Raw genomic sequence first — 120,936 nt, 5'->3', positions numbered from 1 at the left:
AGTTTGGGCCTCATTCCCTTACAGATATCCAGATAATGAAATTCTAAGATTTGACCCCAGATAACCTTTGACCTGACCCCTGCAAGTTGTTCCAAAATGTCCCCCTGATCATTAAGTTTGTTGTCACCGAGTTTGAGCCCCGTACCCCTTACAGATGTCCAGGAAATTCATTTCTAGAATTTGACCTCTGCATGACCTTTGACCTGACCCGTGCAAATTGTTCCCCTGGTCATGAGATTTGTTGTCACCGAGTTTGAGCCCCATACCCCTTACAGATGTCCAGATAATGCAATTGTAAGATTTTGCCCCTTTAATGACCTTTGACCCCAATTCTGTATGCAAGTTCTAGGCGTGGGATATAGCCGATGCATATATGCAAATGACATCATTGTACTATATAATATGTGGCAGAAGAAGCATTTTGAAGGTATTTGGTTAAATACAGGAAATGCCCCCTTAATGACCATTTACCCCAATTCTGTTTAGACACTATGTGCACTGGATATAGCCGATACATATGTGCAAGTTACGTAATTGTAGGGTGTAACATGTAGGAGGAGAAGCATTTTAAAGTTTGTTGACAGAAGAAAGAAAGAAGAACTAGTGGCAAATGGTGGTCATAGACCACAAAGCTAGCTGGGCGTGTTGGTGTTGTGGAGGTATCTGACCCCTGCAAAATGTTCAAAAAATGTTCCCCTGGTCATGAGGTTTGTTGTCACCGAGTTGGAGTCCCGTATTCATTACATATGTCCAGAAAATGCAATTTTGAGATTTGACCTCTGCATGACCTTTGACCTGACCCCTGCAAAATTTTCCCTGATCATGAGATTTGTTGTCACGGAGTTTGGGCCCCATACCCCTTACATATATCCAGAAAATTAAATTATAAGATTTGACCCCAGATAACCTTTGACCTGACCCCTGCAAAGTGTTCCAAAATGTCCCCCTGATCATTAAGTTTGTTGTCACCAAGTCCGAGCCCCGTACCCCTTACAGATGTCCAGGAAATTCATTTCTAAAATTTGACCTCTGCATGATCTTTGACCTGACCCGTGCAAATTGTTCCCCTGGTCATGAGATTTGTTGTCACCGAGTTTGAGCCCCATACCCCTTACAGATGTCCAGATAATGCAATTGTAAGATTTTGCCCCTTTAATGACCTTTGACCCCAATTCTGTATGCAAGTTCTTGGCGTGGGGTATAGCCGATGCATATATGCAAATGACATCATTGTACTATATAATATGTGGCAGAAGAAGCATTTTGAAGGTATTTGGTTAAATACAGGAAATGCCCCCTTAATGACCATTTACCCCAATTCTGTTTAGATACTATGGGCACTGGATATAGCCAATACATATGTGCAAGTTACGTAATTGTAGGGTGTAACATGTAGGAGGAGAAGCATTTTGAAATTTATTGCCAGAAAGAAGAAGAAAGAACTAGTGGCAAATTGTGGTCATAGACCACAAACCTAGCTGGGCGTGTTGGTGTTGTGGAGGTATCTGACCCCTGCAAAATATTCCAAAAATGTTCCCCTGGTCATCAAGTTTGTTGTCACCGAGTTTGAGCCCCTTACCCCTTACAGATGTCTAGAAAATACATTTATAAGATTTGACCTCTGCATGACCTTTGCCCTGACCCCTGTAAAATGTTCCCCTGGTCATGAGATTTGTTGTCATTGAGTTTGAGCCCCATACCCCTTACAGATATCCAGAAAATGAAATTATTAGATTTGACCCCAGATAACCTTTGACCTGATCCCCGCAAAGTGTTCCAAAATGTTCTCCTGATCATTAAGTTTGTTGTCACTAAGTTTGAGCCCCGTACCCCTTACAGATATCCAAGAAATGCATTTCTAAAATTTCACATCTGCATGACCTTTGACCTGACCCATGCAAAATGTTCCCCTGGCCATGAGATTTGTTGTCACCGAGTTTGAGCCCTATACCCCTTACAGATATCCAGATAATGCAATTGTAAGATTTAACGCCCCTAATGACCTTTGACCCAAATTCTGTATGCAAGTTATAGGCGTGTGGTATAGAGGATGCATATATGCAAATGACATCATTGTACTATATAATATGTGGCAGAAGAAGTATTTTGAAGGTATTTGGTTAAATACCGAAAATGCCCCCTTAATGACCTTTGATCCCAATTCTGTTTAGACCCTACAGGGACTGGATATAGCCGATACATATGTGCAAGTTACGTAACTGTAGGGTGTAATATGTAGGAGGAGAAGCATTTTGAAATGTATTGCCAGAAAGAAGAAGAAAGAACTAGTGGCAAATGGTGGTCATAGACCACAAACCTACCTGGGCGTGTTGGTGTTGTGGAGGTATTTGACCCCTGCAAAATGTTCCAAAAATGTTCCCCTGGTCATGAGGTTTGTTGTCACCGAGTTTGAGTCCCGTATTCCTTACATATGTCCAAAAAATACATTTATAAGAGTTGACCTCTGCATCACCTTTGACCTGACCCCTGCAAAATGTTCCCCTGATCATGAGATTTGTTGTCACAGAGTTTGGGCCACATACCCCTTACAGATATCCAGAAAATGAAATTATAAGATTTGACCCCAGATAATCTTTCACCTGACCCCTGCAAAGTGTTCCAAAATGTCCCCCTGATCATTAAGTTTGTTGTCACCAAGTCTGAGCCCCGTACCCCTTACAGATATAGATGTCCAGGAAATTCATTTCTAAAATTTGACCTCTGCATGACCTTTGACCTGACCCGTGCAAATTGTTCCCCTGGTCATGAGATTTGTTGTCACCGAGTTTGAGCCCCATACCCCTTACAGATGTCCGAATAATGCAATTGTAAGATTTTGCCCCTTTAATGACCTTTGACCCCAATTCTGTAAGCAAGTTCTAGGCGTGGGGTATAGCCGACGCATATATGCAAATGACATCATTGTACTATATAATATGTGGCAGGAGAAGCATTTTGAAGGTATTTGGTTAAATACGGAAATGCCCCTTAATGACTATTTACCCCAATTCTGTTTAGACCCTATGGGCACTGGATATAGCCGATACATATGTGCAAGTTACGTAACTGTAGGGTGTAACATGTAGGAGGAGAAGCATTTTGAAATTTATTGCCAGAAAGAAGAAAGAAGAAAGATCGGATAGCATTACAGTACCTAGCTGGAGGTGTAAACCCCCCCAGCTAGGTAAAGAACGGATAGCAAAACAGTACCTAGCTTGGGGGTTATAAACCCCCCAGCTAGGTAACGAGATCTGATTGCGTTCGCCTGCGACCGCGAGGATGCACAGCCAACAGTGACAAATGAGTTATGACCCCGAATCTGTGAGAACCGGAAGTGATCCCTTAATTACCTTTGACCCCGCAAAAATATTACATAGTGCTTAGGATGTCATAAGGAATATTCCTGGTGAATTTCAGCTTAATCGGAACGTATACATGGATTTTGATTTTTATGATTGACCTTTTGACCCCCTTAATGACCTTTGACCTTAATGAAAAAAAAAACCACATGTACACCGACAAAATGCATTGTTCCAATTTTAATTAAAAAATTCTGTTATGTTTTTTTGTTGAGATAAAATTCTTAAAATTATTTAGCTAAAACAGGAAGTGACCCTTAATGACCTTTTGGCCCCAAAATAAAAAATACCATGCATACATCAGGTAAAACTGATTCATATATGATGATTATATTACTCTGGTCTGTTTACATTTTGAGATAAAAATTTTGATAATTTTGGGTTTTGGCCGGAAGTAACCCCTTAATGACCTTTGACCCCAAAACTGTAGACATCCTAAAGACCCTGGCTAGTAGCAATGCATATGTGCTAATGGCGACTCTCTGCTATGTAATTTGTAAAGACAGTGATTTTTAGAATATTTTTTACACATTTTTCATACTTTTACCGGAAGTGACCCCTTAATGACCTTTGATCCCAATTCTGTGTGCAACTTTTAGACACTGGCTATTGGTGATGCATGTGTGCAAGTGCCATCACGGTGCTATGTAATATGTGGAAGGAGAAGCATTTTTAGTGAAAATCACGGTTTTGGCCACTGACCGGAAGTGGATGACATTTGATCGGAAGTTGATCATGTGACATATGTGGCACCACCCAATAGTCATAGTGACCAACTATGATCAACATGGCTGAAAGCATGTGGCTGCGATGGCTGATTATGATGTTGACAGAAAGAAAGAAAGAAGAAGAACTAGTGGCAAATGGTGGTCATAGACCACAAACCTAGCTGGTGCATGTTGGTGTTGTGGAGGTATCTGACCCCTACAAAATGTTCCAAAAATGCTCCCCTAGTCATGGGGTTTGTTTTCACCGAGTTTGAGTCCCGTACTCCTAACAGATGTCCAAAAAATTCACTTCTAAGATTTGACCCCAGATGACCTTTGACCTGACCTATGCATGATGTTCCATAATGTTCCCCTGGTATTGAGGTTTGTTGTCACCATGTTTGAGCCCTGTACCTCTTACAGATATCCAGAAAATGAAATTCTACGATTTGACCCCAGATGACCTTTGACATGACCCTTGCACAATGTTCCAAATTGTTCCCCAGGTCAGTAAGTGTGTTGTTGTGGAGTTTGAGCCTTATACCCCTAACAGATGTCCAGAAAATGCATTTAGAAAATTTGACCTCTACATGACCTTTGACCTGACCCTGCAAAATGTTCCCCTGGTCATGAGATTTGTTGTCACTGAGTTTGAGCCCCATACCCCTTGCAGATGTACCGCCTATATCCAGTGCCCATATGGTGCAAACAGAATTGGGATCAAAGGTCATTAAAGGGGCATTTTCGGTATATAACCAAATATCTTCAAAATGCTTCTTCTGCCACATATTACATAGCACAATGACGTCACTTACACATGTGCATCGGCTTTACCCAGTGCCCATACCTTGCACACAGAATTGGGGTCAAAGGTCATTAAGGGGTAAAATCTTACAATTGCATTATCTGGACATCTGTAAGGAGTATGGGGCTCAAACTCGATACAATAAATCTCATGACCCGGGGAACATTTTGCGGGGGTCAGGTCAAAGGTCATGCAGAGGTCAAATTTTAGAAACGCATTTCCTGGACATCTGTAAGGGGTACGGGGCTCAAACTTGGTGACAACAAACTTAATGATCAGGGGAACATGTTGGAACACTTTGCAGGGGTCAGGTCAAAGGTTATCTGGGGTCAAATCTTTATAACTTCATTTTCTGGATATCTGCAAGGGGTATGGGGCTCAAACTCAGTGACAACAAATCTCATGACCAGGGGAACATTTTGCAAGGGTCAGGTCAAAGGTCATGTAGAGGTCAAATTTTCTAAATGCATTTTCTGGACATCTGTTAGGGGTACGGGGCTCAAACTCCACAACAACAAACTTACTGACCTGGGGAACATTTTGGAACACTGTGCAAGGGTCATGTCAAAAGTCATCTGGGGTCAAATCGTAGAATTTCATTTTCTGGATATCTGTAAGAGGTACGGGGCTCAAACATGGTGACAACAAACCTCAAGACCAGGGTAACATTATGGAACATCATGCATAGGTTAGGTCAAAGGTCATCTGGGGTCAAATCTTAGAATTGAATTTTTTGGACATCTGTTAGGAGTACGGGACTCGAACTCAGTGAAAACAAACCCCATGACCAGGGGAGCATTTTTGAAACATTTTGTAGGGGTCAGATACCTCCACAACACCAACATGCCCCAGCTAGGTTTGTGGTCTATGACCACCATTTGCCACTAGTTTAATTTTAGAGTTTGCCATATACGATGCTAGGTTTCAGCGGGGTGAGAGCTCAAAGGTCATCCACTATCATGCAACTTACATGGACTATTGCTATATTAATCCTGTACACCATAGCTTTAAAACTAGACTCTGTGACTACAGCAAACTATGCCATATTTAATCCCTGTGTCGGGAGTAGGAATAGACAAATTTAATTAAAATCGGAGCATGTTGCGAATTTGAACCCTGCAGAAATGTTGATTCACCTTTGACCTGTTAGCTTACAACAGTGAAGTTGATGATGGACTTTTTTTTTAATTCCCTGTGACAGGTGGAAGAATTTGAGTAACATTACAACATTATCGGAGCAATTCGAATTGTTTACCCTCTAAACCGGGCCTCTAAAGATAGGGGGCGTGGCCTATAACATCATTAAAATTATTGGCACCCCTTCTTTGATAATTATTTAGTTACCCCTAAGGAAAGTCCATAACAAGTCCGGTGCTTTTATCAAGAAGTGTACGGTCCTTCATTACGTATATTGACCCCTAAACATGCTTTACAAAATACTAAATGCAAATCTCTGATGAAAGCATTTTTGACATCGGGCTCTCCAGTCTCACTGACATTGATTGAAGGGGAAAGGTCTCTACTTCATATACACATCAAGCTCCCAAGCCGTATACATGGTATAGGTCTACTGAACTTTGTTCTGTTGCTGAAATCACATTCAAACTGCTCTCTCCAGCTGTTCCACTACCAATTGGTAACCACGGCGCGCGTGCATTCCATCTGACATGCTATTATAGCGTCGCTAACATGGAGTTCGATTCCTTAACATTTAACGCGCAATGATAATACAAGCATCTGCTGTTTTAACATACTCTCAAGAGACAGCTGAAGGCACACCTGTTTGAAGAAGCTTTACTATAATGCTTTTCACTGACCTCTGCTGGTTGAGCTATTTGGCTCGGTGGCGTAGCTACAGAGGGGCACGGGTGCACGTGCCTCTAATCGATTTGAAAATATGTGACCGTTCACGGCGAATGAGCCGTAAATTCCTCCCCGGTCAATTTTGTTTTATTTCGTGTTTAAAAATAAACATCATAAACCTAAAAATGGTATATCATTTGACTTCAAACGATATCCAGAAGCGGGGTTTTGGTTTGTTAAACTTTGCTCCTTCAACAAAATTATAGCTTTTTACGTTTTTACATGTGTCTCTTTTTCCACATTGCTGGCAATAAATATCAAACATTCATAATTGGCGGTCATTTCAAATTATCCCCAAGTCAACGAGGTTTAAGAAAGTTCTCTCATTGTTGGTTTATATGCATACCTGTACAAAATACAATGCCTGGTAACCCACCACTTGAACAGGATTTAGCAAAAGCAAACAATTAGACCAGAGCTATTAAAAGTTCTATAGCCATCTAAGGTAGAAGCTTATTATCCACTTCAACAATAGGATTATTAATTAGTTTTGACTATCAAAATGAGACAGATGTCGGGCCAGATTAAGTTACCGATGAATACGACCTTCGTACACATTTTACACCGTAACTCAGAATACAATTTGGGGAATTTACGGCTCATTTGTGCTGCCGGGTCACATATAGACATACCCAACGCAAAATTGCTGAAAAATCAGACCATGCCCCCAATCATGGTCGGTGCCCCCTAGGATTACTCGAGCTACGCCACTGATTTGGCTCAATTTTTTTTCTTATGTGCTTCACTTACTTTTTTCTTTTACTAGTATCTTCTCCTTCACAACACCCAGTTGTCAACATAGTAAGGGTTAAGAGGCGCATGAACTCTGATCTACACCATCGGTGCTTTCATCCGTATATCTATGATTATGTATGAGTGGCACCTGGGATGTTAGTTATACGAGCGTATACTTCTCATCAAACACAATTAATCTCACTAAACTTGTAATGAAGTTGGTACATAAAAGTCAAAGTGTGCCAACTATCTTAGTCATAGATTGTAGTAAATACTGTCACCGAGGTATAAGTGCGTTAATAGTGTCATGTCATAGACCATGCGGAGAGTCCTTTTTTGTCTATGTACTAGTGCGTTCGCCTTTTCACCACAGTATCGTGGGTTCGAGGCTCGGCTGGACCTAGTGACTCGAAGATAGCGCAATATAGAGGGTATGCAATATGACGTCACTCATAACAGAGCCATCCTCATTTAAATAAAATTATGTCCTCCAAAATGAACCCCCGGCCCCCGCACTCCGTGTATCCGCGGGTATTCATGCTTGTCGGTGAACTTTAAATACACCCCCTTTTGCATCTCATTTCGCGAAGTTTTAGGGGAAAAACACCCCTTTTTTTTAGCGATTTCGCGAATTATTTGCCCTTCGACAATACCCCTATTTTCGCTAAAACGCAAACGATATTTCAGATATACCCTTTTCTGGCCGAAACGCGTAGGATGCTCGATGAAAATACCCTTTTTTGCAATTTCGCGAACACGTGGTTTGAAAAAAACACGTCTTATTTTGTGTGTTTCGCGAATCGCGTTTCTTCATCTGAAAACACCCCTTATTTCGCGAAATTTTCGACGAGCATGAATACCCGCGGATGCACGGAGTGCGGGGCCGGGAATGTACCACGGGGCAATTCGCACGATTTTAGGGATTCAATCATGTTTCACCGTTGGTCATCACCGATTAACAACGATGCGTCCGCGTCGTCTGAGTGGTTTACTTACTCTGAGTGACCAAACATCGACAGTCGATCGAAAAATCGAACTAATTTGTTCGTATTGCCTAAGGCTGCGATCACATAGAAGATACGGTATATGGTATTCGCTATTCGCTATACGAAATACGCTCATTCGATTAGGTTGAGTTCACATAGGAGTGAACTATGTGAACTTAGCCTGATCGAATGAGCGTATTTCGTATAGCGAATAGCGAATACCGCATACTTCTATGTGATCGCAGCCTTAGAGATTGGAGTTTCATAACGCTCACCACGCTTTATTGAATAGATGACTGCAGCATGGTATTGCGAATTGCCTATAACAAAGGTCCAGGAAATTAATGCAGTGAGAAACAGATACTATGGATTACAGATTATGAGTGTAAAAAAGAAACACAATTTAAATTGCTGAAACATAACAGATTTAATATTTGAAAATACTGTTATTGTTGTTCATTGGACTTTCTAACATTAACAATAATATTAAACATTAATAATAATAACTCAGACAGGCCTGTAACCAAGGAGGGGTGGGGCGGACCCTCCCCCCAAATCACCAACGGCCAAAAAGATCCCTTTTTACCCAAATGTCCCATTTGCGAGCATAGCGAGCGAAAAATAGAGTTTTTGTGGTAACAAAAGTCCATATTAAAAAAAAAAAGGTTCACCTTTTCAAAATTAGCACCCCAATTAAATCCTGGTTACGGATCGGAATGCAACAAAATGTAACTTTAATCAGGGAACCTGCTTTAATGATCAACGTGTACGCTGTGTACGAAAATATTATGTAGCTCAAGAGAACTAGCACACTATAAAATACACCATTTCTACTACTCTTCTACTCCCAAGGACCCCAAACGCCCTCATGCTTAGCGGGATCACAATTTGAATCTTCACCATCATGCCAAATTGGTGGCGTCATATTAAGGTAATATTCCTGCAGACGATGCAGCATTTGTTCTACAACGGTTGGATTATCGTCTGCTAAATCGTTCCATTCGTTCGGATCAGCCGTGATGTTAAATAACCAAATGTGTTTACTTTCAGGTTCTACTGCTTTAAATGCTGTATAGTTTGATTCTGGTGGAGGGTAGCTGTTGTGAGTATCTCGTCCTTTGTCATTGAGTTTACCTGAGGAAAAATAGATGCAGTGGTTTGTAAAGTAATGTGACACAAGTAGGCGAAAAGTCAAAATGTCAAAAATGCGACTTGTTCATGGTTTTGTCAGAATGGGTTGCCATGCTAAATCACAACTGTTAGTGAAATCTTATCTGTTCCCTTAATTTCTTACAAAGTAAAATAAACCCCTGCCTGAATGTAGATGTATGCATAGCTAGAGCAGCAACGCCGCATATGGGCTGATATAAGGTGTTGTTGTTATAGCCCATGAAAAAATGAAAGTGGAATAACCGCAAAACTACAGACCTCGAGATAGATGCTTCCTGTTTAGAACTTACAATATGTCACAACTGAGAGTAAAATCTAGTCTCTATCTGAATTTCTCCTAAGGTGAAAATGAAATAGACCCTGGGATGTACATGTATGCTAGAGCAGTAGCACCTGATATGATCTGGTGTAAAGTGTTGCTCTAATTTTAGTGCAAGAAATGAAAGAGAAATAACTGATAAAATCAATGCAAATCTACAGATTATGACAGAAAATATATGTTACTTTTGATATGTCACAACTGTTAGTGAAAATCTCATCTCTTCAATTGTTTTCTGAATTTCTTCCAACCTCGCAATCTCTTTCGTTGCTGTATTAAAATTAGCTCAATTATTGGCTATGTAAACTGGTTAAAAAGTACGAAGACCATCACACACATGATTTGGTTTACAATAATTTTGGGGGAATTCCAAAATGACTTTCCACATCATTATCTTGCAAGTACACGGGGGTTTCCCATCTCATGAAATACTTTCAAAGTTAAATAATTAAATTAAATTACTCAGGGCACATCACAATGATAATATGTTCGAATTGCTCTGTTGACCTATAAAGACAACAGGTCTGGCTGATTCCATTTGGGACATGTGCAAATGTTACAAATATACCAAAAAAACAGGTTTGAAAAAAAAAAAACAATTTCATATTATACATGTAGCATCGTACATGGCTTTAAAGAGGAAGCCTCGCCAGGGCTATTCTTCTGGGGTGAACCAAGCCTACTTGGTTATCAAATTAATCAAGGTTATCTCTGAATTTGGAAGGTGCTAATTGATGCAGAAATAACATTAAAACATCAAATAGCACCTTAAACAAATTCAGAGACAACATTGTCACTGATTAATTTGATAACCAGGCAGGTTTGGTTCGCCCCAGAAGAACTGTTCTCACTGGGCTTCCTTTTAAGTATCGCTAAGAACAATAAAATAAAAACAGAAGATGAATACTATAATGAACTATATCTTAAAATCAATATTAGCGCAAATGACCTGTTCAGTTTGATCACATGTTCTTTCATTGTCAGTAATTAGGATTTAAATGTTTCATTGGCAAAACAGGATAACATTTTATTCATAAAAAAATAAAGCTGTATTTTCCTGGAATCGGGAGAACTAGCGCATTATACCCAATATACCCCATGAAGAAATGAAAGTGGAATACTGATAAAATCAATGAAAATTATAGACCATGACATAAAGTTATAAGTAAAAATATTGTCTCATGACAGAAAGCAAATAGTAGCATTAACCGTGTCTCATGACAGAAAGTAAGAAGTAGCAACCGTGTCTCATGACAGAAAGTAGATGCTGCTTGTGTCTGCTCATGTGTCGATACTGTAACTTGTCGGTGCAAACTTGTTTCCATTGCGCAAATTCAGTACTTCAATATAACGTGAAAGACATGGTATGAATTTATGAATTTTAGTTCTCTCCACATTTCCACACCAGTTAACAACATGGCTGTGATTATACTACAATACATCAGCCTACTCTTATTTTGCCACAGGCTGGTATTGACTTCAGCAGCCATTCACCAGTCACCATGTTACTCGTCAGGAAAAATTCCTTGTAAGGTATACAACCATACCCGTCTGGATTGTGTCAAAAGAAACCTAGTGTGCATACCACTATTACCAAGTAATGCTTCTCTGCAGGTGATTGAATTGTACTCCAACCAGCTTAGCATCATTCCTAATGATGCATTCAATGGGCTCAACAACTTGCTTGATCTGGACCTGTCTTCAAACAATATATCTTACATCTATGACAATAGCTTCAAAGGGCTACACCAACTCTTCAAACTTGACCTGTCTGACAATAATTTACAAAACTTGACCGGTACTCCATTTGAAGATCTTGTTTCACTGCAGATACTTCATCTTAAAGAAAATCTAATCAACAGTTTCACTTCATCGACACTTGCAGCACTGGCAAACTTGGAGGACCTCAGCATTGATTTTAGATGGCTCAACAATATAACAAACACCCCTTTCATTAACCTCACATCTCTGCAAAGTCTTTTAGTGTATATGCCATTGTCTGATTGTAGTGCCACCAAAGAGTTCTTCACTGGACTTAGTAAATTAGAAACCCTATACTTGAACCTTGTAATTGGAGGTTGTACCGATTATGATTTCTGCCCACTGATCTCCCTGCAGACATTAATTCTTGGAGGTGCTGATGAACTAAACATAACTAATGAATGTTTAACAGAAATTCCTTTGAAAGAAGTTGTGGCTGACTCTATTGAACTGTACTCTCTATATATGTACCTACATTACCACAAGTCTTGATATTGTAGCATCAGATGTCAATGAAATCATCCCAGATTTAAATTCGCTAAATTCACCACTTCGTAGCTTATTTCTTGAATTTTCTAATGTCAACCTGAATTCCACAACATTTGAAGGCTTAGAAAAATGGAATGCTACTTTGAATGTGCTTGATATCTATGCTTTTGAATTTTGGATTGAATGTTCTCCTTTCAAGTGGTTTCCTAATCTGCATGTGCTACGGATAGCTGGGAATAGTGAAGATCCTGAAGCTGTTAAGATGTTCTCGGCAGATGCCTTTGTTGGATTAGAAAACTTACAGGAATTACAATTATCTTTTTTATATTTCAACATATTTACATCAGGGGCGCTAGACATATTTGGTACATACAATTCTCTCAAGATTCTGAACCTGGCTGACAATGAGATACAAGATGATATCATATATGATCAGCTTTGTGTGATCACATCACTTGAGATGCTGGATTTATCAAACAATGACATTCTTTCTTTGCCACAAAGCTTTCCGTGTAACCCATCAGTGAAAACATTACTGCTAAGTATGGAATCACCAGCATGGTCTTCATCAAGCATAGATTTAGTTCAGATTTGTCGTAATGCACCTAATCTGAATATCTTGGATGCATCATCTCGGATGATTCATCTTGGTAAATGTACATGTCCAAAACTTACGACTCTTTATCTCAATAAAAGTTGGACTTTGAATGATCTTGCAACTGCTGAAGTTATTGTACCTAATCTACAGCGGCTTCATATGGCCAATGTTGTGATAGGAGGCAAAGACTATACTCCAAACATAATAAAAGCAGTCCTGAATACATTTAAATCACACAATCTGCAATTTCTTGACTTACATTCAAATCTAATATCTGTTATTAGCAAAGAAGAAGCTATGCTATTGAGCAACTTGACATGGCTGGATTTAAGTAACAATCAACTAGTATCACTTAGTAATCTACAAAATATGAATCATATGCAAACATTACTTTTGGGTGGGAACAAAATTGAAGTTGTACCAGAGTCATTTCTATCTCAATCAAACCATCAAGAACTTCAAACGTTAGAGCTTCAAAATAATCCCCTATTATGTGATTGCAATGTTATGACATTGAGGAAATGGTTACTAACTGATCGAGTTGTTTGTCTTTATGACGGTCCTATTGATCTTCTCCTTCCTGATGACTATAACAGTTATATTTGTCATTCCCCACACTCAAAATATGGATTGAGTGTGACGGAGATCTTCTTGGACTGCAAACCGAAATTGTGGATGTACATTTCAATAGGCATAGCATGTTTATTTGTTGTAGTCATTACAACTATAATAGTGATACGGTATCGATGGCATATTCGATACATACGCTTCCTTCTGTTCAACAGAAGACCATATCAAATTAACCTTATCAATAACGATGATGATGTTCTTGGTGATGATGAAGATGAGGATGGTGTACCTCGATATGATGCGTATGTAATATACCATGGACAAGATGAAGATTGGGTAGATGGTGAACTTCTAGCCAACATTGAAGAAGGTGAAGAACCATTCAGGCTTTGTCTTAAGACCAGAGACATTCGTGCAGGCAGACTAATCTTCAATGAATTGTCACTTCACATACAAAGAAGTCGCAAAGTTATTGCAATCCTCTCGCCTCATTTTGTTGACGACAATTGGTGTCACTTTGAACTAAACATGGCACATCGCAGGGTTCTAGAAGAGAATCCTAATGTCCTGATCTTTATACTCCTGGAAGACCTTCCTGAAAGGAGATTAACTCTACTGCTCAGACAATTATTTTGCAGAGTTGAGTGCCTCAAATGGCCTGTAGATGGACACGGACAATATCTATTCTGGCAGTGTCTTAAAGAAGAACTCAAAAGGCCTGTGCCATTAGATCGACGCTTTCAAGTTTAAAGCAGGCATTTTTTTCATCAAACTGGTGCTTCACAAATTTATGAAATTATGACGCGTACCAAATAACTATTGTTATGTGCCCCAAAATGTTCCATAATATTCATTAAAAGTTATGTATTTTGTCATTAGTTAATTTTCAATTGTTCTGACATTTATCTCTATTGATCTGTATTGAATATTCTAGAGATTCAATGGAAAATGGAAAATACTAGTAAACAATCATACATAATGTAAACCGCTAGAATGATCATGATTGCCACATGATGAAGTGGTGGCGCTATTGCAGTAACCATCTATACAGATTAATGATTCTGATTGGCTTGTGGTGTTGTAAAGAGCTGTATTTAGAGATGATGCAATGTGCTGTAATATATAAGGCCTGGAGAACAATTAAACAACAGCAGCAATGTAGAGTTATAACAAGAAACTCTGTGAAACTTATATTAGCCAGTGGTGGTACAAAGGTTATCATAATTGTGCGAAGTCTTCAAACTTCGGTTCGCGGTTCTTGTGTGTTGAAGAGAAGAAAATACGTTAAAGGCTGTAGGTAGTGAAAGCCAACAGTACTAGATTGAGTTATTGTCATCATCAAGTGAAGTAGTCCAGTGACCATGCATACGGATGCTGGAATCATTTGATTGAGTTATTGTCATCATCATCATCATCAACTGAACTAGTCCTATGATGCATACTATTGCTGGAATCCTTGCTCCCCTAGCATATTATCTTGATTGAGTTAATGTCATCATCATCAACTGAACTAGTCCAGTGATGCATACTATTGCTGGAATCCTTGCTCCCCTAATATATTATCTTGATTGAGTTAATGTCATCGCAACTGAACTAGTCCAGTGACCAAGCATACTAACTCGGGAGGGTGAGTAAGCGCAGCGGTAGTTCCCTCGCTTTGCACCACTGAGGTCCCGGGTTCAAGCCCCGACGCAACCCAGGACTCATGTGCACTTGGTTTATCCTGATTCCATGCTCGCTCTCGCAGGTTTTCTCCGGGATCTCCGGTTTCCTCCTGCTTAAAAAAAAATCGGTGATTAGTTGTTTGGTTATCAAAAACTTCCTTCACCCAATGGAATTTGGGGAGCTGCACAGATAATTGGTGGATGTTACAATCTAAGTGCGGATAGGTCTGCGCCTGAGGTTCGGCTGCAACTGGCCTAGATGATGCGATCTGATTGTGATGATTCACCATGGCAGCGAAATTACAGCGCTTTGAATCCTTCAAGATCTAGCTGGAAAAAGGCGCTATATAAATCTGAAATTTATTATTTATTTATTATTTGCTGGAATCCTTGCATCCCTAGCACACGTAATTTGATTGCAAAGTTATCAGCTTTTAAATTACCAATATGCTGATGTATTTTATTGTTCATTGCTCGCAATAAATATATTGATTCATTGATGTTACTGACCTTGAACACCTGTAAGTATCTTCCAATCTCCTATTCTTAATGCTGCGTGAAGAGATGTATTGAAAGAAGAAAACGGATCCGAACCATTCTTCGGGACTGGATACAGCGGATCTATATTATGAAGCAGCTCGTTTCTCTTCGAAGGTTTACTTGTTCTGGATAGGAATAAACAATCATGCAAATATATGACAATAATAGTTAGAGAGGGACGTTTTGAGATTTGAAGGTAATAGAGAGATTGCGAAATTTACGTGAAACGTGACACGGGAACGCGAACGGCAAGCTACATTAGTCGAAAATCGGTTATTATGCCCTCTAGAGGGTGAAATCTATTGTGAATTGGTCAATCGTGGAATTACCGTAAGGCGATTACGTTGCGGTTGGTAGCCAAAAATGACGTTCCAAAATGACAAAAAACGCATTATAAAATGCAGAAAAATGTTATGTTTGTCATGTTATGAAACGAATCAAAGTATCTTAATAGAACAAGTAGAGTCCGACATGTAATAAAATCCATTTTGGGGGTTCAAATTTGATCTCGTATAGACAAGAAGAAGTGAACAAATTTCGATTTTTTTTCGACGCGATTTCGAACGGGCAGATTGCCTATTCATTTGTGTGTGGAAAATGCCGTCCAAAAATCAGCTTGCGAAGAGACGTTTTAGGCAGGATTGTGTCGTGTTACGGCATAAATGCGGTATAATTGTCTGTTTGGGACGGGGAACAGAAGTTCGTGCAACGCTATTTTTCGCCTTGCTTTTTCGTTGTGCATTAAACAGCTGTCAAAGTGTTTTGCTTATGGATACTATTCAGCAAACTCCAAAATGTTTTTAAAACATGATAATGCATGTGTTTTTGGTTTTAGTTAAAACGTTTTGATAACATATCGATGTATGTTTATATAAAAATCATGAAAACTCGTATTATACTGAAAAAATAATACAACAACATTTTAAAAATTCGAAATGTTATAGTAAAATATCATTTGCCAAACATATTTAAGTGTCTATTGTGTTAGAACGTTTATCAGCAAGTTTAGAACAAAGGGTTTTTTTAATGTTATTAAAACTTTTAATGCCTTTGACCCTCACATAACCTTTAACCCGACATTTAACGGTTTCTGTAATATATTTGTGTTTGCTGGGTAGTAATCGAACTAGGCGTATTAGATTATCTATTTTCATTTTGCTTTAGAAAGTAAACAGGGTATTATTTATATGATAATGGAGTTTGTTTCTTGTTATTCGAATAATATACACCAAAGACTTCCTAGGCATCCAACACCAAACTCTGTTTAGATTATTTAGATAAATAGCATACACGTGTGAACATAGGCCTATACTCATTTTCCAATAGCCCGCAAAACTCAAATATCGCTAATCTGGACTGAATGCTTAGAGCATTATAGATACAGCCAGTCGTATTTGCATATCAATACCGAGGAAAGTAGGTCGATGAAAGAAGATAATCTTCTCTGGTTCGATGCACCCAAGGTGAATCAATGGGTGCTTCCTATTACCTTTAGATTATTTGTCTCAGCATAGCGCCATCATGATTGCAATTGCGTTTACACGTAGTCTTGGTTCAGACTCTATGCGGCTATCACGAACATACTAGGAACGACGAGCGTTAGGACCGACACAAACTGGCTGTGTAGGAGGCTAGTTTGAATGTGAACGGGACTATGACGTTCTACCGCAAAATGCAGAAATCCGTAACCCGTATGGCGTTTGCAGTGAACGCCTCTCCGCAATCTCTCTAATATCCCAGCAAACCGAAACGTTTGCAACACCATTCGCAAAAAGCTAGAAAGGTTTTCCAGAAAACGTTTATGTCGGGTTATATAAAGAACATAAAACGTTTTCATAACATTTGAAAACATTTGTTGATAACCTACTGCAAATATTCTAACATAATGTTATTCAAATGTTGACAAAATATTTTGCGAATAATGTATGCAAAAATATTTTGAAACCATTTTCAAAATATTGTTGTAGTGTGTTTCCATTCAAAACGTTTTAAAACGTTTCCATGACCTTTATATAACCCGACATTTAATGTTATTAAAACGTTTTTATATTAACCAAAACCTAAAATATAACATGTTTAAAACGTTTTAAAAATACTTTTGTGTTTGCTGGGATAGATCATCTGGATGTTGCTTGTCGATATAAATTGTTTATAAAAATTAAATGTTAGGTTTTCATGTCCGTAAATCTATACAATCTGAGGAAAATGTTGCTACTAGGGCACATATGTAAATTGAGTTTTATACTTATTACCGTATTAATAATTATCAATAATCAGATCGTCTTTAAGATAATATTATTTATTTGTATGATTGCATTATAAGTATCAAGGTTTGGCAGCCAAATCCTTGAGGGTTTAACTTCGGTTTTTTTTTCGGAGAAATATCTATACGATGTAGTATCTTGTATAATATGCTTAGTTCTACATGAATGTATGAAAGAGGGTGGGTGATGTTTGTATGTATGTAATTGTTTTTATTAGATAAATTATGGCCTTCTGAACATATCCTCATTCAAATGTGTATGTTTTGCAGTTATTGTATTGTTGTAATTTGAATGACATAAAGACTGATTGATTGATTGATTAATTGATTGATTGATTGATTGATTGATTGATTGATTGATTGATTGATTGATTGATTGATTGATTGATTGATTGATTGATTGATTGATTGTACTCAAATCGAAAATTACGTTATAGCTTCCCAGACATCATATCCGTCCAGTGGTTTGGTTCCATTAAGTGTTCCTCCTGCTATACTAGAAACGATGGTTGGGAACCAATCAGAAACGTGAATGAAAGCATTGCTGGTGGTGCCCTGGACCTCTTTTGGCAACAGAGGGCTATGAATGAATCCAACTCCACGAACACCACCCTCCCATAGCGTAGCCTTTGAACCTCGTAATGGCCAATTGCTAACGGCGACAGCAAAAGGACCGCCATTGTCTACAAAATGATACACAAACGACTAATATATGTATATATCGCGTTAAGTTAGATTTAGTATGGATATCGCGAGAATATCATATTCAAACTAACGAAGCCCAGAGATAATGATAATACCCCCTTTATACTATAATCGGAGACTTAATTAAAACTACTAGCTTGCGTCGGACGTCACCTGGCGATCAAACTCAGATTTGTCGTGACGATTGACAATTCTGAATGCATCGGTACAGCGTGCCCGTCAAATATATAAACCGTCTCAAAAGTTCGCGCTTAGTAATTGGGAACTTTCATTCACGATGGCACCAAGTCAATGATACCATGGATACCGTAGTTGCTTTTTATCATTTCCGCAATATTTTGCTATTTGAATGCAGCAGATGAACCCACATTCCTTTTACGCGCTACTAACCAATCACAGGCTGTGCCAGGAGTTGATAGCCAAACTAGGGTTTTTAATTCAGTTTCCGATTATCATTAACATTACAGAAGACGACGTTATCCAAACCCGTTTGTGCCACTTCGTGGGGCCGTGAGAGCGTGCAACGGTAAATTCTGAAATAAATATTTACCTGTGGAAAATATTATAATAGTGTTATTATAAAGTCCAGTTTCCTTCAATGTAGTGGTGATATTTTGTACAGCTTCGTCAAGACAGCTTATCATTCCAGCCAGTGTTACTCGATCTTCGTCTGGTATAAGTTTCTTGAACGGTTCTGAATATTGCTTTGGAACTTGTAGGGGATTATGCACAGCATGGAAAGGTAGATATATAAACAATGGCTGCAATATAAGAAGAAAGTAGTAAAATAATTTTAGTTTGCATCATGAATGTAGCACCTGCTTTGATAGGTTTTCCATGATTTTTTTATAATGTCGTAGGCAGGAAACAATTGAATGAAATACGATCCAATTATACCTTTGGTGATTTGTAATTCTTCACGATTTTCTGCACTTCTTGAGTAAAAACAAAGGTTGCGTACTGCCCAGTATATTCGTATGCTGGCCGAAAGCTACTGCTGGTGTCATCATGGAAGGCATACCCTTTGAAAGAATAATTTCCAAAACTATGTCCTCGGTAGTGAGTGTAGTAGTCTTCATTTCCAAGGTAGTAACCTATAAAAATGTGATGTGAAAAACAATGTAACGATATTATGTTGATGAGTACGATGTAAGAATTACCTTGAAAAATATCTCAAAAATAGATTGATGCCACACATCGTCATCATCCCTATATCTTCGTGTCAAGAATTTCCGTGATAGTACAACGAATCCTCTCGTTTTTCAAAAGCTACGCATGGTGATTTTGTTCGAGATAGGCCGAGCGACTCAGGCTAAGCATTCCATTTATATGATATGAGATATCACACAGAGCCTGCCGCATTGTTTCTATTCTATGATTTGTGCCTGATGATCAGTACCACATTATGGTGTTGCCATTATAGAAAATTCGATTTGTTGTCAGGAAAAACGCAGGTTTTGTTTCCAGTACACTGACTCGAAAAGCAATGCACTAATTAGCGGGGCCTTGCTGTTTGTTGTGGATATATTTTACTGCATTTTATAAGTAAAAATTTTGAAATCCAAAGTAAAAATTGTAATATATTCAACTATTTGAGAAATGAATTATACAAAGGAACCCGTGTAAGATCCAGCTGCTGTATCTATAATTCAATGTACATTATCGACTTTCTTTATCTGCGTCAATAATAGAATATCGATTTCAATCGAATTGAATACATGTCTCCATTTTGAGTTTGTACTACACCTCTGAGCGATCAGCGATCGATTTCTAGCCAATCAGATACGGTAGGCCTCCTTTTTTTTTTGCGTTCGGTGAAATACCAATCGCCCGTCGCTCACCAACGGAGTATTAAGTTTATATTTATAACACTGGCTGTCGACACTGTGTGCCAGTTGTATTCCGGTCTGACACTATCAGACAATATTGCGAAAAAAACTCGCGAGCGATGTTTTGATTTTTATAGGCCTTAAAAGGCCCATAAAAATCAAAAATCTTACAAAAAGATACAATTCCATGCCTAATTTTAACACCAGGATTTTTTTTTATAGAAAATGCATATCCAAGCACTATGTTTTAAATGATATTTCTGAAGGAAAAATATTGCTTTATAAGTATTTGACCGAGAAAATTAAATTCATAGCAAAAAGATGTATCTCTGAATTGTGCTGATATGTTACGATCGACTTTTAGCGCGACTAAGCATAACAATAGAAGCCGGTGACTACATGTTAAGTTCTGAGTGCAATGAGGTCTATGAAATGCTGCATTCAGCGAGTTTATTGCTCAATACTCTTTTGGTTTTAAATCAGAGCGACTATGTAAGGGTAACGATACTTGTTTTGAGCAGTGTAGATTTAATAACGAAGACACGTTGCATCGAATATTCTACCTCGAATAAAAAGTCTGTAGTGGACCTTTTAAGTAATTTGTTCGATCGATTACCTAAGTATGTGTCGAATCCTCTTTTAGTTGGTAGACACTCTTTTTTGTAATGTCCGAGATGCCATTTACCGATCATGTGAGTGGAGTATCCCGTCTCTTGCATTTTCTCCGCTAATGTAACCTCGTCTAAGGGAAGGCACTCTGGAATACAAGGGTGAATAGTTCCATGCTGCATGCCGGTGTGAACCTATTAAAAGATATTAAATTTTAACATGTTTACCAGAAACAGGGAAACACAAGATAAGTACGAGATAGTACATCATATTTCTTAAGCTTTAATTTATTTCCAGCGCTTTTTTTCACTACATAATATTGTAATGGGATATTGAAAGGTATCCCTTTAATGCATAAAATAAAAACCACTGTCTACCAATTATTAGAAACACCCCAATTATACTGCCCCCAATTATACTGCCCCCAATTATGCAAATTAGGCCTTATCAAAACCCAGTTGCACACCCAGAAAGATTCATACTGTGTGGACTCTATGTGAGAGAAAAGTTACTTAATTACTAGATTTGATACTGTGTGGACTCTATGTGAGGGAAAAGTTACTTAATTTACTAGATTTATACTGTGTGGGAGCTCTGTGTGAGCAGAAAGTTTACCAAGTTAGAACTGTGTGAGGAGCTGTGTGCTGGAAAGATTTTTTATATTTTGTGCCTGGGATAATACTGGTAAGTCTTTTAACTTCTGTATTATAATATTATAGATCTCCAAAATTAGGCCATGTTATAAAACTTTTGCCCAAAAGCATGAGTGCAGTAGTTTCAGTGTATGGTCTTAGTGCACAATTTCATTGCCATTGAGATGATGATTTTAAAACTTCCAAAATTGCTTCTTTTTCAAGTTAAAATTCATGGCTCCCATGCCAAAATATGATAGTTTCAGAGAAGTTTGGTGCAATTCCAGCACCTATACGGATTAATTTGGCTGAAATCAAGCGTGTTTAAGTTATACTTTTTCTTGTATTTTGCTGTGTGATGAAAGTTTTGCTGTGACGCAACAGATCTGTGTGTGTTGACATAAGCCATGAGTCATGCATGTCAATTCCTTTGTTCTTTTCAACCTAATTACCAAAAGCATACATTGCATTGATTGCACAGCTGGAGTTCTATTTATCTCAAAGTGTATTTTTATAAAAACAACTTGTGGATTTTTTTTGGTGATGAAATGAAATATTTGGTAACAAAATACTTTTCGGCCTTTGTGATTTTACTTAGTTGATTTCATCTCATGTTTAGACTTTAAAATATTGTGCCTTAGTCAGTTGAAACTTACATGTACCACGCTTTGGTGTTTTATAATTCGAAGTGGTTCAAGATATTTTATTCTTCAGGTCTAGTATCTTAGTATGAATGGAGTTCAATTATAAATTTGTTCGGGATATTTAGCATTGGTTATGCATGGGAGGGAATGAATGATTTTGCTGTTAAATTAATAGGGAGGTGATCGTGTCAAATTGGGCTGTCTTTCATTGGATTTGTTTCTTCATTAATATTTTTTGGGATAATTGGGAACTCTGCTCATGCTAAGATATTTTGTAAACAATGTTTTATCATATTTAAATGTAAAAAAACTTGTGTGTTTATACAACTTTTGTGATTCACAAACACACTTTTTTAGAGGCTTTGCATTTGTATTCAGGGACATTATAAACTCAGGTTTTGCAAGGTCTATCAGAGTTGTTAATAGTACATAGTTTATATTTATTTCCATATTTGATATTTTTTGTATTCATACATGAGGCATTCCATTTGATAAACAAAAAGCAGTATTATTTTTTGTTAAATTTATTTGAACCAAAGTGAAATCTTGGTCAAGTTTGGATAGGATCTTTTGACATCATAAATTGCTTGATTTATGACAAAAACTCCACTCAGTATTATTGATCTTGTTGACCAAGCAGATATTCTTGCAGCTCAGAAACGTGTGCTTTCACATGCCAAATTGTGCCTTTTTATAGAAACTATTTTTTTGTATTCTGGACATATCTTTCATACTTTTATATTACAATACACTGCCTCAGTATTCATTCCTGCCAAAGATTAGTGTGTTTATTCCAAACACTCAGTACTTGCCGCCTAGTATCTAGGATTTGTGTTTATTTATTGTGGATGATTGGTATTGGTAAGTGTATGTTATTATGTGTTTTCTTGATTACATGTACATGCTTAAAACATGATACTGAGACTTCTATTTTTAAAAGTGGCAATGCTCTTCTTCCATGGTCAGTGTTAGTAATGATAAAAGCTGTGTGATTAGTAACGATTTTCGCTGTGTGATGCGTTACGTAACAATTGGAAGAAAACTTGTCAGGTGATCTGTGTGATGGGCCTGAACTTGATAATAATCGTAATAGAAAAACTGTGTGTGATGATTAATTGATAATGATGAGAGTATATATTGGAAGAAAACTTGTCAGGTGATCTAGCTGTGTGCAGACCTGAGCTTGACAATATTAAATGATTAAAGAAAACTGTGTGATTATGAATTGATGATGACGTGTGTATATCATGGGTTGATATAAGCGACAGGATCTGTGTGTGTTGATTTCTTAACCTATGTGGTTAATTTGAAAGAATGATGATCCCTGGATGGGAACATAGGCCTATTATGAATTCAATATCAAAACTGTGCAAGCGAGCGGAGTTTGTGTTTGTCACAATAAACTCAAAAGGATGTTGAATTAGTATAGGCCTGCAAAATTGCCATGTATTGTTGTGCAGCTGGTACAGAAGTCTCAGTTTAGTCATGTTTATTTAAAATGTATCATGTTGTCATTTTTTGCAAGTTACTATTCATATTTTTCTCTGCGCTTTATTTCCACAGAGGTTTCGGTATTATTGGATTGATCGTTATTTATTGGCATTCTCTGGGGTATTCTGTAGGCACACAGTCTAGTATTATATTGCGATATTATTGATTGTGAAGAGTTTGTTGTGACGAAGAAAAGGAGTAAATAAAGCTACCAATTGAAATAGAAAAAATACATGTGTGAAACGTGTTGTTATCTCTATAAGGTTTGTGTCAAAGTCCACACGGTGTGTTCTGCCACACCAACGAACCCGTGGTGGTGATAATACTAAACCAGTAGCCCTACCAGTCTCCGGTCCCGCCACAAATGGTGGCAGCGGTGGGATCGTGTTAAATTTGTAGACACACCCTTAGAGATAAAGATCAAGTAACTGTGTGTAAATTCCGTGATGAGAAAAACTGTGTGTTATCTGTGTGTAAACTCAGTGGATGAGGGAAAATAGTTGCTTTGTGCATGCATCTGTGTGTAAACTCAGTGGATGAGAGAAAATAATTGCTTTGTGCATGTGTCTGTGTGGAAACTAAGTGAACTGAGAGTACTGGTCAAACCAAATGTTTAAATATAGAAGATATTTAAAACAAGAGAATTAATTAACTTAGTGTACACAGGCGTGTGGTATTATACTTTGTGAGAACAAAAGAACCCCTGGTGTGACAGTCTGAAGTTTAATGGACTCTGTTAGCCATGAGTGCAGATAAAGAAAGTGAGACTGGAATAATGGAAAAGGAGGGTTCTGTGCATGATGAAATAGAGGTTAGAGGCGCAGAGTTGGGTGCAGTGGATAGTAAGGCCTCTGAGACCATTGCGCACAATGACTCTGAAGGAGTGAGTTCTAAAGAGAGTGATTCGGAGAGTAAGAGATCAAAGGAGAGATTTAGTCGTTATAACCTGAGGTCAACTAGAAGTAGAGAAGAGACATATGTAAGAAAGTCTCAGGCAAATAGTGACAGTGATGGAGAAGAAAGCGTGATAGATAGAGAAAGGCATGAGTTGCGTACAAGCAAGCAATCAAGACAAAGGCTTGTGAGTGAGAGAGAGATGTTGGAAAGACAAAATGATGAACTTGAGAAGGAGAAGAGAGACCTGAGAAGATTAAATGATGTGCTGGAAGAGGAAGCTATGAGACTTGCTAGGGAGGCTAGATCTAAGACGTCAGAGATAGATGAACAAAATGCATTGGTTAGACATATTCATAGTACTGTAGAAGAGTTAAGGCGTGTTGTTAGGGAAGCAGAACAGGAAAGAGTACAGTTGTTGGGAAGAGTGAAGGGAATGAAGGCGGAATTGAAAGATGTCCAAACAGAGAAGCAAACAGTTGAATGGGAGTTGGAAGAGTGCATCCATAGTATAAAAAAGACTCAACAAGAGCGAAGAGAATATGAAAATAAGGAAGAGGGGAAGGCAAAAGAATGGGAGAAGGCAATGCAAAGAAAGGCAAAGTTGAGGTTTAGAGAGTTTCGTCAGAGAGAGGAACTTGCAAGGAAAGAGAGAATGAGGCAATTTGAGAAAGAAGACAGTGACTTTGACACAAATCTTGCATTGCTTGAAAAGCGGTTACAAGAAAAACGAGGAAGTACAATGAGTGAATCTTGCAGTGAAGCAAATGAAAAGATCTGTGGTGGTCTGGAAAGATTAGAATCTCGAGTGAGTGAGGGAAAACTGTGTGAGCGAGATGTGCAGACCAAGAAATCTGACAAATATACTAGTACGAGTGAAAGTGAGGTAGAGGGTAAAGGGAAAGGTGTCGGAAAGAAATTAGGTTCCCAAAAGAAACAAAGAAAAGGGCGTAAGAAGCGGGAAATTCAAATGAAACAATCTGACAGTACTAGTATGAGTGAAAGCGAAAGTGAAAAAGTGAGTAGGCCTACAAGTGCTCGAATGAGGCCTCAGAAATATGATGGCAAGGGCGTGTTGGCAGATTTTCTGTCCCAGTTTGAAGCATGCCGCGAGTACAATAGATGGTCTGATAAAGAGGCTGCATTTCAGTTGTTTTCATGCTGTCAGGATGATGCACTGAACAGGTTAACAACTGATGATGTGACACCCCGTACTTGTACATATGTAGATCTTGTGGAGGTGCTAGAAAGAGAGTTTGGTCCGAGAGAGTGTAAGAGTAGTTACATAATGGAGTTGAATCAAGTGAAGCAAAAACCGGGGGAAAGTGCACGTGAGTTAGGCAATAGAATCAAGAAGTTGGCATCGTTAGCCAGCTATGGCATGATTTAGGGAGTAATATCAATGTGAGGATTTTGCACCGCACTCACATTACCGCCCTCTACAGTCTCTGCACATTTAAGCTTTCATCCCTTCGATATGTCCGTTTAGGTAATCTACAATCTCTCCACATTTTTCGCATGCATGGTATTCTACAAGCTTTCATCCCCTCGATATTTGTAACAAGGTTGTCTGTTTAGGTAAGCAAGTTTTTTAACGTCAATATTGATTCATGCAGGTATGCCAATCTGTTTATGTTGATATTATTATCTTTAGTATTGTAAGCTTATTGTTTACTTTTAGCGTCGATGTTGTCAATGTATAGAACTTGGACAATTGTATTCACTAATAAATTCATATATTCCCTCAATATTTCATGTATTTATTTGACGGTACTTTTAGTGTTGATGTTAAAGGAGTGTTTCGTGATCCTAGCATCCTCTTTTTATGACATTTTTTCAGTACATATCCACGAAAAAAGCCTATTTCCAAAATTTCAGTTGATTCCGATTTTGCGTTTGCGAGTTATGCATGATTATGTGTATTACACTGCTCCATAGACAATGCGTTGTAATTTCGTTCTGGTGCACCAGAACGAAATTCAAATTTCACGATATCTTTGCAAAACGAATTAATCTGCAAGAAATATTTTGTACATAAACATTATGTAGCCAGAGGTTTCCAGTGATATAAAAATCTCAACTTTTTTGAGAAAAGTGGGGGATGAGGCTGTGGATCACGAAGTGCCCCTTTAAGTACAGTCTAAACGCAGGACAACCAATCTTTTGTTCTGCTTAGTCGCGCTAAAAGTCGATCGATACATGTTAAAATCAACACAATTCCGAGATACACCTTTTTGTTTTGAAATTTATTTTCTTGGTCAAATATAAAGCAAAATTTTTTTTTTTTCTTCTTCAGTAATGTCAAATAAAAACATAGTGCTTGGATGAAAAATTTTTTTTAAAATCCTGGTGTTAAAATTAAGCATCAAATTGTGTCTTTTAGTGTGATATTTTTGATTTTTATAGGCCTTTAGTTCGCCCGTGAGCTTTTTACAGAATTGATTTTTTAGCGTCTCAAACTAATATAGTTTGCTAAAGAAAGATATTTCCCACCTCTGTAAAGCACATCGTGTGGGTCTATATATTATAGTTTTGTCAGAATTTCTGTTTTTATTTTCCCCTTTTCCCCTTCATGCTCCGAAAATGTCAAACTTAGTACTTTACCTCGAGAGCAAACAGCAGAAATAATCGATATTTCAATTGTTGTCAACCCAGGTCCCTTTTCCATTGAAAACCAGGATTGCCTGACCAGCGATTTGGTAGCCCAAATCCCCAATTCTGGTAAATGAGGTGGATTTTGGAAATTTGCTCCAGTGATAGCCTGCAATTTCAATTTATAGGGGCTATGGATTCCATGATTATGAAAACCATTTTGTCTGTTTTGTCTGTTTGTTTGTTTGTTTGTTTATTTATTTACCTAGGATGAGGTCCATGGGAAAATCCACTGTCCAAACCTAAAAAAATTCGCGTGTTATTAGAGGGGATTTTAATTTTCTGTCCCTCCTATCTCCAGGTGAATTTTGAATGACCCCCCCATCGCGGGTTGGCATTTTCATTACACCCTTCAGACTTGCGTTCGGGTTTGTGTAGGCCTATTTGTCATAATTTAGCGCTATAGGACCTACTTTCTAAATGTATAGCTATAGCCGTGCTATATAAATATTATAAGGTACCGGTATGTAATATTATGTAGGCCTATGGGGGTGGGGTGGGTACTCAACACATTTTAACCATGACTTACAATGCAAGGCTCATTGTTACCATAAATGATTTTTCCTTTAGGTCATTATAATAGGTTGTTATAAACTTCCGTGTTTAACCTTGTATTGTTTTGGCTGCTTCATTATGACTTTCGGTGGGTTTAAGCAATTTCAAACAAACACAAACAAAAGGCACTATACCGAAACACTAGGTAATTTCTTTGCTATATTGAAGTTCTGGCAAAACTGTATCCAGGCCGGGCACCCAGAGATATCGATCCACAATGCTAGTATTTCACGCGTGGATTTGAAATTTTTCAGCTGGTATTCAAAATTATGGAATCAAAACGGAAATTCTGACAAAACTATGATATATCGCTCACGGTGATGTGCGTTAGAAAGTTGGGAAAAATCCTTCTTTAGCGAACTATATTACTTTGAAAAGCTAAAAGGTTGATCCAAAAAAAGGCTCGCGGGCAGAGTTTAAGCCTATCAAAATCGAAAATCTTACACTAAATGACTGAATTTCACGACTAAGTTTAACACTAAGATTTGAAAAAAAAATACAGTATCAAGCATTACAGTTTTTCCTGACATTTACTGAAAAATGAAAATTATTGCTTTTCATTTGGCCGAGAAAAAAATTTTACACTGAAAAGGTGTAACTCAAAATTTTGTTCATTTGAATACCAAATTCGATCGTTTGTATTGCCTTATTAAATGACTGAGTGAGCCTTGCAGAACAATAACAATCGGTTGTCCTGCGTTTAGACTGAGTAGTATGTGTTGATGTTAAGTAGTATGTGTAGATCCATACTTTTGATGATATCCATCTATTCATTCATTCATTTATTCATTCATCCATTCATCCATTCATTCATTCATTGATATATTCATCCAATCATTCATATATTCCTCCAATCACTCTTTCATTTATTTTTTTAACATTATGTTATTCTTATATATCAAATACAATATTTAAATAGTATTTGGCTAACAAGTGTAATATACTATAGATTAGTGTAAAGGGCCAAACAAAGCATTATGTGAATATAAACAATCTGCATGTCCTGACTACATCATCGTACATGATAAAGTAACTATATTTTCAATTATAAAGTATAACTCAAACTGGGTTATACAATATTAATATATAGTTAGTTTTATAAGATTATGGCTCGTTTGCACGAAAACATTTTTATTCATAAATGATATAGCCTAAATGCATTTGACCTAACGAAATTGCAAATCGGTGAACTTGACCTTATAGGACCTACTCTGTCACAGTAAATTAAAGGTCAGTAACTGAAAATCAGAAAACATCAACTGTAAAAAGTTCAAGTTCGTTCCAGTTAAGATGTTCATACATACGTGCGATTGTCGTGCAATCTCGCATTCAAGGCAGCAAACACACGTAATATTGTTTTAGCTTGCTTAGTAAGCAAGGAAGCAATTGAAAAGATATATTAAAATATAATAATCAATTTAATTATAATATGCTTGGAATAGCGTCATCTCTGGTGGTTAAACAGACTTGTTGTTTTCATACCTTATATAGGTCTTCATGATGTAAAGTATGAATGTTTAATATTTAGGTATAATATAACTGCATGATAATAGATAATAGAGTATCAATTAAATCCTCTTTTGATGACATTTTCAGTAGGTATCTGCACTATAAACACTAAAATAAAACACGATGAAGCCTAATTGATTATGATATGTGTAGCCTAAGTGAACTAATTTATGAATCATGAGAAATATGAACTGATCCATTTAAGTCGTCAAAGCCTCGTTGAATTGAAAAATATTCTTACCATTGAACTCAAACATTCAATATTTGTATACTATTTTGATAGATGATTTTTTTAGGCAAAGTTATTAATAATAAATATGATTATGCATATTACACTTTTATATGCATCTATAATTTTTCTTATAACATATGCATAGATAGATCATTGCATATGCATATATTATTATGCATGTTTCATATAATATTACATATGCAACATGCATATATAATTATTCATATTACAAATGCATATGCATTAAGTATCTATGCATATTGCATATTGGATAAGCATAGACAATATGCATATACATATTTACAACGTGTATATTATGAGTGCATATTGCATGAGTGCATATTGCATTTGCAATTATGAATAATTCGATAGATAATTAATTGTGTATATTTCAATATATATATATGCATTAGATAAATAGCAATATTATATATGCAAATTGTATATGCATATAGATAAGTATACCTATAACATATGTACATTGCATATATACATGAGTATGCATAGGCCTATTACATGCATACATACTTTTGCATATTACATATGCATAGATACTTAATGCATATTGGATACATATTGTATCATATTCTAATTAGATAATTATGCATATTACGTGTGTAAATCAAGTTAAGAATTATGCATATTACATATGTATGTAATTATGCATATTATTTTTCCATTTTGCATATGCATAGTTAATTATGTATAAATCAATCAAATTTTATTTATCTAACAATTCATGAACGATATTAATATAGTGCGATAAATAATAACACTATGTGTTTATCAAAATATTATACGGTTATTTATACTCCAAATAATACAATTCGACATAATAATAACAACAGAAGTCAAAAATAAATACGAATTATGCAAAGTATCTAGGCTACTATGAAACAGTTTTAAATAGTAATCATATTAAGGTGTCATTTGTTCTGTTACATTGATGTATTTTGGCCTGCAATTAATTTCTATTAGTTGATTACTTAAATAAGACTGTTTGAAAACAATAGAATATACATAAAAAATATAATGCATGTGTTAATATAGGATAAATGTAAATTAGGTAATGGGGATACGCATCCTGCACAAGAACAAATAAACACAATGGGGAACGATTGCTCGCTACGAGAGGAAACAGAATATATTAAATAAGAAATAATTAACTGTTTACCAACCCAAAGTGTTACAATTAAACATGACAACAAATAAATACAGATTCCAACCGGCACACAACCCAACTTGAAAATAAAGCAAGGGAGTATGCCGGCATGGGAATCGAACCCACGACCTTCCGATATACAGAAATAAAATGGCATTACATGCTTTCTCTATTGGTCCATTGTTAAATATCTCTGAACAAGCATCTTGAAAAATGGACTGATCTTTGTAAAAATGGTGTAAAAAATTATTGGAAAGAGCTATCCACTTTTTTTTCAGTACTTACTGTCAATCACATGTTCATTAGTATGTACAATTTTTAAGAACAACAGTAGAAAAATACTGCTACTATACAGGGGTTAATTTAAGCAGAAACAAAGCTTGTAATCACTGTTAAAGTTAATCTTGAGAAGTGCACTGATCATGGAAATGTTTAAAGAGTGATAGAGTTACGCAATCTGCTGTTTAGTTATCAATTAGAACTTTGCAGAGAAACATGACAAGATAGCTTTTTATTGTACCTGATTGAAATACCAAAAAGTATGTCAATATTTTGGTGCACTCTTAGCTATAATTTTTGCTTTTTGCAAAACATACACATGGAGGCCGGATTATGTGGTTTTATATTAAAATTCCACTCAGCCAAAATTATTCCTAAAATATATAGGAATATCGAATAGACACGAGAGGTTCTTTAAATATTTTAAGAAACTCGTTGGAAGCTATTGTAGGACGCGTTTCGATTAACTGTGATCAAATTAATTTGATCTATTTTGGTTAATCTCATCAGCTACATTTTGCTGTGTTTGATCTTAGGATAGATGCCCATTTTAGGCTGTTTTGTCGCACATATATACCAAATGACTGTCTAGCTTTTTGATATTCAAAATGGTAGATGTGCGGATCAAACACAAAAGCGTGTCATATTTTAATCTTCACTACTTATATGGATGTATCTGGTCTTGATAAGACTAAGAAAACAAACCGATATAATGAACAAGTTTGAAAATACAACATACTTTGGTTTTGTTGGTTGAAACTATGATTATGAGCCCGTTTTAGGCATGTTTTATAAAGTTCTATACATAGGCCTACAGTGCAGCGTTATAAATGTGCATATAAAAGAGCCTTATTATGAGGACCATATGATTACCCGATTGGGTGTGGTTTTATTATGGTTCATTATAAGGTCTATATATTTAAAATAACATGTTAACATGCAGATCAGGTACGTATAGGAACAATGGAACTAGTGTAACCAACTAAAGTGTCAAGGAAGCTCGTAAGGAAACATTCATGAAGATAATGTGATGATAGATAATTAATTTTCATCTAATAGATCCAACAAATCTCTCAGTGTAGGAGACATAGGGCAAATTCCGGTTTTGGAGTTAGCATCCGCTATACTTTGCAAAGTCGGAGTCAAAGATATATTAGGGTTTTGGTTTAAAGTTATCTTTGCTCTGATAAGACGCTCTCCTATGTTTTGAGTGCGTCTTAAAGCTAGTATAGGGGGGCAAGGGAAGATTTTGCACAGGTTATAATTATTTGATATAAAATGCCAGTTCCTGAGAAGTGCCTTTTGATTTTTGCATTACCTCTTTGGAACATCCTCTAAGTAAATATTTCTTCTATTGTATGAAATATCTGCTAGGCATGCGAGCACTTCTGGTTTCTTATATCCTCTTGTGAGAAGTTTTGAGATAAAGAAATCAAGTTTGTGCTCATATTCTGTCTCCGAGCTGGAGTTTCGAATATATCTTATAGCCTCACCCTTAACCATGCCACGAAAACACGAATTTGGGTGAGACGAATCTCTAGAAAGATATTGAAATGTGTCACAGGGTTTGCTGTAGCATTTTATATCTAAGATCTGTTTGTCATGAAATCTTTCATCCTTGTATAGAGTTAAGTCTAGAAAATTAATTTCTGTTTTTGACCACTCATGTGTGAATTTCAGAGTCGGTGCATAGAGTTGATACGACATATAAAATTAGCTAACTCGTTTTCATCTCCTAACCAAAACATAAGAATATCATCACGATAACGGAACCATTTGAAGATTTTATCGCTAAGGAAATGAATTTCTTTTCCAACGAATGGAACATTATGTCACATAGTTCTGGGGTGCATTTTTGTCCCATAGCTACGCCTGTCGTTTGCAAATAGTATTTTTCATTAAATGAAAAACAGTTTCTATGCAAAATCAGTTTTAATAATGCTTCCATATGACGGATATGTGGCATTCTAGGAAAGTACATTCCTGGATTAACTTCCGAAAAAGTCTTAAAAACTTCTTTTTCAACTTCATTTTGAAGAACATTAGTGAACATTCCAATGCAATCTATTGTAACCAAAAGACATTGGGCTGGAAGTTTTAATTGCTCAATTTTTCTTATCGCATCTTTTTTTTTTTTTTTAGTATAGGTTTTCTTTTTTGAACGAGAGGGACTGCAAAAAAAGTCGATAAATTCACCAATTTTTTCACATGGTCGACTAACATTACTGACTATATGTCTTCCAGTAAAGACCCGGCCAGTAGGGGTGGTTTTGTGAACTTTTGGCAAAAAGTAGCAAGTTGGTGTTCGAATTTTATGTTCTATCGGATATAGATAGTCGTGTGTATTTTTATCAATACTTTGATCCCATAACATGAGGTTAAGCTGTTTTTGAACCAATTTTACCTTATCAAATGTCATGTCTGCATCGATTACAGTGTATTGATTACCTTCCAGCATGATTTCGCCTTCATATATGTAATCATTTTTATTGATTACGACCACGCCACGAGATTTATCCGGTTTTTGGAAAACCAAATGTTTCTTTTCCCTTAATGATTTGAGAGCTTGACGTTCGGGTTTTGTCAAGTTATCGTTCATGTTATTATTCTTAATTTTAGAAAGTTATAACCTCGTGGATTCTAAGTAGTTTTCTAGATCCAAACAAGGTGTAGACAAAGGGTGCCAATTAGAAGCTCGTTTGAACTTGTGTGTTCGTTTTGCTTTCTTATTGGACATTAAATAACGAATGCGCATTATTCTCATGAATGTTTCTGTATCCCTATCAAGCATTTTTGCTTTAGGATCTTTTGGGATACCTACAAATTTCAAACCTCTCCCTAATACAGATAATTCTGCATCAGAGAAATTTTCGTTTGCTAAGTTTATAACGAACTTTTTGTTCGCATTGGCTAAATCCTTTATTTTTTTGGACTTGAGGGTTTGGGAATTCAAATGGCAAGTTTTAGACTTGATTTTGTCCTTAGTTTGCCGTTTGATACTCTGTTTACGGAACTTCCTGTTTTTTGCCATTATATTAACCGTGTATCAAAGGAGTACATGTACTGTGTTTTAATTGATACCAAGCATAGTGTAATGACGGCCTAAGATCATCTCTCTTTTTAGAAGATATGGGTGGCCTTAAAAAAGGCCGTTTGGTTTTATACCGGCTTATATTTTTAGCCGGCGGTTGACTGCACCTCTTTGCTTCTTGAGATTCTTCACTCGGTGTTTGTCTGTCTTGGATGATCGTTTGGTGATCTTCCCAGAGGATGCTGCCGGTTTCTTCTTCCTCTTCTGTTTCTTCATAGATTGGTCAACTATGTTGAAAAGCGTTAAACCCTTCTCCATTTCATCAGATGGCAGCGCTTTTTTGAAATCTAATGTGGCTTTTGGAGCCATGTCCGACGCTAATTTATCCAAATCTTTCACTTTCTCGGTTAGCAGATAGTTAGCTGTGGTGTCCATCAGCTTTTGTGAGCATTCTCTCAAAATGTTCTCCCATTCTGATTGGAATGCCCAACTCAGAGCTCCCCAGGTAACTGGGGAAGGTGTTTTGAAATGGAGAACATAGGAAGAATAACTCTGTCTGCTGTAGCTTGCTTGATATCCAATCTGAGAAAATGAACATTGGACGCAGTAGATCGGACATGTTTGATTTTGCTCAACTCTCCCCACACCATTTTCTTAGCGCGATCAGTCAGATGATTTTTTTCTCTCTTGGTACTGGTAGAAACTCTCTGTCCAGGGGTGGGTTGGCTGTCATTGGTCTCCATCATCTCCGGTGACTTCAGTAGCTTCGGGATGCGGTATGCAGCTAAGTTGAGGTTTTTTCCCGGAGTAGAAGGGGATGTTAGATCTAGCGAGTCGGAATCAGATAACGTCATGGTAGAACGGAGGAAGAAACCAAAGTGATGCAGTCTCGGGTTTCTTTATATGTGGCTGGACGCGGCGAATGAGCCGTAAACTCGGCAAACTTCATTTCGAGCTACAGGTGAAAATATATGCAAATCTCGTATTTTGGCGAAGTTGAGATTTTTGCAGATTTGAAATGTTTAAGCTTTCTTCTAAACACATACAAAGTTTTATTTTAAAGAAATAAGTGGAAATATGAAATAATCTACATTTTCTGAGGCCCATCTGATGAATGGTCATTATGCTTCCCTAACTTTGAACGCGTTTTTCTCGGTTTCGCGTTTTGATTCATGACAACCTATAACAAGCCATAACTTCGCTTCTGATTGTCATATGAAGTTCATTGAGGTGTCATTTTAATCCCTGAAACATGCTCTTTGCAAATATGTAAAAAAGTAAAAATTACCAGAGGGGGTTTTACGGCTTATTCGAGGTGTCCAGGCACATATTAGGTTTTGAGAGGACCCAAACGAGATGACTTAGTAAAGCCGTAGTAAACAAGTATTAGATCACCGAACCATAAAGGCACATGCGCATCACAGTTTGTTTGTTTTCAAAAAGCAATTCCATAATGCACAATAGTAGCAAATTGCTGAGTATGCGAGTGTAATGGCAATTGACATTTTGATTTCAGCGCCACTACTTCCAAGTATGTTGGACGCTGGGGGCTGCCTGCCGTATGCGTGATATAGAGCAGAGTGCAATGTCTTGCAAAAGGTCGTAGGTCGGATCCGACCGGGAGTTTTCAAAAGCAAGACATGATTGATATATCTATTATAATATTGATATATACCAGTGCACGGAAGAAACTGTTCTCATTTAAGGCAAATAAATATGTCATTGCCATGCTTTAATAAGATCCAGTTTAATAAAGATGAAGAAAGTGGCACACCTGGTTGTCCATTTATTTCTTCATATCACGAACGAGCATTGACCTTATTTACCCCTCAGAAATTAAAACCACGTTTGTCTTTTTGTGGATTTAATGTTTCTCTTTATCTTATTTAGATAGTGTCTAATTAATACGTTTGTGATAACAAACAAACAGAGATTCCTTCGCTAATGAAATAAAGAGATCATTAGGAGAGAATTCAACGCGCACTGTCTATCGGGTGTTCCATGTCCAAAACGAAGGAGCACAGAACGGTAATAAATGTTTAAAGAGTGATAGAGTTACGCAATCTGCTGTTTAGTTATCAATTAGAACTTTGCAGAGAAACATGACAAGATAGCTTTTTATTGTACCTGATTGAAATACCAAAAAGTATGTCAATATTTTGGTGCACTCTTTAGCTATAATTTTTGCTTTTTGCAAAACATGCACATGGAGGCCGGATTATGTGGTTTTATATTAAAATTCCACTCAGCCAAAATTATTCCTTAATCTTAGGATAGATGCCCATTTTAGGCTGTTTTGTCGCACATATATACCAAATGACTGTCTAGCTTTTTGATATTCAAAATGGTAGTTTGAAAATACAACACTTTGGTTTTTGTTGGTTGAAACTATGATTATGAGCCCGTTTTAGGCATGTTTTATAAAGTTCTATACCTAGGCCTACAGTGCAGCGTTATAAATGTGCATATAAAAGAGCCTTATTATGAGGACCATATGATTACCCGATTGGGTGTGGTTTTATTATGGTTCATTATAAGGTCTATATATTTAAAATAACATGTTAACATGCAGATCAGGTACGTATAGGAACAATGGAACTAGTGTAACCAACTAAAGTGTCAAGGAAGCTCGTAAGGAAACATTCATGAAGATAATGTGATGATAGATAATTAATTTTCATCTAATAGATCCAACAAATCTCTCAGTGTAGGAGACATAGGGCAAATTCCGGATTTGGAGTTAGCATCCGCTTTACTTTGCAAAGTCGGAGTTAAAGATATATTAGGGTTTTGGTTTAACGTTATCTTTGCTCTGATAAGACGCTCTCCTATGTTTTGAGTGCGTCTTAAAGCTAGTATAGGGGGGCAAGGGAAGATTTTGTACAGAGTTACGCAATCTGCTGTTTAGTTATCAATTAGAACTTTGCAGAGAAACATGACAAGATAGCTTTTTACTGTACCTGATTGAAATACCAAAAAAGTATGTCAATATTTTGGTGCACTCTTAGCTATAATTTTTGCTTTTTGCAAAACATGCACATGGAGGCCGGATTATGTGGTTTTATATTAAAATTCCACTCAGCCAAAATTATTCCTAAAATATATAGGAATATTAAATAGACACGAGAGGTTCTTTAAATATTTTAAGAAACTCTGCCTTTAAGCCCATACCTTTATACTGTGTCCTCGCAGCATAATACTATTAATAGTGCTATGATTGCATACCAATTGCATACTTATAATTTGAAATGAGAGAGTGTAACGCAGTTTTACAATTATGCGGATTACCACACAAAATGATTTTGATTTTATTATATAGCGCCCTCTTGATCCATTACTTGTTATTTCCTAATGACAACAAGAGGGCGTATGTCCCAGACATAGCAGGGTCCAGGCATGCACTCAGACATGTCAAAACGACGTCAAGTGCCCAGCTGATTAAAAAAAAAAAAAAAAAATTATGGACACAGACAGTTGTACGATATTTATTTCTAATATACATGTCAGTATCTATATCGTTAAAGAGTTAAAGTAAAGTTGTTTTTTTCAAACTTGCATTTAATTAACAAATGTAAGTTCTTGATCAGATGTTAATAGCTATAGCTAGCTAGATAGATATGAATAGAATAGGTAGATGTGATTTTGTTGTAGTTCAAATGATAATGCACATGCTGTTTAAATTTTTCGAAGGTGGAGTGAATTGTGATAGAAAAAAAAATGTGCAAGGGCATTGGTAAATTTGTCATTTGAACATCAACAAAGTTGTTTCAAACAAGCTCCACCCTAAATAGGGTTGGGTACATTTACCAATCAACGACTTTTGATTGTGACCACAGAATTAAAATCAGAGAACCAGGACTCGACCGCCATCTTGATACAGGCATGGAGCAAAAATATGTTATGTTTTGTATTATTTTGTGATTGGATTTCTTTTGTTTTATATTGTTTTGTGAGGCGATCATTTGCAGGATAGGTACAAAAATCACTATGTTATGTTTTGTATTATTTTGTGATTGGATATCTTTTGTTTTATATTGTTTTGTGAGGCGATCATTTGCAGGAGAGATAAAAAAACCCACTATGTTATGTTTTGTATTATTTTGTGATTGGATTTCTTTTGTTTTATATTGTTTTGTGAGGCAATCATTTGCGGGACAGGTAAAAAACCACTATGTTATGTTTTGTATTATTTTGTGATTGGATTTCTTTTGTTTTATATTGTTTTGTGAGGCGATCATTTGCAGGAGAGATAAAAGAAAACCACTATGTTATGTTTTGTATTATTTTGTGATTGGATTTCTTTTGTTTTATATTGTTTTGTGAGGCGATCATTTGCAGGAGAGGTAAAAGAAACCCACTATGTTATGTTTTGTATTATTTTGTGATTGGATTTCTTTTGTTTTATATTGTTTTGTGAGGCGATCATTTGCAGAAGAGGTAAAAAAACCACTATGTTATGTTTTGTATTATTTTGTGATTGGATTTTTTTTGTTTTATATTGTTTTGTGAGGCGATCGTTTGCAGGAGAGATAAAAAAACACTATGTTATGTTTTTTATTATTTTGTGATTGGATTTCTTTTGTTTTATATTGTTTTGTGAGGCGATCATTTGCAGGAGAGGTAAAAAAACCCACTATGTTATGTTTTGTATTATTTTGTGATTGGATTTCTTTTGTTTTATATTGTTTTGTGAGGCGATCATTTGCAGGAGAGGTAAAAAAAAACCACTATGTTATGTTTTGTATTATTTTGTGATTGGATTTCTTTTGTTTTATATTGTTTTGTGATGCGATCATTTGCAGAAGAGATAAAAAACCACTATGTTATGTTTTGTATTATTTTGTGATTGGATTTCTTTTGTTTTATATTGTTTTGTGAGGCGATCATTTGCAGGAGAGGTAAAAAAACCCACTATGTTATGTTTTGTATTATTTTGTGATTGGATTTCTTTTGTTTTATATTGTTTTGTGAGGCGATCATTTGCAGAAGAGGTAAAAAAAACCACTATGTTATGTTTTGTATTATTTTGTGATTGGATTTCTTTTGTTTTATATTGTTTTGTGAGGCGATCATTTGCAGGAGAGATAAAAAACACTATGTTATGTTTTTTATTATTTTGTGATTGGATTTCTTTTGTTTTATATTGTTTTGTGAGGCGATCATTTGCAGGAGAGGTAAAAAAACCACTATGTTATGTTTTGTATTATTTTGTGATTGGATTTCTTTTGTTTTATATTGTTTTGTTAGGCGATCATTTGCAGGAGAGGTAAAAACCCACTATGTTATGTTTTGTATTATTTTGTGATTGGATTTCTTTTGTTTTATATTGCTTTGTGAGGCGATCATTTGCAGGATAGGTAAAAAACCACTATGTTATGTTTTGTATTATTTTGTGATTGGATTTCTTTTGTTTTATATTGTTTTGTGAGGCGATCATTTGCAGGATAGGTCAAAAAAACACTATGTTATGTTTTGTATTATTTTGTGATTGGATTTCTTTTGTTTTATATTGTTTTGTGAGGCGATCGTTTGCAAGAGAGGTAAAAAAACCCACTATGTTATGTTTTGTATTATTTTGTGATTGGATTTCTTTTGTTTTTATATTGTTTTGTGAGGCGATCATTTGCAGGAGAGGTAAAAAAACCACTATGTTATGTTTTGTATTATTTTGTGATTGGATTTCTTTGTTTTATATTGTTTTGTGAGGCGATCATTTGCAGGAGAGATAAAAAAAACCCACTATGTTATGTTTTGTATTATTTTGTGATTGGATTTCTTTTGTTTTATATTGTTTTGTGAGGCGATCATTTGCAGGATAGGTAAAAAAACCACTATGTTATGTTTTGTATTATTTTGTGATTGGATTTCTTTTGTTTTATATTGTTTTGTGAGGCGATCATTTGCAGGATAGGTCAAAAAAACACTATGTTATGTTTTGTATTATTTTGTGATTGGATTTCTTTTGTTTTATATTGTTTTGTGAGGCGATCGTTTGCAAGAGAGGTAAAAAAAACTCACTATGTTATGTTTTGTATTATTTTGTGATTGGATTTCTTTTGTTTTTATATTGTTTTGTGAGGCGATCATTTGCAGGAGAGGTAAAAAAACCACTATGTTATGTTTTGTATTATTTTGTGATTGGATTTCTTTTGTTTTATATTGTTTTGTGAGGCGATCATTTGCAGGAGAGATAAAAAAACCCACTATGTTATGTTTTGTATTATTTTGTGATTGGATTTCTTTTGTTTTATATTGTTTTGTGAGGCGATCATTTGCAGGAGAGATAAAAAAACCCACTATGTTATGTTTTGTATTATTTTGTGATTGGATTTCTTTTGTTTTATATTGTTTTGTGAGGCAATCATTTGCAGGACAGGTAAAAACCACTATGTTATGTTTTGTATTATTTTGTGATTGGATTTCTTTTGTTTTATATTGTTTTGTGAGGCGATCATTTGCAGGAGAGATAAAAGAAAACCACTATGTTATGTTTTGTATTATTTTGTGATTGGATTTCTTTTGTTTTATATTGTTTTGTGAGGCGATCATTTGCAGGAGAGGTAAAAAAACCACTATGTTATGTTTTGTATTATTTTGTGATTGGATTTCTTTTGTTTTATATTGTTTTGTGAGGCGATCATTTGCAGGAGAGATAAAAAAAAACCACCATGTTATGTTTTGTATTATTTTGTGATTGGATTTCTTTTGTTTTATATTGTTTTGTGAGGCGATCATTTGCAGGAGAGGTAAAAAACCACTATGTTATGTTTTGTATTATTTTGTGATTGGATTTCTTTTGTTTTATATTGTTTTGTGAGGCGATCATTTGCAGGAGAGATAAAAAAAACCACCATGTTATGTTTTGTATTATTTTGTGATTGGATTTCTTTTGTTTTATATTGTTTTGTGAGGCAATCATTTGCAGGAGAGGTAAAAAACCACTATGTTATGTTTTGTATTATTTTGTGATTGGATTTCTTTTGTTTTATATTGTTTTGTGAGGCGATCATTTGCAGAAGAGGTAAAAGAAAACACACTATGTTATGTTTTGTATTATTTTGTGATTGGATTTCTTTTGTTTTATATTGCTTTGTGAGGCGATCGTTTGCAGGAGAGATTAAAAAACACTATGTTATGTTTTTTATTATTTTGTGATTGGATTTCTTTTGTTTTATATTGTTTTGTGAGGCGATCATTTGCAGGAGAGGTAAAAAACCACTATGTTATGTTTTGTATTATTTTGTGATTGGATTTCTTTTGTTTTATATTGTTTTGTGAGGCGATCATTTGCAGGAGAGATAAAAAAAACCCACTATGTTATGTTTTGTATTATTTTGTGATTGGATTTCTTTTGTTTTATATTGTTTTGTGAGGCGTTCGTTTGCAGGAGAGGTAAAAAACCCACTATGTTATGTTTTGTATTATTTTGTGATTGGATTTCTTTTGTTTTATATTGTTTTGTGAGGCGATCATTTGCAGGAGAGATAAAAAAACACTATGTTATGTTTTTTATTATTTTGTGATTGGATTTCTTTTGTTTTATATTGTTTTGTGAGGCGATCATTTGCAGGAGAGATAAAAAAACCCACCATGTTATGTTTTGTATTATTTTGTGATTGGATTTCTTTTGTTTTATATTGTTTTGTGAGGCAATCATTTGCAGGAGAGGTAAAAACCACTATGTTATGTTTTGTATTATTTTGTGATTGGATTTCTTTTGTGTTATATTGTTTTGTGATGCGATCATTTGCAAGAGAGATAAAAAAAACCGCTATGTTATGTTTTGTATTATTTTGTGATTGGATTTCTTTTGTTTTATATTGTTTTGTGAGGCGATCATTTGCAGGAGAGATAAAAAAACCACTATGTTATGTTTTGTATTATTTTGTGATTGGATTTCTTTTGTTTTATATTGTTTTGTGAGGCGATCATTTGCAGGAGAGATAAAAAAACCACTATGTTATGTTTTGTATTATTTTGTGATTGGATTTCTTTTGTTTTATATTGTTTTGTGAGGCGATCGTTTGCAGGAGAAGTAAAAAAAACCCAATATGTTATGTTTTGTATTATTTTGTGATTGGATTTCTTTTGTTTTATATTGTTTTGTGAGGCGATCATTTGCAGGAGAGGTAAAAAAACCCACTATGTTATGTTTTGTATTATTTTGTGATTGGATTTCTTTTGTTTTATATTGTTTTGTGAGGCGATCATTTGCAGGAGAGATAAAAGAAAACCACTATGTTATGTTTTGTATTATTTTGTGATTGGATTTCTTTTGTTTTATATTGTTTTGTGAGGCGATCATTTGCAGGAGAGGTAAAAAAACCCACTATGTTATGTTTTGTATTATTTTGTGATTGGATTTCTTTTGTTTTATATTGTTTTGTGAGGCGATCATTTGCAGGAGAGATAAAAAAACAACACTATGTTATGTTTTGTATTATTTTGTGATTGGATTTCTTTTGTTTTATATTGTTTTGTGAGGCGATCATTTGCAGGAGAGGTAAAAAAAACCACTATGTTATGTTTTGTATTATTTTGTGATTGGATTTCTTTTGTGTTATATTTTTTATATCGAAACTGGACTATATTTCCCTCCAGTCTTTGTTATGATTTATAATACTGGTTACAATGTCGCAAACATTTCCAATGCTGCATAATTTCATTGATGTATTTATTATATTTTCTGCTTTTTTATTGATTGTTTTGTGAGGCAACAGTCTTTTAGTTCTATAGAAATGTGAGGCTGTAGAAAAAAAAAGATCCGATTTTTTTTACACCCTAAATCGTGCCGTATCTATCGTTAGCCTTTAGAGGCAAAGATGCAAATAGTAAGGCGACGAGAGAAGAAATGAGCTTGAATAGCTTTACGTTAGCCTTACATAATAAAGATATCAGAGATGTTGTGTTTGGTGCGGAGTTTGCTAGCCTAAAACAGGCTATTGATAAAGCAGAGTTTTTAGAGTCATATCATAAGAGGGATGAAGAAATTGAACATGCGCCTGTGAGAAGACGTGAAAAACATGTGTCGTTTGTACGGAAATCTGGGGTAGAACCTGTAGACGAAAAGCTGTGTGAAACTGAAGGTGAGGAGTTTGAAGAAAGAATTATACAGAAGTTGCTCGGTGATGTTAAGGTGCGCACGCTGATTGAGTCAGCCCGAAATGCGTATGAAACTCCAGCTGTAACAAGTAGGCCTACAGGCTCTTATGTTAGGCCCTCACAGTTTCATGTAAAGGAGAATAGAATACCACAGACTGGGTCAGTGACATGTTATCACTGCGGCGAACCTGGGCATGTGAGACCAAATTGTCCTTTTAGATCGGGAGGTGGAAGTGAAAATAGAAAACCTCAGACTGGGCAAGTGTTGTGTTATCAGTGTGGTGAACCTGGGCATGTGAGACCGAATTGTCCTTATAAATCAGGAAAAGACAGTAGGCCTAAGATGCTATGTATGAACTGTAATAGCCCTGGTCACGGATGGCGAGAATGTGGGTATCCACCATTGTGTTTCGTATGCCATGAAGAGGGGCACCGTTCACGAAACTGTCCCAAGTCGGGAAACGAGGGGAGGCTAAACCACTGGCCCAAGGGGAGGCCCCAGACAATGAGAGAGGGCCAGAGACAGCCAATCAATCAGTGTCAGGCAACACTGACACAGTAAATAGAGAAACGGAGAGTGTGAATAATGTAGAGGATGGGAGTGACGAGTTTGTCAGATTAATTGGAGCTGAGTATTTTGATACAAAAGATGAGATTGAGGAGTATTCTGAGATTAATGAATTGTGGGTCTCAGCTAATGTGCAGGGTGAGAAAATAATGTTTTGTTTGGACAGTGGTGCGTCACGAGTGATTTTGAAATCTGAACAGTACTTGTGTATTCCTGAAAGTAGACGGCCCAAATTAATGTCAAGGAATGTTGTGTTAAAACAAGCTGATGGTAGTAAGGTACAAATTGATGGTGTGGCTAATATGAATATACAGGTGGGAAATTGTAGATTGCAAATTCCAGTATATGTAGCACCTGTGAGTGACAATTTGTTAGGCCTTAATTTCTTGCGTAAAGCTTGTGCACAAATTGATTTTGACAAACTCCAGTTAGTAATTGGAAAGGAGAGAATTGATTGTCGGACTCGTGATGACAGGCCCTTATATGAAAGAATAATGGCGGATAGTGACATCATAATACCTGGTGAACATGAGTTGATCATTCCTTGTCATGCGAGTGGTGATTGTGGTCGTGCACAGTTTGGTATTGTCGAGTCCATAGATAGAGGAATGTTATTAGAGAACGGAATCTTGGTTGCGCGCAGTCTAGTTGAAACTGAGTCTAGTTGGGTACCAGTGAAAGTAATGAATGTGTGGCAGGATGAGTATGTTATTAAAGCAGGTACGGTGTTGGCCAGAATGTATTATGTACATGATAATGATGTTCAAGTTATGCATGCAGCAGAGGAACATGCTAATGAAATAAAAAGTGACTTGCCAGAATATCTGTGTGATATGATAGAGCGGTGTACTAAAGACTTAAATGAGAACGAGATTAGTGAAGTGGTGAAATTGGTTATAGAAAATCAAGATGTGTTCTCTAGTGGTGAGTTTGATATTGGTCGTACTAGTCTAATCATGAACCCGGGATACGTCGTCAGAAGGTATTGGAGTTCAAGGAGATAAAGAACGTTACAGAGTGGACCATCACCCGGAAAGAATAGAACTGTGTTTTATATGTTTCACCTGCATAATTATGTTTTTTTTGTATGAGTAGTTTTAAGGTAAGCTAGACCTGGAGAATAAGGTACTTTTCAATACCCATTAGTCTGGCCTCCCAGTTGTGACGATGTGTGTGTGCCGAGGACGTCACACTCTGGGAGGGGGGCTGTGTAATGGGATATTGAAAGGTATCCCTTTAATGCATAAAATAAAAACCACTGTCTACCAATTATTAGAAACACCCCAATTATACTGCCCCCAATTATGCAAATTAGGCCTTATCAAAACCCAGTTGCACACCCAGAAAGATTCATACTGTGTGGACTCTATGTGAGAGAAAAGTTACTTAATTACTAGATTTGATACTGTGTGGACTCTATGTGAGGGAAAAGTTACTTAATTTACTAGATTTATACTGTGTGGGAGCTCTGTGTGAGCAGAAAGTTTACCAAGTTAGAACTGTGTGAGGAGCTGTGTGCTGGAAAGATTTTTTATATTTTGTGCCTGGGATAATACTGGTAAGTCTTTTAACTTCTGTATTATAATATTATAGATCTCCAAAATTAGGCCATGTTATAAAACTTTTGCCCAAAAGCATGAGTGCAGTAGTTTCAGTGTATGGTCTTAGTGCACAATTTCATTGCCATTGAGATGATGATTTTAAAACTTCCAAAATTGCTTCTTTTTCAAGTTAAAATTCATGGCTCCCATGCCAAAATATGATAGTTTCAGAGAAGTTTGGTGCAATTCCAGCACCTATACGGATTAATTTGGCTGAAATCAAGCGTGTTTAAGTTATACTTTTTCTTGTATTTTGCTGTGTGATGAAAGTTTTGCTGTGACGCAACAGATCTGTGTGTGTTGACATAAGCCATGAGTCATGCATGTCAATTCCTTTGTTCTTTTCAACCTAATTACCAAAAGCATACATTGCATTGATTGCACAGCTGGAGTTCTATTTATCTCAAAGTGTATTTTTATAAAAACAACTTGTGGATTTTTTTTGGTGATGAAATGAAATATTTGGTAACAAAATACTTTTCGGCCTTTGTGATTTTACTTAGTTGATTTCATCTCATGTTTAGACTTTAAAATATTGTGCCTTAGTCAGTTGAAACTTACATGTACCAGGCTTTGGTGTTTTATAATTCGAAGTGGTTCAAGATATTTTATTCTTCAGGTCTAGTATCTTAGTGTGAATGGAGTTCAATTATAAATTTGTTCGGGATATTTAGCATTGGTTATGCATGGGAGGGAATGAATGATTTTGCTGTTAAATTAATAGGGAGGTGATCGTGTCAAATTGGGCTGTCTTTCATTGGATTTGTTTCTTCATTAATATTTTTTGGGATAATTGGGAACTCTGCTCATGCTAAGATATTTTGTAAACAATGTTTTATCATATTTAAATGTCTAAAAAACTTGTGTGTTTATACAACTTTTGTGATTCACAAACACACTTTTAGAGGCTTTGCATTTGTATTCAGGGACATTATAAACTCAGGTTTTGCAAGGTCTATCAGAGTTGTTAATAGTACATAGTTTATATTTATTTCCATATTTGATATTTTTTGTATTCATACATGAGGCATTCCATTTGATAAACAAAAAGCAGTATTATTTTTTTGTTAAATTTATTTGAACCAAAGTGAAATCTTGGTCAAGTTTGGATAGGATCTTTTGACATCATAAATTGCTTGATTTATGACAAAAACTCCACTCAGTATTATTGATCTTGTTGACCAAGCAGATATTCTTGCAGCTCAGAAACGTGTGCTTTCACATGCCAAATTGTGCCTTTTTATAGAAACTATTTTTTTGTATTCTGGACATATCTTTCATACTTTTATATTACAATAAACTGCCTCAGTATTCATTCCTGCCAAAGATTAGTGTGTTTATTCCAAACACTCAGTACTTGCCGCCTAGTATCTAGGATTTGTGTTTATTTATTGTGGATGATTGGTATTGGTAAGTGTATGTTATTATGTGTTTTCTTGATTACATGTACATGCTTAAAACATGATACTGAGACTTCTATTTTTTAAAGTGGCAATGCTCTTCTTCCATGGTCAGTGTTAGTAATGATAAAAGCTGTGTGATTAGTAACGATTTTCGCTGTGTGATGCGTTACGTAACAATTGGAAGAAAACTTGTCAGGTGATCTGTGTGATGGGCCTGAACTTGATAATAATCGTAATAGAAAAACTGTGTGTGATGATTAATTGATAATGATGAGAGTATATATTGGAAGAAAACTTGTCAGGTGATCTAGCTGTGTGCAGACCTGAGCTTGACAATATTAAATGATTAAAGAAAACTGTGTGATTATGAATTGATGATGACGAGTGTATATCATGGGTTGATATAAGCGACAGGATCTGTGTGTGTTGATTTCTTAACCTATGTGGTTAATTTGAAAGAATAATGATCCCTGGATGGGAACATAGGCCTATTATGAATTCAATATCAAAACTGTGCAAGCGAGCGGAGTTTGTGTTTGTCACAATAAACTCAAAAGGATGTTGAATTAGTATAGGCCTGCAAAATTGCCATGTATTGTTGTGCAGCTGGTACAGAAGTCTCAGTTTAGTCATGTTTATTTAAAATTTATCATGTTGTCATTTTTTGCAAGTTACTATTCATATTTTTCTCTGTGCTTTATTTCCACAGAGGTTTCGGTATTATTGGATTGATCGTTATTTATTGGCATTCTCTGGGGTATTCTGTAGGCACACAGTCTAGTATTATATTGCGATATTATTGATTGTGAAGAGTTTGTTGTGAGGAAGAAAAGGGAGTAAATAAAGCTACCAATTGAAATAGAAAAAATACATGTGTGAAACGTGTTGTTATCTCTATAAGGTTTGTGTCAAAGTCCACACGGTGTGTTCTGCCACACCAACGAACCCGTGGTGGTGATAATACTAAACCAGTAGCCCTACCAGTCTCCGGTCCCGCCACAATATTATACACCACTAAGCTGCTGTAGTGATCGGGTGATAAAAAGAATCGACAGAAACGTACTGAAACGGCTTTGTTTTAAAAATAATTTTTAAACACTTGAGAATGTTCTTGCAATCTTATTGGTTCTTACCTGTGTGATATGACACGATATCACACACCTTAGCGCGTGCGTGTCCACGCGATACTCGTACGCGCTATATGAACCAATCGGATGTGCATTGCAACATCAGGACTGATCGATTCTAAGCCCCAGGTAATTCCTTGTAAAAATATAGGATTTAATTTAATTAAAATTTGGTATACTTAATATTAATATATTTACTTGAATTGAAGTGTTAAAGAATGAGAATAAAGGTATTGTTTTTAGCCGCTGTCGTGCATCTATCGTCTCATATAACACGCGACATCATTATTTTTGGCGTAAAACAACGAGGGGAAGCCAAGTTGTTTTACTTATAATAATGATGTCGCCTGTGTTATATGAGACGACAGATGCACATAACACGCGACATCATTATTTTGGGCGTAAAACATCGAGGCGAAGCCGAGTTGTTTTACTTAAAATAATGATGTCGCCTGTGTTATATGAGACGATAGATGCACTCTAGCGGCTAAAAACAATACCTTTATTCTCTAATAAATAAATAAAGCAATGGTGAATGGACGTTGAAAAACGCGTTTTTTTGCTTTCAGTCCGTTGAAAACGCGTTTTTTGCTTTCTTTCCGTTGAAAACGCGTTTCTTGCGTTCATTCCTTTCATCACTTCATTCCTTGTTTATGTTGATTACTTGAAATGTTTCTAGGTATCTTAACAGGAAAAAACCTAGGTTCGTTTACCAACCAAATTAATGGTACATAAAATTCCACTATTATCATGTTTATATCAGTGACACACAGTGTCAACACCCTGTATTATAAATATTTTTTTCATAGCTCCGTTGGTGAAATCAATATTCTATTGGTGACATAGATAAAGAAAGTTTACATAATTATGCATTGTGAAATACACGTGTGATCGAATATTCAATACAAGCACCTGGATTTTAGGTGAATGGGCTATTTGTGTTCCTTTATATAATTGTAATTCTCAAAATTAAATATATCACAATTTTAACTTACGATTTAAAAATCGCTACGCCAAAAATGCAGTAAAAATGTATCCAGAGCCAACAGCAATGGTCGCTAATTAGTGTATTTAATTTCAAGTGAGTGTATTAAAAATAAAACCTGGGGTTTACCTCAAAAACAAATCGAATTTCCTTGTAATAGCAGCACCATATGGGATACTAGAGCATGCGCAAATACTAGAGCAATACGCATGCGAAGATATCGGGATGATGACGCTGTGTGACGTTGGACTAACAGCACATAACCACTAAACATGTTAAAAGTGTGAATTTACTCTCACTTGTAATACCATAATAATTACCTTTAATACGTCACATACTGAATACTACCATAAATAATTAGTAGAAATCAAATTGCAGCGACAATTATTGACAAAAAAGAGAAATGACAGAAACCGAGTTTGATAAAGGTGGCAACATTAAATTGAATACATGAATACAAAAGCCACCTAAGTCCATAGGAAGTGATTTTGAGAGAAAAACCTGTGTATCATTTTAATTCCTTCAGTTAGATTTACCTGGTCAATATGGTAAGTTTTAAGTGCAAATGAGTGGATTAACCTGTATTAGGTATGACGATTAGCATTTCAGGGACTTCGTGGGGTTCATTTTAAATTTTGGACTTTTTTGAATCATATACAAAGACAACAATGTTAGAATGAGATTACCAATAGTAAGATAATACAAAATAAAGCACACAGGTATGTATAATGTTGATAAGCATTCTGCCATGTAATATAAACCACACACTTTCCTTTATTAAACCCATTTTTGTTCAAAAATCACTCTCTAGCAATGAATGTGTTACAAGTGGACTTTTATACATAATGGATTTCAATCAATGTGTTACAAGACTCAAATCATGGAATTGGGTGATTCTTTCATACATGCTATTTTTCACATGCTTAATAGACACAGAGAATGAATTTGAGTTGTTCTTTCATACACATGACAGGCCTATGTATAGCAACAATTTCCCATGCTTAACTCAATTTGGCCAAAGTATGGACTTAGGTGGCTTTTGTATTCATATATTCAATTGCTTTATCACTTGTCAAAGCTGTATCCATGACTTACCTGGTATCGTCCTGTTAAAAGTTGACTTCTAGTCGGTGTACAGGTTGCTTGTACATAATAATTACTGAGTATAACACCTTCAGCGGCAAGCTTATCGATACTCGGCGTTTTCATAGCTGACCCATGGTGTTGACCATTATAACCGACATCATTGTAGCCTAAATCATCAACAAGAATAAATACAATGTGCGGTTTTCCCGCATGTGTGTTTTCATTTATGTGATTAGCTTCAAAAGAGCGATCGGATTTTGATCCGTCAGTCCAAAGCAACATGTATAGTAATCCGCATATTACGAGTGCAGTTAGAGACGACATTTTAGGACAATAATGCCTACTACACTATGTGAAAGTGATTTGTGAAATGACCTTATCGATAAAGCATTGGTTTCAACTAGTTTAGGAAAGATAAGTCCATAAGCAAGATCAGACGTACCAAATGTGTAACAACCAGAAGTAACAAGAAGTAGCACACACTGCTTGTGTGTTGGAAAGAACAAAAGAAATGGCCAAATTCTTTTGTATATGCCTATTGTGATTGTGCAAGTGTGACCTTGTGTGCAGACACACTAAGATGAACACTGCAATTTCTATCTATACCTATACGTGACTGGACACCACAAATCAGCCGTAAAGTCGGCCCGGTCAATTTTGTTTTATTTCGAGTTTAGAAAATATATAAGCTTTAAAATGGTATATCATTTGACTTCAAACGATATCCAGAAGCGGGGGTTATGGTTTGTTGAACTCTGTTCCTTCAACAAAATTGTACCATTTGGTTCTACATGTGTCTCTTTTTCCACATTTCTGGTAATAAATATCAAACAGTCATAATAGAGAGTTCCCGTGTTTTCAAGCGGAACGGACTACAATAGTGTTTATAACGTGATTCGCACCGCCGTATTCCTCATTCCTTTGATTTGGTCAATGACCCATTGTTGCTACATTCTACAAAATAACATTTTCTAATTATTGCGCGAGTGTTGGTATTCTGAAAATTGTAAACGGAGTTTAGGTTTCCCTCCAAGATGGCGGGTAACCCAAAACACGGGAACTCTCCATTGGCGGTCATTTTAAATCATCCCCAAGTCAACCAGGTTCAGGAATGTCCTCTCATTGTTACTTGTTGGTTATACATACCTAGACAAAATACAATGCTTTGTTATCCACCACTTGAACAGGATAATTAGCCAAACCAAACAAAGACAAAAATTAAGGATTCTATAGAAATAGGTAGAAGCTTATTCTTATCAGATTTGATCTCTCTCCTTTTCAGCAATAGGAGTATTGATTGATTTAAACAGTGTTTGATGAGATACTTGTCGCACCGAATTGAGATACCTATGAATACGACCTTCACGCACATTTTACACTGTAACTCAGAATACATTTTGCCGAGTTTACGGCTCCTATCGTAGTGTCCAGTCACATGAAGAAATTTATGTTTTTGCCATTGAAACTTAAATGTTATTTAACAAATCATAATGACAGCATTTAACACCTCCATGATTTAACATAAGAAATCTGATGAAATATAATATAGGCCTATAATACTATACATGTTAACAATATTAACTATAGAAATCAAAGGGCATTACATGCTTTGTCTATTGGTCCATTGTTAAATATCTCTGAACAAGCATCTTGGAAAATGGACTGATCTGGTAAAAAATAGTGTCAAAAATTATTGGAAAGAGCTATCTACTTTGTTTTTTCAGTACTTACTGCCAATTACATGTTCATTAACATGAAAAAGTATTAAGAACAACAATACAAAAATACTGCTACTACCGGGGTTAATTTAAGCAGAAACTTCTAGGAGGAAAGGACTAGGTAATTAGAGTCAGCCATCGTGAAACAAAACACTGGGCATGATACAAAGAGGAAACTGAATATAAACATAACAACTATTAACTGCTACTGCTATCATAATGCAACAGAGCTGTATTGATCTTGAAACTTAAATCCTATCGCCCTGATTACTAATTACAATGAATTTAGTGAAAATAAAAACTGAAAAATATATGGTCATGTTTTTTGAGGTGGGACCCAATTGTGTCACATCTTGCAATTTGTCAAAAATCAACTCCTTTTTTGTATTTCTGATTATATTTCAAAAAGTTTTCACCCAAACTAGTAAAAGTATACATTTTGAGAAAGCATATATTGTCATGATTGCAAATCTGTAAAGTTTGAATGGATATACAGGGTGTACCAAAAATATACAGGGTGATTCCATTGAAAAATACCGAAAAAATTAAATTTCTTTACCGCTCCAATATTTCTACATGTATAGTATATTAAATTGGAAAATGAACTTGATATTTGGAATGTACACAGTTAGTCCTTTCATTAAATGTATAGTTTGCACTATATTTGTTAAGCCTATTGTGTTATACAGGGTGTGAAAAAAAGTTGTAAATTAATTTTTTTAATTTATGTAAAATTTCCCTAAGTGCCATTAAATTTGGAAGATATATTCAAAATAGTTTACAGAATTGCTATAATATCAAATTTAAATATCCAATTCCTATATAGGGTGTTCCAAAAATCAATATTCAGTGAATAATTAGTAACAAAGGTACATGTACAATACATGTACAATTAGCCTACATCAATAAACTATTTAACAATAACCAGAGATCAATATGTCATCAGATTAAATCCTTTGACTGTAATAATCTCCTTTTAGAAGATTTATTTCATATTTCAAAGATAAAACAATATTGAAATTTATTTCATATGCATGCATGCAAAATTAAAGCCCATTGTATTGTATGACCCACATTCCACTGCATTAATTAAAAGCTTGTTAAATCCTTAATTACTAAGTTCATTAAGATTAACTAGGCAATTATAGTTATAAATAGAAAGTTAAAAAATAAGATTAACATTATGCAAAATGCATTTTTACTTCTACTAGGCAACAAAGTGCATAAATTTTATTAATGAACATCAACTTCCCATTGAATTACACAGAGCTCCTCCGCTTCCGGCTCCTCCACTTCCGGCACCACCCCTAATTAACTTAATTAAGCTGTTGTAATTAATTAATACATTTGTTTAATTGTATTTGTTATTAATTCATTAGATTAATAATTTATCTTCAAAATAAGACCAAAACCATTTGTTCATGATGAATTTTAGCAAAAATATAGGAATAAGTAGACAAAATGATTTAGCAAAATGTGACAGCACCACCTTTTTTAGGGTCCCAGTATAAAAAAACATGACCATATGTAAAAAATACATAGAACCCCGCTAAAAAGTACTATTTCGTTTTTATGGTAATCTTATCTTCTTATCTTATTTTCTAAATTTAAACATTGGGGTTCTATGCGAATTTTTTGTAAAAACCGCCTTTTCCACATAACTCCTTGACAAAATAGGACACGCCATTTCATTAATTTCAAGTGACCCCCTGCACACGATCAGGTACCTCATTCGTCTAACGAAATGTCTCCGAGCTGACGGTAGCAGTCTGAGACAACCGCTCAATGCTCGATAGCACTCCATGTTCGGAATATGGATGTCGTAATCGGACGAAACTGAGGCGTAAGTTTCGCGCTGACGCTCTCAATGGCATTACAAGCGAGCAGCGTAAGCATTGACTCAATGCTTACGCTGCTCGCTTGTAATGCCGGGGAGTCACGAACGGAGGTAACTGGTACATATACAATTTAAAGGTATTGCAAATATATACCGAATTTAAAGAATTTACAACTAGTATGGTGTGAATTCATATAATAAATATGCCCGGTTTTCTACTTCAATAAGCCAATCATACCTTTCATACAAACTTGATACATTTTGGTTTCTTCACATTGACAAAAAATAGTAAACGAACTTTAGAAATGTAAGCCACGATCCATTTTACTTTTTAGTTGTCACCAATTGTTTTTCTATTTGTGATCTAATACTGTACCTCTCTGTTTCTATTAAATTCCCTTTTGGTTTTGGAAGTAGAGTTATAACAATACATCGAAAGGTCCAGAAACTTAATAAGGCGATACAGTAGTTGAAGATAGTAGATTTATGGGGTGTATGCCTAATAAAAGAAACATACAGGACATTGCTGACACTAGAATGAATAGTGAAAAGTTATAACTCAGCTGAATACTTTGAAATTCCAGAAAAAGTGATGTTGCATAAACGTACCTTGCTCCCCATATTAAGGTCATACAATGGTCATTTTTTTGTTGAAAACTATCAAGTACGTGATCAAAACGGTCAAAATAGAAAAGCATACGATAGTATAATACCTGCGACGTTCTTGGGTTTTAAGCATAGAGCTCAATAAGTTATAAGCAAACAGGACAAAGGTCCTAAAAATGCTCCAATTTTGACCAAATCAAAGTGTTCATCTTGCAAATACAAATCACATTAAAAATAATTTGCACAATCTAGGACGATATCGTTATATAAGTGAAATCGCCAAATAGGCCAAGGTTAATACGGTTCAACAGGTATTTTGGTTAAATGTTGTTCAAACTACACTGAGGTATTCTTTTCGTACTAACGAATCAGAAAAAGTATTGTTTGGTGAGTTCTCTTATAAAGGAATACAGGAATTTCCTTTGACCCGGTTACTTACTGGACTGTTATGTAACGAGACATCCTAGATGATGCAAACTACTAGTATTATTTACTTGTTACTAAAATTGGTCAAACAATACTTTTTTCTGCATTGATATGATCAGAGTAATATTGTGGTGTGATTGAAATTTCATTCCTTCTATGACCTCAATGCCATCAATGTTTTTCCTATTCTTTGAGGTCAGTTTATGATATTAGCTGATTCTGGACCTTAATCACAAAAATTCTTGCTTATTGACTACACATGCCAGATTCAATGATGAATTATTGCTAATTATTTAAAAAAAGGTTTTTAATAACATTTTCCACGGACTTGCCTTTATTAATAATAATACAATGTAAACTAATGATCAATGTCCACAACAATAATGTGTGTGGCAAAAGAAAACTATATACACATCATTCTATTCCCAAGGACCCCAGACGCCCTCATGCTTAGCGGGATCACAATTTGGATCTTCACATCATGCCAAATTGGTGGCGTCATATTGAGGTAGTATACCTGCAGACGATGCAGCATTTGTTCTACAACGGTTGGATTATCGTCTGCTAAATCGTTCCATTCATTCGGATCAGCCGTGATGTTAACTAACCAAATATGTTTACTTTTAGGTTCTACTGCTTTAAATGCTGTATAGTTTGATTCTGGTGGAGGGTAGCTGTTGTGAGTATCTCGTCCTTTGTCATTGAGTTTACCTGAGGAAAAATAGATACAGTGGTTTGTAAAGTAATGTGACACAAGTAGACACAAAATTCTTCGAACCCTTTGTGATATTGTGAATTTAACGACCGAGAAATTCTTTTTGACGCAGGTTTAATGATATCTGTACATGTAGCACGCTGGTCTGTCGATGGCTATTGTTAAACAAGATCCACTCAGTCACTTAATTAGGCGATTGAAACGATCGAATTTGGTGTAGAAATTAGCAAAACATTTAGTTACACCTTTTCACTTCATAATTAATATTCTCGCCATTGAGTAATTGTCATCATTATCAAGTGAACTAGTCCAATGATCATACATACAAATGCTGGAATCCTTGCATCCCGAATACACTTGACTGAGTTATTGTTATCGTCAACTGAACTAGGTTTGACGCAGGTTTAATGATATCTGTAGATGTAGCACGCTGGTCAGTCGATGGCTATTGTTAAACAAGACCCACTCAGTCACTTAATTAGGCGATTGAAACGATCGAATTTGGTGTAGAAATTAGCAAAACATTTAGTTACACCTTTTCACTTCATAATTGATATTCTCGCCATTGAGTAATTGTCATCATTATCAAGTGAACTAGTACAGTGATCATGCATACAAATGCTGGAATCCTTGCATCCCTAGTACACTTGACTGAGTTGTCATCGTCAACTGAACTAGTCCAGTGATCATGCATACAAATGCTGCAATCCTTGCATCATTAGTACACTTGCCTGAGTTATTGTCATCGTCAACTGAACTAGTCCAGTGACCAAGCATACTATTTGCTGGAATCCTTGCATCCCTAGCACACTTAATTGCAAAGTTATCAGCTTTTAAATTAGGCCTACCAATATGCTGTATTTTATTGTTCATTGCTCCTCTGTCTTACAAATAAATAATAGTGAGCCATTGATGTTACTGACCTTGAACACCTGTAAGTATCTTCCAATCTCCTATTCTTAATGCTGCATGAATAGATGTATTGAAAGAAGAAAATGGATCCGAACCATTCTTTGGGACTGGATACAACGGATCTATATTATGAAGCAGCTCGTTTCTCTTCGAAGGTTTACTTGTTCTGGATAGGAATAAACAATCATGAAAATATATGACAATAAATAGTGAGAGAGGGACGCTTTTTGATTTGAATGTAATATCTCAGCAAACACAAAACGTTTTCGACATCGAAGGCTAGAATGGTTTGCCAGAAAACGTTTGAATGTCGGGTTATATAAAGAACATATAAAGAGTATAAAACGTGTTCATAACATTCAAAAACATTTGTTGATAACCTACTGCAATTATTCTAACATAATGTTATACAAATGTTGACAAAATATTTTGCAAAAAATGTTTGCAAAAATATTTTACAATAACATTTTCAAAACATTTACAAAATATTGTTGTAGTGTGCTTCCATTCAAAACGTTTTAAAACGTTTCCATGACCTTTATATAACCCGACATTTAATGTTATTAAAACGTTTTTATATTAACCAAAACCTAAAATATAACTTATTTAAAACGTTTTATAAACATTTTTGTGTTTGCTGGGATGGATCATCTGGATGTTGCTTGTCGATATAAAGTGTTTATAAAAATTAAATGTTAGGTTTTCATGTCCGTAAATCTATACAATCTGAGAGGAAAATGTTGCTACTAGGGCACGTATGTAAATTGAGTTTTATACTTATTATTATTACCGTATTAATATTTATCAATAATCAGATCGTCTTTAAGATAATATTATTTATTTGTATGATTGCATTACAAGTATCAAGGTTTGGCAGCCAAATCCTTGAGGGTTATCAAACTACGTCTTTTCTTCGGCGAAATATCTATACGATGTAGTATCGTGTATATTGTATAATATGCTTAGTTCTACATGAATGTATGAAAGAGGGTGGGGGATGTTTGTATGTATGTAATTGTTTTTTATTAGATAACTTATGAAACTTAGGCTATTAGGTTAAGGGGGTGTTTGTTCAGGCCTTTTTGGCCTTCTGAGCATCTCCTCATTCAAATGTGTATGTTTTGCAGTTATTGTATTGTTGTAATTTGAATGAAATAAAGACTGATTGATTGATTGATTGATATTAATCAAATCGAAATTTACGTTATAGCTTCCCAGACATCATATCCGTCCAGTGGTTTGGTTCCATTAAGTGTTCCTCCTGCTATACTAGAAACGATGGTTGGGAACCAATCGGAAACGTGAATGAAAGCATTGCTGGTGGTTCCCTGGACCTATTTTGGCAACAGAGGGCTGTGAATGAATCCAACTCCACGAACACCACCCTCCCATAGCGTAGCCTTTGAACCTCGTAATGGCCAATTGACGCGATTCCAAATACAGCGCGCCACCTACGATCACGCCTGGCTGATCTACTTCGCGCAGAGCATCATGGGTAAAAGTCGACATCCACGACGCGGGCGTCGACGGTTAACCATCGACCCTGGAAACGGAAAAGAGTGTTGCTATTGATTACTCAAATTTGTTTTATTTACGTTGATGATGATCAGCTGTTGATTCAACCCTCCGACGATTTTTTTTTCATTTCTGCCTCCTTTTTAAAGTTAATTTCGACAGTCATGGTTTAGGCCTACCTCTGTGAATGTTCAGAGTGTTAGGCCTATTCCCACACAAAATAATGGGCATCAATTAAACCCTTATTTTCAAACTTTTACGAACTTTCCGAGGCGCTTGGGAAAATACTTTAGGCTCTCATTTACAAGAAAAGAAAACACTTTCAGGTCTTTAAGCTTTGTTGTAAGTAGGCCTATAATAGACTTGATTAAGAAAATATCATTGGGGATAGGCCTACTTAGACCTTCATGCATATATCCTTTTTTTTTTTTAACAATTTTTAAACCTTGTTTGTTTTAAGTAAAGTAGGCCTAATTCTCAATATTTAGAATAACGAAATATTCAATACATATTTTAACAGCATGGACAGCGTAAAGCATTTATTTTTTTAATGTGGTTTTTTTTCTGCCTCCTTTTTAAAATTAATTTCGACAGTCATGGTTTAGGCCTACCTCTGTGAATGTTCAGAGTGTTAGGCCTATTCCCACACAAAATAATGGGCATCAATTAAACCCTTATTTTCAAACTTTTCCGAACCCGATCCGAGGCGTTTGGGAAAATACTTTAGGCTCTCGTTTACAAGAAAAGAAAACACTGAAAAATATGATTGGGGATAGGCCTACTTAGACCCTCATGAATATATCCTTTAAAAACCCAAATTTTTAAACCTTGTTTGTTTTATTCAACCATCTACGGTTAAAACTCGATGTCAAAAATGTTGATGTCTCTGATCGACCATCTAGGCCTATAAACCCGATGTCAAAATGTCAATTTTCGAGTTTGGGTAGGCCTATAATATGCAAGACAATTTCAAACAGGAAATTTAATCTAAAACGCAAATTCGTGCCTTTTTTATTTCTTGTTTGGATAACTTTTCCCATAATTATTACCATGCGTGATACATGATTAAGATAAAAGCTTTTGGTTTTCATAAATGTTTTGAACGCTTGTCTTATTTTTTATTTTTATTATTTTTCCTAACCTAGGCCTAACCTTTTTACAAACTTGAATAGATATGAATTAACTGTTTTAAAGCATTTTTCGTGTGACGTTTTGAAACGCTCTTTGTAGGATGATGTAGCCCTAGGCCTACTGTATGATCACGAAAGGTCGTAGATTTAAAAGCCATTTCCTTCTAGCCCTATAAACAAAACACTTTGGCCCTAATGTATAATGTCGGGAGAAAATATATACTTGCACTAAACAAAATTACCTGTTAATTTGTAAAATAAACTCTCGTGGTGCAATTCTGTCAACAAAATTACATATAGGCTTATGAACCGGGGCTGGGGGCTCAGCCCCCTCAACAAATTTGGTGAGGGCATGCGGGGGCTCTAATAGGCCTACCCTTCTGTATGAATAGACACGTTTTCATTTTCATTTAGGCCTATGGCCTCCAAACTACATTGTTAAGCATGTTAAGTTATCTTGTTTTTGTCAAAAACATCAACTGCAAATTGTCCCTTATTGTACAGTATATCCTTCACCGTAAATCGGTGTGTGTGTGGGGGGGGGGGTCCCGGTTCGCCCCTTCAGTCTCAAATGAAGCAGGCCTAAACAATGCGTTCACCCCTCCAATAAAGTCCATCCCCAGATTTGACCTCTGTGGGCCTGATCCATTATTTAATATGCAAGAAATGTCGACCCTCCGAATTTAAACCTTTCCAATTTGGCCAAAGTCCACAATGCCGTAAAGGTTGGGCTACACTACAGTTCACTTCTTTTCACAGTGTTGACTTATAATTTCATGAGAAAGAAAAAGAAAATGGGAAAGATTTTAATTTTTCCCATTTTCTTTTTCTTTTTACAAAACATGTATAGGCCTAGGCCTAGGTGTTTAAAATTATCCAATTGAATATTTAGTCGAAAAAGTTTTGATTTTTCAATGTTGTGCCGACCGATAATATGACTAAAAAGAAACTCATTCCAACCAACGTGTGCTATTTGGGAGTAGGCCTAGGCCTACATTAAGAGTACATTTCCTTGGGTTATGAATTATTAAAGGGAAAGATGAAATAAAAAATGGTATGACATGCAAGAAAGCGGAAGTAAAAATAAAATATGAAAAAGAAACATGAATTAATATTAAAATCGGGCATGACAATTGTCAAATTTAAACCTTAATTGTGACACGATCTGGTTCATGGGGAGGCAAATGGGGCATTTTTGAAAATTTTGTTACTGTAACTATTATACATTACACGTACAATAGGCTATCATTTTAAACACCAAAGGTCTAGCTTACTTGGTTCTAAAGTTATGAAGTTTTTTCATGCATATTTTCTTGATATGCCTTAAAATAATGATCTTTTAAAATTCATGTACTCTTTTGCAGTTTGAAACTGTTTTCATCTTTATTATAATGCTAGAACTCTATTAGGTATTGTTGAACTTATGCATTAAAGTCTCAAATTGAAATATTAACACAAAATAAATGTTATTTTTATGCGGTAGGCTATGCCTACAAAGTGTTTTTTATTGCGATCGTAATTTTTTAATGTTTGATAGTAGGCCTAATATAATCAAAAATACAAATTTAGGCTAAAAATAAAATAAGGACAAATCAAACAATTACAATAATAACAAAAACGGCAAATTAATAGTGCATGTTTATAAGTGTAATGAGTATTAAGGGATGTGGCTGTAGGAACAAAGACCAAACAAACATATTCTTGTTTACGCCGTAATATTGTAGTATTTCAACCATTTTACAACTTCAGCTGTGTAACTTGCAAAAATTCCCGCTAAAAAGTGGTTCTTTGAATTTTTAAAATACATTAAAAATCGCATTGGACTTTTCGTACTGATTATACTATAATGATTACCTGCCTATAATGTTCTGATCACACTATAGACTGGGATTATATGTGACCCCATTGCCAGGCAATTTGTTCCTATTGTTCCTTGTCTGGAAAAATTCAGGGACCGTGCTTTTAAATAACCCGCCAGAACACAATAAGGCCATTGACCTGTGTAGTGGTCATACGTTGTTCATTCGACCATAAAGATTTCTAGTCCCTCAGCAACTCATTAAAAATGCGTTGCATCAGGTCAGGGATTCTATTATAATAATTCTAATCCTTTCTTTGAGGTGAATAGATAAAAGAGAGTTCTTGAAAAACAGGTGTGATGTTGTAGATAATATATTATCATCAAAGTTGCTGGCATATAGGACATTTCGTGGAAGTGGCGCTTATTATATATTTCTTGTAAACACAATCTAATGTGGTACTCGCTACATGGAGAAGGTCGGTCTGCAAATGTCCATGCATGAAGCTATATAGTAGATATATTATAGCTGCATGTTCAGTGTAAATCAATTAAAATACTATAGCTGGATATCAAAAAATCGTGATGCATTCCTTCTTGTTATGGACGATATTAATTTTGATATTACTGTGACAAAATCCAGTCCCTTCTCAATTGATTAGGCTCCAGTCTTAGGCTTTCTTTTCTAAAAATAAATCATAGGGCCTAAAGGCAATTAAATATGGGCTAAACCCATATTCGGTATGCGGAAAGTTTTCATAGTCATCTATTACCTATACCAGGGGTCCGCAAATAATGTGGCTTCCCGAGTGGCGCGAGGCGCCGTTTAGATTTAAAATAAATAAATAAATAAATAAATAAATAAATAAATAAATAAATAAATAAATAAATAAATTCCCATGTTCTCCGTGTAAAGACAGGCTAAAATAGTGCAAAATATTGCACCAAATGGCGTCATTTGCGCCTCAACTTAAAAAAAAAACCACGTTAACTTCACAGGGGGGCACCCCTCTGACTCCCCCGGCCGTGCTAAAGCACCGCGAAAGCTGCTTCGCAGCCATTGAGTGGCGCTTTTCAGTCTTTTATTTCATGTGGCGCTTCAACAAACCTATTTGAGGAAGCCTGACCTATACCAGTTTTCACCCCGATGTGGCAGTGACGTCAACGCGTTGAAGCAGCTGTTTCGCTCGCGCATCTATGCGGTGTCTTTAAGCGCGTGCGAGTGTACACCAGCGCTTTGATCGAACGCTAGGGAGTGTAATGAAATTCATACAGTGCTGATGTCACTGTCATATCAGTAGCCTGAATCCTTCTGGCCTCTAATGACGGCGTCTTTTATTTACCCACAATCCGTCACTTTGCCTTATTCACCAACAGCACAACCCGATGACCGTGCGTAGTTGTTGAAAAACTGAAGGATCCAGTCTACCACATCAGGGTGAAAATGGTATAGCTTATCGCAAACCAGCCAAATTTGTATATGTTTGAATAGCTATAGAATACCCGTGAATATAGTGTCAGAAACTCTCACACATCTTGGGATAACCTTGTCATTAATGTGAGACAGAAAGCAACGCCATTTTGGGGATATATTTGAACATTGCGAGGGAAAACATTGCGGTTAAAGTAAGTTAATCATGAAATCGTTTAATTCTAATAATATCAACCAGTAACGGACACTTAGCCAAGACTATGTGAGAAGTTTGGGGTATGTAAAGCATTTTCTTGTTATAAAAACAAGGAAAAAAGCAGTCCAAAATTAAACAACTCGATATTTTAAAAAAGTACATTTTGAGAAGGCCTACGCTGGTTCTTTTAATTCTAGTTCAAAATCTGTTCATCACCTGCAGTCCGATTTGGTATCTACGGTTTCATAAAAGTATTGGGAACTCTTTTGGATGGTATTTTGATTTAAAAAAACGATACTGTTAAAAATATCGGTATTTATGCCAGCGACATTTCTATTATGTAAAATGCATTGAAAATTGCGGCTAAAAAGTGCATAAATTAAAATCGCGAACAGTAATAGCAACAACAACTATCTACATTCCAAGCGGAAACGCTTTTCAAAAACATACCACCTTTTTCGGGCAATCGCTGAAACCGAAATATGAAATTCTAGGCCATCTGTAAAAAAGTGCGTGAGCAGAAATGACCATGAACTTGGGTCACCGAAATAAGTGTTTATATTGGTGTCAGGCCTTTCATAGTGATACAACAATTAGCCCCCAATAATGGCTTTCATTTGAACCGTTATTTGTTAAACTGCGATTTTTACTTTTTGAGAAATCAATGAATGTATCAAAAAACTTTTCGAAAGTCGATTTAAAATGGCCTAACCCGTTAAGAATCTTTTTAAAATTTACTTGAATTTCTTTGCTGTAGGCCTATCCCGCGCGGCGGACCGCTATAAGCGCCTTCGTGCAAAAAAAAAAAACATTTTCAGAAAATGTAGGCCGAAAAACGCAACACCTATAGTATGGATGTTCTTAAGTATACTGGTGTTATATTATTATCGTATTGAACAAACAATAAATTCAGAAAGTATTAAATACTTGATGGAGTAACACGTATATTGTGCAGCTCTCCGAGACACTAGGAAAATTTCTTTATTTTCACCTCCTAGGTCGCTAGTTTCTTATTCTAACATTATTAACATCTAACAAGGACAGTATATTGTTAGATTTGAACGTTTATGGAGACCAGGAGTGGTAGAATTTTGTCCACAAACAGTCTGAAAACAGTGGCAAATTTGAACAGTAGCATGGCCAGTATGGATACACAGCGTTCACCCGGGCGTTCACAGCATTCAACGGGTTCGTCACCACCTCACCCAACGAGTTCAACACCCGTGAAAGCCAGTGAAAGCCGTGATAGTGAGTATCAATCACCTTCCCATTCAACGGAGTCACCAGTGCAAAGTAAAGAAAAAGAATAGGACTTTGAAAAAATGGTGTTGGCTTCTTTGAATAAGTTGATCAAGGGCCAAAATGATATCAGAAATGAGCTTGACACTTTTAAAGCTGATATTTGTAAAACTGTGGAATTCCAAGGAGAGGAAATAGCCGATTTGCAATCCCAATTAAAGGAGCAGAATACTTGTTTCAAGGAACTTTCTACGAAAGCTGACAATGCCTCGCAGTCTATCAATAGTCAAGCCAACCGGGCTCAACTTCTATTTGAGAGCATCAATAAACTGGAAAGACACTCGCGCAGAAATAATATTCGGTTGGTTGGCATACCGGAAGGTCCAAGTGAAGTTGTCATGGAAACTGTGAACCATATCATCAAGACTAAATTTGGACGAGATGATATTGAAATTGAACGTGCGCATCGGGATGGTTACACCCATCGTATGTGTGAGTTACGGCTTTTCACAATCCTTACTCACACACGCATGTACATTAAAAATACATGAATACGAGTTTTGAATTGGTTGTTTTGATATGCTTACCTCACTAATATCTAACCTCAGACAATACTTACACTCATTCGTTTTGCTTTGATGTTGTCACAACATATTAGGGAGCAGTCTTAATCATTTGGTAGTAAGTATGCGTTAAGTAAACGGGAGAAAAAATGAAAAGAATTCCCGACAAACACAGATTAACTAGCTCAAGAGGCCATGTTTACATTATTCGCACATGATTTTTACGCCGGAACTACAATGACCTGCGAACTTTTATTCCTGAGTCGCAGTCGTTATTAACAGTTCAGAAATCCCGCTAGCCAAGTCCGGGTAGCCAATATAAACGAATTAAACGATGCTAAAGAGGCTAACCCACAAATGAGCGTAAGAACCCATAATATCAATACGACTAAGAGAACTAGATCTACATTATCATATAAGTGCAGTCACTAAAAGGAATAAAAATAAACATGTATTGTAGACAAAATTATATTATTTCATATAGAAACAACCTGTCGTGTTTAAAATATTGCAACTGAATATAAATGAGACATAGCGCTACTGCGTGTAATGATATTGTAGTTCGTGACAAATAGCCACGAAGCGCCACGAAGTTATGAATAGACCAAGGTCAATATGATGCATGATGGGAAGTCAACATGCTGACATAAATAAACAATTTACGAAGGTGTTTGTTGAGAGATGGTGAGATTTTCATCGTTTTTTAACTCATTTAGACTCCGTAAAATTTTACATCCATAGTGCAGGTGGCTTTCCAACACTCGTGTGACCCTCTGAAATCAACATTTGTGGGGGAAGGAATGCGGTAAGATGTAGAAAAAAGTGATGACAATCTGACTGTATTTACGTTTACACATTTTGTACTGACTCTCTGGAGAACTTTTATATTACCTTGTTTGTATGGAGATGGTTTATATACCGGCTCCATACATTCGATGTATGTACGGGATGGTAAGCGTAAACAAGGAAGAGGAAACAAGGTCCCACGTCCTCGTCACATCTTGGTAAAACTGTTGCGTTATAAAGACAAAACGTACATCATGACAAATAAAAGACAAGCTCTACGTGGAGAATCATTCTTTATAGTTGAAGACCTAACTCACTGTGACTGGGAGGAAAAGCAACATTGGTCTGAAAAAGTCAGAGCCCTCTATGAAAAAAGGCATAAAGTTGCGTTTTGTTGCTGGCATAGTAAAGGAAAGGCAGCTTCGTTCTATGCCAGACCAAATGAAACATTAGAGGGAGAACGTTTACCTTCTCTAAAGAACAAAGCTGACTAAAAAAAACAAACAAACAAAAACTGAAAATAATGTCTTGGTTAACATGACCCAGGTGGTCAAAATCATTCTTCAGTTTACATGTATAAACTAATATGAATTGAACAAATCGTGATAATGTCTTGGTTAACATGACCCAGGTGGTCTAAATTATTTCTTCAGTTTACATGTATAAACAAATATGAATTGCATAAACCGTGATAATGTCTTGGTTAACATGACCCAGGTGGTCTGAATTATTCTTCAGTTTACATGTATAAACTAATATGAATTGCCAAATCGTGATAATGTCTTGGTTAACATGACCCAGGTGATCTAAACTATTTCTTCAGTTTACATGTATAAACCAATATGAATTGCCTAAATTGAAATAATGTCTTGGTTAACATGACCCAGATGGTCAAAATTATTCTTCAGTTTACATGTATATACCAATATGAATTGACAAGTCGTGAAAAATCTGTTGAAACCGGCCTAGGAGGTCACTATTAAATTTGTGTATTTTGATGTCTCTGGAGAAAATGTTCTGGACTGGACTTTTCCATTACATTTTTCTTCAGCTGATATATATTTTTATTTTTTTTGTGTATTTAGTTGTGTGTTGGTGTGTGTGGGGTATGTTGTGTGTTTGCTCAACTTGTCATAGACATGTAAAAAGTAATCAAAGGAAATTAAAATGTACTGTATGTAATAAGTATAACCACAAAAGTGTAGTAATCTTACAAATAAGGAATTCAAAGGAAACTTGAATACCAAATATTGGCATTGTAAATCATGCAATGAAGAGGTAAACCTACCTTTTAATCATATATGTATTGAGAATGAATATCTTTTAGAATTATATCGTTTCTTTGAAAATAGAACTGTTTTAGATACTAATTTCAAAAATAAATATGAAAATTGTTCTTTTGATCCAACTGTATTTCTAACTGATGTAAATGATATGAGTGATTCTTCTTATTTCACTGAGATTGATATTAACAATTTACAGAAAAAAACAAAGACTGGTATGTCAATTCTGAATTTAAATATATGAAGTTCAAACAAAAATTTTGATTCATTTAGAGATTTTCTTCACTGCTCCAACATGGAGTTTGATTTAATTGGACTTGATGAAACTTGGATGAAAGATATACCCCATGATTATTTTAAACTACAAGGCTATGATTTGGAATTCAAAAACAGAATACAAAAAAGGGTGGCGGTGTGTGTCTATATATCAGAAATGACATAAAATATCGTGTGCGAGATGATCTGGCTCAAATTCACCATCCTGAAAACGTCGAAAGTCTGTTTATTGAAATTGAGAAAACTGGTTCCAAAAATATTATAATTGGTGTAATGTATCGACCGCCGGATCAAGATATGAAAGTTTTTAACAAGTTTATAGACACATTAATGACTCATGCTACAAAGAATCAAAAGCTTGTTTATCTCATGGGCGATTTCAATATCAATTTGTTGAATGAGGATATTCATTCACACACTAATGATTTTGTCGATATTTTAACTTCTCATTCATTGTAAACGAGTATAAATAAACCGACTAGAATCACATCAAAATCAGCAACGCTCATTGATAACATTTTTACGAATTCAAAATTTGATCAAACTTCTGGTATTATTTATACTGACATAAGTGATCATTTACCCATTTTTATTACCACTGATCTTAATGTATACAGACCTAAGAAAGAAAATGATGAAATCGAAATACGTGATCATACACATGAGAATATGGATTATTTTAAAAGGGAATTAGATAAGGTCAATTGGACTTATGTTTGTAATTCTGATGATGTAAATGAGACATACTCAAAATTCATATCTAAATATAATGAAATTTATGATATATGCATTCCAAAGAAAAGGAAAAGAGTACACACAAAAGTGAAGAAACCAGAATCGCCCTGGATTTCATTTGCCTTGTTAAAAAGTATTAGAAGAAAAAAAATGTTTTATACAAAATATCTTTAAAAAAGCCCACAGAAAACAATATTGAAAAATATAAAAAGTATAGAAATAAGTTAAAGTCTCTTTTGCGGTTGGCTAAACAAAACTATTATTGTGAAATTCTTGATCGTGAGAGAAATAATACTAAAAATACATGGAAAGTCCTAAATTCAATTATTCGTAATAAAACCAATAAATGTTCTGAAAAGTTTGTATCAAAAAGTAGTTCCTATACATGCCCATCAGCGATTGCTACTGAATTTAATAAATATTTTGCGAACATAGGTCCTTCTTTAGCATCTACAATTAAGCAATCAGGAAATGACTATTCATCATATCTTAAGAAGGCAAATGATAAGACTTGTTTTTTTAAACCTACTAATGAAGATGAAATTGTAAAAATTATCACCAAACTTGGAAGTGGTAAAAGTTCTGGTTATGATGGTATGAAATCTGATATAGTAAAGCAAGTTGCAAATGAAATAGCTTATCCACTCATGCTTATTTTTAACCAATCAATTTACTCAGGTGTTGTACCCGACGAATTAAAGATCGCAAAAGTTGTGCCAATATATAAAAAAGATAATCCCGAAGTTTTTGGTAACTATAGACCTGTATCGGTTCTACCATGCCTGTCAAAAATTCTTGAACGTATAATATACAATAGGTCATTTGACTTCTTAGAAAAATATAATATTCTGTATAAAAAATAATATGGTTTCAGAACTAATCATTCAACATATATGGCGGTGTTAGATTTTTTAAATGATGTTACTAAGGCCAGTGATGAAGGCATGAAGACCTTAGGTATCTTCATGGATTTATCAAAAGCATTCGACACGATTGATCATGATATTTTATTGCATAAATTGTATCACTATGGTTTTAGGGGAGTATCTAATGACTGGTTTCGAAATTATCTTTCCAATAGAAAACAATATGTTCTATATAACTACAGCAAATCTCCTCATGAAATCGTTTCTTGCGGTGTTCCGCAAGGGTCAATACTTGGTCCTCTTTTATTCATTTTGTATATGAATGACATCAGCAACACATCACAGATCTTAAATACAATTTTGTTTGCTGATGATACCACGGTATTTTATTCTCATAAAGATGTATCTGTATTATGTAAACGTGTAAACACAGAAATTCAAGAGGTTTCAAATTGGTTCAAAGCAAATAAATTGTCATTAAATGCAAAGAAAACAAATTTAATGTATCTTGGTACCCGTGCACAGACTAGTAGTGTAATAAATAACAAAGAATTTGATATCATCTTGGATGGGTGTAAATTAAGTAGAGTTAGTGAAGCAAAATTTCTAGGAATTACTATAGATGAACATTTGACTTGGAAAAAACATGTTCAAAATATTGGTAAAATTTGTACCAGAAATATTGGTGTACTAAACAAAGTTAAATTATTCCTGCCAAGAGACGCCATGTATAAATTATATTGTACTCTAATATTACCTTATCTCAATTACGGTTTATTACTGTGGGGAAATGCAAATAAAGAACACATGAATAAAATGTACCGCCTCCAAAAACGTGCCATGAGAGTAATCTCCAATAGTGATTATCTTAGTCACACTGAACCAATTTTCAAAATGTTTAAGGTATTAAATATTTTTGATATGTTCAATAAGGAAGTTGCTATATTTATGTTTAAGTATAATAACAAAATGTTACCTAGATCTTTTGAAAATTTCTTCCAGACTCACAAAGAAAATCATAACTATAATACAAGGAATAGGAATGATTATAAAATACCTATCCACAAAATCAACAGTATCTTAACGGTTGGACCAAAAGTATGGAATGCATTGCCAAAAAATGTTAAAAAGTCAGCAACCTTAGGCCATTTTAAATCAAACTTGAAATCTGTTTTTTGATATTTACAAGTAAAATTCATTGAAATGGTAACATTTGGTTAATACTACTGAATTTTATATAAATAAATGTTTTACACATATAAATTTATTTTTATGTGCATACCTTTTTATTACATGCCTATGACATTTTTGTCGTGGAGTGTGAGGTGAGAAATCAAGTGTATTATCTTTTTCCTTTCAGGCTTGGTATATTGTATTTTTTCATTTTGTGTATCTGTGTTTATATATTTAGGCTCTTTAAGTGTTTCAGGGGGCACAACATTTTACAGGCTTTTGCTTCTAGTTGTGTCTCCTCCATCGTTTTATCATGTTTGTTATTTGTATGTTTTAATTTTTGATGGAAATAAATTTGATTGATTGATTGATTGAAAACAATTTATTCTAATAACCAAAAATAAAACCTATGCGTTTTCCATTAAAAAAAGGACAGGCCTAGGCCTACTTCGCATTGACTAGGCTCGCGCGAATCGGGCTGAAAAGCATCGTAAAGTTTAAAAACAAAACTATAGTAGTATCAACATCAAGTTTGCGGGTTTTAAAAAAGGACATCTGTGAATATCAAACTGCAATATTTCACTTCAACACAGAAAATCTCAAAAAAATTCAAAAAGTACTACAAAACATTGTGTTTTTAGAGTAATAATCACAAACATGGTCAGCTGTGGTTGATGAAAAGGATGTCGACCCCAGACACGGAAATGCCAATTTTCACTGCCGTCGTTGGTGGCGCGCTGTATTTGGAATCGCGAGAATTGCTAGCGGCGACAGCCACATGACCACCATTGTCTACAAAATGATGCACAAAAGACTAATATCTTTATATATCGCGTTAAGTTAGAATGGATATCGCGAGAACCATGTTCAAACTAACGAACCCCAGAGATAATGATAAACCCCCCTTTATACTACAGGGTGTCCCAAAAAAAAGAGGCCCCTCATTGCGCCCTCATTTTCTCCTATTTTAGAAAAGTTGATCAAGTATATGTTGGTATGTAAATAAGCCTTTACCCGTTAGCTTTAATAAACCGAAACAATTATTTCAATCGGCTCATAACTTTGGAAGATATGCCCTTTTAAAGAAATGTGTCAGTTTTTCACTCTGTCCACGGAGGAGGTTTGGCTACTTCAAAGATTGAAAAGTGCATATGCCATGCATTTATATAAAACATTCCTTGATGATAACTTTATAAAATAACAACTTTATTTTAGGGAATGGGCTTTACCGGTGGGCTTATGGGTTATGGATTTGGTTAAGTATCATTAATTTGGGCGAAGTTGATGTGGGATGGGACTTCTTTTGTATACTTGCAATTACAGGGTGTCCCAGAATGATTTGTACCGTGTTTGCAAAAATAACTAAAAATAGAAGACGGACAGTGTATCTATTTTTGATACCAGCATTATAATGTTGGACATGTCTCCTACTTATTCTGTTAATTTCAGCACGCTACCTTTATTTGTTTTGGCGTGGCATGCAATAATGTAAAATCGATGAAAAATGACTCGCATACCTTTGGAAAATGGCACGATACGATTAAATGAAGAACGTGAGATGTTTGGCACAGCATTTCGATGACAACTACTGTTGGGGTTGCGCCATAAAGCTTGCTGGACAGCTGCAATGTTCGCTCTAGTTCTTACAGTCTTACGAGCACCTGAAGCTTCACTCTGCCGATTCCTGACAGTTCCGTGCTCGTCAAACTTCTTTACGTTATACACTATCGTCTAATGAATCTTCTTTGCGTCTCAACATAGCTGCCGGTTTGCCAGTAAGTTTTTGAAAGAAATCCACGCTGCTGTACAGTAAATTGAGGGACCGTCTTTTCTGTACCACAATCAGTTCGATCTCTGCAAGCATTTCAAATGACATGGACCTCACACCACACTAACTATATTTAAAACTACCGCCAAAGAGAGAATGGGATTAGGCCACAATTCCTTAATTCCATATAATGATTGCTTTGAAACGTCATAAATAATAGATAGTTATCGGCTATTTAGTGGAAATATGAACAGGGCACAACTAAAATACCTGCATAACTTTTTCCAAATAACTTTATGCTGAACGGTTAGTAGGCCTAATGTTACAGATTTTCAAAATAGGTTGCGTTGTCAAAACTTAGAATTCACCATTTTTACGCAATCTTCTATAACTTCTACTGGAAACGTCCAATTTTTAAAATCTAAAAAATCTTAGAAAGCTAAATATATGTAGAACTTATAATGCAAAACAATTTGATCATTCAACATGTCCTTCATACCTAAAAAATTCCATCTTTCCCGGTACAGATCATTCTGGGACACCCTGTACTTATGTTTTTCTCGGTTATTGTATGCCTTTTTGTTTTATTATGTTTCTTACTTTCTTACTTTATTGTTTCTTGCTTTCTTTTTATTGACAACATAAGTCATTTCTCTTTTTGGAATAAAAGGTAGCCCTGAGAAGGGCTGTTTAGTTTGTCTTTGGTTCTTTTGAAGTGAGTTTACTGTGCTGCTCTGCCCTCTACCTGGTTGCCTCCTTGACGAATACAGGTTTCAGCCCTAGTCCTCATTGCATCAATTGCGTTGCGAATATAGCAGTAATACGTTTGCAAAGATCTTGGATTTTGCCACAAATGAAGAAATCAAGTGGTGTTAAGTCTGGTGATCTTGCAGGCCACTCCACAGCATGACCCATTCCAACCACTCTGTTTGCTATCCGTGGACATAGTGAAAAACGGGTACTTGTCTTTAAAAGAGCATATCTTCAAAAGTTGTGAGCCGATTGAAATAATTATTTTGGTTTATTAAAGCTAACAATTGAAGGTTTCTTTACATACCAAAATATATTTGATCAACTTTTCAGAAATAGACGAAAAAGAGTGCGCAATGTGGGGCCTCTTTTTTTTGGGACACCCTGTATAATCGGAGACTTAATGAAAACTACTAGCTTACGTCTGACGTCACCTGGCGATCAAATTCAGAAACGTTTGTTTACTATTTGTCGTGACGATTGTCATTTCCGAATCGGTACAGCGTGCCCTATTTTGCACCGTCAAATATATAAACCGTCTCAAAAGTTAGGGCTTAGTAATTGAAAACTTTCATTCACGATGGCACCAAGTCAATGATGCCGTAGTTGCTTTTTGTCATTTCCGCATTTTGTTGCTATTTGAATGTAGCAGATGGATCCACCTTCCTTTTACGCGCTACCAACCAATCATAGGCTGTGCCGGGAGTTGATAGTGAGACGCAAACTAGGGGTTTTAATTCAGTCTCCGATTATCATTAACATTACAGAAGGCGACGTTATCCAAGCCCGTTTGAGCCACTTCATGCGACCGTGAGAGCCTGCAACGGTGAATTTTGAAATAAATATTTACCTGTGGAAAATATTATAATAGTGTTATTATAAAGTCCAGTTTCCTTCAATGTAGTGGTGATATTTTGTACAGCTTCGTCAAGACAGCTTATCATTCCAGCCAGTGTTACTCGATCTTCGTCTGGTATAAGTTTCTTGAATGGTTCGGAATATTGCTTTGGAACTTGTAGTGGATCATGCACATCATGGAAAGGTAGATATATAAACAATGGCTGCAATATAAGAAAAAAGTGGTAAATAAATTTAGTGTGCATCATCAATGTAACAACTGGATTGATAGATTTCCCCTGATTTTTATAATGTCGTAGGCAGGGAACAATTGAATGAGAAACAATCAACTTGTACCTTTGATGATTTATAATTTTTCACGATTTTCTGCACTTCTTGAGTAAAAACAAAGGTTGCGTACTGCCCAGCATATTCGTATGCTGGCCGAAAGCTACTGCTGGTGTCATCATGGAAGGCATACCCTTTGAAAGAATAATTTCCAAAACTATGTCCTCGGTAGTGAGTGTAGTAGTCTTCATTTCCAAGGTAGTAACCTATAAAAATGTGATGTGAAAAACAATGTAACGATATTATGTTGATGAGTACGATGTAAGAATTACCTTGAAAAATGTCTCAAAAAATACATTGATGCCAGTTGTATTCCTGTCTGACACTATCAGACAATATTGCGAAAAAAACTCGCGGGCGAAGTTAAGGCCTATAAAAATCAAAAATCTTACACAAAAAGACACAATTCCCTGCCTAATTTTAACACCAGGATTTTTTATAGAAATTGTATATCCAAGCACTATGTTTTAAATGACATTACTGAAGAAAAGGTGTATCACTGAATTGTTCTGATTTTAACATGTATCGATCGACTTTTAGCGCGACTATACATAACAAAAGAATCGGTTGACCAGCGTTCAGAGTGAATGAGGTGTATGAAAATGATTTACTCAATACTCCTTCGGTTTTAAATCAGAGCGACTTTATGTAATTATAACTATACTAAGAGCAGTGTAGATTTAATAACGAAGACATGTTGCATCGAATACTCTACGTCGAATAAAAAGTCTGTAGCGGACCTTTTAAGTAATTTGTTCAATCGATTACCTAAGTATGTGTCGAATCCTCTTTTAGTTGGTAGACACTCTTTTTTGTAATGTCCGAGATGCCATTTACCGATCATGTGAGTGGAATATCCCGTCTCTTGCATTTTCTCCGCCAATGTAACCTCGTCTAAGGGAAGGCACTCTGGCATACAAGGGTGAATAGTTCCATGCTGCATTCCGGTGTGAACCTATTGAAAGATATCAAATTATAACATGTTTACCAGTAACAGGGATACACAAGATAATAAGTACGAGATAGTCCATCCTATTTCTTAAAGGGTGTCACAACATTATGCCTTATACCGTATGATAGAAAATTAATTATAAACCACGAATCACATGGTTTTATTTGAAACAAACTTATATTGACCTTAAAATGAATTAATACAGTCGTCTCCCAACACGCGATATTAAAAATTCCCGGGCGCTGAAATTATCCAGTGGAATGACGTCCCAGTAATACAATAAAGGCTGACAACAATTGAGCACAAGTAACAAGGACGTCATTGCACTAGCTAATTTCGGCGCGGGAATTTTGAATATCGCGTGTTGAGAGCCGGCTGTTTTTATTCGTTTTTATGGTCAATATAAGTTTGTATTAAATAAAACTATGTGATTCGTGTTTGATAATTATTTTTCTAACATATAAGTAGGGATGACCATCATAATTTCATGTTGCCCCTTTTGCTACAAAAGATTATTTTCTGGAAAGAACTCATCAACAGAAGTATTTTGGTGGTTAAATGGTCAAAATCGGTCAAAAACTTTTCGAATTATGAATTTTCAAAGTTTCCCATTCTGACCGGTCATTGGAACGAAATAAATTGACAAAGTCTAAATATAGCAATGTGAGCAAAATTGGTATAAGCATATATTTACCTTTTTATATTTCTTTATTTTAATATATATGCAAACATGAAACAAGCATATTGTGAAAGTATCAAAGGGGTTTCTTATGAAATGGCACTTTACTAGTCAATAGCATTAAGTATTTCTTCAAACCGAGGCACTGAAATCATGCTTTTAGAAAACATTTGCCAAAAATCATCCATAATGGCCAAAGTGGCACAAAATCAAAAGTCCAGTGTGAACTTTTTTTCCACAACAATATACACTACACATAAGAAAAATACTAATGTACTACAAGGGATTTTCAACATAGGAATCCAAACAATCAAGTACCAACATGCACAGCTTTATCATGATATCACTTCTGGGGTTTTAACAAAATGTTTAACCTCTATTGTGATTGGCAGCAGCATATGGTATCTCTTTGATAGCTGATAATGCCCAGCCATTCAGCAAGTGGCTAATAACAGACCTTGATAGGCTTGAATGAATACTGTCATGTGCTACAAAACCATCACATCCAGGGCCTGGTCACACCATATGCTACAGAGAGCACAGTACTTTAACAATGGAGTGAAAGACTCATTATTGATTAGGCGCGTATTTTAAAAGTACAGCTCCTGTGCGTGTATAGCAGCAAGTCAGTGCAGATGGTATAAATATAAGAAAATGTTTAGGGTTGAGATCAGGTGAATAATACAACAAATGAGCATGAAACTTCACATTTATGTTCAGAAAGGTGTCTATTTAACATGATTCGAAAGGTGTTTGGAAATTCCAAAGGGAAGCTGGTGATTTAATTTTTAACTCAAGATCTACTTGTCCGTTTTTTTTCCTTTTTACAGAGGGTATGATAGAGGTAATAACAACAACTCTGCCAAATTACAGCTCAGTAGGTTAAGGTGTTCACCTGATCTTTTTCATCTGAATATTTTGTGCCATTCTGAGCAGTGCTGCACTGGGCCACTGGCAATTAAGCGCACTGTGGCGATTGACCAATTTTGACTCACACTTACAGAAAAACCAAATAAGTTATGATGCTGTAATTTACAGGATAGTTACAAAACATAATTGGCATTAACATCTCCAATTTTTACAGAAAAATTATGAAAAATAAAAGAATGAGCTCAATTTAGAAATGTCTGTGCAAGCAGTGCACAGTTGAGCTCCCTGCATGTCTATGGGAGTGTTCTAATCAAGTTGATGGTTCATTGGTCATCCCTAATATAAGGCATAATGTTGTGATTGCCGGAGACATCCTTTAAGCTTTAATTTATTTCCAGCGGCTTTTTCACCATTATACATAATATATATTATATACCACTAAGCTGCTGTAGTGATCGGGTGATAAAGAATGGACAGAAACGTATTGAAATGTTACTTAAATAGTGTAAAACGGCTTTGTTTTAAAATAATTAATATATAAAGTAATGGTGAATGGACGTTATAAAACGCGTTTCTTGCTTTCATTCCTTGTCATCACTTCATTCCTTGTTTATGTTGATTGCTTGAAATGTTTCATTGTTACATCAGTGACGTTGGACTAACAGCATCAAATACTGCACTAAATTACCATTAATAACTAGTAGAAATCAAAATGCAGCGACAATTATTGACAAAAAAGAGAAATGACAGAAAACAAGTTTGATAAAGTTGGCAACATTAAATAGCTTTATCGCTTCTTGTATCCATGACCTACCTGATATCGTCCTGTTAAAAGTTGACTTCTAGTCGGAGTACAGGTTGCTTGTACATAACAATTACTGAGTATAACACCTTCAGCGGCAAGCTTATCGATACTCGGCGTCTTCATAGCTGACCCATGGTGTTGACCGTTATAACCTACATCATTGCCTCATTTCAAATATATAGTTTTAGTTTTGGTTTTGGTTTTGGTCACGTGGTTTCCTATTGTCCTGCCTAACCACTTGAATCACAAGATATCGATCTCTTTGTTTCTACCTTTTGTTTAAAACTAAACATTTGTGACAGGTAGTTTCGGTTTTGGTTTCAGTTTCTTATAAGTGGTGTGACGAATAAAATTACAGGATTTTCGAGTTACCTGATCTAAGTATACAAAAGAAATGTTTAAATTTCGCAGTGCAATATTCACGAGCAGAGAAGTCGAACAAAACAGTCTACATTTGAAAGCATTGATTTAGTTTGAAAGCATTGGCTTGAGACTACGAAATAGCCTAAGCTGATTTCACTGTGAAAATATATAGACCATCGAAATATTTGCATTCGACATTACAAAAGGGCCACTACTGTAATTGTATAGGTGCTATAAACAAAATCGATTCATGTCCTTAATCCCATGTACCAGAATCGATGGAAGGCCATTATATGACCTCTAATAACCTAATGACTTTTACTGAAGCAATTTTTACTGCAAAAAGTAGAAGATAGAGGGGATAAGATTGGTGTGTGTGTGTGGGGGGGGGGGGGTATGTTTCATACAAACAAACAAATTCCCCCACCCCACCCCATCCTTCAGTATACGCGCATGTATATGATTTCTAGGCCTAGAACTCGTGAGTGTAATATGCCACCTACCTTCGACAGAGAGCATCAACTGTCGTCCGTGGGATAGATTTCCGATATCAATCATGATAATAATTATGTTAGCACAATAGGCTATTGTATACTTCTGGTTATATCCCCTATACTGTGTCCTCCCAGCATAATAGTGTTATGATTGCAGATCAGATCAGCTATACTTTTTAATCCCTTGATTTTTGGTTTCTGAACAAAAGAGAAACCAAAACTATATATTTGAAATGAGGGATTGTAGCCTAAATCATCAACAAGAATAAATATAATTTCTGGTTTTCCTGCTTGTGTGTTTTCATTTGTGTGATTAGCTTCAAAAGAACGATCGGATTTTGATCCGTCAGTCCAAGGCAACATCATGGAATAATTGATAGGAAGAGGCACTCCCTAATTAGCATGAGGCCGCATTCTTATTTAAATTAGCAATTGTGTTATAAATTCATATTCATGTTTACCAGTAGCACTTTACCATAGATGAACTCCTGGATGGGGCAGCTTTAATTAGCATGAGGCCGCATTGATATGTAAATAGCGTATTGTTATTTAAATTTGCGCCCAGACGTATTGAGGGCGACAGTCATGTTATCCAGACGGAGAATGGCTGCATATGCCGGGCATGTCAATTTGCTGAGTGAAGGCTGATAATCACCTTTCTGTATAGGTAATAAGCTAGTATATTTCGTGTACCAGTTGGTTATAACAAAAAATTAGTATCATATTAAATATATTAAATGTATAAACTTTGAAATTTACATGAATTTGAAGAGCAGAGCTTCGAAATGTAGCTAAGTCAGGTGATGTGAAATTCTGCTGCGTGACCCCCTCTGCGTGGTAGAATTATATTCATAAAACATTGAATTTAACAGATATCATGGGTAGCCAACCACAATTTATCAGCATTTAAAATATATGTTAATTAACCAAGATAAATAATAAAGAGTACAAATGGCAATTAACTAGTAAACAAGCCTGAAATCTTAAGACTAGGGGTCTGTTACCGTCAAGCAAAATTTTAAATATGTGGACAAACTCAAAAAAATAGAAATCCTTGATTCTTTTAGCATGGAAAGGGTTTAGGGGGACATTTTAAAAATGACATTTAAAAGTTGCATTTGGCCTGTTGGCATGGTAACGGACAAAACAAATTTTAGTCGAAAATGACCAAAATTTACAATTTTCATATTTGAAAAAGGGCAAAGTTTGGTCGAATGCCACAAATATATAAGATGTGATATTATTTTTTATTTTTTATTCAGATAAGGGCATGCTTTGGTAGTCCTTGCAAATGAAGAAAGAGCTTGTCACTCTTTTAAAAGATCCTTTAATTTTAAGTAGAAAAAACACATTTTTGGGCAAAAATTGTAAATGTCATTTTACCCCAACATTGAAGGGGTGTAACTGTAAAGAAGAAGTTGATATTTTGTAATTGTATGGTGGCATAGCTAGAGTGAACCCTTGCTGACAGATATATAGTTTAAAAAATTGGGGTCTCAACTTCTAAAGAAGTTCTGACTTTTTAAAAGTACCAAGGTTTTGAAAAAATGTGTATTTTTTAAGGGGAATTTATGGCAAAAAAAGACAAATTTCGCTTAAAGGATTGTGTTTAAATAACCGTAATGAAATAATTATTGAATATATTTCTATTGATGAAAAGATTAAGTGACTTCTTAAATTTTAGTCTCAGTTTTAAATGTTACAAACAAGCTATATTTTTTTAATGTTACAAACAAGCTATATTATACATACAAGCCTTTTAAGCATGTTAAGCAGATTAGACCGGTTGCAGTGCTATTCAAATACAGATAGAGGGCAGCGCTTGGAAGACAGGTCGCTTTTATTTTTATAAGGTTTGCAAATTGGGAACTCAAACATATGTCATGTGCGGGGGGGGGGGGGGGGGGGGGGGCAAAGATTTGTTGGCAGGCTGGAAGGGGCAAGCAATTCTTTTTGGCACGCCGTTTGGAAGGTTTAAGCCTAGCCTTCAACATTAGGAAGCATGTAAAGTTTCATCTCCAGCAGATGGATCTTCAGGGAATTCAACATCAGAAAATGTTAACCAAGAGACATTTGAAAATCATCAACATCATGACAACATGTGCTGCTTTTAACATCAGGCAGCTACTAGTACTAACCCAGTACAATCAACAGTGTTCACCAATTCTACGAGAACACCAATCAGCAATAGGAAGTATGTGAAGCTTTATCTTCAGTAGATGAATCTACTAGCTATTCAGTTACCCAAGGAAACATGTACATCGACATACATAAAGCATTGAAGCATTGACACTAGTAGCTCACATTCAGTCAGGAAAATATGACAAAATTACAAACATCAAAATTAAAAAGCCTTCTAGCCAAGATAAGAGGAAATACAAGCGGACAGCAATGCATTCTTTTTGAATCAGAGATATGATTAGGTCATGAATTGGCCCTAAAGGTTATATACCACTAATAGGCCTGGGCGATACATGGAAATACGACGAGTAACTATTTGTTTGCATGCCATCTGAAAAGACTGCTTTAAAATCGCTGAAATTGACCAAGTAATATAGCCAAAAAAGTACTTTTTTAGGGTTTGATGCTTCAAAATGGTATATTTTCTCTCATTATATGACATTTTTGTTGTAATAGTACCAAAATTCATATTCAGGAATGCAAAATACAAAATATAAGCAATGCAAGAATACAAGGAGGAACAAAAACTGTGGACAAAATCTGGACAAGATGCCCAAATTAATGCAGGGTGACATATTATAAATCCACGAAATTATCACATTCTCTTTATGTTTAAACCATATTTAGATTGTTGGTGAGGTATTTCAGATAAAGTCAATCAATGAGTCCATTAGTGAATATAGGCCTAAATAAGAAGTAGAAATGATTATTATACATGGAAAACCCCAAGCCTACTCCAGAGTAGTGACCAACTGAAATATAATGTGTTTTATTTGGTTTCAATAGTTATAATCGATTTATCCATTGTTTAGGAAGAGTAGAGATTGTAAAAGACAGATAACCACCACCAAGAAATCAATGCCCATGGTAACCATTTTGCGCCCAACTTTGCACATTTTTCATGCATTAAATCATATGGCTGGGGGAGGGGTCACTGGCAGTTTACTAAGTGCAAATTACTTAAATAAATGATAACCGATGGTTATGATTGGTCAATGAATTATTCTGGGTATGTTATTTGCAAATCACAAGCCAATAAAGGATTTTTTATACTGTGAAAGTGCTATGTAATTAGCTAATTTTTATCGAAAACAGCGAACTTTCTTCAAAGTAAAACTTCGTTATGGGGTAAAGACCCCAATTTTTTTATTGGTTGGTTGATCATCCCCATTCATAGTCATTCTCATCCAACCCCTGACTTTAATCAGCAAACTTCTTCTTGAGAGTTATTGAATTTCAAAGTTATACCACTTTTACTAATGAAAAAATTGCAAAAAGAGGGATTTTGCATTGCATATTACACAATATTCTAGGTGGGTGAGAAAACTGGCAATACTATTTTTGTAACGTCTAATACATAGGTACCGGGTGTCCCAAAAGTCCCTTAACATTGTGAATTTGCCATAACTTGCGTTGGGTTAATAGTGTTGTTACAAAAATTGCACAGTATGTAGATAATTCTTTTAGAAATGTTATGATACCAAACATGCCTATGTGGTAATGACCCTTTGGCATACAATTAATGGATATCTACCGTACCGTAAAACCCACTTTTGTAAACGCAAAATAAGTCTCGTCATTTGAGACGTGAACACGATATAACGTGTTATCATTTTAAAATCTGTTTTGTTTAATTTGGCTGTGTTTGTTTGATTTTTTGTTTGTTTGTTTTCAATGCGTAATCTTCATTTTCTGTTTTATCTGGGTTTTATATGGAAACTACTTAAGATCTTTTCTGAGGATTCGATGAACAGTTGTACGCGGTACGTTGTTCTCCATTGAAAGTCGACGTACTGATCGCCTTGGGCTTTTCGCCACCACTCTTCGTATGACATCAATGTTTGTAGCCGATCTTCCTGTTCTTCCACGCCCTGCCCGAAGTAGATCATGAACAGATCCAGTTAATAGGAATTTCAGCACTAGTTGCTGGATTGTATTTCGGCTGGGTAGTGCATAATTTACATTAAACTGTTCCTTAAACATTGCTTCAGTGAGTTTGTCCGACTTTGTCTCGGCAAAGAACCATACGACCTGAATCCGTTGATCTATAGGAAATTCATCTTCACTTCAACTGTTTTAAAGTAAAGTTTAATATTGTCAATATATCCTAATTACAATCTAAAACAGCAGTCACGCTTACGCTAAGCCATGTAATCCATGAATGTTCATACCTAAATGTAGCGTGCGCAGTGAGTGAACCAACTCTATTGTTCAGGGAAGCACATCGTTCATGTTCTTGAACAAAGAACACCCCAGCTTGCTTTTGTGGGTTTGATACACACATATGTATAGTCGCACAGTAAGGTCAAAGGGTCATCAATAATACTGTTTTTGGTATCAGAATAATTCTAAAATATCTATCTATATGAATATGTTCTCCATTTTGGTATGAAGTAGGAAATATTTGAGATATGGCCAATTCACAATTTTAAGTTACTTTTGGGACACGCTGTATTTATCAGCAGCAATTTAAATTGTTCCATACTTTTTGCAATTTCATTAGTGCTAGCTAGAAAAATGTGTCTTTTTCGAACTGTAAAATTGAAAAAATGTACTTTCCCTGTGGCAATCTTCAAAGAACCGTTACCATGGCAACAAGGGATTTTCGAATTTTTGATCAAGTTACAAAATCATTAGACCCAAATACCTTTCCTATCACAAGATTTAGGCAAATTCCATGAACCTTTATTTTTGGCTTTGTCCGCACATTGCTGAATTGATCCAGACCCCCAGTCTTAAAATGTTGCCACGTGATTTCCCGAGCACATGATATGTTAACATGTGACCACTATTCAGATTTACCGTAAATATTTGGAGTATGCTTGCACATCATGCATATACACTGTGCATTTCTTTACTTCCGTATAAAATCAATAATTCATGCTGGGAGCCAAGTAACATTGTCTGCTCAGAGCAGAGTGGTATTTTATTTTACTTGAGAGCATAATAGAAATACATAAAGACGAATAAGGCGCCATGATGGAAGGTCAGGTCGGGTATCAAAGGTTATTATAACTTAAATACTACTTGTATTTCCCACCTTGCCGCTGTCACATATTTCTTTCATATTATTGACAGCAAGTCCTAATTTTGACTTTGCTATTGCAAAATGTCATTTCATATCAAATTAGTAGACTTTCTTTGAAAAAACATTTCACTGGTGCCTGATGGGAATACCCGTCCGCCATTTCATTAAACTGGATCGTTTTCGCCTGTTTTGTGCCCAGATGTATTGGGGCGCGCTATACTCTCATTGAACAGGCAAAGTTCGCAAAACTAACAACGTTGTTATTTGCCAAACTCAATTAACATGATCCAAGGGGGTCGAACATGAATTGTTCATAACGAGCTATAACGGATCGATAACTGGCCTCACTTTCTAGCTAGTAAACCAGCTGAATTTTTCATAGATTTTGCGTTGCTAATAGAACAACCGTGAATTTAGTGTCACCCCCTTGACTTTACACCACCAGGTAGGGTAAGCCATGAATAATTTAGTGTTGTAAAGTCAAATAAGCTTAATTCTTTCCAGTCTTGAACAAAATAGTAGGCGGAGGCGATCTCGGTACCTCTCGGTTGAAAGGCACAGCGTACGACCACTACGCCAAGTAACTATCTGCTGTGAGACGTGTGATTTTAATCCTTGATATTGCTCAATGGAATAAATCGTGAAATTAAATCAATAATAAAAGAAGCAGAGTTTTATTTTGGGCTCAAATTGGAGACAGCTCTACTAGAGAAAAGGAAAATATTTGTCTTTGCTCTAAAGAAAATATTTAAGTTAGAAAATAAACAAATAAATTTAAATAAATATTTTGAAACAGAATGTTATGCCAAAATTGAAAAAAAAATATATTACAATAACTTGTGTGTACTATAATTTATTATTTATTTATTATTAATTAATTACTTACTTACTTACTTACTTACTTACTTACTTACTTACTTTACTTACTTACTTACTTACTTACTTACTTACTTACTTACTTACTTACTTACTTACTTACTTACTTACTTACTTACTTAATTAATTAATTAATTTATTTATTTATTATTTAATCACTAACATTTATACTCACTTCATCACTCACTCACTTAAAATTAATCTCATTCTGATGACAAAACAACCCAATTAATTATATCATGAACAATATTATTTAAATTATTAAAATTTTGTAAATTTGACCAAATATTTTTATAATTGTCCCAGAAAGATTAATTTGATTGTAGGTGCATGCAGTAGAAAATAGTCTAAAGACAATATATGCAAAGTTTAAGGCCTTTTATGGTGGGTATACTTTTGGAGCTACATTTTATTTCAGGTCGAAATATGGTGAAAAAATAAAATGAGTAAAAAACGCGTTTGAAAATTTAAAAAAACGTTGTTTTTAAATTTTTTTTATCCGATTTGCATAACTTTTGAAAGTTTGTTTAATGTATTATCAAAAGTGCATTATGTTAATGTGTCTAATAATGAAAAACACATTGATATAATGATGATTTTTTGATTTCTCTTGACACCTGTCTCACTTTAATTTCAAAATGGCAATTTATTGCTCGCATTTATTTCAGAAAAATTAATTCATCCACCAATGCCAAGAAATCTACCGTCACCACTGTCTATTTTACCATAATGACAGATTCAGTAATCATCCATCTTACAAAATAATATTGTGTGAAATAATATATGGTCAGTAAATCAATCAACAAATCAACTCCCTCCTCTCAATTACTCTTGCATTCATTCATTTACCTGTTATACCTTCACACTTTATTCCAACAATCAATCATCAATCAATCAATCAATCAATCAATCAATTCATCAATCAATCAACCCATACATCAACATATCAATCAGTCAATCTGTCAGTCATTTAGTCTCACGTCATAACAAGTCATAAAATTAAAATTGATCGACAACTTGATTGGTCGATCAGTTCATTGTTTGATGGTTTGATAAGTCTATTGGTCGAAATTGACTATTATATAATTATTAATATTGTTATTGTTTGATTGATTGATTGATAACTTGAAGAATTGATGTATCAATTAATTCGTTGAGCCGTTGCAAGTGACTACGTGAAATGTTTAAGAGCTGAGTTACTTCAATAGGCCTAAATTAAATAAATAAATAAACAAGCAAATAAATAAAAAAATAAATGAATAAATAAATAAATTAATTAATTAATTAATTAATTAATAAATAAATTAATTAATTAATTAATTAAATTAATTAATTAATTTATTAATTAATTTATTAATTTATTAAGTAATTAATTCATACATTCATTCATTCATTAACTAATTAATTATTAGATGAATAAATAAAAGTTGTGCAAGAAAAATCAATGCAATAGATGTCCCATTTCGTTTACGGCTATCTATCTGTATACCGTATTTGTTTTGTTTTCATAAAATTGCTGTATATAGGCCTATTTCTCTTTTGAAATCATTAGGGCTGTGCAATATTTATGATCCCTGGGGAGGGTAAAATTGGGGGGGGACAAGAATTTTTGGCGAGCCGCAAGGGGGACAAGCAATTTTGGCCAGCCGAGAGGGGGGGGAAAGCGATTTTGGCACACATCCATGGGGTGCGTTTTAAATAAAACGCTCTAAAAAGGCTTCGAAAAACAGTACGGAAACGCTTTAATATGCAAATTTTCCTGCTCGCCGCGCTCGCAACATAATAAGCCATACCGCATGATACCCGCAAATCATTGGCATGTGCAAGAGGGAGGGGGGGGCTAAGAATTTTGGCGGACCGAGAGGGGGTGCAAGCGATTTTTGGCAGGCTGAGAGGGGGGAACGATATTTGGCGGGCCATTCGGACATTTTACCCCCGGTAACGTACTGTTATCATAAGCCTTTTTAGAGCATTTTATTTAATAGGCGTAGGCCTACCATGAATAGGGCCTAGGCCTATGTGCAAAAAAAAACCTCCCCCCGGCTCAGAATTATTACACAGCCCTTGATAATCTCCGGGGATAATCTCCAAAATCATTCAATCATTCTTTTGATAGACCTAAACTCTTCTAGTAGGCCATAGATTTTAAATACTATGAGTAGGCCTATACGTATTCAGCAAGTGACATGTACAAGTGCTATAAACGCCGTGCATCAGTGTGTCACTTCATTAATATTACTAACCGGCTCACACGCTGTAGTGTATAAATCAAAATTCAAAACACTCGGGTGATTACATAATCAGTGGCCTCAGCTCAATTGAGGGCGTTTCAATTTATTACGTGATTTGGGAAATGCACAAGATCAAATAGAACGGCGAGTAATGATTATTTACTTGTTTTAAAAACAAACTGCTTAGGGCGGTAATACAACGTGTACGTCCGATAACTATAGATTGAATGATATTTATCATCACACGAGGAAACAAAACAAACGAGGTCAGTGGAGGTCAGTGGTCTCAGCTCTCAGAGGGGGCGCACTTTCAAGCTTGGTACTCGCATTGAACAGACAAAGTTCGCAAACTGAATGGCGGCTTTATTTGTCAACCGTAATTAATATAATCAAGGGGTCGAACATGCTAATATCCATAACCGATCGATAAATGGACTCATTTTCTACCAAGCAAACCAGCGGGATTTGTCATAGGTTTGCGTGCGTAATAGAATAACCGTGAATTTAGTGTCACCCCCGTGGCAACATGTATAGTAATCCGCATACTACGAGTACAGTTAGAGATAGCCCTAGAACTCTGGCCATAGTATCCGTTTTTACTTCCACTAGGGCCAGAGGCACTTACATTGAAAAAAATTGTTGGAGATCATGCGCGTATTTTTTTTGGGGGGGGCTTTGGGGGCGCCAGCCCCCCGGCGTCAAAGTAGGGGGCGGCAAAAACGAAGGGGCGGCGGAAGAAGACGGGGCGTCAAAAACAGGTGCGGCAAAAACGAAGGAGGCGGCAAAACGAATTAACAAATAAAAAAGGGCGCAAAAAATTGAAAAAGCATAAAAATTTTTGCTAGCGCCTAAAACCGGTTTTTTTTTTTTTTTTTGCTTTTCAAACGACCGTGAAAAAATTGGGTCAACCTTTTCGGGCTGTTAAGGAAGGGGCGGCAAAATTGTTTCTTTTCAGCCCCCCGGGGTTGTGGCGGCCACGGTACGCCACTGGAGATGGTTGAACACAACAGAACAAATAAATGATGAAAATTGACCTTTTCATTGTGTTCGTGGGTCACCGCAAGAGCTGTAAAATTCCATTTGAAAAAACATATTTTTCATATTTATGCACACTTTCCCTACCTATTTAAATGAACCTCAATATTGACCATCATATTGTACCCATTTGTGTTACCTTCAATTCGACGATCCCTGTTGATTTGCCGTGAAAACGCTTGCATTTACTTGGAGAAAATTGTTCGGTTCTTCCGTTATTTACATCATTGGCATCATTTGACCTCTTGACCTGATGCGAAATCTTCCCTATAATTGAAGACCGAATTGAAAAGACTAGTTTGCGTATGACGTCCTGTCAACCAGACCAAAAATGCCGTACTGCGCAGGCAGTAACCAATCACGTCGCGCCTTTGCCCTGACGTCAGACGCAAACTAGTCTTTTAAATTCGGTCTTCAATTATACCATCATGCAACCGCATCTGACCTCGCCACATCCCGGGGTCGTCATGTCCATTTTACTTGTGGGGTGGATAAATGACGGAGTAGTGGACTAGGAATAGTAAATTAACATGAAACGTAAAACACCTGTATAAAACGAGAATAACTCACGCATGTCCGACCGGCCGGCCGCCCGTTGGAATAAAAAATACACGCTGGATTGTCTTGGAACTCCAAATGCTTTAGTTACAAACAGAGATTGCGCTAGTAAAAAAGGCATTTCAGCCCCTGCCAAAGTTCATTTTCGGACTCCCCCGTAAAGTAGAATAGTCCAGATTATCGTAACCTTTGACATTGCCAATATCACACAAATGTCGTCTATTTCATACCGTAAAGAAGTATGAGCAAGTTTCTGAAGAATATTGGTAAGTTTAAAGGCCAGATATCAGGCTAACGAATATGATCTGCATATATAGAAAGATCCGATCGTTGTCCGAACGTCAAAACTTGATAAATGTCAATGGTACAATTCCAAGCACGTGAAAGTCGTCAGGTCATTTCTCAACACAATACCTGTCAGAGGATAATTTACATAGACCGTGTTCAACGTAGCGTTACTCAGCCGAACATGGCAGAGTAGGTCCCGGATGGTCGTACATGTTCCTATCTCCACAACGTTATACCTTTCCAACAAGGAAAGAGATACAAAAGGCGAACGTCTAGTTAGAGACGACATTTTAGGTAAACAATGCCTACTCCACTATGTGAAAGTGATTTGTGAAATGACCTTATTGATAAAGCATTGATTTCAACTAGTTTAGGAAAGATCAGACGTGCCAAATGTGTAACAACCAGAAGTAACAAGAAGTAGCACACACTGCTTGTGTGTTGGAAAGCACAAAAGAAATGGCCAAATTCTTTTGTATATGCCTATAGTGATTGTACAAGTGTGACCTTGTGTGCAGACACACTAAGATGAACACTGGAATTTCTATCTATATCTACACGTGACTGGACACCAAAAATCAGCTGTAAAGTTGGCTTGGTTAATTTTGTTTTATTTTGAGTTTAGGAAATATATATTATAAGCTTTAAAATGGTATATCATTTGACTCCAAACGATATCCAGAAGCGGGGGTTATGGTTTGTTGAACTCTGTTCCTTCAACAAAATTGTATCCTTGTTTGGTTCTACATGTGTCTCTTTTCCCACATTCCTGGTAATAAATATCAAACAGTCATAATTGGCGGTCATTTTAAATCATTCCCAAGTCAAGGAGGTTGAGGCATGTCCTCTCATTGTCACTTGTTGGTTAAACATACCTAGACAAAATACAATGCTTTGTTATCCACCACTTGAACAGGATTTAGCCAAACCAAACAAAGACAAGAATTAAGGATTCTATAGAAATAGGTAGAAGCTTATTATCCTCTTCAGCAATAGGATTATTGATTGATTTAAACAGTGTTTGATGAGATACTTGTCGCGCCGAATTGAGATACGACCTTCACGCACATTTTACACTGTAACTCAGAATATATTTTGCCGAGTTTACGGCTGTAGTGTCCAGTCACATGAAGAAATTTATGTTTTTGCCATTGAAACTTAAATGTCATTTAATGAATCATAATGACAGCATTTAACACCTCCATGATTTAACATAAGAAATCTGATGAAATATAATGTAGGCCTATAATAATACTATACATGTTAACAATATTAACTATAGAAATCAAATGACATTACATGCTTTGTCTATTGGTCCATTGTTAAATATCTCTGAACAAGCATCTTGGAAAATGGACTGATCTGGTAAAAAATAGTGTCAAAAATTATTGGAAAGAGCTATCTACTTTGTTTTTTCAGTACTTACTGCCAATCACATGTTCATTAATATGTAAAAGTATTGAGAACAACAATACAAAAATACTGCTACTACCGGGGTTAATTTAAGCAGAAACCTCTAGGAGGGAAGGACAAAGAACACATTGGGCATGATACAAAGAGGAACTGAATATAAACATAACAACTATTAACTGCTACTGCTATCATAATGCAACAGCGCTGTATTGATCTTGAAACTTAAATCCTATTGCCCTGATTACTAATTACAACAATTTTGTGACGATAATTGTTCACGCCAAATATTTTTTGAATTTAGTGAAAATGAAAACTAAAAAATATATGTAAAAAATACATAGAACCCCGCTAAAAAGTACTATTTCGTTTTTATGGTAATCTTATCTTCTTATCATATTTTCTGAATTTAACATTGGGGTTCTATGCGAATTTTTTGTAAAAACCGCCTTTTCCACATAACCCCTTGACAAAATAGGACACGCAATTTCATTAATTTGAAGTGACCCCCTACACACGTCTGTTGTCAGATATTGGTACCTCATTCGTCTAACCAAATGTCCCTGTCCTGAGACAACCGTAGGTTTCGCGCTAACGCGCCCAATGCTCGATAGCACTCCATGTTCGGAATATGGACGTCGTAATCGGACCAAACTGAGGCGTAAATTTCGTGCTGACGCTCTCAATGCTCAAGTTGCTCGCATGGAATGGGAGTCACGATCGGAGGTAACTGTGAAAATTTAAAGGTAGGCCTATTGCAAATATATAGGGAATTTATAGAATTTACAACTAGTATGGTGTACTTGTGAATTTATATCATAAATATACCTTTCATACAAACTTGATACATTTTGGTTTGTTCACATTGATATAAAATAGTAAACGAACTTTAGAAATGTAAGCCACGATCCATTTTACTTTTTAGTTGTTACCAATTGTTTGTCTATTTGTGATCTAATACTGTATCTCTCTGTTTCTATTAAATTCCCTTTTGGTTTTGGAAGTAGAGTTATAACAATACATCGAAAGGTAAGGTGTTACAGTACTTGAAACAGATAGTAGATTTACGGGGTGTATGCCTAATGAAAGAAACATACAGGACATTGCTGACACTAGAAAGAATAGGAAAAGTTATAACTTAGCTGAATACCTTGATATTCCAGAAAAGTGAGGTTGCATAAACGTACCTTGCTCCCCATATTAAGGTCATACAAGGGTCATTTTTTTTCCAAAACTATCAAGTCATAACAGAAAAGCATACTTTAGTATACCTGCGACGTTCTTGGGTTTTAAGCATAGAGCTCAATAAGCTCTATGGTGATAAGCAAACAGGTCAAAGGTCACATTTCACTCCATGGGGGTCAATTCTAAAAGTGCTCCAATTTTAACCAAATCAAAGTGTTCATCTTGCAAAAACAAATCACATTAAGAATAATTAATTTTGCACAATCTAGGACGATATCGTTATATAAGTGAAATCGCCAAATAGGCCAAGGTTAATACGGTTCAACAGGTATTTTGGTTAAATGTTGTTCAAACTACACTGAGGTATTGTATTCTTTTCGTAATAACGAATCAGAAAAAGTATTGCTTGGTGAGTTCTCTTATAAAGGAATACAGGAATTTCCTTTGACCCGGTTACTTACTGAACTATTATGTAACGAGACATCCTAGATGATGCAAACTACTAGTAGGGATGACCATGACAATTTGAAGTTTCTCCTGTATTGTAGAATCATACTTTGTATTAAAGAGCTCATTAAATGGATCATTTCAGTCTTTAAATGACCTCAATAGGATAAATGGTTCTGAAGTTATGGCCAATTTTATATGCGTGTTTTGAATAGGCAGTTAGGACAGATTATGGACACCAAGGAAAAATGGCACAAAATTTAATAATTTCCAGTTTCAAATTCAGTATTTTCAAAAAAACACCTTTTCAGTAACCCTTGAAAATGGATTACATGATTTATACAAATACTCATAAGAAGACATCGTTTATAAATACGGGTTTTCATAAATGCATTCGGAGATCTGGTCTTGTGAAATTGCCTTTTTGTTCTATATTTCTTTGTACAAATCCAAGATGGCAGTCATGGAAGAAAAATTATGAACAAATTTGACGAAAAAAATGTATCACCAAAGTTTGTCAACTTGTTATTTAAGTCACAAAACATGTAATAAAGTTGATTTGTAGTGACCTCAATGCCATCAATGTTTTTTCCTATTCTTTGAGGTCAGTTCATGATATTAGCTGATTCTGGACCTTAATCACACAAACTCTTGCTTATTGACTACACATGCCAGATTCAATGATGAATTATTGCTAATTATTTATCATTTTCCACGGACTTGCCTTTATTAATAATATTACAATGTAAACTAATGATCAATGTCCACAACAAAAATGTGTGTGGCAAAAGAAAACTATATACACATCATTCTACTCCCAAGGACCCCAAACGCCCTCATGCTTAGCGGGATCACAATTTGGATCCTCATCATTATGCCAAATTGGTGGCGTCATATTGAGGTAGTATTCCTGCAGACGATGCAGCATTTGTTCTACAACGGTTGGATTATCGTCTGCTAAATCGTTCCATTCATTCGGATCAGCCGTGATGTTAAATAACCAAATATGTTTACTTTCAGGTTCTACTGCTTTAAATGCTGTATAGTTTGATTCTGGTGGAGGGTAGCTGTTGTGAGTATCTCGTCCTTTGTCATTGAGTTTACCTGAGGAAAAATAGATACAGTGGTTTGTAAAGTAATGTGACACAAGTAGGCAAAAAGTAGATCTTCAAACACTCTTAGTGATATTGTGTATTTAACGGCCGGGAACCTCTTTTTGACGCAGGTTTAATGATATATAATTAATAATACATAAAATTAGAAGAAACAAATTATTCCATGCTGATTCACTACAGACTGTTTCGCCCTAAGGCTCATCAGGTGAAACAGTCTGTGGTGAATCAGCATGGAATAATTTGTTTCTTCTAATTTTTTGTACATTTAAAACATTTTCATAACAACCAAAAACATTTTTGATACCTTACTGCAAATATTCTAACATAATATTATCTAGGTGTTGACATAATAATTATTTGGCAAAACATTTTTGCAAAAAATATTTGACAAATAAAGACTTTAAAAAACATTCTAAAATATTGTTGCAGTGTGTTTTCATACAAAGCATTTTAAAACGTTTTTATGACCATCTTATAACCCGACAATTAATCTTTAATATTAAAAAGTTTTAACCAAATTTAAAATCCCAAACTATAACCGGTTTAAAACAGTTTAAAACGTTTTGTGTTTGTGTGCTTTATTGATTGTCCCGTGGTGCTTGTGTGCAATACAACGATGTGTTCCCATTGAAAATCGTTGAAATTACAACTTTTGATTTTGGGGTTTGACGGTTTGAAGGCGCATATCTTGGTCAATCGATTTTTACGAACAGGGTGTCAAATGAGAAAACAAAGTCCAATTAACAAAATGTATATTTAGAACAATAAAAAATTATCAGGTTGTTGAACAGCAACGATGACTATAACTGACGAGTTTCTTTTTGTGCCTGGTGTGTATATTCAGCCATTGATGTTACTGACCTTGAACACCTGTAAGTATCTTCCAATCTCCTATTCTTAATGCTGCGTGAATAGATGTATTGAATGAAGAAAACGGATCCGAACCATTCTTTGGGACTCGAAACAACGGATCTATATTGTGAAGCAGCTCGTTTCTCTTCGAAGGTTTACCTCTTCTGGATAGGTATAAACAATCATAAACAACATAATGACATTTGTGTTTTGATTTGAAAGTAATGTGGATCATTTTTCGTGTTACTTAATTTGGATTGTTGCTTGTCGATTTAAATTTGAGGTCGGTTTGGGGGAAAATAATGTAGCTTCAATACAAAAGGTCAAAATCTTTAAATGATCGTAGACTTTTTCTCGCAGCTGCAAACACTTTAAGTACATTATATTTATAAAGTTTACTTCGAGGACTGTTAATTATCAAAATATCATTTTTTTTAATTTGCCATAAAATTTGATATCAGAAGGACGTCTCTCGTATTCAGAATGCAATTCGATGTCTGATGTGCTCTCATGTTCTAGAAAAATACTATGTAAAAGTTGCTGTTTACAGTATAATAGTACTAAAATCGAAATTTACGTTATAGCTTCCCAGACATCATATCCGTCCAGTGGTTTGGTTCCATTAAGTGTTCCTCCTGCTATACTAGAAACGATGGTTGGGAACCAATCGGAAACGTGAATGAAAGCATTACTGGTGGTTCCTGGACCTCTTTTGGCAACAGAGGGCTGTGAATGAATCCAACTCCATGAACACCACCCTCCCATAGCGTATCCTTTGAACCTCGTAATGGCCAATTGCTAGCGGCGATATACACAGGACCACCATTATCTACAAAATGATAAATTAAAGACTAATATCTGTTCGTATATCTGTCGCGTTATGCTCGAATTGGAAGTATTGATATCGCGAAAATATCATAATCAAGCCCGGGATTCAACCGCTCATCCGTTGTGGCTTTCTCAAACTAACGAACCGCAAAGAATATGATAAACCACCCCTTTATACTATAATCGGAGACTGAATTAAAACTAACAGCTTGCGCCTGACGTCATTTGTTAATTAAAAGTTTGTTTACGATTTGTCGTGATGATTGAAATTTCCGAATGCATCGGTACAGCGTGTACATACAGACCGTCTCAAAAGTTAGGGCTTAGTAATTGGAAACTTTCATACATGATGGCACCAAGTCAACATTGGTTTTTGTAATTTTCACCATTTTCTGCTATTTCTTTTCTCCGATGAATATTACACCAGACTAATCCGCCAGATGAATCCACCTACCTTTAACGCGCTAGTAAGCACATTACAGGTTGTGCCGGGAGTTGATCGTTAGACGCAAACTATAGGCATTTTAATTCATTCTCCGATTATTCATCAACGGTACAGAAGGCGAGGTTATCCAAGTCCGGTGAATTCTGAAATAAATATTTACCTGTGGAAAATATTATAATAGTGTTATCATAAAGTCCAGTTTCCTTCAATGTAGTAGTGATATTATGTACAGCTTCGTCAAGACAGCTTATCATTCCAGCCAGTGTTACTCGATCTTCTTCTGGTATAAGATTCTTGAATGGTTCGGAATATTGCTTTGGAACTTGTAGTGGATCATGTACAGCATGGAAAGCTAGATATATAAACAATGGCTGCAATAAAAGAAAAAAGTAGTAAATAATGTTAGTGTGCATCATCAATGTAACAACTGGATTGATAGATTTTCCTTAATTTTTATAATGTCGTAGGTAGGGAACAATTGAATGAGAAACAATCAAGTTGTACCTTTGATGATTTATAATTCTTCACGATTTTCTGCATCTCTTGAGTAAAAACAAAGGTTGCGTACTGCCCAGTATATTCGTATGCTGGCCGAAAGCTACTGCTGGTGTCATCATGGAAGGCATAACCTTTGAAAGAATAATTTCCAAATCCATGTCCTCGGTAGTGAGTGTAGTAGTCTTCATTACCAAGGTAGTAACCTGTAAAAATGCGATGTGAAAAATAATGTAACGATATTATGTTGATGAATACGATGTAACAACAGGGCCTTCTGATTATTCCAGTTAACATAACTTGTTTGAGCTAATGCTGCAGTTTCACAGCAGCCCCCCCACTTTTGTTGGTCATTCGGGGGTGGGAAAACGCTAAAACCGCACCTTACACACCTAAATCAGACTCCATTCGGGGGAACTGAACAACCTGCGCCCCCCCCCCACTTTCAATGTGCTGCGCACGCCACTGCAGTTTGCAGTACTCAAGGTACTCTAAGAACTGTTATTTATGTAAGAAACTTCTACCCCCCACCCCCAATTGTCAATTACATTCAATTCAAAACATCATAAGAGCACTAGTTTAAATATTTATACACATTTTACTGCATGTTTAACTAACTCCAAAATGAAACGTCTGCATCCGAAACATACTCTGAAACCTTTCACATTGCATGTATTTAAACAATAATTCATTTTATCGTCTATCGAACGTGTGCGGACGGAAAATCAATTAATTTTGATGTCCAATATCTGTGGAAATATATTATTGATTTTAATGATTCTTTTAGTATTAATTAAACATGATTGGAAATAGAAGGGAAATACACAGTTCAATATCATTTCTAAAATCCTATCCATTACCATTGAAATGCTTGTAACTGCCTCATTTCAAATATATAGTTTTAGTTTTGGTTTTGGTTTTGGTCACGTGGTTTCCTATTGTCCTGCCTAACCACTTGAATCACAAGATATCGAACTCTTTGTTTCTACAAACTGTGTAGACTCTCATTCATCTGGGTATGTTGAAATTAAGATTGATTTAAATCTGGTCAACCAGACATACCTATTTTTGACGGACGAACCGACGTTGCGACTGAAACCTTCAGTCTTCAGCTGGGTTGTGATGCAAATGACCTTGAGTACCGGACACTTCCGGTATTGATGACAATCGACGAGGAATGTCCTTTATGATCCTGTCAGGATGTCTGGTTGACCAGATTTAAATTAAATCTTAATTTCAACATACCCAGATGAATGAGAGTCTACACAGTTTGATTCGTAAGGAATACGGCAAGGATTGCCTAAAACTAACAAAGGACCTTGAGAAAACGGCGAGGAAAGTAGCGAATTATCGCAACCATTTACGATTCAACCTCCGTTGTTTACAGGCAGATGTGATACCCCGTAGCGCGAAACTTAGCTCTAATATCAAAGGATCGCGTGCGGATAAGATTATTCACAGTGCGGAACGTAAATTGCTAAACGAGAGAGTTAGACAGGTTAATTATACCATCAAAATCTGAACAACAAGAAATCTGACATTTTCCGCGAATTGGGTGATCGGTTACCAACGGAGATACACAACAGGGTCAGTCAGTTCACGGAGCATGCGCAGTTAGCACAGCACGAAACAACAAAATCTAGACAGGTAGAGAAATTCGGCAGGCTTGCAACAGTTTCACGTGCCGATAAGGATAAGAATTGGAGACAGAAGGATAATTTAATTGATCATAACATCAAGGATAGATGGGTCAGGAATTTATCGGACAGGCAGCTCTCGGGAAGTGAACAAAGTTTACTCGAAAAGGGGTTAAACTTCTCTGTCGCATCCAAAAGAATTCAGGTGACAGACATTATCACTGCTACTGAATCGGCGATCAGAGGTGCTTCCATCGGTCCAGATAAAGCGGAAGAATTACGTTCGCGGGTGAGTGCGAGTATTAAAAGTGCTAAACCACCTCAATATAATCTGAGCAAGAATGAGTATAGTGCGCTAGAAAGCTTAAAGAAGGATGAAAACATCACGATCCTCCCTGCTGATAAGGGGCGTTGTACTGTGGTTTTAAATAGCAAAGACTATGATCAGAAGGCTAGAGCACTGTTAGATGATACCAAAACTTACACTCCCCTTAGGAAAGATCCAACTAGTGGTATAAAGCGGAAGTTGACTTCAAAACTAGGCGAACTTGAGAAAAACGGGTCTATTGATTTCAAATTAAAACATCAGTTATACCCGACATCCGAAACCATCCCGGGTTTTTACGGCCTCCCGGAGGTTCACAAGGACACCATCCCCTTGCGTCCTATTGTGAGCAGTATCGGCTCGGTTTCTTACAATATCGCCAAATATTTGGCTAGAGTTTTGAGTCCTGTGGTTGGCCTATCGGACCACCATATTCTCAACTCTAAGGATTTTCGGAAAAAATCCAAGGCTTAGTGTTAGAACCTGATGAGACTATAACATCGTTTGATGTCACCGCCCTCTTTACCAGCATTCCTCCGAAGGACGCAGTCTCAGCAGTTCGCGAAGTTCTGACTCAGGATACCACACTTCATGAACGGACAAACTTATCTCCTGATCAATTATGTGATCTACTTAGTCTCTGTTTAGATAACACCTACTTTTCGTACAGTGGAAAATTCTACCAACAATGTCATGGATGTTCCATGGGTTCGCCCGTCTCACCGATTATCGCTAACCTTTATATGGAAAGATTTGAGCGCATTGCTTTGTCAACGTTTCCCGGTATAGCACCATCTAGATGGTATCGATATGTGGATGATACTTGGATTTTAATTAAATCCAACGAACTTGATAGGTTTTTCAACCACATCAATCAAATTGATCCCCATATCAAGTTCACGCAGGAAGGATTGTCAAATAACAAACTCGCGTTTCTTGACTGTTTAGTGTCCGTGGAAGAAGATCGCTCCCTTGCTGTGTCTGTTTATCGAAAACAGACACACACGGACCAATACCTTCAATTTGGTTCCAATCGCCCGCTCATTCAAAAACTCGGCGTGGTCAACACCTTGTTTCATAGAGCTGAGTCGATCATCACCAAAGACTCCGATAAGATTGCTGAACATCAACATCTTCGCAAAGCGCTGGGTAACTGTGGTTACCAGGGCTGGGCCATTAACAAGGCCTTAAACAAGGACAACAGCAAACCCACCGCCAGTAGCACGAATCAGACGGGGAGAACAACAGTATTACCATCCCATATCACGGAGATTTATCGGAAAAACTCAAAAGAATTTATCGCGACCACGGAATTACCACCCACTTTAAACCCACGAACACGATCCGCCAGTCCTTAGTGCATCCCAAGGACAAACAGCCCAAGGGGAGGATCAGTGGAGTGGTATACGGGGTCCGCTGTTCTGAAGAGCAAGCCTGTCAAGACTCTTACATTGGAGAAACCGCCCAACCTCTTCACAATCGCATGTTACAACATCGCAGAGCCAGCTCAGGTGGAAACGACTCATCAGTGTACTTACATTTGAAAGCCACCGGACACCATTTTGACACCAAGGATGTCCGAATCCTAGATCGCGAGCATCGTTGGTTTGAGCGTGGAGTGAAAGAGGCAATCTGGGTGAGGGCTGAGCAACCATCCCTCAACCGCGGTGGCGGTGTCCGGGCCAAACTATCACACGGCTGGGACAGGATCATAAAGGACATTCCTCGTCGATTGTCATCAATACCGGAAGTGTCCGGTACTCAAGGTCATTTGCATCACAACCCAGCTGAAGACTGCCTCATTTCAAATATATAGTTTTAGTTTTGGTTTTGGTTTTGGTCACGTGGTTTCCTATTGTCCTGCCTAACCACTTGAATCATAAGATATCGAACTCATTGTTTCTACCTTTTGTTTAAAACCGAACATTTGTGTCAGTCAGTTTCGGTTTTGGTTTCAGTTTCTTATAAGTGGTGTGGATCGTAAAATTATTTGATTTGAAGTTACCTACTCTAAGTATACAAAAGAAATGTTTAAATTTCGCAGTGCAATATTCACGAGCAGAGAAGTCGAACAAAGCAGTCTACATTTGAAAGCATTGATTTAGTTTGAAAGCATTGACTTGAGACTTCGAATTAGCCTAAGCTGATTTCACTGTGAAAATATATAGACCATCGAAATATTTCCACAGACATTACAATAGGCACTTGACAGATTATGACTTCAGTGTTATAAACACTATTATACACAACTCTATTTATGTGCATGTCGCATGACGGAAGATCAATATCATAGAAAGCTGGTTTAAACTAAATTTTATTCAATTTATTTATTGGAGAATAGAGAGAGATTGAGATAGAAGAGATCGCCAGGGAAAGAGGGTATGTGTGTGTGAGGGGAGGGGGTAAGGGTAAGGAGAAAGAGAAACAGAGGGAGAGAGCATTGGAAGTGGGAAGGGAAGGAGGGGGGAAAGGGGGGCTCAAGAGTGGAGTGGAATAATAGGGAAGAGTCGATATCGAGTGTGGGGGGGGGGAGGGAGGAGGTTATATATAGGTGGCGGAGGGAACATAGGTAAGAGGTATGGGTTGTGCTTTCCGGGGAATAATCTAATTCATAATCAAATCATCTACATCATCATGCATCGTTTATATTTCAGACAAATAAACAAAACACCCCACCCCCACCCCTCAATATATGCACATGATGTCTATGCATAACTTGGGACTCGGTGTAATTTAATGGTGTCATGGAAGTGTGCCACATACGGCAGAGAGCATCAAAAGTCGTCCGCGTTGATAGATATCGATAATGAAAATGTTAGCACAATAGGCTATTATATACGTATGGTTATAGGCCATTATACTTTTGATTATATATACCCTCTTGTGTCCTCCCAGCACAATAGTGTTATGATTGCATACCAGTTCATCTCCACATTTTAATCCCTTGATGTTTGGTTTCTGAACAATAGAGAAACCAAAACTATATATTTGAAATGAGGGACTAAAGGTTTCAGTCGCAACGTCGGTTCGTCCGTCAATTTGTTTGGTGGCGCTCGTCTGGCTGCTGCTCATCACTTCGTGCTAAGGATTTATGTAACTTTTCACCGAAATTTGACTTGAATTTTCAGATTTGTACTTAACTGATACTACAGTTGTTTATCCTAGAACATTGTGTTGCTGTTGAATTTGATTTTAACTTTTTATTATTTGGTGAAACTTGGACTTTATCATCTTGACTGTGCTACGTTTTGGTTTTGGTTTCAACTGTATGTATGAATACTACGTATCTCCGTATTGCTTTCTATCGGTATCAATATATTGATTTGTTTACAATCTCGTACTCTAACTATTTTGTATAATGTATCCTACTTTGAATTACTCCAAATCGATGCTGATCAGTATTGCTGAAGGTGTGATAAACACATCGCACAACAAAGTTGATTCACAAACATGGTTAAACATCAATGAATTTGGTATTAGTGCCAAGAAGAAGACCAAACGTGGGCTGTAGAGCAGGCAGACTAAAACAACGCCAAATCACTTCGATTGTTACGAGCCGAATTAACACTTTGCCCAAAAGCCAGACGAGTAGGCCCAAACTTGATCAATCTAATCTTGTGCCAATCCCAATCAAGCATAATCAACAGAACAATATCATTAATGTCAAGTTGCAGGAAGCTTCCATAAAAACAGACAATCACTCAGTAAAACCTAAGATAGCTACCTGGAATACCCGATCTATGAACAATAAGACAACTGAAATATGTGACGTCATAATTGACAATGACATTGATGTTATTGCCATTCAGGAGTCATGGTTTCGTGGGGACGAAAGAGATAACCATGCATTGGCTGATATTGCTCTTACACTTCCCAATTTCGAATTGGTTCAATCACCAAGAAAATCTGGAAAAGGTGGTGGCCTTTGTTTTATCATCAAAAGAGGTTACCAGCTTGTAACCAACAATAGTACTGTTTACCCGAGTTTTGAACACATGGATGTTAGCATATCGCGTGGATCATCCACTGTAAGGATATTTAACATATATCGCCCACCTCCCTCCAAGGAGAACAAATTGACTGATTCAATGTTCCTGGAGGATTTCGGATGTTTCCTTGAGTCTGTTTCTCTAATTCCTGGAGAAATACTCATTTTAGGCGACTTCAACTGCCATGTCGATGATGCTCAAGACCGATTTGCTCGATCCTTCATAGAGATGTTAGACACTGTCGGTCTCAAACAACATGTGACTGAAGCGACGCACAAAAAAGGTCACACTTTGGATCTTTTAATTGAAAAATAGGTATGTCTGGTTGACCAGATTTAAATTAAATCTTAATCTTTGTTTCTACCTTTTGTTTAAAACTAAACATTTGTGACAGGTAGTTTCGGTTTTGGTTTCAGTTTCTTATAAGTGGTGTGACGAATAAAATTACAAGATTTTCGAGTTACCTGATCTAAGTATACAAAAGAAATGTTTAAATTTCGCAGTGCAATATTCACGAGCAGAGAAGTCGAACAAAACAGTCTACATTTGAAAGCATTGATTTAGTTTGAAAGCATTGGCTTGAGACTACGAAATAGCCTAAGCTGATTTCACTGTGAAAATATATAGACCATCGAAATATTTGCATTCGACATTACAAAAGGGCCACTACTGTAATTGTATAGGTGCTATAAACAAAATCGATTCATGTCCTTAATCCCATGTACCAGAATCGATGGAAGGCCATTATATGACCTCTAATAACCTAATGACTTTTTACTGAAGCAATTTTTACTGCAAAAGTAGAAGATAGAGGGAGAAGATTGGGGTGTGTGTGTGTGGGGGGGGGTGGAGGGCAAGGGGATTTGGGCCGGAGAGAGAGAAACATATGAGAGAGAGCATTGGAAGTGAAAGAGAAGGGGAGGAGAGCTCGAGATGAAGATATCGAATGTAGGGGAGGAGGAGGGAAAAGGGGTAATTTAGGAAAGCGGTGGTTATATAGGAGGGGAGCCCCTCTTAAAGAGGTATGGGTTGTGCTTCCTGGGGATAATAAACTAATTCATAATCAAATCATCTCCATGCATCGTTTATGTTTCATACAAACAAACAAATTCCCCACCCCACCCCATCCTTCAGTATACGCGCATGTATATGATTTCTAGGCCTAGAACTCGTGAGTGTAATATGCCACCTACCTTCGACAGAGAGCATCAACTGTCGTCCGCGGGATAGATTTCCGATATCAATCATGATAATAATTATGTTAGCACAATAGGCTATTGTATACTTCTGGTTATATACCCTATACTGTGCCCTCCCAGCGTAATAGTGTTATGATTGCAGATCAGATCAGCTCTACTTTTTAATCCCTTGATTTTTGGTTTCTGAACAAAAGAGAAACCAAAATTATATATTTGAAATGAGGGACTGTCTTCAACATTATCGATCACGTAGAGCAACCAATGAGGTGTATAAAATGCTGTTATCATCTTTTGGTGTTTTTTTTTTAAGCCAGATAATTCCCAATACTTATAGGCTATGACATTGACAATACCCTGCTACATTATTGACAGTTTTCTTTGGTACGCCCATTTCCTTTTTAAAGGATTTTTTTAAATTAAAGTGTACCGATACGTTTTTAAGCAGTGTAGATTAAATAACGAAGACACGTTGCATCGAATATTCTGCGTCGAATAAAAAGTCTGTAGCGGACCTTAAAAGTAAAATTTATTGTTCGATCGATTACCTAAGTATGTGTCGAATCCTCTTTTAGTTGGTAGACACTCTTTTTTGTAATGTCCGAGATGCCATTTACCGATCATGTGAGTGGAATATCCCGTCTCTTGCATTTTCTCCGCCAATGTAACCTCGTCTAAGGGAAGGCACTCTGGCATACAAGGGTGAATGGTTCCATGCTGCATGCCGGTGTGAACCTATTAAAAGATATTAACTTTTAACATGTTTTTCAGAAACAGGGAAACACAATATAATAAGTATTATTTCTTAAGCTTTAATCTTTTTCCAACTCCCTTTTTCACCATACATACCACTATTAGGCTGCTGAAGTGATCTGGTGATAAAGGGTTTCCACTGAACCATATTGCACCGCTACTTAAATAGCGTAAAATGGCTTTGTTTAAAAATAATTATAATAAAAGCAGTGGTGTATTTACATCCATTGTGTCATGATGATTACTTCTAGATATCTTAAGGTGGTACCATATGCGTAGATCCGGGGGAGGGGCTGTGGGGATAAATCCCCAATATTTTTTTTTGGGGTGGGATGGTCCATACCACCATCCCCAAATGTTGAGGCCTGTGTGTGGGTTTCTGACCAAATTTACCTCAAATTTGGCCATTTTAGCCCCAAAGCCCCAAAGCGCGAATTTATTCCACTTTTGCACAATTTTTTTGCACTATTTCATCAGTTCAAAATGGCAAATATTTTCGCGCGCATCACGCGCATTTGTACCATAAACTTATTCTATCGCCAACAGGTGTCGGATTCACTATATTTCAAGAAATTGTTTCCAACTCCACCGCCCAATGTCAAACAGAAATATACGCCACTGGGTGGTACTACACCCCCTGATAAATTGTGTGACTAATTTGGCATTTTTCCCACTAAATAGTTACACACTGGCAACAGACAATCCAAGGGGCAAGGAATCCAATTACTTCACTGTAATTTCAGTGGTTCATTATATGTGTTACGAAATGAGGTACATTGTAGCGGTACCTCTTTTCTTATCATAAATAACGTAGGCCTACCGCTTGTCTTGAGTCACTAAAATTCCAGTGTAGTAACTGGATTCCTTGCCCCTACAATATATATATAACTTTTGTTACCAGTGAGAAAAATGCAAAAATAGTCACAAATTTACCAAGGGGTGTAGTACCACCTCAAAGCTATAATGCTATGCTGTGAAAAGACCTAGGACAAATTACTAGCCCTAGAACATGTAGAACTCTGGCCATAGTATTCCCGTTTTTCTTCTACTAGGTAAAATTACCGATCAAATTAAGGGTACCTAATTCCATTGCTATGTCAGTGACGTAGGACTACAGTACACAACCACTAAACATGTTAAATGTGTGAATTTACTCTGATTTGACAAATGTTGTAATAATACTGCGCCAACAATAATTACCTTTAATGGAGAGATTACGATTTCCAAACGTACGTATCGGACGTACGTCAATCTATTCAAAACCACTCTCCTGTTACGGAGCGAGGTCAGGTATTTAGCCAGTTTTAAAGATTTTCCACGTGCGAAATGAACGTAGATACATCGTTGAAAATTAGTCTAATTATTATTATGATCCTTTTTGTTTGTAAAAAAATATTATAATAAAGGTACTGCGATGTGTTAAAAATTTACAAAATTTATACGCGATGTCCATACGCAATGATTGCCCATTGAATTATGTGTGATACTTTGCGTATAAAAAATGACATTGCGATTTCATGTTCCATGTTGAAATATGCTGATTTTACGACATGTCGAAGTTCATGCAACGCGCCTAACTTTCAGGATGAAAAAGTCTCATTTGAATGGAAAGTTATGATATATGGATGTAGTGATCCTTAATGTACCAAAATATATGTTTTTCGGGCAACTATACTATTTGGGGAGCACAAAGCAGCATCTTAAGTCAAATTTTAGTATAAATCAAAAGCGTGCTGTCTGAATTAGGCGGAGACTCGGTAACCTGGAGATACCATTATTTTTTCAATCACTATGCCTTCTAGGACCCAATACACACATATGTGACCCGGCAGCACAAACGAGCCGTAAATTCCCTAAATTGTATTCTGTGTTACGGTGTAAAATGTGTACGAAGGTCGTATTCATCGATAACTTAAGCTGGCCCGACTTCCGTCTTATTTTGATAGTCAAAAACTAATCAATAATCCTATTGTTGAAGTGTATAATAAGCTTCTACCTTAGATGGCCGGCTATAGAACTTTTAATAGCTCTGGTCTTTGTTTGCTTTTGCTAAATCCTGTTCAAGTGGTGGGTTACCAGGCATTGTATTTTGTACATGTATGCATAACCAACAATTAACAATGAGAGAACTTTCTTAAACCTCGTTGACTTGGGGATGATTTGAAATGACCGCCAATTATGACTGTTTGATATATATTGCCAGCAATGTGGAAAAAGAGACACATGTAATAACGTAAAAAGCTATATTTTTGTTGAAGGAGCAAAGTTTAACAAACCATAACCTCGCTTACGGTGTACCATCTCCGCCAATTCCCCTTTTTTAATTCCCCCTTTTTTTAATTTCCTTTTTTCTAATTTCCTTTTTGTTAATTTCCTTTTTTAAATTAATTTCCACTTTTTTTATAATTTCCTTTTTTTAAATTTCCACTTTTTTTTAATTTCCCTTTTTTAATTTCCCTTTTTTTTTAATTTCCTTTTTTAATTTCCCTTTTTTAATTTCCTTTTTTTTAATTTCCCTTTTTTAATTTCCCTTTTTTAATTTCCTTTTTTTAATTTCCTTTTTTTAATTTCCTTTTTTTTAATTTCCCTTTTTTAATTTCTTTTTTTTTATTTTTTATTTTCCTCTTTTTTAAATTCCCCTTTTATTTTCTCACAAAGCAGAATCTTGGCCGATACACATACTCAGTAGTTGTCCAAGAATTTGCTCGCTTCCCGCTGCGTATGCTGGTCTTTACGCACTGTAGTCGTTACGTGTGACAGACCATGGATATAGTATATGGACAGACCCACTGTGTAGAAGTCAGTGGCCAGACCATGTGTGTGTATTATTTACACCACTGATATAGCATGTATCGGAGCCTGTGTGCTAGGGCCGTAGACTTATTTCAAGTCACGGGAAAACCATAAGAATACTAGTATATAAATCGCAGTGGTTTTATCACGGCCCGTGAGGGGGGGGGGGGGTGTAATTTTCCCAAAGGCGTGCAAAAAAAAAATTGCTTGCTTCCCTACCCTTCTCGGCCTGGCCAAAAAAATCTTCGCCCCCCTCCTTTGCACATGCCAAATGTTTTAAAATTGCCATTAAAATTGCCATGTAAAGGGACGGCATATTCGTACTATTTAATAGAGCTATTTTATGACTATTAGGCCTATGTGACTATTTTTGCATTTTTCTCACAAACTAATAACACACTGGTAAGGAACTGCATTGGCTTCCTGTGTTCCAATGAATTGTTGTTTAACTTATGTTGATTGTATATAAATGTAATAATGATAGGCCTATTGCTCCGTCATATTTATCTGAACTTCTTTCAAATTATGTTCCCACTCGTAGGCCTACTCTTCGGGGAATTTAAAAAAGTGAAAAAAAAGAAAAAAAGGGGAAATTAAAAAAAGGGAAATTAAAAAGGAAATTGGCGGAGATGGTACACCGTACTCGCTTCTGGATATCGTTTGAAGTCAAATGATATACCATTTTTAAGTTTATGATGTTTATTTTTTAAACACGAAATAAAACAAAATTGACCGGGGGAGGAATTTACGGCTCATTCGCCATGGACGGTCACATAATGTTCATGGAAAACACTGTGACAATACGTAGTGTATTGTCACGGTGAAGACCGTACTTGGGAGAGTATGCTGTATGCTAGCATACGTATGGTCACGGTGTATCCCGTTGTCAAAATACCACGTACTTTAGTACAGTAATAGCGCCCTTTGTTGGTCTTTAAAACGTATTTTCAACGTAATGAAGAAATATTGTAGGTAATATAACACTATAGAATATAAAAACTAGTATTTTTAGAAGTTACATTTCAAGGTCGTTACATTAAGGTTACTCAAGGTTTTAGCATTAAGGTTTTTTTTAATTAGAGACAGTCCGTCACCCTTAAGGTTACTCATTGTTGTTTGTTGATGCTTAGAATAAATAAAATAAATTTTGGATTTATAAAGCGCCTTTCTCCAGATCTTAGAGGACTCAAAGCGCTGTAATTTCGCTGCAATGGTGAATCATCACAATCAGATCGCATCAACTAGGTTGCTGCCGAACGGCGCACACCTATCCACATTTAGATTGTAACATCCACCAATTATCTGTGCAGCTCCCCAAATTCCATTGGGTGAAGGAAGTGTTTGATAACCAAACAACTAATCACCGATTGTTGCGATACAGGAGGAAACCGGAGATCCCGGAGAAAACCTGCGAGAGCGAGCATGGAATCGGGATAAACCAAGTGCCCATGAGTCCTTGGGCCGCGCCGGGGCTTGAACCCGGGACATCAGTGGTGCAAAGCGAGGGAATTACCGCTGCGCTAACTCGCCCTCCCGAGATCTTGGGCCCAGTATCAACCAAAAAATATAAAGGCCGCAGGGCCGGCAGGCCCGAGGCCGGAGACTCGCATACGACGACTAAACACTCCAAGTGGGACCCCAATATAAGGGCCCCGCAGGGCAAGACAGCAAGAGTAACTTTAAGGATGACGAACTGACGAAAATTATGTTATATTTACGGACAGCTCGTCACCCATTTCATAGGCCTACTTTTACATTTTTTTTACTCTTTACCCCATAATGTCCCTCATTCTTCAGGCCCTGCCCTCTATCGGGGGCTAATTTATAGTTTAAGCTTGTTTGCTATTGTTTTTGGAGCAACATTGTTTCTTTATAAGCCTGCGGCGCAACCTTGAACAATATTGTCTTAGCAATATTGTCTTTTGAGATAACACCCCGTAGCCACCCCCAGCCAGCCCCATACCCCATTATGATTTTTAACATACCAATATTCTGCTTTTTATATTCTATGGGGTCGCATATTACCTCAAATATTTCTTCACTACGTTGAAAATACGTAATTATGACCAACAGAGGGCGTTATTACTGTACTAAAGTACGTCGTATTTTGACAACGGTATACACCATGACCATACGTATGCTAGCATACAGCATACTCTTCCAAGCACGGTCTTCACCGTGACAATACACTACGTATTGTCACAGTGTTTTCCATGTACATACGTGAGGATCAAGATGAGGATCTATCGACCTAGATCCGCCAAAATCAGATATTATAGTCTTTATTCCAGCCGCCTTGTTCTCCTTCGTGACGAATGAGCACAATCCAGTTTGGAACCGAGACGAGCAATATTTAACACCGTACGTACGGTCCACGTGCTGCGTATGGAACATCGCAATCTCTCTAGTACGTCTACTAGAGCAGAATTTAGAGGGTATGTATAAATTTGAATTGCACATACTAAATTACCATTAGAATTATGAAATTAAAAATACAACGAGAATAATGACAAAAAAGAAACATATGACTGAAAACAAATTTGAAAAGGTTGATTAAGTAGCTTTATCGCTTCTTGTATCCATGGAATGACTTACCTGATATCGTCCTGTTAAAAGTTGACTTCTAGTCGGAGTACAAATTGCTTGTACATAATAATTACTGAGTATAACACCTTCAGCGGCAAGCTTATCGATATTCGGCGTTTTCATAGCTGACCCATAGTGTCGGCCATTATAGCCTACATCATTGTAGCCTAAATCATCAACAAGAATAAATAGAATGTGTGGTTTTCCTGCTTGTGTGTTTTCATTTAGGCCTATGTGGTTAGCGTCAAATGAGCAATCGGATTTTGATCCGTCAGTCCAATGCAACATGTATAGTAATCCGCATACGGCGAGTGTAGTTAGAGACGACATTTTATTTAACTAGGACAACAATGCCTACACAACTATTCGATGTGAATTATTTCCGCGCACATTAACCTATTATATATGTGAAATGACCTTATCGATAGAGCATGGACTTCAACATTACTAGTTTAGGAAAGATAAGTAAACAAATATTATTAATAGCATTGTTATGCTTTTTAAAATACAGAACAAAATTAGGTAGAAAGTTGAAAAATACCACAGTTTAAAAGTATGAGGTGTTTGCTCACAATGGTGTACTTGATAGCTGAATCACCTCAGTATTTTGTCTTCTGATACCAGCAGAACTGGGATTTAAGGTCCCTTTAAGGGCTGGGGTATGAACGTTTGGACGGTATTTATTTTGGGACTTTAGAGCACATCAGACATATCGAATTGCATTCTGAATACGAAAAATGTAATTCTGATATCAAATTATTTTGATTTTTTGAAATTCGCAATTTAATACACATTTTATGGCAAATCATTAAAATTGATATTTTTGATATTTAACAGTACTTGAAGTAAACTTTATAAATCTGATGATTTATACTTAAAAGTGTATGTAGTGGGATGAAAAGCCGACGATCAATTGAAAATTTTGACCTTTCGTATTGCAGATATGGATTTTTTTCCCAAAACACCAAAAAAAATTAGGTCTTTTTGGGAAAAAAATCCATATCTTCAATATGAAAGGTCAAAATTTTCAATTTACTGTCGGCTTTTCCTCCCTGCTACATACACTTTAAGAATATATCATTAGATTTATATAATTCACTTCGAGGACTGTTATATATCAAAAATTGAAAAATATCAAATTTTTATAATTTGTCATAAAATTTGTATTATATTGTGATTTTCAAAAATGAAAATTATTTGATATCAGAAAGACATGCTTCGTATTCAGAATGCAATTCGATAGGTCTGAGGTGCTCTCATGTCGCACAAAAAATACTGTCGAAACGCAATAAACGCTCATTTTAGATCCCTTAAGGGGGGTACTACACCCCTGCCCAATTTTGTGCTTATTTTTGCATTTTTCTTAAAAATTATAGCGCATTGGTGTCAAGTGCAGTAGTTATAGTCCTTGCCCCCATAATATACATATCTTACTGGTCACCAATGCGCTATAATTTTTGAGAAAAATGCAAAAATATGCACAAAATTGGCCAGGGGTGTAGTACCCCAAGCGGATCGGAAGCTGTAAAGAGAGTAGAGATTTGCACTCAAATATTGAGACAAATAAAGCTGACTAAATACATGGTACGTATAACTGCAGCAATTGCTAGCGTTCTCGTTGTATGTAAATGTGTTTCTGTGTTAAAGGATTAGGAATAGAGTTAGGCATCGTGGAACAAAACAAACAAATTGGGGACGAAACTGGATATAACTGAAACTGAAATATAAAATCCTATTACCGTGATTACTAATTACAATACTTTTAAATTCTTCACGCCAAATAGTGTTTGAATTTAGTGAAAATGAAAACTGAAATTGAAAACTGAAAAATATATGTACAAATTGCATAAAACCCGCTAAAAAGTACTGTTTCGTTTTTATGGTATTATAATCTTTTATTTTCTAAAATCAATATTGGGGTTCTGTGCGGAATTTTTGTATAAATATCCTTGACAAAATTGGAGTTTCTTATCGTATCGTATCCAAAGCAGTCTAATATAGACGTTGACGCAAGCCTTCTTGCGGGAAATATGAACACACTCGCTATAGTCGGGCTCTTTTTATGAGATATTGATACGGCACCGAAGACTACAGCTGTTCCGAACTCAGCCAGAAACCTTGTTTACAGACAAAAACTTTGGATGTTGTTACAAAGAATTCAAAATAATTATATTGTCAAGAGACACACATAGAGGAATACGACATCTATCCTGACCCGATCTGCATTTATATCATGATTATGTTGCCTGCAAAAACCGGAGACCAGACATAAATTATAAAAGGAACATGTCCAGATATCAGCGTTAATTTCATGGTAAGCTTAAAACTGCAGTCACAAAATACGATCGTATATATAACATTTATAAATCACCCAGGCGAATGGGAACGTAGGTATGTGCAAAAGATCTGTATTAACAATAACAAAGTATGTGCCCAAAGATTTGTCTTTGGCATGTCGCTTTTTTGAATTATCACTAAAATATCAAATTTTGGAAAAACGTCCCAAAATTTAAAACAAACATGAACCTTCCAAAATAAATACATATTCGCACTCGGCGGTTCAGTCACTACCCGCCGCTGTGATTTAGGATAACTCATCGCTTCCCCTCTCCAGTTACCTGTACTTTAAGTTTGCCCATACGCAACCCTTAATGTAGATTTTAAATTACAAGTCAATATGTCCAACATTGCAGTTTTGGTCATTTATGCCCTGTTGCACTGTAGTAAACTACTACCCTTTTGGTAATGACGATCAGACAGACTTTTATTTAACATAAACTCCCATTGTTGAAGTGGACAATAAGGTATAATTGCAATTCAGTATGATTGCAGGTCATTTGCCTTGTTGTAAGCATGTTTTTAGCTGTACTCGTCACAACCTGCAACAATGAGAGGACATTCCTAAACTAAGACTTTTGAGATGTTTTGTATGTAAAAAGAGACACATGTAGCAGCCGAGAAGTGCACCATTTTACGTTTAAAAATCGAATCCGAGTTCCAGAAGAGATACTCCTAGGGCTATTGATATATTGCCCCTTTTGTATTGGTTGAAAGATAAAATTAATGTTCATTTAAAGGGAAGTATGGCTATTTTGTTTTGCGTAGGGAGGGGTGGACCCAGATATTTTGCTTTAAATCAGTCAAAACTGAATAAAAATAGACATGGAAAAAATTGCTACATCGCTTTACTATACATTGTGAGAGTGTTTAGCAATTTTCTATCATGACTCTTTGTCAAAGTGAAGACTTATTCAAATTAATCATAAAAACCGGGTCTCTAAGTTCATTGGACAGACAGCAGCTCTAGCTTAGACCCATCGCAAACTTTCAACCGGTCAAGCATCAATCAATAGCCAGTAGTAACCAGCCTGAGACAACCGTTTGTTTCACGCTAACGCGCTAAATGCTCGATAGCACTCCATGTTCGGAAATAGATATCGTATTCGGAAGGAACCGAGGCGTAGGTTTCGCGCTTACGCTGTCAATTATTACCCTGCTCGCTTGCAATGGGAGTCACGATCGGAGGTAACTGGGACAGCTCAATAAGCTCTATGGTTATAAGCAAACAGGTCAAATGTCCACGGGGCTCAATCCTAAAACATGCTCCAATGTCATCCAAAACGGTCTCAAAGTGTTCATCTTGCAAAAACAAAAAATCACAATAAGAATAGTTTGTACAATCTAGGATGTATCGTTATATAAATAATATCGCCAAATAGGCCAAGGTCAATACGGTTCAACAGGTATTTTGGTTAATTTTTGTTCAAACTACACTTAGGTATTCTTTTGGTAATAATGAAACAAATTGTTTGGCCTAGATGTGGCGCAGAGTTCTCGAGTTATAAGCAAAAGCGTAGTTTCCTTTCACACGGTTACCTTTGTAACGGGACATCCTGGATGATGCAAACTATTCTTTACCTGTTATTCAAATGGGTTAAACCATACATTTTCTGCATTGATATGATCAGAGCAATATTGTGGCGTGGTTGAAATTTGACCACTGTATGACCTCAACTCTTTCAGAGCAAGGTGCATTTTTGCCATCAATGTTTTTTCTATTCTTTGAGTTCAGTTTATGATATCAGCTGATTCTGTACTTTCAATCACAAGAATTCTTGCTTTTTGGCTACACATGCCAGATTCAATAATATATTATTGGTAAATATTAAAAAAACAAAGTTTTTAATGACATTTTCCACGGACTTGCCTTTATTAATAATAAACAACGTAAATTAATTTATCAATGTCCATGGTTGTGTGCGGCACAAGAAAACTATTATCATTCTACTCCCAAGGACCCCAAACGCCCTCATGCTTAGCAGGATCGCAATTTGGATCTCTATTAGGCCAATATGGTGGCGTCATATTGAGGTAGTATTCCTGCAGACGATGCAGCATTTGTTCTACAACGGTTGGATTGTCGTCTGCTAAATCGTTCCATTCGTTCGGATCAGCCGTGATGTTAAATAACCAAATATGTTTACTTTCAGGTTCTACTGCTTTAAATGCTGTATAGTTTGATTCTGGTGGAGGGTAGCTGTTGTGAGTATCTCGTCCTTTATGATCGAGAAAACCTGAGAAAAAATGTTTACAATAGAAAATGTGCATTAAGTCATAAATGTTGTTCTTCAGAGCCTCTAAGTGATATTATATATGGAAAGGTAAATGATCTAATTATCATCATGTTAATTGCGTAAGGAATGTTAATCATGTTAATCGAGGAAAAATATCACGATCACGTACATGTGCTAACAAAACAACTTTGGGGTCATTTGTTAAATGTTATAAAAAGTGGCAAATGCGTGTATTTGGGACAGGGCGTGTATGGGTGGGATGTGTGTTGGGGTGTGTGGGGTGGGGTGGGTTGGCGGTGGCCTTTGCTGATGAGGGTTTATGTGTGTCTATTTAAAACAATTCAGGTACGAACCAACAGCCTTATAATGATTTTATGCTACCGTGCTCTCAGATCATGAAACCCCTAACAACGATTCTTTTTACTATAAAAAAATTCATGCAGCTTTCTACTAGTAGTTATATTTACAGTTTTGGATACAACATACAATTTCTGTGATATTTGCGCTCTGAAGATATGTTTTTGACACCTTGTTTAAACGGGATTATTAATGATTCATTATTTTGAAATTGTTTTCATCTCTAGCGCTAAATGTATAAGCCATACAACACTTCTTGTTTTACGTCTTGTTTGTTGGGTCCTCTCTATGTGAAGATACACCAATAATCATTATGATAACAGGCTCGGTGCACTAATACACGCATTGTAGGCGCTGGAATGAAATATCAAGTTCCTTCGTTTAACCTCATTTGTTTGGCTCGAAAATCAAAGGGAACAATGTGATCAAATATAAATCTATTCTTTCTGCAAATTACAAATTATAGATTTAAGCAAATAAAAAATGAACATGGTTTCAATTACTATTGATGTTACTGACCTTGAACTCCAGTAAGTATCTTCCAGTCTCCTATTCTTAATGCTGCGTGAAGAGATGTATTGAAAGAAGAAAATTGATCCGAACCATTCTTTGGGACATGTGGATACAAGGGATCTATATTATGAAGTAGCTCGTTTCTCTTTGAAGGTTTCCCTGTCCTGGAAAGGAATGAACATGAAAATATAACCTGAGGGTGGTACAAGTAACTTTTATATGATTTTAAAATCAATTTGACAATTCTTCGTGTTCTTTCCTGCTCTGAACTGTTGTTTGTCGATTTAGTATAATGTTAGTTTCTTGTGTCTACAAGTCCATCAAATTGTTACCAGTGCAAGTGTGTAAAAAGTGCTACTTTCCTAACCATCTTGTCCGACGGACGCCTTAAAATGTTTCCAATATAAATTCAGTTGCGTATCGACGGGGCGGGAAAAATTCATCTATGTTCATCTATATTAGGCCACAATTATCATTATTTGGCCATCATTTTAGCATTAAAAATACGCGCAATGTCCTTTTGGTAATAGGTCAGCTGGACGATTTGGAATTTTGCCCGCTACCCAATGCACTGGACACGTAAACAGTGCCTGGCCATGCATAAAAACTATAAAGTTAGACATACAAAACGATATGATGGACAGGTTACTTTCAGAAAGGACATGTTGCTTTTAGTAGCAGCCTATGCGGAAGACTACCTTGCTGTTTTGCTGAAATTTATAGTGTATTGAGGTAAACTGAGTTATCACATCCGTCTTTACACAGCCGTTGACGTTCGTTGGTCAAATGTCATTAAGGGGTCACTTCCGGTCTGAGACGAAAAACCTTCAAAATGCCCCTTCTGCCACAAGTAACATAGCAAAGTGGTGCCACGTGCACACATGCATTGACATTAGCCAATGTCTATGGGCGTTTTCATATATTTTGGGGTCAAAGGTCATTAGGGGTCACAACACGGCTATGTTCGTGGGTTAGACCACAGCTAATTCTTTCTTTCTTTCTTCTTCTGTCGACCATTACATTTGCTCTAGCACTGACATGCTTACACCGATTTTGACCTAACTTGGTCACAACCATCACTGACCATGCCCCTACATGTCACATGACATTCGTAGGGGTCAAAGGTCACGTAGGGGTCACAGGGGTCAAACACGTTATTTCAACTAAAAATGCTTCTTCTTCCACAAATTTCGCAGGAAAGTAACGCCACTTGCATACATGTATTGCTATTATCCAGTGTCTATAAATCATACACAGATTTGAGGTCAAAGGTCATTAAGGGGTCACTTCCGGTATTAGCTAAGAAAAACATAGGAGAGTGACGGTATGTTCACACATGAATTGTGTCCATCTAATGTATATGTGGTATTTTTTCGTTTCAGGTCAAAGGTCATTAAGGGGTCACTTCCGGTATCAAACGAAATTCCTTCAAAAATTTTTATTAGCTAAAAAAACATAGGAGAGTGACGGTATGTGCACACATGAATTATGTTTACCTAATGTATATGTGGTATTTTTTTGTTTGAGGTCAAATTTCATTAAGGGGTCACTGCCGGTATAAAACCAAATTCCATCAAAAAATGTATTCGCTAAGAAAAACATAGGAGGATGACGGTATGTGCACACATGAATTATATTTACCTAATGTATATGAGGTATTTTTTGATTGGGGTCAAAGGTCATTAAGGGGTCACTTCCGGTCCAAGACGAAAAACATTCAAAATGTTCCTTCTGTCACAAATAACATGGCAGAGTGATACCATGTGCATACATGCATTGACACAAGCCAATGCCTATGGGGTTTTCTTAGATTTTGGGGTCAAAGGTCATTAAGGGGTCATAACACGGCTGTGTTCGTGGTCTTAAACCACAGCTAAGTCTAGTTACTATTATATTGTTTCTATGATTAAGTCCCTGGGATTAAGTAAGTGTCACGGTCTATCAGTAGCCAAACTTTGAGGGTAAGAATAAAAACCTGTTTTCTCTTTATCTCGAGGGAATATTTATACAGGATGATACCGTAACAAATTAACTGGTATACATAGATCGATATTTACGTTATAGCTTCCCAGACATCATATCCGTCCAGTGGTTTGGTTCCATTAAGTGTTCCTCCTGCTATACTAGAAACGATGGTTGGGAACCAATCGGAAACGTGAATGAAAGCATTGCTGTTGGTGCCCTGGACCTCTTTTGGCAACAGAGGGCTATGAATGAATCCAACTCCATGGACACCACCTTCCCATTGTGTAGCCTTTGCACCTCGTAACGGCCAGTTGTTAGCAGCGACAGTCACAGGACCACCATTGTCTACAAAAAAATTAATGCAAAACCAACACCCGTCTGTATGTGTGTGTTTATATTAGTTTATATTATAATAATTATGATCATGTTTATCAACCTGTTTCAGCTCATAATTATTATTTTTAACGCACAGAGAACTAAAAATTCTGCAGCTCTGTTAATTCAGTAACCGAACTCGTGTCCTTTAAAAAATAATGAATCTAATTTAGGTCAAAGGTCATTCACTTTAAATTTTTATTGTTCATTTCTTGTCCCTATATGTCCCATAGGATCTATTTCGGGAGTCGGTGTTCCATGGCCCCCTCCTTGGCTGCTAACGAGAATGTAAAGGGCCTTGGCTACTTTAAGTGTTGAGAGTTAACCCTTTCACGCACTGTGTCCTCATATGAGGACGGATAATAAATGCACAATGAAAAATGTATTAATACCCCCTCATCAATGTGCAATGTAGTATTACAATGTCAAGAGAGGGCAGTATACACTCTGAGCTTTTATAAATGCCTATAATATTAACGGTATAGAGGGTTAAGTTATTAAACTATTTTTGCCTAAATTGACTGGATCATAATAATGGCGTAGCGTCATGGCACGCGGCCTCCAATCAATCTGAAATTTTAGAAAATCCCATAGGACAATAGTAATATGTTATGCGAAATAGCGATGATATGTAGTAAACATGGTAAATGTATCAAAGATGATCAGAAGAATAAAAGGGCAAATGTCATAACATTCTGAATTAGATGTTGCTATTGCCAAACTTTGAAATAACCATTTACCTGTGGAAAATATTATAATAGTGTTATCATAAAGTCCAGTTTCCTTCAATGTAGTGGTGATATTTTGTACAGCTTCGTCAAGACAGCTTATCATTCCAGCCAGTGTTACCCGATCTTCGTCTGGTATAAGTTTCTTGAATGGTTCGGAATATTGCTTTGGAACTTGGAGTGGATCATGTACAGTATGGAAAGGTAGATAGATAAACATAGGCTGAAAAATCAAGAACAAATTAATAAAATCTTGAAAAAAAAGTAATCACCAACATTACATTCACTTAAAATTCACTTAAATTTAAAATTGTTGATCTCTCCTATTCTCGCATTTTATTTTTGTAAATCATTTTGCGGTCTCTTTGTCTCTGTTCTGTCAAATAGCGTAATTTTCTTGAACACTTAATGTATTCCGGTTTCTCTTTCCCTAAAAATAAACACCAATTCCACATATATACTTATGATTGTCAGCTGTCAGTGTGCATCCTTCAATCCTCGGATTCCTGATGACATGAAACACACCCTTTCTACATATAAAAACTTGGTTGTCATTAATCTTTAAGATTTTCATAGCTGGTTCAAACTGCAACTTGAACAGCTTGAATGTACGACGGATATTGATTGAGCTGACCAGTAGTGACCATATCAAGATATCCCCTGTCATCAAGATATTCCCTGTCATCCGAAATCTCAATGGTATTTTCGACACCAACTTGTCTGTACTTCTTTAATAATTTCCATAAAAATTTGTATTATATCCCGAATGTCAAACAATCAATAACAAACGTTTTATATCAATTTTAAATTTTTTAATCCGTAAATATGGTACCTCTCGCCCTTTTTTAGGTCAAGGCTGTTTTTACCATTATGCAGCGTTCTACATTCTAGAGAAAGAATGAGGCCATATACTGTTGCAATATCTTTTGTTGATTTTGAATGATAATGTCATGAAGTCGTAAATTTTAAGGTCAAATTCCTAAAACCACAACAAAACATTGCGACGCAGATATTTCCCGACTTACGCAATTTCATCATCACATCAGTGTCTTTATTATTTGTTTGAAACCTTTCCCAAACATTCGTGCTCTTTATGCATAAAACGGCTAATCTATCTTTACAAAACGCGTCTTTTTTTAGTAAACAAAAGGCTAAAGATAGCATTATGAGATTTATCATTTATTATTACACTCCTCCACTCAACTTCCACCGTGGCCGAGCGGTAAAGCGCTAGACTCGTAATCAAGTTTCCAAACGCTGGTTCGAATCCCAACGAAGCCTGTGGAAACTTTTTTTCTTCAAAATTCATGATCGCATTCCGAAATGAGTCTCTTGTCCGATAATCATGTATCGTATCCTTATCGTCACGTTAACATCCGATTCCTTAACACATAATACAAACTGCCCAACTAGTTCACTTTCCTTTCACATTATGTAACACATTATGTCATTTCCAGGTGCTTTTCCATTAAGTAATACACTGATAAATTTATGTATGGGAATTTCCCAGGGGACTTTCCAAAGCAAGTATAGCCTTGACGATGTTATCAAGCGCCATTCCCTCCTGCTTACATTATTGAGGGGGATTTAAATTATTCAGGGGCACATCGCAGCTAAGAGACCGTTCACAAACACTTGTTGGGAGGGTGGCCTGATGCAAAAAAAATTTCGCCCCCCCCCCCTTTACAGACCTCAAAAAGTTCAGGGCTCCCTCTTTTTTACATGAAAATTATGTGTCAGCCCGATAGAAAAGCATATATTAAACTCTATTTTCCCAGGAAAATTTGAGGTCATTTTTTCAGGGCCCACCTTAGGAGGGTCAACATTTTCAGCCCCCCCCTAACAAGTGATTGTGAACGGTCCCCAATGTTCATATTAAATCGATAGCAACTACACGATTAAGAGTTTCCCATACTTTTATCATTTGACACACAGGTAACGATCCGTATTTTACCTTTGATGATTTATGGTTCTTCACGATTTTCTGTACTTCTTGAGTAAAAACAAAGGTTGCGTATTGCCCAGTATATTCATATGCCGGCCGGAAACTACTACTGGTGTCATCGTGGAAGGCATACCCTTTGAAAGAATAATTTCCAAATGCATAGTTTCTGTAGTGAGTGTAGTAATCTTCATTGCCAAGGTAGTAGCCTGTAGAAATGTGTCATGAAAATAACTTTTTTACGATATTATGTTGTTTTGATAGAATACTAAAATGGCTTGTGATTTTCCTAATATCCCAATATAATTCGTTTGGAATCCGCAAATAGATTCATCAGGATTGTCCTAAAACATTGTTCTAAAGCAAATCCAGTAAAATAGGTGATGTTGGCATACCTCAATGACGTTTCGAAATGGATACGAAAGAGGGGACAGGCTAACACTCTCAACAGGGATTGTGAAACTACTTCCTTCCGCATATTTATGATCAGCTACTAACAGCGCCACCTACGTCAGCTACCAACAGGAAGCAACAGACGTCTAAGGTCAAAGTTGGTCATTCAATTTGAGAAAGTGCTGTGATACAGCACTAAACGTCATTGAGGTATGTCAACATCACCTATTTTACTGGATTTGTTTTAGAACAATGTAAATAATAATTCGTTTGGGATAATCAGTCTTGGCAGATTACCGCATTTGCTTTATCTTATTCTTCTGTACTTTATCTGGCATCACTTGGATTCAAAATTCAAACCTAATTTAGACCAAAACTCACGTTTTCCATTGTTAGAAGATTATAATATAATCTTAATAATTATTTATGTTAAATTCAGTAAAAAGTAATCGAATTGCAACATTAAAATTAATTACATATTCTACAGGGTGTGAAAATAAACTGTAGGCACACATGATCAAACACGCATTTGGAGAGGATAACAGCTTTCATAATATACGAGTGGATATTCATACGTAGTGGTAGATAAAATGATTAAAGAGTTTTAACTTCACACTACACTATTTTCGCTCACCTGAACGTTTTCACTAGTTCGACTAGCGTCTTCAGCAGATGGTGATGCTGTGATGATATCTTGGGATGACAATCGTAGATAAGATAGCATCACCATCATCTGCTGAAAACGCTAGTCGAACTAGTGAAAACGTACCAGGTGAGCGAAAAATAGTGTAGTGTTGAAGTTAAACTCTTTAATCAGCTTTCATAATGCTTTTTGAATCTTGAAAATTTTCAGTTTTGTTCTTGAGATAATAATGTACGAAAATATTTCAGTTTTAAAGCGACGAATTAAATCAATCAACGGTCGGTATTCGGTGTACCAAAGTTTCCAACGGTACAGTTCTTCAGAGACACCCTGTATTAATTTTATTGTTTTAAACATATTAACCTCACAGCAAACTATAGAGCTATACGATACATTTGTGGCGATTTCCATGTATATTATGAAAACATGTTAAATACCATTAATAGGCCTGGGTGATGCATAAAAATACGACGATAAACATTTTGTTTATGTGGTATTCATTTGGCATATTTTCCCTCATCTCTCATTATATGACATTGTTGTTGTAATATTACCAACATTCATCCGCACGGCATAGGTTTTTAGTATTCGCCCTACCCAATTGTAACTTTCAGCTTCGAGAGCACACTGTCATTTTGAGGTCTTTACGGTTCCGTGCGTTAAAACAAACAAAAAAAAGTCTCAAGTTGCCAGTTGACGAGTTTCTGAAACAGGGATCTTAAACATCCATTGGAGGAAAACCAACTGACAACTCCAAGATCAACGCTGGAACTACTTCTAGCGTCGGTTGCCAATAGCAATCACTACCCATCAAGTGTTGATAAAGACAACTTGTGTTGTTGAAACGTACACAAGTAAGTGAACATTCTGGATCAGATACAAAGAATTTCGTAAACAGTTTACTATACCGATCCTGATGAATCTGTTCAGCGTTTTAACCCAACGGTGCCTAAATGTAGAAAATACAGCTAAATTACAGAATATATTAAACCAGTTTGTGTAGTCTCTACATAATTATACAACCCAATCTTTTAACATACTTGATAAGACAAAGTGATGTATTCAATCCATTACCTAAGTAGGTGTCGAATCCTCTTTTAGTTGGTAGACACTCTTTTCTGTGATGCCCCAAATGCCATTTACCAATCATGTGAGTGGAATATCCCGTCTCTTGCATTTTCTCCGCCAATGTAACCTCGTCTAAAGGAAGGCACTTTGGTAAACAAGGGTGAATGGAGCCATGCTGCATGCCTGTGTGAATCTATTCGAAGATATCATCATTTTACCAGAATTGTATTTGTAAACACCGGAAGTAATTGTCTTTAGTAAACCAGGGTTAGCAAGGTAAGTGTTTACCTAGTGAACTGGAAACCTAACCTAGTTTCCCCTAATATTTAAATAATGAATAAATAAATCGAATAATTTTTATGAAGTTAAGAAAATTATTTTTTTGGGAACATGTTGTTGGCAGCCTATTTTGTTTTACACAGCTGGTCCAATTTGCACATTCGCTCGGTCATAATTTTATCTAAACTTGATAATATTCTGCATGCTTACAGTTGATAGTTGATTGGACCAAAGTGCAACTTTCAAAACTGCATCTTTTCTTGCATAATGTACCATTGTAATCGAACCCTACGACGTCTAACAATGTAAATTGGGCCAAACAATACTTTTAATAATAGCCGATGAAAGAATGGCATAGTAATGTGGGTATATAGTACATTTCACATTTTTGTATATTGCCACACATTTACAATAATGTGCCGTTCCCATACCATTAACGGTGCACGTATAACTTCAGTACAATGTTCCGCCCAGTACAACATGGAAATTTGGGGGAATATCTGAAATTTCAATAAAGACATTTTAGTAGAAATTAATTATATAAATAAAGTAAAAATTTGTATATAGCCGTCTCACCGTTTGTTTATTTATAATCCTGGTAGACATTTAGTTTAGGGCACGTAGTGCAGGAATACGGGTTCTGTCTCGCAATATTGCGAGTTCGAACCCCGTCGGTGCCATCGTGTTGTGAACTTGGGCAAGGCGCTATACTTGCCGCTCTCTACCTAGGGGTGAAATAGGGGGGAGCTGTTCTGACATATTGTCCATTGTGTGCCGCCAAGAGGTATGAGCATGCCTTGGGCATTGAGTGGTAGCTGTTATGCCAACATTTCTTTACGACTTACCTGA

The 120,936-nt window shown here is 36.1% G+C and overlaps 2 protein-coding genes and 2 pseudogenes across 2 annotated transcripts in view; all 4 read right to left on the bottom strand.

Moving 5' to 3' along the window:
• Nucleotides 1-9,046: 9,046 nt before the first annotated feature.
• LOC140171508 (arylsulfatase B-like) lies at nt 9,047-50,242 on the bottom strand. The gene is made up of 7 exons (XM_072194777.1): nt 49,935-50,242; nt 20,980-21,166; nt 19,432-19,628; nt 19,085-19,295; nt 18,260-18,512; nt 15,537-15,691; nt 9,047-9,589 (listed from the first exon to the last, which is right to left on the bottom strand). The coding sequence occupies exons 1-7, from the start codon at nt 50,205-50,207 to the stop codon at nt 9,297-9,299; spliced, it is 1,569 nt and encodes a 522-aa protein (XP_072050878.1). The 5' UTR covers nt 50,208-50,242; the 3' UTR covers nt 9,047-9,296.
• A 3,935-nt stretch (nt 50,243-54,177) lies between these two features.
• Nucleotides 54,178-89,708, bottom strand: LOC140170863 (arylsulfatase B-like; annotated as a pseudogene).
• LOC140171507 (arylsulfatase B-like) lies at nt 88,081-107,730 on the bottom strand (annotated as a pseudogene).
• A 3,699-nt stretch (nt 107,731-111,429) lies between these two features.
• Nucleotides 111,430-120,936, bottom strand: part of LOC140171506 (arylsulfatase B-like) — a 9,921-nt gene continuing 414 nt past the window's right edge. Inside the window, exons 1-7 of the mRNA XM_072194776.1 lie at nt 120,933-120,936; nt 119,815-120,001; nt 117,717-117,913; nt 115,775-115,985; nt 114,752-115,004; nt 112,701-112,858; nt 111,430-111,824 (exon numbers count right to left, since the gene is read on the bottom strand). The exon at nt 120,933-120,936 is cut by the window's right edge and continues 414 nt beyond it. Coding sequence (XP_072050877.1) covers nt 111,535-111,824; nt 112,701-112,858; nt 114,752-115,004; nt 115,775-115,985; nt 117,717-117,913; nt 119,815-120,001; nt 120,933-120,936 — 1,300 coding nt within the window. The 3' untranslated portion in view covers nt 111,430-111,534. The remainder of the gene's footprint in view (nt 111,825-112,700; nt 112,859-114,751; nt 115,005-115,774; nt 115,986-117,716; nt 117,914-119,814; nt 120,002-120,932) is intronic.

Source organism: Amphiura filiformis, chromosome 15, assembly GCF_039555335.1.
Source record: "Amphiura filiformis chromosome 15, Afil_fr2py, whole genome shotgun sequence".
NCBI lineage: Eukaryota > Metazoa > Echinodermata > Ophiuroidea > Amphilepidida > Amphiuridae > Amphiura > Amphiura filiformis.
This window is presented reverse-complemented; position numbering and strand designations above follow the sequence as displayed.

What these genes read in the sequence shown, in the direction of transcription:
- LOC140171508 (XM_072194777.1), bottom strand. Translation starts at nt 50,207, where the DNA reads ATGTTGCTTTGGACTGACGGATCAAAATCCGATCGCTCTTTTGAAGCT. An exon ending in AGAATTACAAATCACCAAAG is followed by an intron (nt 19,296 to 19,431) that starts GTATAATTGGAT and finishes CTTATATTGCAG; the next exon opens with CCATTGTTTATATATCTACC. An exon ending in GATACTTACAGGTGTTCAAG is followed by an intron (nt 9,590 to 15,536) that starts GTCAGTAACATC and finishes ATTTTTCCTCAG; the next exon opens with GTAAACTCAATGACAAAGGA.